Genomic DNA, 144179 nt, shown 5'->3' with positions numbered 1-144179 from the left:
GCATAATAAATTGTTCTTAGCATAGCTGTGACTGCTCCTAAGAAACCATTATGGACCACTTTGTCTTAATCCCTTTCTGTATTACTCTCATTTTGTCTTTAAAACATTTATGTGTGTCTATTCAGTACATTGATTTGAAAGCAACTTATTATAATGGTGATGAGATGTCAAAAGCTGTCAGAAAAACAAAACAAAACAAAAAAACAAAAAACAAACAAAACCACAGGTAAATTTATTTACCAATACTGCAGTGTTTTGTTCTGCACCATTATGTGTGGAAAAATAGAAAAATGTTGGAAATAACTTGAAGTTGTAAAAGTAAGAAATAATATTTTTTGCAGGCTTTTGTTTTCTATTTTACAGAGCATGACATGACATGGAGGAAAACAATTACAGCCATGAATTAAGAATTTGTTCCTGCAACATATTCTTTTGTTTTCCCATTTTAGTCAAAAGTGGCTATGTTGTACTAATTTGTTTCCTTGTTTTAACTTACTAAACTAAAATGAGAGAACAAATGAATAAGTCGTGCAAATTCTTAATTTGCAGCCGCTATATCTTGTTAGTTAGTTTCATCTATTAAATTAAAAATTTAAGTGTTAGCTTTGAGTAGTTCTGCTAGTTTATTCACTTCCAGGAAAACATACTGTACCAACAATACTGATGACTTATCCTGCACTTCATGGGTCCAACCAAATGCTCTCTAGAATAAGAATGTCCCACTGCAAATCATGTGCATGTCTGCGACATAACTAAATCCTTGTGCTTACTAAAAAAGACACTAATCCTTTTTAATGCCTCACCCAAACTTCCTGTTTCATTAAAACCCTTTTCAAAAACCTTAAAAAATGCTTTAAAGTAGTTTTTGTAGAATATTTTCATGGTCATATACAATAAAGATTTTTAGCCAAACACAATTAGAGCTGAATAGGAGCCTGCATAAATCAGTCTGTCTATAGCAGAGCCTACATTCAGGCCATTAACACAGCGCTCTCACTTCATCTTGCTTCACATCTCTTGCACACAGGCGCTGATATACAATGTTTGTCTTGTGGGGTGTGACGCAGGCTTGCATCTGTCCCCTCATGGACATCAGAAAAAATTGCTTTAGTGAAGTCTCTAGAGCTCGTCTGCTTCTTAAGATGAAAGTCCAGAGCTCCTGAGAGAAATGGGAGACGCACTGTTGGTTTTTATCAACATCAGTGTGTGCAACACTCCCGGCGTGTTGGATGTCATGTTATTTGAGGGTAATTAAAAATTATTAAACCATATATCTTCATGAGGTCATCAAAATAAAGATTGCATACCTGTTTACAAGCCTATTAATTACAATAGTGTGTAAAATGAGTAAAATTGTGTTTTGTTGTGTCAAGGCACGAATGACGTAATAACGATGTAACATACGGTAAAAGCTGAAACAAAAGGTCTATAAAATATGTTGTTTATACTGGCAATGCCTGAAATATAATTATAACAGCTTTGCATTGTTTGTGGGTGATGCATCCTTTACCTATATAAATTAGATGTTTGTCAAAGTCAAAAAAATATGCAAAATGAGCTCATTCACACTGGTACCTTGCAAAAGCATGATGTTATCACAGTAAGATTTTGCAGCTGAGCCATTTGCATTTAAATAGTGTTAAAAAACAAACATAATCCCTCTGTTTCAATCCCTGCTGTCTAGTGCCTACATACTGTAGGTAACTGTGGAAGCTCATAAGTGACTGATTCAAAATTCTCTACATAGGCAGCCACACACAAAGTGCACAGATGGCTGATAATTGATTCAATAAAGTTTGATGTTAGTATGTTGCTACGTTAACAACTGAATTTAGAATAGCATACTTCTCTTACTATTGCTGACAGACATGGTAGAAATAGCAAGAGCTCTTGTGAAAAAGAACTACACTTTAGTATACTTTTAAAAAGAGTAGTCTACTTATTAACATAGTTTAAAAGAATGTGCTTCAGTGTCAACTTTATGTTTGACATTTACCAGGCCTTTAGTTGCATGTTTATTACAGTTAAATCAAAACATATCATAGCTTATATTAAATGCAATTAGTTTAACTATGGAGTGTTTTTTGACACACTTACTGTACGTATGACTTTGTATATACAGACAGGCATTTATGGCAAACAAAATTATACTTTAATGTAATTTATATTGAAACTTCTTACTTGTTATTTATTTAAATATATTTGTAATTACACATTTGTAACAATGAAGTGGAAATTTAATATTTAAAATATTCACTTTAATGAATAACACACTACTAAAGGGACGACTGATTGATCAGGCTAATTTTTGAAATTTTTAAATTAATCGGTATGTTTTTATACAGTCTATGGCTGCAAATTAGGCTGATTTATAGGCAGGCACATCTGCGGGCAGCTAAGCGTTGTTGCGGAATGCTGTACAGGAGAATCTCTCTCTCCCTCTCACAACTCAAATCCTGTGTCCCAATGTGCATACTATCCACCCTAGCTGCCCTAAATAGTATTGAAAATTACTAATATCACATAGAATTTTGGATGGATATGCATATTGAGACACAGGCACACTCTGACCACACTCTGACCATTAGGCCACGACTTCCCCAGTATTACACGACTTTAGCCATGTATTATTACTATGAATTAGACTACTACTTTTATTATCTTATACCCTGCACATTTTTTCAAACTCACTTTTATGAGATTGGGGGGGTGAAGAAAATCAGCCAAGCATATCGCCGAAAAAATCGGCATCATATATCAGCCATCGGTTGCCCTGATTTCTATATATCGGCATCGGCCAGAAAAAACCCTTGTCAGTCAACCTCTACATACTACTTATGTGCTTTAGTATGTAAGTCAACACATCAAAATTAGTGTAGCCTTTTTTTTTTTTAAGTTGACATTATTACAAAGTGCACTTTTTAAAAGTGTACTTAAGAAACAGTAATGAAAGTGTACTCTCTGAGTTCACTTACTGTAAGTGGCCTTCGTTTACTTAATATCATATAATCTGCAAGTACTGTTTTTTTTTTAAATATACTTTTTAAGATTTGAAGTACATTTCAAGTGCAAATATAGTTAAGTACACTTGTTTTTCATAAGGGAGTAGTACGCTATTCCAAACTCAGCTTGATTTTTGGAAATCTGATCCCAAATCTGATCTAGCTGCAATGTTTTTGGCCAAAAGAAGCCATCTTAGAAGGCAACATAGTTATGCTTACTTTGTGCTGCTGTGAAACCACTTAATGTATCTTAAAATGCTGTCCAGGAAGCTCTTTAGGTTATGGAACAAGAGCCAATATGTACTGTATTTGATATTTGATCTATTCTGATCATGTAGAAATCTTGATCCTACAGGTAAATAACAGGGTCTTATGAAGGATAGCAAAAGTGTGAAGCTAATGGGGTACACACTGCTGTAGAGTAGAGGTGTGTGTGTTTGTGTTTGCTGCTGAAGTGCTCCAGTAATAAGAGCCAAGGGGGTTCATGTGTTGCTGCTCTGAGTGAGAGGTGTGACAGCCAGGTCTCATGAATAGTGATGCTAGACAGCTGCTCATTAACAGGAAGCCTGTCAGCTAACAGACTGGAACTGCCAACACACATGAACCTTCACAAAAAGCACACACACAATCTGTTCGCAATCCCTTCATCTCCCTAACCTGTGGCACCTCCTGAGATGGATCCAGGCTCCATGACTCTGAACTGACCCTGGAATGAGACAGACTCAGCCTTTAGCATTGTTCTCCTCCTCAGCTAATGGCATCTACTCATCTCAGTCTAGTGCAGTAATCCTCACTCTAAAAAAACGCTCTCTAAGGCCATGTCCTACACTGAGTTTTTTCTTCTTCCATTTTTTTTAATAAAATCTCTGTCCACATGAAAATGCACACATATGCTATGATGCACTGTCAAGAGCATGCCAAGCTAAGAGGTGGCAATATAATCTCAACCTTAAAGCAATGTTGGCCAATTAGAAGCCTGAAAAAGTTTCCAGTAGGTGGAGATTACAGCACAGAATCCGACGTCACAAGCCAAAAACTCCGGTTTCACTGTCTATACGATAACACTGCAATCAGAGTTTTTGAAATTCTTTGGTTTCAGTGACCTGGTGCTGCATTTGAGTGTGGACGAATGGCCAAACCGCGTACAAAAAGCTGTGGTTTTAAAAATAACTGCATTCGTGTGGACAGGGCCTAAGACTCAAGAGTTCGGTTATTCATCCCCAAGCTCACACGTCTCAGAGCGTTCGAGATCAGCACACACACATACAGATATCTAAGGCATGAAGAAAGAACCAAGAGGTCCTCATATGAATGGCGCTGACATAAATTTTCAATTGTTGGTTTATTGACTGAGACATCCACTGCATAATTACAGCTCAATATGATCCCTAGGCCCTGTTTCACACCACACACATAAGCGTGCATATTTATTTTGATACCCATATTAACTGCTTATGTGAGCAGTGCTGTGTAAGCACAGGTGTACAATATATAGAGTATCAATGCTGAGCCTACTGTATGTTTTGTCATATGCAGCACTCTAGCTACACAAGCTGCATAAACTGCTGAAATATGGGCAATATAAAACAATGGAGCTGGACACTGACCTCAAATAATAATACACAAACAACACTGTCTATTCAGTAAATCTGACTGAGGTCAGACTTTTTTTTTTTTTTTTTTTAATTTTGGCTGCACTTTGTGTTACAATGTGTGTAACTTAATTACCATGGATGTTAATTGGCAACTATGTAAAAAACAAACAAAAAAACAAACAAACAAAAAAACACATGGTCATTATTAGAAAATATACTAAATCTAAATTCTCAGTGACCACTCCTATATATCATTGAATTCAATTCAACATTAATTCAAGTGCAATTAAATTGTATACAATTATAAATGTGTGTGAATATATTATATATAATATAATATAATATAATATATATATATATATATATATATATATATATATATCAGATATTAAATCGCGATGTGACCCTGCTGTTGCTTTTATGCTGCTTCTCTGTTTGCATGCTGCTTATGCATGTGGTGTGAAACAACACAACAGAAACAACACAGGATGAGCCGCAAAGATTCACAGTGCGTAAAGATGGCTGTTTATGTAGGGGTGCCACCCAAATCTTTTCCTTCACCCTCCCTTACTTTTTCATTTTGTACTTCTGTTAACTCTTTCTATCTCTCTGTCACACACAGATGCTCAGAAAATGGACCTTTTTCTCAGATTGATTGTATCCACTGACAGAAGAGTGAGCCGAACAGCCCCTTTGACCGGACTAGGTCATCAAATAATACAGAAATGAACGTCAGCGGAATAATTGAAGAAGGTGTTTTATATGTAGAAGACAGAGAGGGATGAAGTGGAATTGAATCTCAAAGAAAATGAGAAGGGGGAGCGAATCTCAGGAGACAGGCGCACAAAAGCTCCACCATGTTTGAAGAAAATAGAGGATAATTAGAGTGGTCAGTACCTTCCCTAGACTGGAACACTTCAGTCTCTCTCTCTCTCTCTCTGTCTCTCTCTCTCTCTCTCTCTCTCTCTCTCTCACACACACACACACACACACACACACATATGCAATCACACGCAGCAAAAGATAGCGGATTCTACACACGCTGACAGGCATAAATCAGTTGGCTTTTGAAGCTCCCATGAGTGGTTTATGAAACCGTCTACAGTGAATACATATCACTCTGTAGGAAGGCCAATTTTGCTAAAACAGGAGAGCTCACTCACTCACGTCTTCCCTCCCCTAGTTCAGCTGCTGTAAGGGCTAAAATGGTCTCTTCCTAGTTCCTCCATCACAATTGAGGGGTAGAGCAAGCCCCACGCTGGCATGCGGTCTGGAATGAAAGAAAACATTCTGTCTTCAGATCGCCTATTGATCCCAACACCAGTCCCCACCGGCCTGTCCACATGACAGTAACTAGTCTCCATGACAACAGCATTTCAGATGCAGATCCTTGTGGGTCCCACCTGTGAGAATAATAGACCACCTATTTAGCATATAGGCCCACGTGAGGGGTTACAATCTCTGGAACAAATAAGCACAGATTTTTGGACAATATTTTATCTCAAAGTCTAAAAACTGAGAATGAAGACATTTATAATGTTATTCATTTCATATGAATGCATTCATTAAATAATTCTGAAAGAATGCATCAGCTTCTACAAATATATTAAGCAGCACAACTGTTTTCAAGATTGATAACAATAAGAATTGTTTCTTGAGCAGCAAATCAGAATATTAGTATGATTTCTGAAGGATCATTTGACACTGAAGACTGGAGTAATGATGCTGAAAATTCAGCTTTGCGTCACAGGAATCAATTACATTTCAAAATATTTCACAGTATTACTGTTCTTACTGCATTTTCCAAATACATGCAGCTTTGCTGAGCATAAGAGACATTTTAAAAAAACATTAAAAACCTTACCAGCCCCAAATGTTTGAAAGGTAGTGTATATTTGGGCCATTAAATCAGTCAAGTAAGAAAATATACTGTTCCCAAACAAAGGCTATTTAATGATTCTTTGCAGCAAATAACTTTTTCTTACCAAAAGTTTTTCACTATACAGTTACTTTATGGTTCTCTGGAGATGAGAAAACTTCTCAGTATTATATTATACAGACAGTCAAAAGTTACTCTAGGACACACTTAACTGTATGTTTCTCATAATCTTAAAAATGATTAATGATTCAATTAAAATTTGTAGTATTTTAATTTGTTTTTCATAATAAATTAATTACTAACTTGAAATTCTGGCCAGAGGAAAAGGCACACTATTTCGACATTTAATACCATAAAGCTGCTTTGACACAATCTGCATTGTAAAAAGTGTTATATAAATAATGGTGACTTGCCTTGCCTTGCCTTGCCTTGCCTTAAAATTAATGTAAAAATTGTTATGGTCATAATATCTATTTGCTTAACTGCTGTGAACAAACTGAACTTTATGGTAAAGTGTTACCAGAATTTATTTTATAGCGGCTGAATTGGACTAAAAGTGAAAGAAAAACATCTGTGTCAAGCATACAGTACATGTTAACTAGCTTACAACCATACAGTGTAATTTCATAAAGTTTGAAAAAGGAAAAGGAATGTACACTCCTTAAATATGAGATGTTTGGATTGGCTTACACTCATTCATTAATTGGGTCAATCCATAATTCCATCCATTTGAATTATTTTCTGTTGACTTTACTATTATTCTAAAATGAGCAAAATATGATTGCCAAAGAATGAGTAAATGGTCCAAATCTTTGACTAGTCCTGTATACTGTAAGTATTACAGATGAGGCTCCCGTACGGCCTCCTCCTCACCACGAGAGGAAACTGTCTTCTGAATATTAATGATCTCTCATTCAGACTCCATTTCCCATAATCCCTCATACCTGGGACTGATTACACAATCATACCTGATTACTCAACCACACCTGCAAATCATTTACTCATTTTGTATACAATCATTTCTCGATTCTCTGATTGTTCTCTGCCTGCCCTGACTTGGATTGTTTCTTCTGGACTCTGTTTGTTAGCTGCCTGCCCTGATCTCTCGCCTGGTTTAAGATTCTGTCTCTGCCTGGCCTCCATTGCCCTGCCTTGCTGGTATTTGATCCTGTATTGTCTGACTTTTCTTAAAAAAAGCTGCAAATGGATCTAACCCCTTCTGATGTTTCGCAACAGAAGACTTCGCCAAATAGCGATCCAGCAGCACTCAGGCAACTATCAACAGAACTCTCTTTTCAGGCCTAACAGCTCTCACTGCACCAACACCAGTTAAATCAGCTCACCACATTAACTGAGGAGCTCATTAGAGTACTGCAAGGCCTCAGCATATCACCACCTGAAGCCGGCTTTAATCCACCACTTGTCCACAGTAACCCGCTCCCGGTTCAAACACCCCCAGTCAGACCAAGACTCGCTTTCCCTGAGAACTTTGATGGAGAATCCGCCAAATGCAAGGGCTTCCTACTTCAGTGTTTGCTCTTTGTCAACCAACAGCCCTCGCTGTACCCCACAGATTCTAGCCACATTGCATTCATCTGTTCACTACTGACCGGGAGAGCATTGGACTGGGCCACCGCTGTATGGAGGACGGACGGTTCATCCTTCTAGACCTTTGAAGCCTTTCTCCAAAATTTCCGCGAGGTTTTCGAACACCCAGCTGAGGGGCGACGTGTTGTTGACTGATTGTTAACCCTTTCTCAAGGAAGGAAGCTGGCAGCTGAGTAAGCTTTGTCCTTCCGTACTCTCGCGGCCTAGCCTGTGTGGGTTGAGGACACATTAAAGCTCTTATTCTGGAGAGGACTGAATTCAGAGCTCCAGTCGGAGTTGGCTTGCCGAGATGAGGGAAAGAGTCTGGGTGAGTTCATTGATCTTGCCATCCAAATTGACAATCTGATCCGCTCTCGAAGCTCAACTTGAGCCATGCCTCATTTCACAACTGAAACCACCAGCGGAGCCTAACCCATGCAGTTGGGATTCACTCACCTCACTCCCGAGGAATGGGAAGGTCGCATGCAGAATCAACTGTGTCTCTATTGTGCTCAGACGGGACACCTGAAGATTTTCTGCCCAGTCCGTCCATCATCCTGTACCAGTCCCGTGAGTGTAAATACTCGCGTTGCAACCTCCGCATCAAGCATAAAATTACCAGTCAAATTGCTTGTCAAGGATGTTACAATTACCACCACCGCTCTCTTAGATCTGGAGCAGCGGGTAACTTTGTCTCATATGAATCCACTCGGCACCATAAACTAAAACTTACCTCTTGTAACTCTCCCCTGGCAGTGGAGGCACTAGATGGACGCACCCTTGGATAGGGGGAAAATTCTAAGCATCACCGAAGAAGTCAAGCTACATGTTGGAACTCTGCACTCTGAACTCATCCGATTCTACGTCATCCACTCACCCAATCATACTATCATTCTCGGGCTACCATGGGTACGCACACACAATCCACTCATCTCTTGGAGGGAAGGACAAATTATTCAATGGGACGTCACATGTCAAGAACGTTTTCTGTCAAAAGTTACCTGAACCTCCAATAATGCCTCTCTCTCCTCTTCTCCAGATACAAATACTCCACATCTGCCCCCAGAATACTCAGACCTTGCCGACGTCTTCAGTAAAAGAAAAGCATCACAACTTCCCACTCACGGTTCTGTCGATTGTGCCATCGACTTGATGCCCGACACCACTCAATCAAAAGACATAATTTTCCCATTATCCCAACCTGAATCCGAAGCCATGAAACTTTACATTGACGCAGCGTTATCTAAAGGATTAATTTGGCCCTCAACTTCTCCTGCCTCAGCTGGGTTCTTCTTCATCTAAGAAAAAGGATGGAGGGTTACAGCCATGCATTGATTACCTTGGCCTCAATGACATTACCATTAGGTTTCACTACCCGTTGCCCTTAGTTCCAGCCGCATTAGAACAGCTTCGCCGGACCAAATACTATACCAAATTGGATCTACGTATACCACTAGTGGGCACTACGTATACTTGGTTATGCCCTTTGGCCTGGCAAACAGTCCATCAATCTTCCAGTCTTTCCTGAATGACGTACTCCGGGACATGCTCGACAGATGGGTAATCGTGTACATTGATGACATCCTGATTTATTCAAATTCTCTGGAGGAACACGTCCACCATGTGAGGTCTGTGCTGAAATGCCTTATTCAGTATCAACTCTACGCCAAGGCTTTCTGGTGTTTGCAAACTTCTACAGGCGGTTTATCAGGAACTTCAGTTCGATTGCTGCCCCTCTGACCGCCATGACTAAACGCCACACAACCAGACTGAGCTGGTCCCCTAGTCCCGCCTAGCCTTTGATGAACTTAAAAACTCGGTTCACCACTGCCACATTCTCCGACATCCAGACCCAGAATGCCCATTCATTGTGGAGGTCGATGCTTCTAACACTGGGGTAGGCGCAATATTATCTCAACACCATGGTTCACCAGCTAAGATGTACTCATGTGCCACCTTTTCTCTTAAACTGACCACCACCGAATGGAACTACGACGTGGGCAACCGTGAACTCTTGGCCATGAAACTAGCGCTGGAGGAATGGCGCCATTGGCTGGAGGGGACAACTCACCCGTTTACCATCTTAACCTGTCATAAAAACCTGGAGTATCTACGTTTGGCTAAATGTCTAAACCCCAGACAGACCAGGTGGGCATTATTCTTCACGAGATTTTGATTCACTGTCACATACAGGTGAGGTACAAAGAACACTAAAGCTGATGCTCTCTTTCGCTTTTTGTTTTATTTCTAGTGTTTCTGACCTTGGACTGTTTCTCGGTTCTCTGATTGTTATCTGCCTGCCCCGACTTGGATTGTTTTACCTGGACTCTGTTTGATAGCCGCCTGCCCTGATCTTCCGCGTGGTTTATGATTCTGTCTCTGCATGGTCTCTTCTGTCTTGCCTTTCTGGTATTTGACATTGTATTGTCTTGCTGTTATTTGTAAAATGTGTTGTTGGTTGTAACCCCTTCTGATGTGTCGCAACAGTAAGATTTTTTTATAGAAAAATAAAATGTCCTTCACAGACATCTCCTTCGACCCTGAAACACAACGCAATGCAATGCATAATTCAAAATATGGCTAACAGACTTGTGAAAAATCAATACAGAAAATTCATTCATAACACAGTACATTGGGCTGTATTTTAACAGACTTTTCTCAGAGAGCAGTTTCTACAGATCAGCGGTTCCAGGTATAATCTATAGAGGAACAGTGTGAAGCCCTCTTGGGTTCTCTGAAGCATCTGTACATTTTCTACCAGTTAAAACCTAAAACACTTCTCCTTTGTCATCCAGCTACAAAACTACTTCTGCAGCCTCTATTTTTGAGTGTCGGTTTATGCTTTCTGCTGATCTCAATTCAAGCACTTGACAACAGAGGGACAGCGTGTGTGGAAATAAGTCCATCTCTGCCCTCCCCTTCTCCTCTAGGCCTAAATCCCTCAGTATCGATTACCCTGCAAGAGTGCAGGTAAGAGACGATAAATATAAAGTCATTGGCCATGAACACTCCCCGCACTCGTGATCATGTGGCCAGCGATAGAATCATTTTCCTGCACTTACAGCCTCCCGTGGCTCTGAGCTCGAACAACCCAAATCTTAACCTTGATTCAAGGAGAAGCACCTAGGACATCCTCTGGTTATGAGCCCTTCCTTTAACACTAGAGTGTAAGACCCTGAGCAGAGAGCTAATCAGCAGTCACAGAACCACACAGTGCTCTATACGCAAGGTAAATAACAACTGATAGCCCGCTGTGCTGGGGGCAGTGAACCGATACACGCGCTCTTTCCCTCTTTCTCTTCCTCTCACTGATTTCTCAAACCCGTATCTGTATCAGGAACAGCAAACTGAAAAGGCAAATTGCTTTGTCACACCCAGACATGCTTGACTACCCTGAATAATTGCACTGCAGCGCTGAAAAAGAGCTGTTTTCCTTTTATCTAATGAAGCCCTTAAGGGGAGGGGAGGTGTGGTATGTGTACAAATATGTATTGGTGTCTATGTGAGAGCGAGAGATGTAATGATAACACCCAGCTTCGTAATATGTTGATTGTCCAGCTGCAGGTGAAGGAGAGCACCGGTTCAATAATGCCAGAGGGAATAACAGACAGCGGTGGTCTTCAGACAACAAGCCCTAAGATTTGCTGACGCTTCATTCTACACACTAATACCTGCAGGGCTGCTGAGAGAAAGATATAGGACAAGCAAGAAAGAGAAAGTGAGAGAGTGAGCGATGCCAGAGCCAAGGGTTCAATCAGACCACTGTGGCTTCTTGTCCAGAGGTGACTGTCGAGTATTCGCTCTTAAACACAGAGAGGAAGAAAAAAAAACAAAAAAAAAACAGAAGTGATGATAGGGACTGCGTGCAGGGCTAATGATTGCATTCAGCAGGATATGGAATTTTTTCATATGATTTTCACATAAAGATGACTTTCAGAAGGGATCAAGCTGATGCTTGCATGTAGCTTTATATATATTTATATATTGTTAATTTATATTCAAATTTATTCAATAAGTGAACTACAGGGGGGAGGTGATTAACCCACAAAGGCACAATTCTTGCACCGCTCTTGTTTAGCCTGTATATGCTCCCACTAAGTCAAATAATGAGAAAGAACCAAATTGCCTATCACAGCTATGCTGATGATACCCAGATTTACCTAGCCTTATCGCCAAATGACTACAGCCCCATTGACTCCCTCTGCCAATGCATTGATGAAATTAACATTTGGATGTGCCAGAACTTTCTTCAGTTAAACAAGGAGAAAACTGAAGTCATTGCATTTGGAAACAAAGATGAAGTTTTCAAGGTAAATGCATACCTTGACTCTAGGGGTCAAACAACTAAAAATCAAGTCAGGAATCTTGGTGTGAGTAGTCATGAGTATTCATGTCAAAGCAGTAACTAAATCAGCATACTATCATCTAAAAAACATTGCAAGAATTAGATGTTTTGTTTCCAGTCAAAACTTGGAGAAACTTGTTCATGCCTTTATCACCAGCAGGGTGGACTATTGTAATGGTCTCCTCACCGGCCTTCCCAAGAAGACCATTAGACAGCTGCAGCTCATCCAGAGCTCTGCTGCCAGGATTCTGACTAGAACCAGAAAATCTGAGCATATCACACCAGTCCTCAGGTCTTTACACTGGCTTCCAGTTACATTTAGGATTGATTTTAAAGTACTTTTACTCATTTATAAATCACTCAATGACCTAGGACCGAAATACATTTCAGATATGCTCACTGAATATAAACCTTACAGACCACTCAGATCATTAGGATCGAGTCAGTTAGAAATACCAAGGGTTCACACAAAAGTAGTTTGTGCCGCCCACAGTTGGAATCAGCTTTCAGAAGAGATCAGATGTGCTAAAACATTAGCCACTTTTAAATCTAGACTCAAAACTCATCTGTTTAGCTGTGCATTTATTGAATGAGCACTGTGTGATGTCTGAACTGATTGCACTGTGTTTTATGTATTCACTGTATTTTATGTAAAATCATTTTCTATTTTTAACTGTCTTAAATTAATTTTAAATCAATTTTTAAATAATTTTCAAAGTTTTTAAATTCCTTGTTTTATTTTTGTGATTATTTTTTTCATGATTATTTTACTTTCTTGTAAAGCACTTTGAATTACCATTGTGCACGAAATGTGCTATATAAATAAACTTGCCTTGCCTTGCTTTATAAAAGCTGAAGTTGTGTGTGAGCAGATAAATTATTACTTTAATGTATGGCAGTGTTCTACAGGGCGTATCTGTTCACTTTATGGTTTTGAAGTTTCATCTGCTCAGAACTTGACATTATGATTAAGAAATACTGACATATATTTAACATGGACGCCATCAATTTAAGATATCAATGTTTCATGTAAATGAATAACTGTTTTGTTTTTAGATTAGCTTGTTTTTTATTACACCACTATTAAAAAGTTTGGGGGTTGACAATATATATATATATATATATATTAAATAAAAAAGACCACGGCCGCAATACAGCTGTTTCTTGACAACTCTCTGAGAGTTTAACATGGTAATAAACATGGCAATGTTTATGTGTTTGGTCTTGGTGGAATATATCTCACAGACATGCTGCTGTGAGCATGTAAGAAATACTGCCGCTGCACATAATATGATATAACCCCTATATATAACGTACATGAAATCACCCCGCAGCAGATCTAGTCAGGTGTATTTGAAAGTAGAGCAGCATGCTCATTGGCTGCTAATGTGAAAAGAAACCAATCAGCTGTGCCATGTGATTAACAATGTGATTATACCAGATTAAGTTAAAACATATTGACCTGCACCACCTAGACAGAACTTTGCATTAAAAATACTTGTTAAATATTATTAGTTAAATATTATTACAATTTAAATCAGCTAATTTTATTTGAATATATTTAAAAATGTAATTTATTCCTGTGATGTCAAAGCTGAATTTTCAGCAGCCATTACTCCAGTTAAAAAAATTGCTTACTATTTTTGTGGAAACTGTCATACATTTTTTCAGAAGTCTCTGATAAATGGAAAGTTCAAAAGAGCAGCATTTACTGTCACTTTTGATCAATTTAATGCATTCTTGCTGAATAAAAGGATCAAAACGTCCAGACTCTAGGGTTTTGAACAATACTGTAGTCAGCGACTTTAACCTGTCATCTTATGATCAAAACCATTTGTATTCATGTGCATCATTAGAAGCAGAGGCAGAACTAGAGTTTTATACATGGGGTGGCCTGGGGGTGGCCAAGGCTGCTTCAGGGGGTCCAAGGAAAATTAGTGTATAGGGCAGAGTGGAGCACAACCTAACACTTTTTAACTTTAAAAAAGTATACTTTTTTTTAACCCTGAAAGAATGGAAGTAAAATGTGACAACATGCCCCATATGGACACGCTGTAATGGGTTGTAACATGTGAGTTGCATGTGACATTATAACATGACAAAACACAAATATATGGCATAGTTAAAAACTATGGGAACAAACAGATGCAGAAACATTTAGAGACTCTGATACAGCAGTACAGCAGAGGAAGAAGTTGTTCAGGAAGCCTATATAAACCTGATGGTAAACTGCTTACTGTACAGTATTTCAAATATGATGCACAACGAATGAGAAGCACAATGCCATCATGTTCTCACGTTCAAAGCAACAATCCAATATCTAATCACTCAATCTAATCACCTCACAGGCAGAAAGTTTGCTTCACGAATGGAAAAATGGGCATCAATGAGTTTTGCTGTAAAAACCAGTGTGAACAGAAAGAGCAGTCTACTGTATATTATTATATCCCTCTATGAAGCATAGACTTTATTCATTCCACAGAAAGACACATGTATTACTGATACATGCTCTTCCAGCCTAGGCTGAAGCCATTATGTACATTAACAACAATGTGAGACAAATATAATGCGCATCTCCTGCAATCTAAGTCTACCTTTGAACTTATTCTTCTGTATCTTTCAACCAAGGTTAATATTTTCTTAATATTCAGTGTTTCTAAATTAACAATGTGGAGTGTATGTCAAAATAAAAAGTTCTTTCTTAGGAGGTCAAATGAAATGTCATTTATCAAACTGCCAGCAGCCACTAAAAATTTGGGGTGGCCAATCAGACGTCAGAGGTATCAGTAAATTGTTCTTTTAAGGTTAGTGCTGTTGGTTAATGTTTTATGGTGCTTGCACTTCAACTTGTCATTTTGGCTTGTTCTGATACAGAACCAGACAAATCAAGCTGCTCTTTAAACTGAATGTTTCGAGGTATCTTGAATAGAGATGTCTGAGAATATAGTTTAGTATTGGCTGTTCCAGTATATATATAGTCAGGAACAACTGATTTGATGTTGTCACACTGTAGTGCTAGCAACATTACAATCATCGGTTCATATCCCAAGGAACGTACATACTGGCTTAATGTATACTTTAAATATAGACATGACTAATAAGTCAATGACTGCATATAACCTCACCTGACTTATTTCAGAACAGGCTTTGTGTGTGATGCAGTCAAATGTTTGTCACAATGCAGATCAGCCTAAAACATCCTCAGTGCAAATGATGAACAGTCTGCAGGAAGGAATAAAGCACTGCAGGGTGAGTAGTGAACAGTGTAAGATGAGCTGTTCTGCAACTATCAATCATCACAAACACAGTTTGTTTCTGCATGAACTAGGTACACTAAACACTAAAAAGCAGCATGTTTAGTGTTTCTAAAGACCAAAAAAAAAAAAAATCTTCTTTTGAGTTCCACAGATGAAAGAAGAGGATGAGTTAATGATTTTTGGGTGAACGATCCCTTTAATTGACAAAATAATAGTATTGTTACTGATACACCTCTCTTTTTTTCTTCTCTGATCCACCACAAGATTTTATCCAGGAACGCATATTAACTCCTAATTATCCCATGAACTGATCAAACTTGTATTGATTAGAAGTTTTAGAATAGCTGAAAACCAATTTCAGTTGACAGCAGACATTTACAAATGCCTAATAAAAGCCTAAATTAAATCAGCTCATCATATAAAGCGATCGTATTTCTTCACACGACTTGAATTAAACCACTCAATTCATATGGATTTGTTTTTACAATGCCTTTTGAACATTTTTGGAGCTTTAAAGTTTTGATTACCTAGCCCTTCAATGGGGAACTATAAGGTTTCATGAAAAATGTCTCACTTTGTGTTTTGAAGATTAACCAAAGTCTTTCGGGTTTTGAACGACATGAGGGTAAGTTTTTAGGTGAACTATCCCTTTCAGCATATTATTTTACCTACCATCTCATTTCTTGTCGCCTGGATTAAAAAGTGGCACAGTTTACCCCACTCTCCCCTGCCTTTTTTGCATCCTGATTATGTAATGCCCTTAAGTGTTCCATTCCTCTCGGACTCTCCAGAGAACAGCTGACAGTGAGAGCAGAGGAATTCCTCCATCAGAGTGCAGCACTGTCAGGCAGCAGGGGAAGTGCATCATAATGACTGTTTAATTACTCTCCCTTTATCTCAGGGGTATAAGAAATGCAGGAAAAGAGGGTGCATTTCGGGGCAGGTTTGCGGACTGCGCCAACGGGTTTTGAAGCGATTGCTCCATAGCAGAGCTGTAATTAAACCATCAGTGACAGTTTGGAGTATTTAACTTCATAATGAGCCCAAGTGCACAGAGTTCAGTGCTCTGCGGCTAAGCTCCTGTAATCTCTACTATCTGCTTAATTATGTAAAACCATTCTTTTATCCCCCAGCCCCTTTCTCTCTGAGTCTGCTCATACCCACAGACTCACGGAAAAACACACCCGATTTCGACTAACCTCTAAGGACGAGGCTTCACTTCCGGGCAAAGCTGAGCGAGGAAGCCAGGAAATTTCTGTTGTTTACCCTGTCTGCCTGTAAATCAGATCCTGCGACGCCACAGAGGGAGTGATGTCATAATCTCGAGAGTCTGTTAATGGCTCTACGGCCCTTGGTTTACAAATGCTGTTGCTATGCCAACTCTAATAGCCCTTTACAGAATCAGTTGTCATATTTGCATGAAAAATTCCCTTAAAAAAGAAAGAAAAGCATGTAATTTCACAGCACAATGCCCTTTATGACCATACATCTTTAGATGGCTATTACTGTTACCCCACGTTTGAGAAACAAGGGGCGCGATCGCCGCCATCGTAAAGAGGGTGACCGTCTAAAGACCTCCAATACAAGCACACATTAAAATGACATTCTGCGGGTTGTTGAAAACACAGGGAGCCCATTCTGAAATTAAAATTAATGGGGAAAAAACATGAAATGTCTTCTGTTTCAATGGAGCAGAAAAAAACAACAGGGAGAATTGCCGACAGCAAATAACTGCAGGTTTCGGTTGGCAGAGAAAACTGGGAGTTATGCATTTTCTCGTATCCCATTATGCTTCTTTCTGCATCCAATTAGACACAAATACGGGCTACCGAGCGCGGCCCACCAAATGTCTCATCTCTAGACTGAATATGGGCCTGTGGTGTTCAGAAATCATGGCTCTAGATTGAAGCGCTGTGATTGTACTGATGAACGAAACAATCTGGTGGAGTCCAGAATCTTTCCTTAAATAATCAATCAGTGAGCAGCAGTGAACTCACAACAAGCCTTATCTAAGTGCAGATATGTGTTGTTTACTCATCTGAGTTCATGGCCATGCAAACAACACATCACAAGACTTCTCTATGAACTTTGTTTGCCCTTGCCCCAGTTGCCTTGGTTACGAGCAGGTACTAAATGTGCAACTGCCCAAGGGAGGGTGTGAAACGCCATGTTTGGTTCGGTCTGTCGCTGGCCGACAAGCAATCTGCCTCTCACACCTTCTCCTACTGGGACTGTAATGGACATTGCTATGGCAACAAACCACTCCTCATAGTTCCTGCCCCATAGGAGGGCAATGGCTGAACGACGTGACCAGGGCTTTTTATGCCCCAAAGAAGCATCTCCATCAGCCGGTACTGTGGCTTGCAGATGGGACTGAGGAATGACCAGTCGTCTCAATATCAGCTAGATAGTGACGCTGCAAGGGAAATAACTGTGAGCTGTGCTAGATTGATGCTGCATTCCCATCAGAGTTAGATGTTTGAAAATCCTACTTGATATCACCGGCTTCTGATCTTATATCTTTCTGTTTTCTGATGCTGGGAAGATGATGTATAAAGAAGCAATGCTATCATTTGTTTTGTAAGTGCACCGCTGCCAACAGAGAAGGTTATTTAGCATGTTTTAGAAACCTTTAAAAAAAATGTTGTAGGAACATTGACTAATTGATATTTTTATTTTATATTATTTTTTAGTTATTAGTTAGTTAGTTAAGTACTATTATTGTATAATTATTTAATTTACAAAATGTTGTGATGTTATACACCTGCATCAAAGTGGGGTTTGAAAATTTCCCTCACAGTTTCGATATGCGAAAACTCGCTACTGGCTAAACATCATATTTATTTTTATTTTACTTTATTATTTACATTTTGTAATTTGTTTTGTTTCTCCCTGGATGCTGGCATATTTGTGTGACGGGACACTTGCTACACTTGCTTTTTTTTTAACTGTACAAAATAAATTGTCTCTGGAGCCGCTCTGTCGCTCAAACGCGCGTCTACTGTGTGTTACGTGTTTTCATGTGTGTTTCCGGTAACTTACAGTGACAGAGAAATTAGCTGCATGTCAGTTTTGTGCTCTGAGCACGATTCAAATGCTCTAACCGTTATCATTATTTTTTGTTTTAGTGGTATTCTGTTGTGGAGTGGACGTGTTTTGTCTAACCTTGCAAAAATGGACTTTGGCGTGCATACTACGCGATGGGTAGGTTTAGGGTTGTGGGGTAGATGCGTATCATATGTATGCGAAACCTGCGTATCATATGCACGCCAACAAATTCCGTATCATATGCACTCGAAAACTGCATATTATATGTACGCCAAACACATGTGTATCATATGCATGCCAAAGTTAATTTTTGCATATCCATACCATGAGTTTTTGTTTTTATTTGGCATATTCTCCGCTCTCCACCCAAATATAAAAGCTTCTGTCGAATAATGAAGATTTGACGAAAGAACTTGCGGCTCGACTGAACTCTTGTCGTGTCAGAAAGTGATAAGACTTTCAGTTTTATGCATGTCGCCACCTTTGATTTTACTTTGGTCACTGTCGCTATGCTTACTAGTAAGGAATACGGGCTTGATTCCCATTACACGTTCATATGCCATTGTCAATCCCAAAAGTCGTGGCCTTGTGGTTAGAGAGTTTGACTCCTAACCCTAAGGTTGTGGGTTCGAGTCTCGGGCAGGCAATACCAAGACTGAGGTGCCCTTGAGCAAGGCACTGAACCCCCAACTGCTCCCCGGGCGCCGCAGCATAAATGGCTGCCCACTGCTCTGGGTGTGTGTTCACAGTGTGTAAAAAAAAAAACTGACAGTGTGTCTCATATTTTTGACTTTTTGTCAATACTGTTACTTTTCATGTCATAATTTTTTTTCATGTTGACTTTTTAATCAATTTTGTCATAATTTTGAATTACCAAAGCGTGATTTCTTTTTTTTATGTGACAGAAACAGGCTTCCATAAATGTGCTGCAGTATGCCCTTAGTATGCTGAAATATAACCACATGCTGGGCTTCACTGACAGTGTTTGACATTTGCTTGGGAAAGTGGAAGTGACCGGAAGAATGCTGATGGTGCTGACACACAGTTAAGCTGCTTTCACATGCACTACACAGCAGCTCAGACATCTTTCAGACTCCAGTGCGTCTTTTTACCATATCAGGATGGGACTACAATCAATGCACAGAAATTTTGAAATGAACAAGTATCGATCTCTTTCTGTTTCCACAGTTCACTCCTCCTTAAAACCACTACATTGCCCTCTGAAGGCAGCATGTTGCTGGATAACTAGTTCCCACAATAAGCATTTTCCACTTCATGTGTGTCATTTGGAAAATAATTAAGCTTTAAGCTTTCAAGGGTTGCTATTTTGCTTCTAGGAACAATAACTGCTCACCACAGACTTCTCTGAAGCTTCCTCCTGAATATGTGCAAAATCATACTCACACAAAAACACACTAAGCTCTAGACATTGTGTCCTGCAGCCTTCAGTATACAAAAAGACTATCTGCCATTGTTAAGGAGACAGAGAGAGATAGTGGGGAAAATATAGACGCTTTAGCTCAATGTCCTCTTCATAGTGTGCAGCCAAGTGTGCAAAAACACACACACACAGAGAGAGAAAACTTCTGATTTGGCTCTGCGGCTCAGAAAACACAAAACTTTTTCTGCCCACTGTGTGTGTGTGTGTGTGTCTGTAAAATAAAGTCACTTTTGTCATGCATATTTAACGATGCAGATAGATTTAGCAATCTCATTTGTGTTATCTGATATGCATCAATGAAAACTGACACTGAAAACTGCAGCTTCTTAAATAATATGCACTTCTATCACTAGTCATCAAAAGTTAAGAAACTCCAATCTCTGCATTGCAGTTTCTCCAAACTGGCATTTCCTATTACAACACTAAATATTAAATGTCAAAGATTTATCGTAAAGGCCTGCGACCTTCACATGAACCTTGATTGCTTTTAAACAAGAGCAATCAACAAGTAGGCCTACTATGGCCATTATATATTTGCCCATATTTCTTCATAATTCATAAATAATGCACCGGAAGCGGCAGGCATTTGCACCCGAGTTTGATGCAGGAGTGTGCGTTCTGGTGTCTTTGTTTATTAATGCACATTCATATTGCTTGCGGGCAAAAAATATAATCCACCCCATCAAACCCAGGACGATCAGAGCCCTACCACACACTCCACAAACATCCAGAGGTTCTGCTTCTCCTTCTCCTGTCTCTTAACATTTTTTATTCTTATTTATTTATATATATTTTTCCCACAGAGGGACGCTTCGTCTTACTGTGAAGAAACAGTAACAGCACTGCAGTGTGTAACATTGATGCAACTGATACAAAAGTATACATCGTACAGTATGGTAAAGATGCTGTTAGTTCTGCACCATATCCAGCACCATTAAACATAAATGCAGGAATCATGTTTGTGTACAGTATATACATTTATATATTTCCTGAAGAAAATAATGCTTGCATGTGCAAATTTCTCCAGTTTACCAGTATGTCATGCTAAAATATCATAATGGTATTGATACATTGATGTTTTAATGTTTTTACATTTATAACACTATAACATTTTACAAAGTTTTTAATGCCATGCATGGACCCCCAGATATGATGATCTCATTGTAATGGATCTCTTTCATAATATATAGGCAGATATTTGTAATCATATAGATGACCCTGGACCACAAAACCAGACATAAGGGTAAATTTTTTGAAATTGAGATTTATACATCATCTGGAAGCTTTCCATTGATATATTGATGAAAAACTAAGCTTTCCATTGATGTATGGTTTGTTAGGATCGGACAATATTTGGTGAGATAAAACTATTTGAAAATCTGGAATCTGAGGGTGCAGAAAATCTAAATATTAAGAAAATCGCCTTTAAAGTTTTCCAAATGAATTTCTTAGCAATGCATATTACTAATCAAAAATTAAGTTTTGGTATATTTATGGTAGGAAATTTACAAAATATCTTCATGGAACATGATCTTTACATAATATTCTAATGATTTTTGGCATAAAATAAAAATGTATAATTTTGAACCACGCAGTGTATTTTTTCTATTGCTACAAATATGCCTGAGCTACTTATGACTGGTTCCGTGCTCCAGGGTCACATATAAAGACACATTTGCAAATTAAAATATTTTACATATTTACAAATTTTAAAAAATATATATAAATATTTACATTTTTAAATGCATCTAGTTGATCAAAAATCAATAAAAACTAAAGTAAAAATATTGTATTATATAATTAATTCCAGAAAAAGAAAAGTACTGTATTACTGTTTAATATTTTTGTGGAATTTTTTTTTTCAGGATTCTTTGATGAACAGAAAGTTAAAAAGAACAGCAATATAAATCTATAATATATATATTATATATATATATATATATATATATATATTTATATATATACATACATATATAAATATATATATATATATATATAAACACACACACACACAGTCATGGCCAAAATTATCGGCACCCTTGGTAAATATGATCAAAGAAGGCTGTGAAAATTAATCTGCATTGTTAATCCTTTTGATCTTTTATTTTAAAAATTCACAAAAATCTAACCTTTCATTGGATAATAAGAATTTAAAACAGGGGGAAATATCATTATGAAATTAATGTTTTTCTCAAATACACGTTGGACACAATTAAGAGTTTGAGTGGTTAAAGACTATCCAAGGACCACAGCTGGAGAATTGCAAAAAAAAGTTGAGTCTCGGGGTCAGAAAACCTTAAAAAAAATTGTCAAACAGCACCTACGTGACCACATGTTGTTTGGGAGGGTTTCAAGAAAAATTCTCCTAGCTCATCCAAAAGAAAACTCCAGCATATTCAGTTATCAGACACGACTGGAACTTCAAATGGGACTGGCTTCTATGGTCAGATTAAACTAAAAAGTTAGCTTTTTAGCAGCAAACACTCAAGATGGGTTTGGTGAACACAGGGATAAAAAGTACCCCATGTGTACAATGAAATATACTGCTGTATTTTTGATGTTGTGGGCCTATATTTCTGCTGGAGGTCCTGGACATCTTGTTCAGATACATGGCATCATGGATTCTATCAAATACCAACAGATAAAAAAATCACAAAGTGACTGACAAAAAAAAAATCACTAAGTGACTGACTCTTATAATGGGCCATGTTTGGATCTTCCAACCGTACAATAAACCAAACACAAACCTAAAAAACAACACAAAAATGGGCCACTGAGCACAAAACCAAGCTTCTGCTATGGCCATTCCAGTCCTCTGACCAGAACCCTACAGAAAATGAGTGTGGTGAACTGAAGAGAAGAAGCACCAACATGGAGCTGGGAATCTAAAGGGTCTGGAGTGATTCTGGATGAAGCAATGGTCTCTGATCTCTTGTCATGTGATCTCTAACCTCATTAGGCATTATAGGAGAACATTTAGAGCTGTTAAACTGGCAAATGGAGGTTTCAAAAAGTATTGAATAAAAGGGTGCCATTAATTGTGGCCAATGTGTATTAGAGAAAAACATATTTCACAATGATATTTCCCCCATTTTAAACTCTTTTTATCCAATGAAAGGTTAGATTTTTGTGATTTTTTTTAAATAAAAGATCAAAAGGATTAACAATGCAGATTAATTTTCACAGCCTTCTTTTATCATATTTACCAAGGGTGCCGATGTTTTTGGCCATGACTGTATATATATATATATATATATATATATATATATATATATATATATATATATATATATATATATATATATATATATATATTTTTTTTTTTTTTAAACGTTACTACTTGTGTGGTGAAACATCATCTTGAAATTGATCTCATGATTTCCAAGAATTTAGAAAGCACCTCATAGCATGCCATATTTTGTTAATGTAATTTTTTAAATATTATTATTATTTATTCTTATTTGTGTAGACTATTTTCCAGCCACTCATCCCTGAACCTTACCTTGAAAACCTTCACTCTACAAGGCTTCACTGGTCAATCTCATACATCATCTTAATTGAAAGGGCTTTACATAAAAATTATCAACTATTTTTGAATATTGTCCTTTTCCCATGGCTACACTGTATGCTCATCTGGGAAACCTACATTTCTTAAATATTGTAGCAGTATTGTAAATGAATATTTAGCAACTAAACAAAACAACTTCTCTCGAATTACTATTTTATGTCTGTTTATTTATTTGTTAAGTAGCCCTGTAATAACTGGGATAATGTGCAGTAAGATGGTCATTATGGCAAAATAACCCCCTTCAGGGTGATACAAGACACCTCTTGATCAGCCCGTCGGAGATCTTTTGCAGTAATGACCGGCTGACTACGTAGATTATCCCTTACTTAGAAACGCCGCTAACTGTCAGCAACTCTTTCACATGCAAAGCGCCGGTAATACGCTGCTCAAAGTCTAATCCAATCATCAAACCGCCTGTATCATAATGTCACAGCTCTCCTGGGGATATGCATGTCATTTCATCCCATCTCAAAAATCCATTGTTTGTGCAACAGACTGGGCTGTCAATACAAAGCCTCCTCTTTCACCCTCACACACACACACACACACACACACACACACACTGGAGCGGCTGGGCTGCATCTCTAGCAGGGCATCTCTTTGATTCCGCTCCCAGAGCGTCAATGTGTGCTGCTCCTAGCGTCGGAGCATCGCAAGCACATTAGTCACCTTCCAACCTCTGCAACTCGAGCTCAGGCAGTCGATCCCGCTTCAAAAAGCCTGCTGAGAAGAAAACTGCTCGACTTCATTTCCCGTGCCCATTTACAACGCTGACCTCTTGGTGGCGGTCTCAAGCGAAAGATAGGAGACTAATCATAAAACACAAGGCGGCTCGTTGTGCCGTGGCACAGTGGGGGTAATCTGCCTCCGTGAGCGGAATAAACCCCAGCGCGTGCCGCCTGTGATGTGGATCGTCGCGCGCGTTAGTCAGAACATTGACAGAATCCTGCGCGGAGCTTAAGGGAGGCAGGCGAGCTCTGAAAACGAAAGTGTCCTAGTGCTGGTGGTGGTCGGGAACGCTGTCATTTCGAGAGGAATGCATCTCTTCAGTGCCATGTTCCTGCTACTGATGTTATCTACTATACCCTGCGAGGTAAGATGCCTTCGTAGCATGCGAAACACTGCTCATCATCACAACCTGTGTTGCAAATACGCATTGTGGCGAGATGCACAGTGGCTTCTTTGATTATCAGTTTCTAAACAAGTGCTGAGCACTCTAATTAGCTCATTGGAGGTTGGTGGTTGAATCACTGTTGAGTTGTTTGAATAAATCACAGACGCAGACGCAGGGAAGATTTTCTAAGAATCTGGGAACTCGATTAAGAGGACGACAGGTGAAAAGTTTCGCGATGAATCACAGTCCTCAACCCCGAACGTTTCATCAGAACCGGACTTGTGTTTGTTGGAACACTGTTCGTATAGTCATAGAAGCACTTGTAAGAGCTCTTTTTTGTTTGTTCGCCTCGAGTGTGAGAGTTCCTCGCGCTGGCTGATGAGAGCTGAAGTGACAGATGTGAATTGAAGTGAAGGACGGCGCATTACCTTACCTAGAAATATTCAGTCAAAATCAGACATGCGAAAATTTCACACGGCTACTTGAGTGTGAAATTCTCATAGACTCTCCAAAACGACTCTTCTATTAGTCGTTGTCGTTTAGGTGTCAGCTGTTAATTATCAATGGCCTTTTTGAACTCTTTGAATTGTGTAAAGTACGATTTTACTTAGGATTCACGCAATGAAAAACTATGGCCAGATTGGTCAGGACCATGGACAGCGCTCAGCCAATGGCGTTTATGTTGGCTGAAGTCGCCTCATTTCACCAGACGCTCTCTATTTTGAGTGAATTGTTACCTGTGCCACAACTTTATAAAAGCTGGTTTAACTAGCATTGGGAATGGGCTACAGAGTGACATCACCAACATTCTAACATGCTGAAGGGTACATCTACAGTATGTTTTAAAATATAAAGGTTTGGTTGTAAGATAACAGGTGAAGTAAGATTATTATTATCATTATTATTATTTGTTGCAGAATAATGCAAATGGCTGTTAAATGACAGAACCGGTGTCATCTGACTGAGCAGATGGGGACGGTTGTACAGTAAAAAAAATGTCCAATGTAATTCTACTGCATTTGCCACACTGGTGAGACAGCTACTGAACACGGTCTATTATGTTGTTAGAGACACAAGCCTTTGTTTTGATTTTATTTTATTTGGTATTTTGTATTAGGCCTTACATGTTTACCATTTTTGAATTAGATTAGGTGGTGAGATGAATGGGTTAGGGGTTAGGAAATATTTATTCTGAACAAGTAAATTTGATTAACGCAATACATTCATGCACCGAATTTATAATGTCCATGTTTTCTTTTGATACAATGAGCTATTTAGGTAGGATGTAACAGCAACACTCTTTGATGCTAATTTACACAGATTATTATTTTCTAAATTTCTGAAATACCTTAATTTGTCAAAGTTATAAAAAAAGTACTGTTACAGACTCTGAAACAATGTGTTACAACACTCCCTGGTCTTCCATAAATTTGTTAACTTCTGCATAATAAATAATTAAGGCATTTTCTTGAAACTGTGTTAGCCCAGCTCTGCTGTGATTTGTTTAATTTTATTGTAAGTGGTGTCTAGAACAAAAATATATATAATTTTTCATTTGATACTTCTAGAACTATTTCCATTATATTCTGTTTTATCATGCTATTTTAATATAAGTATAAGTAACAAAAAAAAAATTAAATAAAACCCAAGAGCATGTGACTTCCCACTATGTGGCATAATTAGGGACTGGAGATAATACATTTGATTAGATATAACCTGTGTGCTCTATAAAGCAGTATGTTAAGCAGTCTGCGACTGATTTTAATATTAGAGGAAAGGAAATGATACGGTACAAGATGTGTGCACAGTTTGCAAATTTGCCAGTGCTGCTGTTCCAGACATACATTAGGATATGTAAATGGGAACGCATCAGTAAAAGAAATGAGAGTCCTGTAGGCATGCGCAGGAATGTATATTTCTATTTCTTCACCACAAAATTGTCATAATTGGCCCAAGGGGACAATTTGTTGTAAGTGTTTGCATTAAATATTAAATGGAGAAGAGAAAATATGGCACCACCCATCTCCCTGATGTAGAAATGTAGACATAAAAAATGGATGAATTCTTCTGGTGTTTCTCTATCCTGCTAGGACTACTTCACATGGGATGCAAAGGAATGTTCACATGCATGGACTCACAAACATGTAGCCATACACACAAACCTTCAAACTAACACACATGAACACACCCGTGCAAACCATGAAATATGCAGCATGTTTAAATGAGACAGATGCATTTATTCGCTCACGACTTGTGTTTGTTAAGTACCCATAAGGCCCCGGGGGCCCTGACAACCAGTTATACAGATGGGTGCCTACTCGATCTTGATGATCCCCTTTTATGATGGGGTTACATCCCTTGCACACTTAACACACTTCACACGTCTGTGCATCTCTGTGCATGTATGTTGCTCTCCGATGTGCACTGTGTTCTTAAATAAGGACAAACAGAGGATCAAATTCTGTTTAGGCCATAAAACTGGATGGAACCAGGTTTAATTAGACTCTGTGAAATGTGGAGTTTAAAGCAGAATGCAGATTAGCAACAATAACAGTTTAACGAATTAAAAGCTCGTTTTGTTCTCAGCTCTCTGCGATGATTCACTCAGTAATCATTAACTTGAATCGGCTCACAGACCTTTATTGCTACACTGGACGCAAATGGCATTTTTACTTTTTTTCCCTCAGTTCATAGCGCATTGTATTATTTATAGGCAAACCTATTCAGTCTGTATCAACAGATGTACGTTTATTAGGGTCTCATCTTCTTAATTATTTTTGAGTGGCTGCTCGCAGTCGGGATCTGACATCTATTGACTGCTATCATTAGCGGTGTTCAAAGCGAGGGCTACTGCTAGGCGCTAACACGCAGGCATCTTAAAGAAAATTCAATTAGTTTATTTTAAAACATTATTACATAGATTGACTTTTTAAATCTACACACTCAAGTGTGAATCACGTACTGTATACGTTGACAGCAACGAACGCAGATTCCGCAGCCACACAATGACAGACATTAGCCGCAAATCTGCTTGCAATCAACATCTCCATCAAATGTAATTAGCTAGTGCGTTAGAGGCAAACACGTTAGCTTAGATATGCAGCTCAAGGGGCCCACTGGATGTGTCTGATCATTCCTTGCTTTAATGGCATCACAGAGCTGTCATGAGAGCATCGGATAGCTCCTTTCAGCTGGAAGGCAGAGTGCTTCCATTTGAAGCCATCCTTCAATGAAATTATCATTTTTGATTTTTTAAAAAAAGGGATGATATGGGAGGCTCAGTAGCCACACTTTGCAAGCCCCCAGAGACGTTGAGAGATGCAAAACCATCACTTTTAGCTTGTCAAATGAGGGGGGTGTCTGTTTACTCACTATTTAGCCCTATTATACTGTATCAAACTCTCTGCAGGGGAGAGGTGCTAATTGGTTGCGACTGTGAGACAAAACCCTCATAAGTTGATCAAAATCTGTTCGCGGCCCATTTTTTCACTTTGTTTTGTAAATACACCGGAGACGTGCATCAAAAGTAAATGGCTACAACTGTTTAATAAGACTGTTTAAACGTGCAGGCCTTTGAGAAATAGAGAAGCCACTCACAGTGGAAAGCCGCCCAGCTGGAGAGAAGTGAAATAATGTGCTTCAGACCTGCTGTTCGCTAGAAATTCTCGGTTGTACTTTGGAATTCACTTTAATGCAGTCGTTTAATAATAAGCTAGGTAGGAATTGGCTGCTGCAGTCCAGAGATTTTATTAAAAGGGAAATATGAGATAAAATGAATAATTTCAGTAAAGCTGCAGTCAGATGTAATTTCTGCTCCCCTAGCAGGAGTTATTAGTCATGCGGGGTCAAGTGAAGCTTCCCCTGGATCATATGAATGGGTGTCATTTTATTTAAAGCTGGTAAAAACAGAAATTGTGGGCAGGTGAAATAATGGCCAATTCAAATAAGCAACTGGTGGCAGCATGATCCAGCCAGATTTGGCCAGGACAGAGTGTTTGCATGGCACTGGACCAGAGCATGTCGGATACGAGCAGCTGTATTACTACTTTCGGGGCACATCCGGCCTAAAGAAAACTGTGCAGTGCTCTGAATTATGTTTTGTCCAGTCCAAGTCAGTTCATCTTGCCCACCAGCTAAAAGGCCTATTATACACCCATTTGATCATATGTGAGATAATGCGCGTGAAGCTATTAGGCCTCCTTTCTAAAGTTAGCTTGGCAAAGAAAATGGCCTCATTCTAGATTTTGGCTGTTGAGAGACTAATAAATATCAGAAGCGGTGATGGTGCTCTTGGATGGCGGTCAAAAAAGGACAGTGAAGCTTCAGTCGCCTTTGAGATCAAGGACGTGCAGGCAGGTCAGACAGGATGTGCTCTGCCAGCCATTGGTCCGACTTCCAAATGGGGAATTAGACAAATGAAAAGGCCCAGGAGCAGCATAAATCTCTCCACCAGAACCCCGAGGACGAACAGTTGTGGCCAGCAAACTCACTACTGCTCTGCATCCTCACTAACGCCTGCAGCTGTCAACCTTAAACTCTTGCATGGTTTCCCATTGAAGCTAAGCAGGGTTGAGCCTGGTCTCTACCTAGAAAAAGACTGCTGGTGGAAGAGTTGCTCCAAGTGTTTACCTGGTGGTCTGTGTTGGTCCTAAAATTCAAAGAATTCTTCCCTTGTCAGTATTCTACTCTGGCTTGTGGACCGTCTGTGTGATGTAATTTTCATCATCAAAAAAATCCACTGATGTCTGTGCATGCTGTCCATGTGAAGGCCAGTTTTTGTGTCTGTCTAAACTTGTGCAAGGACAACATCACTTGTGCGAGTGATTTGAGAATAGTCCCCTAGATAGTCCGCTCAACTGTGTGCAAGATGGAAAATAGAAATGAAGTATACCTGAACTTTAATGCCCCACAATTAGGATTGGGAATCCAACATCGATTCCAATTCCAGAATCACATACTTAAGGTCAGGAATCAGATACTTGTAAAATTTAAATATTGATTCCGCCTATCTGTGAGGAGCCAACCTAGCGATCTGCCAGGACCTTGCTCGCTAATCAAAAGCAGGTTAAGGCTAGAAGGGATATAGCTAAAACTACTGGGCATGTGAACATCAGAATAGCGTATTTTTTGTCACACTGTACTGCAATAAAGTAATTTGATATTTCAAATAAAGATTTATCGATTACATTGATATGCCAGTAGGTGACAAAAAGCCTCTGTTTAAATGTATTTATCTTTGAATCATTTAAGAGATTCATTCAAAAATGCTGATTCATGCAGTAATGAAACAAGTAAATCTTGAGTGAGTCATTGATTCATTCATTCATAAATTACGTGTGATTTTTTTAGTTAATTGAGATAACCAAAAAAAATAAAAATAAAAAAAACATTAATCCAAAATCATGCAGCTCTATTTTGCACACAAGCAGCTCTTAATCGAGTCCAGTTTTTATGTAGCCTGCTGATTTTTGTTCATGGTATTCAGCATCAACTAAATGTTTTGCAAAAAGAGACACAGAATAAATAGCCTAGGTTTGATATCATTTTTTAATCACACTGGAACTGTGAATCGAAAAGAATCAGAATCGAAATAGGAATTAATAAAAGTGAAACGATACCCAACCCTACCCACAGTAATGTTGGGGACAATATAAAGGTGTTGTCCTTTGGATGAGATGATAATCTGTCGTGACTCTCTGTGGTCATTAAACATCCCAGTGAGTTTCTCAGAAGAGTAGGGGTGTTATCCTGGCTAGATCTGCCATTTGTCCTCGATCAGGCTGACCAGATTGTTTCCTATTTTCTGGGTACAGTCCCCGTTTTTGGTGACTTGTCCCTGGTTTTTATAGCCAGTCAAAAACAGCCTCTCTGAGACTCTCTGAACAGAAGACAATTAAAAAGTAACAACAATAAGGCCGCTAGTGATTTGTCAAGTTGCTGTGCTAACAGGGGCACAGTGAGGACAGAAGATAATATATAAATGATTAAAAAAGCCTCATAGTTATCACTTGCCAGTGTCAGTTTCTTTGCAGTTTGCTTCATTAGAATCATGAAATAAATAATTAGATAAAGCACGCTATTTGAATTCATTTAGTTTCATTAAGGCCGGCGGTCAGGCCAATATCGAGCCATAGCTGAGTGTCTGTTGGCCTAGTTTTTGAGGTGTGTTCAGCACCATTGGCATTAGTTGGACTCCCATCGGCAGCTTTCTGGCCAGTTGAGCATTTTGAATGGGAAGAGGAGCCCACTGGTGAACAAGACACATTTTTATTGGCTGTTTAGCTCACTGAACCAGTGCACAAGGAGAAAACCGCAAGTTACGAAAGCAAGCAAATGACAAAATCTAGAGGATCCAAAAGAAAGATCTTCTCAATTTACATGATCACATTTGAGCATTTCTAATGCGCAAATATTTTCATAGTGACATGACTGTCTAGAATGAAGAAAGTTAAGCGTTATTATGGGTGTGAAAATTGTGAAGAAGTGCAATGTTATTTACCGTTTGTATATCCACAGTCCTAGCTCTTTCTGCCACCTGCTGGTATGGAGAGTTTTTTTCCTCTTACTCAGGTGCTGAATGTAAAGTACATGTTAGCATGTTTTGTTCAGTTAAAACACACTTTTTGGCCCAGAAATAGACAATCCGAATCAACACCACAGTCTGCTTTTGTAGTATAATCAGTGTAGTAACGTCAGTGCTTATGCATTGATGGAGAATGAGAGTGCATTGATGAATGCCATTTTGAGAAGTATGAGTGAGTATGATAAATCATAGCTAATCATAATACGTCATATATTTCATTTATGGCAAAATGCAAACAACTGGAATGACCTCCAAGTCTGACCTCTGACTTGAAATGTCCAATTTTTGTTTTAGAAACTGATCACCTCGTTATGCAGTAGAATATAAATAAAAGAAACTAATAACTAATGCAACATGACCTTCCCTTTATTCTGTGTGTGCTTTTGCATATGTATGTGAGGGCACACCTGAGCCATGCAACAATCACAGTGGCAGGTGGACAGAAAATAATGTTAATATTTTCACATGCGACACATGCGGGGGTGTCCGCTCATAATGATACTATAGTTGACATCATTATAATGTCACAGGCAGCGTATGAGCCGTACTAACAAGCAATGAGAAATGAATAAGCCCTCCTCCCTTCACCCACCTTCAAGTGTTCCCATTAACATTCAATTGTAATGCATTACAATCAGGGAGCGTGCGCAGATGCATGGCTAGATGAGGCGATTGAATAGCACAGCCTACACTGTGAGAGGTGGCTGATTAGGACCCACTGATGAGTCTGTATTGTGTGTGGCACAGTGGAGGGGCCGAATGTGGGCAGAATGCATGCATGTGTGCGTGTGCGTGTGTGATGCACATGTCCGGTGCGAACAGAGATGCTACTGCTGTGCGACTGTGGTGGTGTTTGTGTTGTCTGCAGGAAAGAGGAACAAGAGAAGTGTGAGATTAGATTCTAGGTTTTGTCCCTCGCATGACAGTTGTGCGAAAACCTGCTGCTATCAATATTTATTTATTTATCCACATAAGAGCAGACTCACAATGTGTTGACACTCCTGTGTGTCCTCACAAATACACCAGGCCTCGACTACCAGCACAGAGCTTTTTAGATTGTAGTTTCCAAGAAAAACCTACAAAGTGTTAGCATTTTTAGCATTGTGGTTTTGGAGTTATGAATAAAAGAAGGTCTGTTGTTAATAGTTCCTATTTTAACATTTTGTTATACAACATAAATTACACAGTACACCAAGTACGAATATTTAAACCTGCTTTAACCCTTGTGCTGTGGATTATTTTGTCAGTGTTCATTTAAAAACAGGAGCATAAGCTCAGATCAATAAAGCCAACTACATGTATCAGTAAGTTTAAAAAAATGAAACCTCTGCTAATTAAAAAAAAACAATTTGATGAAAAGCTTGAATCCTAAATTTGGTAATTATAAAGATTTATAAGCAATTTTTGTAGGCTGGTTAATTTTGACTGTGAATAGCACAAGTGTAACAAGGTAAGGAAAAGTCCTTATGTGAGCAAAGTCAGTAAGTTTTAGACTAGTGGGATAACATTAAGTAGCATTTTTGTGAAAAAAGAAAATCCTAAGTCAGAATGACCGAAACACAACATAAGGTTTATAAAGTGCAAGTTACTACAAATGGACCACAGATCTTTTTAAACCCATTTAACAATCACAGAGCAACTTATTGGAAATCAAGCCTTCAGGTTGTCCTACAAATTTACATTGTAGCTTATTCCACCCATAAATATCTGCAGAACGCTGGTTGGCGTTTTCAAACCGATCAGTGTTTTCAACCACTTTACCTGACTTGCTTTAACCCGCTGGGAGCTATGGTTTAGGGGTGAGTTTTCGTTATTTTACTAAATTGGCTAAAACAGTTGAATAGAGACCATCATTTGAAAACACCCACTGATCAGGAAATATTTTGGTTATGCAGAGACACCAAACTCAAATATTCTGGTCAACTGCCCAGGTAGACAGGAAGAGACTGTCTGACTGGCATACAATGTAAGCTGTGCCAGTGCCAATATATATATGCTTTACTGTATTTTTGCAGTCCTATATTTTTTAAATTATGTTCTTTTTTGGCATCAGTGGTTTCATGAAGAGCCATTCATGGAACATTCATGGAATCTTTCCATCATTCCAAAAGTTTTTTATAGTGGAAAAGTTTTGATTCTATTATTAAAAGGTTTTTTACACGAAGAAAAAAGTGGTTCTTTTATGAACAATATAACTAGAGTGTCCCCCAAAAATAAATACAAATTAAATAAAATGTTTCTAGATTTAATGCAATGAACATTACAAGATACAACACAATTTTGTTTGCTGGTGGGTAAATAAAAACATCTGGAAAATACATTAAGACAGATAATCAGATTAAAACCCCCAGTTTCTGTGAAAACAACTCTAGTCATTCTTTGTACAATAATCTGTGAACAGTCTTTGGATGGGTTAAATGCAGAGCATGAATTCTGAGTATGGGTCACCATACTTGGCTGTATGTCACGTCACGTCACGTCATTGCGGCAGCATGTTTGGGTAAATTTGTAAACTCTCTGTGTCCTGATTCAAACCTGGCCCAAGGACCAAACAGGAAAAAAATCTTCCTCATCCGCTAATGTTTCTACCTGGAAGCATGTTTGTCCTGGTGTGACACCACACTCCAGCAGGGCTCAGGGGAACAATGGCCTGAGCTGACCACGCCAGGTGTCTTGACTGAGCTTTTATAGGCCTCTAGGTGCCTCTTTGAATGTCGACGATGTGCAGATGTGCTTGTTCGACTGTCCCGCGGCCTAATGGAGCACCTAACCACGTGTCCTTAGATGACAGCTTGAGTGAAGGGTCTGTTTCCATCTCGTTCCCCAGGCGAGACCCCCAGGCTCTTCTCTGCCACAGAAGGCTGTAACATTAAAGCGCTACAACTCAATCCGACCCCAAATATCTGTCACTTCCCTTTAACAAACGGCAAAATAAAAAGCCACGGGACACTGCAATTTTACCCCATGAGAAAAAAAAACACAGCGTGGTCGGGTTGACATTATTAAATTACATTTAGTACAGCTGGTACATGAAATTCTTCTTTTAGTTCTGCTGAATCTGTTCCGTCACCCAAGCGGCAGATTAACAGAGCATCCTGTTCAAGCAGCGTGTCATCGTTTCCTGCCTCTCTTTGTGTCGGGCTCTAGCTCTGTCTGCTTGGTGGCGTGAATATCAGGCATGCGGTATCAGGTCTGCCGGGCTCCCTCGGCTCTGTGGCCTTGACTCTAAGCGAATGTGACATTTTTCTGACAGCCGCGAGAGCAGCCAGTGAGAGGCCCGTCCTCCCCTGCTCTGGCCTACTAATACTGTACGCAGCCGCACACACTACTGCCACCGCACATCGTGACCTAATAAAACACGTGCACAGATGTACCCTAACTAGACAACACACAACGAGCGAGGGCAGGGTCATCTATGGCCAGTCAAAAGTGTCTTTGAGGTTATCGTAATAATGGGACGGTGGGGATCTTGCATGGCCGCTTTGTGTTTGCCTGATGTTGGTGTGTTGTAGTAACTACCTTCTGACCGGTTTGCTGTGCGACCTTGCTTTCCACTGCCAAATGAATCTTTTATGAGCTCTGCGATGTAGGCTTTCGGTGTGGAAGATTGGAATATAAATATGGCAGTTGCACACAGAGCCTCAAGCCGTGTGATATTAAACTCTTTATGCTGGGAATGTGCTTGATGCGTGTCACCTGGCGACATGCTTCACATATATGTGTGGAGGGAACCATATACGTACTTATTTTTATACATAAGGCTGCTTTAGTGTGATGGAAAGATTTCACGATTTTCTTTAGCAGTGGTATCTATGCAACAGTCTTGTCTTAAAATAAAGCCATCTGCTTTTCAATTTGATAACAGAACAATGCACACTATAATTTGCTCTCAAAACTCTTAGCAACAAGGCTTGACAGTACTAAATATATTGACAACGTGTTTTAAGCCAACTGTCTCATTTGTGTCAGTCTGGATTATGTTTCATACTACAAATAAATGTGGCCATCTGTTCATGATGAATTAAAATGTAATATATGAAGCCCATCTATGGCAAATGCGACATGATGCAAGGGTGCAAAGCTAATCGAGAGTGAATGCTTATGGAAAGGTCACATTTAGACTGTCAGCCAGTTCCGCTTTTGTTTGTTTTCACTAATATCTGGCACAGATTGGATCTTGTTGAATGCGTGTAAACAGCAAAACATGTTTTTATATATAATTTGGGCCACTTTCAAATCTGATAGTTATCTGATGTCATCTGAAGTTTTCTGAATGTTTATGTGACATTAAATCTGGTCTAAAATTCATGGAATTGATGGTAATTCATGACCATGGGGTCAGTTAGATATTTTTTTACTGTTTTTAAGTCTGTCATGCTAATCAAAAATACAATAAATTATAAAATTGAATACAGTAAAAGTATAGCAATATTATGAAATATTTTTACAATTTAAAATAACTGGTTTCCATTTGAATATATTTTTAAATGTAATTTATTTATGTGATGGAAAAGCTGAATTTTCAGCATCATTACTACAGTCTTTCAGTGTCACATGATCCTTCATGGTGAGAAATCATTCTAATATGCTGTTTTGCTGCTCAAGAAACATTCCTTCTTATAAATGTGGACAAAATGGTGCTGCTTATGTTTTGTGGAAACTGATGTATTTTTCAGGATTCTATGATGAATACAAAGTTCAAAAGAACATTTATTTGAAATATAGTAATCTTTTGTAATATAAATGTCTTAACAGTCAACTGTAATAAAAAAATTGTAATTTCTTCTTATTATTATACTATATGTATCTTTCAAAAAAGACACTTTTTTTAACACCAAACTTTTAAAAAAGTGAGTAAATGATGATAGAATAATAAACTATTGCTTTATTTTGGATACCATAGTTCGGATCATTTAGTACAGAAAGAATTACAGAGAAATATTAGTTTCAACATTGTTGAGATTGAGACTTTTGGTCTTTTTGTATTTTTGTTTAAAAATGGCTCTCCATTTAATCTCAATGCGATTATTCATGAAACAAGCTAATTATTTTTTTAAGTAAATCATACGTAAAACCATTCATTCTTAAATGCTTTAGTTTAATGGGAAATTTTTGTGAGATTGGATTTATAAAGATTTATACAGAAATTCACCTGACACCAGACCTTTGGTGTGTGGGAGAAACAATTGACAAAATGATTTTATTTGTCATTTTCTTTATACTAGCAACCCATTCCCAAGTCTTTTCTTTCTTGATTTCTCTCTTTTTTATCTCCCCCTGTCCCTGTTTGTTGTTTCTCAGAGCATATTTTCCCTCTCTACACCCTCAGATGTGACAATGCAGCATCTCCTGCAGAAAGATAACCTGTCAAAGAGAGAGCGAGCAAGATAGAGAGAGATTTGAAGGCAAGAGATGCAAATGCAGTAGAGGGAGAGAAGTAGAGAGAGGAGATTCTTTTTTATCGACATGTTTGTTCTGCCATAAGACAGACAGCCAAAGAGATACGCCAGCCACTCTGGGTGCCAGAGCTGTGGTAAACTCTGATGAGAAATGTCTGTCCCTCTCCCTGTCTCTCTGTGGCGGTGCTTAAAAGCGGACTCAGAAGTAGAATACCAGCAGTGGCTTTACCTGAGCCAGGCCCTGTACTGGGGGAATTCCTTTTCAGAAACCAAGAAAGAGAAGCACTGTCAGCCCTCATTTGATATTCTCAAAGATATCAAGCCTCTCCTGTTTCCACACAACAGCACAACCTGCTCGCTCTGATACTTACTCTTGGGACTGACGTGGAGCATATGAAGTGCACAGATGTTACATGTTTGAGAAGCAAGTATGCTGATGCCAGCACACGTGAGCCGCAGCAGGAAAAAAGCTTGACATGTCCATGCTGTACCACATCACATTACAGAATTTTAACTCGCATACTACAACACTAAAATACTAAACAAAATTGCATAACTGTACTAAAATTTTGTTTATTTGCCCCAAATATGAGGATTATGTGTTCCCTTTTGTTACTACCAAAACAATGATGACATGTTTCGGTTGTGACTGTTTTGGTGCACCCAAAAAAAACAAAAAAAAAACAACAACAACAACAATATTGTTAATGTTATTACCAAAACTCCACCAAATGTTTCTGCAGTGTGTTTTGTTGGTGATTTTTTTGGTATTTAAAATTTTCTAATCAGCACATGGTTAGCTAGCACAGTTCTGAACAGTGGTATACATATAAAAACTAAATGTGTGCTTAATTGCAGAAAAGCTGTTATGGATCTGCTCACCCGGATCCCTCCATAACTGGCACATATTTGCAGAAATTCACGTCTTTTGACAAATATTTTACATTTAGTTGCATGTGTATTCCCAACACTTTATTATGTAAGCTTTATGTCACGCCTCAGATAACAAGAGAATTTAAAGTAATGTTAATAGTAATTAAACAGTCTGCAAATTCATTAGCTTGGGTATGTAGAGAATTCATTGCATACATTATATGAACCGCATGGCCTTTTTAGATGTGGTGGTTCGGTTCAAACTAAAATATTCTTCATGTTTGAAATGTTCTGACTTCTTAATATTCTTTAGAAATGTTTGTCCTTCAGTCAGGAATATATATGAATTTAATGAACGAAATGATTTCCTTCATTTCATGTAAGAGATGATACTTTCATCAAATTAACTGGAATATTTTTAAAAAGTTGAGTTTGCATAATATTCTTTTCAGCTACACATCCTCATTTGAATATCTCAGCACCTCCAACCCCAAAAATCATCCCATATTTCTGTCAGATATACATTTTTAATAAAACGACAATATCATAAGTAACTTTAAAGACCCTATGAAATGAAAATGCGAGAGGCCATCTAAATGCTAATGCACTGCTTACTGAACCTTCTGATGCATGAATTATTAAATCACAAAGAAAAAAAAAAAGCTTTTTACATCAAAACTTTGTAAACATTTTTTATTCATTTATAATTTATTTTTATTAGTAGTACAGTTAAACGATTGTGCATTATAGTGGACATCATACATGTAATCTAAGTTTAGACAATAACAACATAATGAACAGTAGAGTACCTGAAGAACAGTGATCAATAGAGATTAATTAAAGATCGAGGTAACTGTCAAATTTACCATGTCAAATTTTTGTCATTAAAAAAACGATGACATATAGAGAGGAATTTCATGAACACTGGAAAGAAAATATGGCTCTCCAAACCAATTCATAGAAATCTGGAAGTCTGTAATGGTTGAATGTATGTTAGTCTGTAGTACCTGTGATTACCTGCTGTGCTGGAAGTGAACTGTAGCCACAGAGTAATCACTGTATTAAAGGGAAGAAATTATTCTGGGAAATATGTTACTTTATTTATGTTCTTAAAAGACACTTTCCTGCTAATGCACTTCACAAAGCACCTTTTACAAAATGTGCACGTACAGTAGGTAGATGAGTAAACCATCATCATACATCATTCAGTGCTAAACTAAGAGATACCAACTAATAGATAGCAGCCCAAAATAGCAGCAGCATTCATATTAAGTATTCAGACCAGAACGTCCAGTTTCTTCCTGCAAGAAATCAGACTTATGAACGGCTGCGTCTAACAGCTGTATAATTTATAGATATATAAATCTGTAACAGAAATGGAAAATTTGGGTAAATTTTAATGACTCTGAGTCATTAACTTTCCCCAATATCCAGAGTCTGCACCAGCCCATACAAACAGGGGGGTTTCTATAGAGAGAGCGTCAGTAATGATTGAAATCAAGGGTGGGAGATTTGGTCCCCCTCAGTAGAAATCAGTAAGGTGGGGGGCACAGGGGCCTAGTGGTTCTGACACTGCAAATGTCACATTCTATCCTGTTGGTCTTTTGTAATATACCTTTAAATAACAAGACATGTCTTTAATTACATCATCCTCCAGGAAAAATTACATCACTTTGGTGGGAAAACAGCAGTATGAATCTCAGTATTAGCAATGATTCTGTAATGTTCTGTGGTAGATGGTTTTCCAAACTTCAATCCTGTTTGATAAAGTTACAGAAATTATAGTATAGTAATTATAACATCAGCGTTTAATTAGGAAACAAATGTTAAGTTGGCACTCTTATGTATATGATCTAACTCTCAATCACTGAGCAACGACTAACTTTAGCTCTTGATATCCTCTGGATTTTCTTGCTATGGTGTAAATCAATGGATCCCAACCCTGGTCCTTGAGGCACCCCAACACTGCACATGTTTCCTTCTGACATGCCAGTTTCAGGTGTTGGAGTCTGTACTAATGAGCTGATGACCTGAATCAGGTGTGTTTGATTAAGGTGACATGCAAAATGTGCAATGTTGGGGGGCTTCCAGGAACATGGTTGGGAACCACTGTTGTAGTTTATAATGTGATGATGTAAAAAATCCAAGTCTGTTCAATCACAACACAAGCGCTCATTTCTGCTGCTCCTCTCCTGCACATTTTATATTGTTCGGTTTTACACACAATGGTGGAATGCAAGACAAATCGGTTAATTTCAATGCTGAGCAGAGGAAGAGTGTGTTGATGTGCTGAATCCATAATCCTGCTGAAGGGATTCTCGAAAAAATAAATGTGAGTGAAAAGAAAGAGAGAGAGAAAGAGAGAAATAATGGCAGAAGTTGGAGAGAATGTGCCTCTGGGGTTATTATCTTAAACATCCTTATAAAGAACAGAGCAATAATTAGAGACCTATCACTCTGTCACTTTGATTTTCTCTTGCTGAATAGCACTGGCACTCCTTACAGTTTGCGTTTAATTAGAATTATATCGTTAAATCAATACTTGCACCACAATGGCTCAACAATAGCATGAGATTGTGTCGTTTTACTGTAGGAAACGCTGTATTGAAAGGGGAACCAAAAACAGTGGTGTGTGATTGACTTTTTTCCATGTAAAAGGAATAGATTGACCTTACACCAAGGTTCAAACTGTTTCTGTTTCAATCACAAAATGATCTGTATTGGGCTAGAATCTGGATATGGGTAGGGCTTAAAGCAGATGTTTGAATCCGATTACCAAAAAGATTTGTTCAGATTCGTTGACTGACCCTTTCTGGAGGTGACATCTTAACATCACGTTCGGATTTCTGAGATGTACATGATTAAAGTAGACAATGTGCAAAGCATATTCAGATCACGCTTCAGAATTTAATTAATGTTTAATTAACTAAAGTTTAGTCATACTGGCAACACAGACTAACCATTGCTATGTAATTTCAAATATGTTGATTAGAATATCATTTCATCCTTGTTCTTATCTAACAGTCGAATCAATCTAACAAATATTTTTTTTACTATTTTAGTAGAATTTCATTATTTGTAAAAAATAAAATAAAAATAATAATAATAAGGTATTCAGCTGACACTATCAACAATCAATCAATTCCAGAATATAATAAACTTCTTTTTTTTACTTTTAACTAGTGCTGTCAAATGATTAATTGATTAATCGTAAAATGATAAAGTTTTTGTTTACATAATATATATGTGTGTTTACTGTGTATTTTTATTATGTATATATAAATACAGTATATATTGAAAATATTTACATGTATTTATATTCATATAATTTATATTATATATAAATATATTTAACATGCAAACATAACATATTTTTCTGAAATATATACATGTATGTGTATGTATTTATATATACATAATAAATATACACAGTAAACACACATATATATTATGTAAACAAAAACTTTTATTTTGGATGCGTTTAATTGCGATTAACGTTTGATAGCATTACTTTTTACATATTATTTTTGTATTGTTATATTAATATACAACCTATTTAGACCATAGTCAAACTGAATATTTATTTCTAAATAATTAATTATTTTTCATTTTCCTCTTCTTCTTATCTATTTTTATATTCTTCAAAAATGATAACTACATCAAGAATATTTCAGGTATCTTTTTTTAACCTACTGTAACTGTTGATTAGCTACTATTTTTATTTACTTTATAGTCACCTTAATTTCAGTCAATTAGTCGACAAATCCTCTGTAAACATGCAGGTGTCATAAAGGGCGAAGCCAAGGTGATGATGTTTTAATTTAAGTGAGCTACAGTATTTTTCCCCTGGCTTCTCAGAGAAAACGCCCATGGACGAGGGATAGAGAGCGAAATCGAGTATGATAGGGATCCTCTGATTTGATAAATGAGGCGACTGTGATGCATGTGACATTTCTCTGAGATTGAGCTTCAAGGCTTTGTCTCCCACTGATTGCCACGTTCTCTCAGCGATATGGCTTCACTGCGATCCAGAGGTGCAAGAAGAGCAGTGGAGGAGAGAAAATACTGACACAGACAGACAAAGGCAGAGATTAGATTTAAGCAAAGACAGCATCCAAGCCATTACACTGCATGATGGACGAGAAAAACCCAGAAGAATTCTTGCAAAACAGCCACTAGCACATGCAGCGTGCCTGATCAGGGCAATACTGCTCCCTGCCTCGCATGCTGCCATCTTAATTCTGAGCTTGTAGCAAGCAAGGACAGATATGTCAGCACTCTGCCAGATTGGGGGGGGGTGAATATGTCTGCCGCAGGAGGAGGCCCCCCCGGCCACTCAGACGCCCTCAGAATTCTCCTCTCGCTCTCCACACCTCTCTCCCGCAATCTGCCTCGTGCAGCCGTGGGAGAGGAGAAGGGAGAAGTGGAGTTTGACAGGAACAGAGACAGAGAGCTCCTCGCAGCCTGACGTACACATTTTTCTCGTTAGGCTTGCCGGGGATCGATGGTTGCAGTTGGGCTGATACCTTTGTTGGTGCTCAAGCCCTCTGGAAAGCTTTATTAAAAACGAGTGACAGAACGGATCCTCTGCCTGTCTTTATTTCTTTAGCGCGTCTGCCAGTTTCGCGTGTGGGGACTATAAATGGTTTTTAGTTGTGGTTAAAGCAACAGTTTACCTGAAGATGTCAATTGCACAGCTTCATATCGTTTCAAAGCTGTAAGACTTCCTCTTTTTTCTGAGGAACACACAGAATGTTTGCAGAATGTCTGTAGTGCTCTTTTCCATACAACTCAAATAAACATACACTGGGGCTGCTGAAATAATAAAAAAAGTATAATAAAAATATCACAGAAGTGGTCCATTCCAAGTCTTCTAGAACCATACAATAGCTTTGTGTAGTGAGAATATGTTGATATGGACTGAAAATATTCCTCTCTACAGAAGGTCGCAAATCTCATTTACTATTGTGCACTGAACTTGACATAACGTCCATTTTGACTTTTAGCTTTGTACATTTATGGTGATCTTTTGTCCTCTTTGAAGCTTAACTGTCACTGGTAGTATTGTTTTAATATTATTTCTATATTATTATTCATTTTATATTTTTATTCATATTTTGAACTGACTTTCATTTCTCTAGTTATTTTTAAAATGTTTAAATTTGAATTAGCTTTTTTATTATTATTGTAATTTTTTATGTGCTTTTGTCATTTTTATTTATTTTGGCTTTTTTTGGTAACACTTTACTCAAACTTTATGTACAATGCATTATAAAAGTGGTTTTAATGCATTAATTATATTTTGTTGTAATGCACATTATAATGCATTGTACAATCTCATGAATAATTAATTCATTGTTACACTATGCATTTTAAATTTGGTTATAATTATTTACAACAAGATATAATGTACATTATGAATAATTATAAAGCATTATACCATTTAATAACACTCTATAATGGATTGTACTTAAAGGCCTTAAGTGTAACCATGTTTTTTTTTTTTTCAGTTTCAGTTTTACTCTTTATTTATAATTAGTAATTTTAGTGCTTGAACTTAATTATTTTCAGTTAGTTGCCAAGGCAACCTTTCATTATTTAATAGTTTTAGCTTTAGTTAACTATAATAATTCTGGCCAAAGGTCACTCTATGCTTTTATTGTATAGAAACAAAAAGTCAAGGTGTTCAACTACAGAAAAGCATTTGAAATAAAAAAGGGTGAAAAATAATTTTGAACCCCATGAGGGAAGTAAATCATAACAGACAGTTAATTTTATGGTGAATATCCCTTTAATTGTGCATTACAGACATATTAAAAACCATATTCAGTAAATCCATACCATATTCATCTTTATTTCATATAAATAAAGTAGAACAAATTGAACAGATACTGCACTTCCTAATCCTCTCACATATTCACAGAAACAAACCCCATGCAGGTTTGACCGAGGTTAGTTATGAGAATAACATATTTAACAAATGTACCACACCAGTGCTTCCAGTTTACTTGATGCTTCAAATTACCAAAAGACCCTGAGAGGGTCTGCAAACAGACATCTATTAATGAGGAAAAATGGCATGAAGTGTAACATATTAATAGAGGGAAATTTGTCTTCAGGGAGGACTCATTTCACATTCTCTGCGTTATTCTGAATGGATTAGGAATGTGATAGCATGCTACGGAAGCAAAGCCAGGATCTCATTGTTATGGGCCATGGCTCTTCACCTAAGTGCACTGCTAATACACTGAATAGAATGAAAAGCTACAGGAGTATTTGCCTGGCATTTGAGAAATCTGAAATTGCTGCTTACAACCCTGCAGTAAACCGTCTTAGACTAGCATGAGTTCCCATCCCGGATCCAACTGGTTTTTGCTGGTGAACCAACACACGGTAAAAACTTTACTGCGGAATGGTTTTTCTTGGAAAACTAGTTGATTAAAGAGGTTTTAGAGGTTTTAGAGGTTAAGAAGCTTGCTGGGATCAACCAACATGATCTGACATTCAATGCAAAACATAAGCTGGTGACCAACTATGCCAGTCTTTCCATCCATAGTTTTAACAGAAACATGCAATCTGTACAAGAATTTATTTGGATATTTTTTAATATAAGTGATAATTTGACTTTTTATGACAAGACAAGGCAAATTCATCTTGTGATGTCATCTGGCATGAATTCTCAAACACATTCATGATGTAATGATGATGTTAATTCATGATGCATCATAGAGACGCTGACACAGTTCTTCTGGATTGAGTCTGTCTCAGTCTGTTCTGTTTCTTCATGTCATTCTCTGTGTGGAGCACTGGCTGTTGTCAGACTCCTTGTGCAAACAAAAATCTCACTGGATTATTACAATTGCTGGTACAATGAATGTTTGGAAATGTAAACTGTTATTTCCTACTGACACACTACAGCAAAAAATAGAAATAACTGACTTCAAACCATTTTTTACCTGCTGAAATACTAGTGTTCTAATCATTTTGGCCACCACTGTATTTGAAAACATTTTTGAAAATAAAAAACAAAATATGCATACATGTAAACAAATATGTTAATAATTTTTACTTGGTTACATAGTTTTTTTATGTTTAAATTTTTTTTCTTACAAATTGTATGGTAAATTGGTAAAACTTTTTCAAAAAAACACAATTTTTCCCCCTTTTTCTTTACTCTAATATGTCACTGGCCGGTAACTATGTAACCAAGTAAAAATTATTAACATATTTGTTTACATGTATGCATATTTTGTTTTTTATTTTCAAAAATGTTTTCAAATACAGTGGTGGCCAAAATGATTAGAACACTAGTATTTCAGCAGGTAAAAAATGGTTTGAAGTAAATATGAACTGTACAAAATCGCAAGGTCTTGAGCAAGAAGCGACTAAGAAAGTTCCTGCATGTCACGTTTTGATGACTATAAGAACTGTCCTCTTCATCATCTTAAAAATCAGCCCTTTTGTTTGCCTGCTTATTTTTCCCTGTACTTTCCTCTTCTTCCTTTTGTTTGTGCAATCATGAAACGAATCAATGAGCTATACACGCTAGGGGTCCGATGTGTCTCGCGAGAACTGACTTTACACTGGCCCTTTCACCAGTGATATGTAAGATAGTATGTTCACATCAGGCAAGTGGCCGCATGATAAGCGAGAGTCAGTTCATGAGCATTTTACCGTTTGATTTGAGTAAAACTAATGTCATATCACATACACAGAACTGTAAAGGTATTCACGGCAACCCATCAAAATAAAAGTCCGGTTTGAAATAACAATAGAATGTACACAGCCTACTACTACTACTATTACTACTACTAAAATGAAACAAATATTATTTTAAAGGAATAATCACACAACATTCCTTCCATGTTTTAATTTTAATAGTAAATCCCCTTTGTTTGCTTAATTTTCAAAAATTAAATGATAAATTATGTAATTAATGTTTTATGCCTTCATTTGATAACCAGAAAAATTTAAATACACAACACAGAATTTCTGAGAAAAGAAAATTCATAAGGCTACTTTAAGAAAAAATAAAATGAATAAATTAAGTTGTGTTATGCATTCAAATAGTTTGACATACTAAAACACAGAATTTGGTAACAATAAAAAATATAAATAATATGGTGAGAAAAAATTAAAACATTTCATAGGGCCCTAAACATGTATTTTTTTGTTAAACTTTTAATAAATTGATGTGAAAATGTATATACTATTAAAAAGGAGTTGAGAAAAATTAAATGGTATTTTTTTTTTTTTTTTTTTTTTTTTTTTTTTTTTAAAGTGGAAATCAGTTTACTAAATAATAAACTTGACTGACTGCTACTTTAAAGGGATATATTTTTTTTATTATTATTTATCTTTATGTATACTATATAATTTTGTGCAATTTCTTGCCTGTCAGTTGAGTTTGTGAAAAAAACTTTTGCAGTGTTTACATGTTGTTTATACATGCATAAAATCTATTAAAATAGATGTTTAATTTCATAAAGTACAATTTGAAATCAAAATGCATTTTTATTTTTATTTTTTGCGTTTTTCAGTTGAATAAAACACAATTTTTCCCTATATATTTCATCACTGAGGATTTCTTTAAAAAAAGTTTAAAAATCTTGTCTCGTCTCGTTCTCGTGAACCCAGTGTCATGTCTCGTCTCGTGGGATAAGTATCTCGTCACACCCCTAATATACACAATTACTGAACGCCACTGGTGGCACATGGACCAAAAGAGTCCATAGGGATTAGTAGGACAAGAGGAGTGAATGGAGACACACTCTCAACTTAGTACCATCCCTGCCTGCCTGTTTAACTTCATCTTATCTGAATTATCACTTTATCACCTTTTTTTTACGCCCACAACTGAAAAACTGGCATGTTAATGCATTTCACTCGTGCTCTCATTAGTCACTGTGATCTTCTGTCTGGCAGAACATACAAGTCTAAATGTAACCAACATTATTTCTCTGAAAGGAAGCCGTGTGTAGCAATAAACACGTTTCTAAATGCCAAACTAAACACACAAATCCTTGTAGAAACCGCAGGCTCTGGACACATTATTCATTTTGAAATGATAGAAGTTTACTCTACACTGCATTAAATGTGGAATCCTTTTTTTCTCTCTCAAGAACGTTTCCCATTAAGGCGCTGGTCTGGGTATCTGTTTTGATTTATACGTCCGTAGCTGTTCAAGTAATTACAGCGGCCTCCTCATTAAATTATACAGTTCACATTCACATTTATAACCTGCAGAGAAGCAATCTCTGGAAGAAAGTTTGCTCGTGTTGCACACCAGAGGCGTCTCTGAATCTGCACTGACCCTCACTTCCAAATACCTTTCGGTCTCTTAATAGCCATTTGCACCCTCACAGTAGCATCATATAAACAACGGTGGTTTAATTAGTGGGATTCATCTATTTCTTTTGCCTTGTCTTAATGAGCACTCAAAGAATGTGCTTTTGTCTGCTAGGGTCCAGTAGGGTCTTTCTGTGCCAGCCTCTCGCCTCCTTTTAGCTCTAAAACAGTGGTAATCTAATTAGTAATTAGTGTATTATGAGCACTTTTATTATCTTTTACAACAGAAAACTGTGGCAGTTTATGGCTGGTTCCTGAAATGTCACTAGTCTTTCACACTTGGAGCGCTTGAGAGTGAATACATGTACTGTAGCCCCACGGTCTGAGGAAAAAATGACTCCTGCGAGACAGGCATTGACACACAATCTTTATAGCCCACTTGATGTCATCATGTTTGATGTCCTGGAGTGAGCATTTTTTTCCATCTATAGAATGCTAGAGGCCACTGACCCATTTTTCACAATCATACGCACTTATCCAGACATGTTTTACAAAAACAAGAATATATCTCTCCGTGTTTTTTCTACTTTGCTATACTGTAGGCTAGAAAGAATTGAAAACTATGTTTACATGTTACCTGTGACCCTGCTGCTGCTGCTAAAGCTTCAAAACAGTTTTGTGGTATTATAAGACAGTATAATGTACATTTACATTTTTGTTACAATTATACATTTAGCAGACGCTAAATGCGACTTTGTCCAAAGCGACTTACAAAAAGAAGAACAATTTGTCATGAGGCCAATGATATTTGTAATTCACGCATCTATACATACATGCACATATACATACATGTGTCATACACATGACATTTTAAGCTGAAGTGATGATGCCTATACACTACATGAATGTGGAATTGTAGTCATTGGTAGACCAACTAATGCAGTGCAGGTGCCAATGGCCAAAAAAGGGAAAAAATGTTCAACCAATTGAGTTGAGTCCATCTGTAGGACCCCAAAGCAATTCCACTGGCTGAAAGTACTTTTAATGAATACTGCCTTCATGACCATAAATACCTTTTAACTGTTACATAATAGTATATAACCATAGTTGTAGATTAAATACTGTGAAATTAAATACTTCCACAATCTTAGTGTTTTTAAGTTAGCTTAGCAAACCGTTGACCATTTTGTCTGTTAGCTTAGCCTATGGTCGCCGTTATTTTGCCAAGTAAGACATGTTCCTGGATCAACATTACTGTCCTAACATATGGACCAAACCCAATCCCTACCCATAATTTATTCCTAAAATCAGTGTGAAATGATAGCTGATTAACAAGGGTGTAGAAGCACCTAAGCCTGATCGTAAGCCTAAAACAGATATGTGACCCTGGACCACAAAACCAGTCTTAAGTCGCTGGGGTATATTTGTGGCAATAGCCAAAAAAACATTGTATGGGTCAAAATGATCGATTTTTCTTTTTTGCTAAAAATCATTAGGATATTAAGTAAAGATCATGTTCCATGAAGATATTTTGAAAATTTCCTACCGTAAATATATCAAAACTTAATTTTTGATTAGTAATATGCATTGCTAAGAATTCATTTGGACAACTTCAAAGGCGATTTTCTCAGTATTTCGATTTTTTTTTTTTTTTTTTTTTGCACCCTCAGATTCCAGATTTTCAGATTCAGCCAAATATTGTCCAATCCTAATAAACCATACATCAATGGAAAATATTATTTATTCAGCTTTCAGATGATGTATAAATCTCAATTTCGAAAAATTGACACTTAAGACTGGTTTTGTGGTCCAGGGTCACATATTTCCTGAAAAGTTATCCCTCAATTCTGATTGGTTAATTGGAATGTTGTTCCAGGATCACACAGGAAGGATCCAGGAACATGTTGACTTTTAAATCCACAGTCACTTTGTCTTTTTTTTTGTTTTTGATTTTATTTTCAATGTTATTCTCTGTAATGATGTTCAAATACATTTAATTTTCAAAGCATCGCACTCACAGTGATCCGGAAACTTAAGTTTTATGGTTTTTTAAAAAGTTTGGAAACTTCCACAACAGTATAACTGTTGTCTTTTTAAATATTTCAAAATGTATTCCTGTGATGCAAAAATTTTTGCACATCGTACATGACCTTGGCGAGAAAGAAGGACAGAATTTTAAACATAATATAGTTTCCTCCTTTGACTGTGTATTTTTTGAATGTGATAATGTTTGCAAAACATTTTATATTGGTTTAAGTTGTGTTGGTTATGATTGGGAAACATTGAAACATTTTGAATTGGTAATGTTTCAAAACATTTTATATTTGTTCCTTTTCATATATACCTAAAACTTGCGCTTAGGATTGCATATGCACATTGCCGGGACCAGCCTGAAATATGCTTTGGGACAGTTCAGATTTATTTCTGATTTTAAATATATTATTTAAATATTATTTTTGCCAGCAATTTTTTAACTTTCTGCATTTTCCCATTCAAGAGTTGAGACAACATTTCATGCTAAGGCCAATGTAAGCACAATATGAATTTGAGGTATCAGCCCCAAATATATTCATATGAATGGGCCCATATGAATCTCATAAATAATCTGCCTGGGGCTAATTCATATAGAGCCGACATGAAACTTGTGGAGAAACCCATTTGAGGCCCACACCTCAAGCCCATATCGTGCCTACACTGGCCCTACCATGAAATGTTAGCTGGGGAGTTGGTCTGCCTGGAGACATTGCATAGTCTGTGGATGCTCAGTGAACTGGCTGTCCTTGATATAACTTTTGTATTATACTTTTTTTCTTTTGATCAGGCATTACAAACAGCTGTGTTCCAATGCAGACAGCACTGTACATAGGTTTAACTCTTTGTGACACTGTAACCAAAAATGCTGTTGGTCTTTGTGACCGCCTCTTGCTCGTAATATGTGAGATGGCTTTAGAAGGGCACATCATGTATTTCTTGGCTATGGTATTGTTTGGATGCAGTTCTTGGCAGAAGTAGATAGAAACCACATTCAAAGGGAAACAAACAATGCTGCCTCTATGGCAAGTTGCGAGAACGATCTTTGGATATTAAATGAGTGGTTGCCACAATATACAGTAAGTCTTTACCTCTTCTAGAACCTGATTGGAAAGGTAGGAGCTATAGGTAGTCTTGGGATTTTGAGACTTGTCCATGTTTTTTGAAGAGTGATATAGGAGGTTCAGCAAGTGTAAGTTCAGCAGTTCAGCACAAGGCTTTCTGTTGCCTACACCATCTGATCCTGAGGCTTTGTAGATTTCAGCTGCTTTGTGGATAACACATCTGAAAGGTTCTAACAGAGTTTACAAGCTTTGTGTAATTTCAGTTACCTGTCATGCTAATTGCCAATAACGCTACTGGTTCATTTAACTGTGTGCCGCTTCGGTGAGGAAAGCAGCTACTGCAACATAAATGCAAACGTAATGGGGGGTGCCAGTTTAATGTGATTTACCCAGTTGAATGTGTCAATATGTTTGCTGTTTTTGGATCCACATTACCGTAAAAACCAATCAGATTTTATGATTAGGTTTAGGATTGCATTTGGGAGCTTGAGTATTCATCTTTATCATCCAGTCCTTTCCCTTTTATTTCAGGTGTAGGTTAGGTTTTGAGATCAGGTTAGGACTATGATTGGTTGCTAGTAATGTTGGTCCATGGTAAAAAAAAAAAAAGGATGTTGATTCAGGAACACATTTTGCCTGGGTAAATCAAATTGTGTGATTGGGCATAAGAGACTGAATGTTGTTGTGTCAGAAGGTGGGCCAGGCCACCATAGCAGGTGTAAAGAATTGAGTTCACTGGTCAGAAAGACATTCTCTCCACTATCTTGAGTGTTACATGCCATCTTTTGTTCTGCTTGTTCACGGCAGCCATTTTTCAAGTATGTTCTCTATCTGTTGTTGTCTCTTTCTGAATTCCATGTGAACAATAACCCAGGGTTTATTATTGAGGGAGTATTATATTTTTAAATCAAATTTTACTCATAGAAACATCACAAAAATGCTTCAAGTAAATAAACATGGTTTACTCTTGGTGTGTAAACACTGACCATGAGGATAGTACCTTATTATGATCTACTGAATCAAGGACGACAGATCCACATCTTCATGTTTTAACCATATTTTCATTTATATCTTATCAATAAGTGTGCTTATTTCAGTAGATCAGATGCATAGTTATAAAATAAAGTTCAGTTATTTGAAAAATCCACACATTTTTACATAACCATATATTGGTATCTTCTCTGTTATCGACAGCTTTTATTTAATTGAGAATATTTCCCAACTTATCATTCTGAATGTACTGTTTATAATATATGAATGCTAAGTAATCATATTTATGTGCGTGTTATTTGTTGTATACATTTATATCAAATGTCCTTCTTAGTTTTTATCATAGTCAACCTATCCTGATTTTTATTTAGTTAGGTTGCCCAAAGGCTGGAAATTGTAGTCTTGGGCATATTTTAGTCATGCTGCATAATGATTAAACTAATAATCACAATTATTTGTTCATCCAATAAATGTTTGTTGATATTTTCGGGTCATCAGGGCTTATTCCACAGTGTCGAGAGAGTGTGTGCATGGTTGCCAGGTTGCATAGATAAAGTAAATCTCTGGGTAGACAATGTGTCATAGAGGGATTTAAACTCTTAACATTTGGTAAAACCCATCAAGGTCTGCTGTTTTTATAAAAAAAAAAAAATATATATATAAAGAGATTTTACATTTTAAACAGCATTGGCCATTCATTTGCACAACAACAGTGTTTAGACGGCCTGAGAATGCAAAGTTTTGAAAACTGGTTTCAAAGTGCATGTTTTTGAAAATTATATGTTATTGTCTCTGTATAAACTACAAAAACATGAATTTGTGCAAATGGTGACATCATGCGCTGCATATTCCCTGTGAATGGGGATTGTTTTGACAATATTGATGTCTGTACTTGAACCTTCCCTAGTGAAAAATAAATATACTAAAATGTATTTGAATATACATTTATTTTCATGCGAAGTATACTACAAATACATTTACATATTTACCCTGCAATTGTACTGTTGGTATACTAAACAGGTAAAGTCTGCTAAATTAGTCTTGTCTTTTTTATAGTTAGAGTGCTTAATGTTGGTGTCGTCTCGTTTTAGTCAGGGATTTTCACTTTTAATCATCACATTTCGTTTAAAAAGAAAACAAAAAACTAGTATCCATGCATTTCCATTATATGTGCTAGCCATTGTCTTACGTGCTACAACATTATGGATGAAACCATGGGAGGCAAAACACTGCAGGTCATGAAGTCAATGTCGGCTTCTCACGTGACAACTTACTAGATACATTTTCCGCTGTAAGGCTAAAAGCACTCCCCTCAAGCGAGTTATTGTCCTAGAAGCTGACATTAACAACCGGGAAGGTTTTTTTTTTTTTTTTTTTTTTTCAAACTGCACTAATAATCTGATTATTAGGCTCCATGTAAGCACAGCTACTGAAAAGAACCTTTTAAGTCCCATTAGCAACAAATCCTTGGCTAATGCTGCACGTGTGCCTAGTTCGACCGATTAATTGAAAAAAATCGAGCATGAGCATTGACTTAAAAGCCCCACTGGGTCCTAATACTTTACCAGAATCTTATTAGTACAGGTGCCACGTGTTACATATGGGTAATAGCTTTCCAGTGCTTTCTCCTTGGTCTAATGGTTTAATAGTCACAGGGTTTGTATACAGAGGAATAGTAGTACATATAGTGTTTAGTTTGCAACAAGCATTTAGTAAGATCTCGGTTCCCTTATCACAAGGGTGTTCATCAGTACGCAGTTTGTAAATTATGAGATACTGGAACATAAATGTGAAAAGGTTAGTTCGTTTGGAACATTCGCTCATCCCTGAATTTATAAATCACTGGTGAGAAAGAAGGACTCTTAAGAGAAAACAGATTACATTAATGTGAAGATATGAGCCATGACAAGTTACAAAGCCTACACATATTGTTAATAAAAAAATGGCATTGCTACTTATGGCTGTACAGTTTCAAGAGGGATATTTCAGGTTATTAACACTATTATTGTTTATTTTAGCTTTAGCATATAAGGGGATCCACTTTATATTTGTGAATCTGGCACAAACAAACCCCAAAGAACAGTTTGAGAAGACATATTACACCAGTTCTTATTTACAGAGACGTTCATTATTTTTAAACCTGGTTTTGAGTTGCCAAGAGAAACAACCTGCTGTCAGTACGATACAATCCCTGCATGTTTCAGTGAGCTCCAGGCTAGCTTGGAAAGTCTCAACATGCAGTGGTGTTAACTTTCAACCATTTACAGGTTAAAGGTTTACTTCCATTTTAAAATTTATCACCATTTAAAGAGAGTAAGACCAGCTCAAATGTGGAGTAGCTTTCATTCAGCTTCAGACTGAAAAGCCAATTATTTTCAAAGACAGCGTCGAGGCTAAACCCAGAAGCAGGCAGACAGGCATTTAGACGACACGCATAACCGTGTGAGGTAACCTCAATTAACAGGCCTTCTCATGGCCTCGGCTTCCTCTCGCTCAGGCTTAAGACACCCAATTTTCTATCAGTAATTAGTCAAATTACAAGAACGGAGGGGATTTTTTTTTTCATTTCCCACCACAGAACGAATGTTTGATTAGTTCAGATCAGCGGGAAGGGTCAGCGTGTCGAGTCAGTGTTCACGGGGAATGTTATTCACTGAATTAATCTCCGTGGCTGTGGGTGTAATTGGGTCACTGAGGCGCGGAAAATGCGAACGGTAATGTTTTTGGTTGTTTGTTGAATGTGCACAGCATCATTAACTCAATGGGGAGGCAAAGCAGTCTTATTCTTACCTAGAGAGACGGCGAGGTATTCGGCTAGTACGCCACTGCTCCGGTTTAAAGATCTCTTTCTCTTTGTGCCTATTGACTCATCGTGGCATACAGAGGGACCGGTCACAAATAGAACAGGCCAGGATGCTATTGCTATGGCTCTGTGTCCCCTCACAACAGCAGCGTTGAGCCATATTGGAAAAGGATGTGAGGAGAGGAGACTGCTTGGCTCTATTTGCAGTCATGTTCTGCCCAAACCACTGTGTGCATGTGTGAGCTGCTGTATGTATGTGTGCAAGGTTAGAAAAACATCTTAAATAAATAACTGTTGTTTTTATACTGCTTAAAGGTGAAATTATTTCTCTGCCACTCGTGGCAACAAGGGAACTTTATTTTATAACTTTATACAAGGCAGCTTTATTTGGAACTGTGCTAATAAATAATGCATATTTAATGTATTTATAATGTGCAAAATATGCATAGTATACTTAGATGCAGGGATGTATCTAATCATATCTAAGATACTTAGATGACCTACTGCATTTGCAGTATCCCACAGAGCACACCGCGGGAGTGCTGTATCCCACAATGCAATGCATTCTACTTGACCAAAAATCATTTTAGTTTATTTTTTTTTTTTTAATTAAGATTAATATTAAAACTTAGCTATGGATGCACTATGTATCAGTACCATATCAGTTTTCAATAATGGACATTATTGTTATTTTATTTCTTTAATAGATTTGATTGATGACTGATGTATCAGCAAATATTTGATATTCAATTGTTCATAAGCAAATCCCTGTTTCTACATTTTTAGATTACCTTTGCTGTCATATAAAGCTTGCTTAAAGTTTAAGAAAAACAGGCAATTTTATTGAATATCTATTTTCATTCTGCACATTACAAATTTACTTTTTAGTATATTATTTTTATCTAGACAAAATACAGAATATATAGAATTTCTAGTAGTATAGAATTTGTATTAGATGAAAATAATTACTATATCTGCTTATAGATGCTGTCCAGAATTTTAAATATTTATGCATTAATAAGGATAGTCATCTTTATTTATGAGATGGACTCCACCTGCTGAATGAAATGAAAGTGTATTTTTGCATAATGAGTACGCTTTCACCTTCATATTCCTTTTTAAAACTGAAATCAGGGAAATCAACTTACAAGTTGTATACTTATAGTTCATTTCAGAGTAAGAGCTACATAATTTAGACTCTTAACAATGAATTTTAAAACTTTCCATTGCGGTCTTTTAAATTAAAACAGTGACAATGAAGACATTGACATAATCTGGCCATTATGTACACACATACTGTTTATCAAACAAATACGGTCAATGTATTAGGAAAAGACAAAAAAACAAAAAAACAAGCTGAATCTGAAATACTTCTAGTTGACTCTGTACATTAACCTGTGATAGGAGAAAGTATTTTAACATCACAAAAATTATACATTTTAGCTTTAAGCTTCTACTCACACCCATCACTCATAAGAGGAAATTACACACTGGCATCCCTACAGCATCAACTCTCAAAACCTCTTCTGCAACCAAAGTGCTTCATCTCACAGAACATCCTGTTCCCTGCTGAGCACCAGCTCAATAATGCTGCCATTTTAGACATTTATCATGGGAAAGGTAACACTGGCATAAAATAGGAAGACAAGTTTAACCAGCCAGTCGCCTCAGTCATCCCTCATTCAGCACTGTCACAGTCTGTTTGTAGCACATGGCTAAATACGTAACAGGCCTACATCACAGCGCTAACATTTCTCAGAACACATAATGGGAGTTGATGTGTTCGGGGTGCTGTGACGCTGCAGGATCCAGGGCTGGTGGTGACAGGCTGCATTATTAAGTGAGATTCGGGCAGGAGTTAAGTGCTGGCAGAGGGAATGCGAGATGGACGTTGCATGTTATGTTCACGGTGGTCTCTCGAGAGGCCGCTGTAGAGCACACGCTCTCGGGAATCTCTGTTGTAAAATCCCACACGCACAAAGCATTTATTATCCATATACTGATCTGTATGCAACAGCTGCGGCACAAACCTGAGCTGCATATAGATGCATCTGTGTGAAGAGAAATAGGTTAAGTTCACTCCAAAATAAAAATTCAATTTTAGCATTCACTCATCCTCATGAAAATTGGTTGTGGTTGAGCCAATGATGACAAATATTATTATTTTTTGATCTATCCATTTAAAAATGGTTCAGCAATTGATGATGTAGAAAACAGTGCCTTGTGTAGTTTGTGGTGTTTGCAAACTGAGAGTGGTGAATATTTGATGTGTTGTTGGCTGAATTCTTTGTGCAGGTGTAGTAAAGCATTAACAAGACAGTGACTGTGGTCTTGGTCATGCCGAGCAGACACATTTATAATGGTACAGGTTCTTGAAGAGGAAATTGTGTCCTTGGAGAGGTTCTGAGGCCATTTGGTAAACTCTAGATCTTTACTGCCACCTGCAGGTGGCCAGAAGCACTGCACTCTGCAGCTGAAGTTAATTTAAATTGTGTGAACTGATTAAAAATGCCCTTTAAACCAGAAGCCCTGAAGGCAAGCACCACAATCAAATTTTAAATGAATGCTTAGCATTGAGTGCTCGATAAACACGGCAGCCTGCGTTTGAGCAGGTATGTGCGATGTGCATGTTTGCCTGTGCGAATGCATTCTTAAGACCCTCGCGTGTGTGTATGTGAGACCGCATTAGTGTGTGAGAATATGAGTAAGATCATTAATGAGGATGGGAGTGCTGTGGACAGAAATAGCAGACTGAGAGGCCTGCAGGGCAAGAAGGGAACAGCAGCTCGTGACTGCAGCACAAATGCACGGCTGTACGGTTCACATAGTCAGAGCTTGGGATTTTAAACTGCATTTACAGGTCTGATTCTCAAATTGTCAAGTAGCCTACATACAACAGCAAACAGGCACGGATTGAATGATGTCTGCATAAACCAAGGGGTTAAAGTTTGGCTGGTTAGCATGCCCCTGTTAGTACATTCAATTAAAAAACTTGCCCCCAGTTTCACAGACAATGCTTAAGCCTAGTCCTAGACTAAAACTTAAATCTGAGCTGTTTCAACTGAAAGTAACTTGCACTGACTGATCTTAAAACATGTCAGTGCCTTTGCTTTGTCTTAAGATGCACACCAATAATGCTTTTTTCTAAGGCATGTTTATAAAAATGGGGTCTTACCTGGAGTGGCCATCTGTTAAACAACAGTACCCTCTAGTGGACACTAGCACAGAACAAGCTACTTTATAATGCAAAACCTCATTACCACAGACTGTCTCATAAAATGTATCCGACACTGAGAAGGACAATTTTGTGTTTACTTTAATGATTAGAAGAATGAGAAGGTTGTTTGTTCTGTCTTTCCAAAATCAATTCTCACTCTGATACATTTTATGAGGCTATCAAACACAGGCCCAGAGTAATATACTGTGTCACTGGAGAATACAGTAAGTGCTAAGTACATCTGACAGTATTTGGATACTCAGTGTAGTTCCATATCTAAATAACCTCAGATGAACTGTAAGTATCTCTATCTTAAATGTGTTCAAAGTGTTTTCGCTCAAACAGAAGGCTAATGTAGCTTTGTCGAAAACCTTCAGTTGGTGAGGTTAGTGTACTCAGGTGGATGAAAATGATTCGTCCTACTTAAAAAAAAAAAAAAAAAAAAAAAAAACCTACACAGAGAAACATTATTTTTAGGGTCATTTAAATGAAACAGTGTTGCTTGCGCTCTCTTTGCATGATAGTAAAAGCTGTGGGTGAGGTGTTAAATTTGTGCCGATCAATTTTACTGATTTTTACATGTATGCATTTGGCAGATGCTTTTATCCGAAGCAACTTAGTGCATTTAGGCTCTACATTTTATCAGTATGTGTTTTCTGTGAGTATGAAACCCATGACCTTGGTATTGCTAGCACCATGCTCTACCAGTTATATTTATACATATGCTGTTTATGCTAGTGTATGGTAAAGATGAACACTCTATTTTTAACCAGATGTGTATGTAAGGGCACATGAGATTTGACAGTTATTGTGAAATGGCAACTGTTAATTGTAGCATTAATTTACAAAAATGTAAATTTCAGCATTTTTCTAATAGCTGTTCAAGTAGGGGCTACTTATACAGTGCCTTCTGGTAATTTTTAAAACTTTGAGAGCCCCATTCATTTTCATAATATGGTCATTCTGTAAAACAACTTCATTTGTGTTCTACAGAAGATAAATAGTTTTACAGAAAAGAAACAAGATTCTGATTAAATGATGACTATTTTTATTTTTGGGTACATGTTTACAAATGGCTTGTTGCTAGGAAAAGCATATTTTTTATAATCTCTCATTGAAAATCCATTTTAGTGTGGTTTATTTTACTGAGAAATCAGGTCATGCTGTTCAGTGTAACCTTTGAATTCCTATTGATGTGACACAAAAACAAACAAAACTCTCTCTGGAAGCCTAGCAGCCAACAGGCTTTGACTAGTTATTACCGTACAGTCCACAGAGGGTGTTAGATATATGTGTATCTATGTTATGCTGTATTACACCTGCTCTTGCAAACTTTCAAGGTGGGGTGCATAATTATTGTTCCAAGAAGAAAGTAAAGCTTCAAAAAAAAAAAAAAAAAAAAAAAAAAAAAGGTCAGGTTTGCCAAAAACTCCTGTCTGCCAGGTTGTCAAGGACTATTTTTAACACTAAAAAAATTACACATAGTACCTTTCAAATTTCACAGTAGTTGCAGTACTCATATACAAACACATGATGGCAGTGCTGAGCTGATTCAACGAAACACACCGGTGCATAAGGTGAGTTGAGACCACACAGGGTCTCAGGCAGCTGTCACTTTTCATTGATTGCATTATAATGGAACAGGTTGTTTTTGTAAGTAAAGAGTGAAGAACTGTGACATTGTGCATACTTGGTACTACTTAAGGCTTGAATGACACAGTTCTCCAACAGACCATCGCTCAAAGTTAACCAGCCTCCACGTGGCTCATCTGTTTAATTATGTGACTTATGTGGCTTCAGGCTGGAGATGATGGGAGAGTGCGAGAGTGGCCTGCATGGCTGGGCGGCTGATGGACTGCAGTCAGCTCTGGTTAGGGCCGAATACCAACTCCGTGCCCATCCGCATTCAGATTTCCCATTACTCTTTGATTAAGGGAGTGTCAGATGCACATGTGATTGATGAGCTGTCGGGGGAAAGCCGCCGACTGGAACGCATCATCCTCTTCTTCATTAGACACTCCAATAGTACATCTCCTCTTCTTCACGCACATACAAACAACAAACTCGTGGAGAGAGATCCTAATTTAGCTCGAGCTGTGAGCCGCCTCTGTGCGGTTGTGATGGAAGACAAACCCTTCAAACAGCGATGGCTTCAAACAGCTGATTGTTGCACAAAGATCTAGGGGTGTGCATCTCCCCTGCCTCTGATTTTTTTTGTGCTCACAAAAGAGGGATCAAGAGGCGCAGAGGAGCCAGAAGAGAGGAAGAAGAGGGATGGATGTGGAACAAGGCTGGAGAGAGGCAGGGGAGGGGAGGGAAGAGGAAAGGAGAGAAAGAGAGAGACAGATGCAGCCAATGCGCAGCGCGGCATCTTGAAAGAGCGAGAGAGGAGAGAGAGAGAGGAGAGGGGAGGGAGAGGGAGCAGAGGAGTGCGAGTCAGGCACTGGCAGTTGCTCTTCGGCTGAAGAATAATGTGTGTCGTGCATCGCTATGATGCTGTCGGATCCGAGAAGCTGGTACGTGTGAGCTGGTTTTGAGACTCTCTTGTACACGTGCAGCCGATTGTCCCTTGGCTGGAGGAAGAGGGAGGAGGAGGGCGCATCAGGTTCGTGTCCATTCTTGCGTGCTGCATCTGGACCCCAGCGGCAGGGAGTGTGGGGGGGCACTAGGGCCAGGCGGCTGGCCGGGGGACAACATGAGCGTTCCGCTCCTGAAGATTGGCGCGGTGCTCAGCACCATGGCCATGGTCACCAACTGGATGTCCCAGACGCTGCCCTCGCTGGTGGGGCTCAACGGAACCACCATCTCCCGTGCAGGCACCTCGGAAAGGATCGTCAGTGTGCGTAACCCTCTACTTTTCCTGTCTGTTTATCTCTCGGTGTGTCTGTTTGCTCATCCGAATAAGCCAATAAGTCAGGACCTTTTGTGTTAAAGAGTAGTTACACTCCTCTGTGGTTGCAATCCTCAGAGATTTGCTAGACAGGCTTTTAGAGGGATTTTCAGGGTGAGAGGCAGCTAAATTGAATGTGCGTCTGGCTTTGGGGGTTGGTTACAGAGGAATTGATGGCTGCCGTGGGTGAATGATTCTCAGTGGGAGATGATAGACGAGGAAGTTATACCCGGTGAGATTCATGACTCCTGCGAGGATATCCTCACTTGGCAGGGGGAGAGGAGTTAAGTGCATCATGACTGATGTTCAGGTCAAATAGAGACAGGGAGCCAGGATTGTCTCCATGAGGCAGTGTCTCGTCTGCTGGAGTTGATGGTCCTCCTGAGAAATGATGTTAGACTTTAATAGCATTTGAGCCAACTCTTTTCTTCCAAAGAGGCACCATTTCTCTCTTTCCCACTCCCTCATGCTCTGTTTTTTAATCAAATCCACTGTACTTTTTCGTGAGAACTGTGCACTTTGTTTCTGTCCATAACAGAATTAAGTGCCTTGTGGGACAGAGGCCGAGCCTTTGGCACTGTCAAAGCTGTCACATTTAAAGTAAAACACAGAAAGAGAAGAACAAAATCAAAGTATGACTCTAGAGCTAAGCACCTTGTTATATCTTAGAAGGTTGTTAAGTAAGCAATGGCTGAAATTTAAACCTTCACAGTTCTGCCAGCATGCGAGTAATTATATTGCATGTGTGAGTGTGTATGCTTTTGTCGGGTATTGAAAAATGGGACCAGGTGTGAGTAGGTGGAAGAGGGTGGATGGAGAGTGAGATGTGATTCCTGTAACATTTTCTGGATCATTAATGTTGAGAGACCGCCTGGGGTATCTGCTGTGTAGTATATGAGCATCTGCCCCTCAATAAAAGCTTTGGCCAGCGTAGCTTATGGCCAGGGACGACATTCCATCTGGATGAGAGAGGAGACGCTGTAGGGGTCGTTTGGGTCGGTCAGGATGCCTACACTGATTTCCATCTGTTTTAGAAGAGGAGTCTGCAGAAACTGTCTATCACAGCTTTGTCTAACTCGTTCACACTTGCTTTGGAAGACTGTTACTACTCACCACAAGCTAAAAGCTGTAGGGATGGAGGTTCCTTTTCTGTAGAGCTGTGTGGAATTCTATAGAAACTCTACAGTCAATGCCAACACTGCTTCATATCAAGCCAGATTATTCATCTAGTCATGTGCTTGTGTGCACCCAATGATCACACCATAAAATGGTCCACTTCAAGTACTATACATCCAAATTGGCTCCCTTTCAATTAATGAATGTAAATTTAAATTGAATCAGAATAACAGGATGAGAAATTTACTGAACTGCAATTCTGTGAAATTAAGCGGTCTTTCACTCTGATCTAACTATCATTCTACCTTCAAAAACTTCAATGTTTTTAAACTTGTTTTCAAAATATACCAACCAGCCATCAAAGTTTTATCTTGACAAACTGTGTTTTAAGTTAAAGTTAAAAAGTAAAAAATTTTAATAATAGTATTATTATAATAATATAATATAATAATTATAATTATTATATAATTATAATAATAATTGTAATATTATAATAATATTAATAATATTAATAAGTTAATATAATAATATGAATAAGTTAAAAATTATAGTCATGCGAACTTCAGGAATTTCAATTCATTTTAATTTACACTTGTTTACAATCAAATTTGAACTGCAATTCTGCATCCTGCTTGCTACTTTGATTCAAATTTCATTCCAATTTGCACCAATTGGCATTTAAAAGGCATTCTCAATTCAGGGCTTAACGCTACACAAATCGACAGCTCAGGTTAAGGTGCAAGCTCCATAAATTTGATAATGCATGTATTAAATAGTTGCAAAGTGGAAACTACTGGAAAATGAGCCAAAATTGTTCAGGACAATTATTTATTTAGCTAAAGTGACACCCATTGAAGCTCCTCTATCGGTAGTCATCATTACCCAAAATACATTAGCATTTGTGAACTCCCCCGTATCTCATTTCAAGCAATCACTTTAAAACATTGCCTCACTTCACCTCAAGGAAAAACCAAGGGGAAATTAGCATACGTAAAAAACAATCTTCCCTGAAGCGAAGGCCTTCATTTTTAGATTTGAGGCATTAGACAGATGTTACTCTCATGCCGGGGACTAATTTATTCTCTGTGATAAGTGTGAACCCATCCAAAGCGATCTGGCTTTGTAAAGACTCAAAATCTAATCTCAAAAGCAGCTTGCTCTCAGTCAGAAAGAGAGATGCATCCCTCTGTTCTTGAGATGAGGTGATGATCATGTGAAATGAGCTGCAGAATGGAGGTGTGGTCTGTGAACCAGAGTAACTGATAGACTCGTAGCAGGCTGCAGGGAAGTCCTTTCTTCTCTTCAAAACAACTTATCGTCCATGCTGCCATGATGATCTAGGACACACATGACTGTCCAGTCTACCGTCATGTCAGTGCTGCACGTTAAGTGTGCCGTATTCCATCAGCTCTGAGCAACAATCACACTGCGCTTCACTTGCTCTTTTTGCCCTTCTCAGCTCAGCTGCTAATTCATGTGAACTCGTCACGTGTAAAGATCGTCACTACACTTAGAGATGAAGTGTGCAATTTCTCCGCTACTAGTCACACCAAACAGAATTTTAAAAAATGCTTTCTCACTTTTCCCACTGCCGATTCTGTCCTACCCTAATTTTATCCCAATATTCAAACAGGTAGTCTCACCCCCAATTCATGGAGTTGTTTAAACATGAAGCTGGTGTCAAAGGGATAGTTCACCCAAAAATCAAAATGACACCATCCTCAAACCATTCTAGGTGTATATGACTTTATTTCAGATGAATACATTCTGAGTTACATTAAAAGATGTCCTGTCTATTCCAAGCTTTATAATGGCAGTGAATGGGGTCGAGATTTTGAAGCCTAAAAAAGTGTTCATCCATCATAAAAGTACTCCACATGGCTCCAGGGGGTTAACTCTTTCCCCACCAAACACAGAATTTTCCGTTATTCATGAGACAACACTTCCCTGCCAAACACAGAAATTTCTGGGTTTCTGTGTTTTCACTTTTATATGCTAGGAGGCGCTATTAATTATCTCCTGATTGAGACTAGAAAGTGTAGATCAAAAACAAAGACCAGGAAGATGCAGAAACGAGCGATCTTATATGTAAGAATATGCATATGAAAAATAATGCAATCATCAACACTAACCGCATATAAATGAAAACTGCCTAATGTTACAGAGTGAAATGTCAGTCCAGAAAATGGTTAAGGCCTGTGCAAGCTTTGGGAGTACTGATGGAAGCCATCTACTGCCTCTTTGCTTTGATAATATTACTGAATATGATCCAGATGTAGTATTTGATAATGCAGTTTTTTTTCCCCATCTTTTTGCTCAAAATGTTACATTTTTATGAAACCTACCTACATTCAAGTTTTGATAAATAAAAAAAAAAAAAACATTGCATGTTCAGATATTCATACAACAAACAAATTTTAGTGAAAATCAGCAAAAACGCTGGTGGTGGCTGGCAACTTTTTTCAAAAAAGCTGGCACAGGGGTGGCTGGGTTTCAAAATCTCGACCCCTACACCTAGGATGGCTTGAAGGTGAGATACTCTGAAATTTTGTGAAAAATCAACACAAAGTCACATTTTTTAGAAAGTTAATTTACAAATTACTTGTCATTTAAGTTACACTTCACCTATAAGAATGAAAAAACTCATGTAGGTAAGGAAACTACCTTTACATATGCACAGCAAGAGCAGCAGAGCTGCACAGAAGCAAGTATACAGGAATTTATTAATATCACAGTGATTGCTGGATAAAGATTTTGTTCCATGTATGTGTGTAGGCAGATGTGTGTGGCAAATACTGCTGGTTCAGGGGTGAGTCTGACACTAACTGTCTCCGCGATTATAAGAAATAAATGAGAAGCGAGTGAGAAGCCGTAGGACAATTTGCAGCAAACGTGTAATGAACACAAACGCTTAACAAAGCCACATGCCCATGTGGCTGATATCAGCCACTGTTTCTCATTTTCTTGGGACCAAAATATTAAAGGAACGTCATGGAAACCGATATGCATAAATAAGCACCAGAAACAACATTCTGCTAAACTCTACTGACTCTTTGGGAATTAGAAACATGGAGCTTTGGATTTTTTCTTTTTTTCGTTGGAGCGGCTCAGATCTGTCTGTTATGAAAGCACCAAAACACATCTCTGCTCAGCTGTTGCTGCCCACCAGGGATCTCTAAATGAGAAAGTGAGGTTGAACCACTTTGGCTGCTGCCACCACCACACACACACACACACAGATGACAACGTTGAGATTTACAGCCTTAGAAGGGACATCTAATCAGACTCACCTTAGTCTTCACGTTTATTTACTCTTTCTGGGCTGAAAGAAAAGGTCAAAGTGTTGCTGATAAGCCTCGTTAGCCCACGTTGGTAGATGCTGTTACCATCGGACTGTGAAAAGCACATTTTTCCATTTGCGGTCCTTCAAAATGAGCTGTGTATTTTGACTACAGTTGATTTTAATAAAGTCAGTGTTTGGCCAGTGCACAATTTTGATTTGGAGTGCTCTTAAAAGCATATAATGGAGCATATAATGGATAATGAATATTTTTTTCCACTCTGCTGCCTTTGTTTTGGGACTGTGTTTGTTACTGTGGTGAATCAGCCAATCAGCGTTGGCATGACATAATTTGCTGCAGCCCTAGAGTCATTATGTACAGATCAGTTGATTAGCTTAAAAAGTTATGTGGTCCAATAAGCTAAGATGGCAGCCCAGCATCTGCCCTTCGGATGAATTTAAATGCTAATGTCTAATAGGTTTCTCAATGTAATATAAACCTCATGGTTCCACCTCAGAAAGGTGCTAATTAACAGGAAACTACTCTTGATGTCTGTAAATCATGTTGACACCAGACCACAATAGTCCCTTGACTGGCACCTTTGCAGATATGAGGAAGCAGGATCGTATTGGAGTGGAAGCTCTTCCAACATTTCATTCACATTATCAATACCATACTCAAAATTGCTAGCTGAATCCTTTATTTTCAGAGGAAGAAGCAGGACAATCTTGTAGGAAATTGCACCTGTAGTATATTGAGCATCTAAATGCTCTCAGAGGGCAAACGGATTAATATCTCGTTCGCCAGTTTTATGGTGCTCTATTTTTGTGTCTTAGAGCTTAGAGAGGGAACACTAGCAACTGTGTGTATGCAGGACATTCATGTTCATTTGCATCAGCATCTGTGCTTTACAAGAGTACTGGATATTTAAAGTTGTTCATGAGTGTTATGAAAGTTTGCTATGATAGAAGAAGTGCTCGGAGTCATGGCAGAAGCGCACATCCATGTTTTAGAGTGGAGACAGATGCCAGTGTTGGACTTTAGGGTAATATGTAATCACAAAGCTCCACTCCAAAGCCTTATGCTGATAAAAAAAGAGAGACAGAGAAAGAGAATGGAAAAAAAAAGGTCAGAAAAACGAAAACACACTAAAGGACATCTAAGGAGAAAAATAAGGCAATTTTCTCTCTCCTTGTTACTGTGGAAACCCAGGTTCACAGAGCACCAATAAAGGTCTTTCTGTAGAAAACAACTCGTGGCCATCTCCCACACACTTTTTATGAAAGTTGTAATAGACTTCCTGTCACTTTCATGAAATGGAGCCTACAGATTTACGATCTCATTTACGCCCAGACTACAGTGCTGAGCTCAGAGCTCGGTCTAATGAAAACCACCCTAGGTTCAAACCCACAGACGTCTCGGGGGCCAAGCGGGCCTCTGTAATTGGTTAATCTTTTCCGTAATGTGTTAATAGTGACCTCGAAGTAAAGGCCAGCCGGAGATCACGATCAGAAGTGGCAACGGTGAGTGAGAGGAAGCCCAGAGTGGGGAGGTGACCCGAACTTCCTGCTCTCAGTGCCTATTGATCACTTTCCGTTTTCGCAATTGGACGTCAATACCTGGGTGGCTTCTCCTCAGTAGGGAGTGTTTGGGATGTGTGTCATGAGCCGGGGCTGAAGATCAGACTGCGGGATCGAGGCTGGTAAAGGTCGAGCAGTGTGTGTGGCTCACAATGAGGGCTGGGCACGTAATGGAGCTGGTGTCAGGCTTTGGCAGCAGTTCGGCTGAGAAAGAAACTGCCACTCTGAAATTAGACCTCGGCATCTTCGCCCTCAGCAGCTCTCTGCTTTCACTTGGTCCTGTCACTCTCTCTCTTTCTGTTTTTTTTTTGTTTTTGTTTTTCTCTCTGTGTTTCTGTCCCTCCCGCTCACACAAACACTAGCTGCAGCATCTTGTTATCAATTGCCCTCACACCAGGTTCTCTCCTCCTTTGATCTGGTGTTCTGGATTTCTTGGCGAAGCTATCAGTGTGCTCTTCTCCATGCCTTTCACTTGACATTTTTGTGTTGGAGAATAAAGGAGATGTTGGTTAAGTGAGCTTGGACCTGTGGGACATCAGTTTAGGCTCTCAACTTGCCGATTATTCCTCTGTGGTGCCTAGGACACCATTCAGCCTTGATGTCATCCCTACTGAGTGAAATGTGCCAAATTGATTTCTGATCTCCTATCAGTCTTTGCTCTTAATGCTGCTCTTATCCTTGTAATGGCTCAGAGCTCAAAACAAATTTAGGCTCTCACACAGCGCTCTGACCAGGTGCAACAAAACAGCTTTCCAGTGAAAATAAATCTTGCTGCTCACTAAAAATGGAGCACAATGTGACAAACAGGGCCACAATTAATGATTAGTGAAAGTGAAAGTGACGTGACATTCAGCCAAGTATGGTGACCCATACTCAGAATTAGTGCTCTGCATTTAACCCATCCGAAGTGCACACACACAGAGCAGTGAACACACACACACACTGTGAACACACACCCGGAGCAGTGGGCAGCCATTTTATGGCAGTTGGGGGTTCGATGCCTTGCTCAAGGGCACCTAAGTCATGGTATTGAAGGTGGAGAGAGAAACTGTACATGCACTCCCCCCATCCACAATTCCTTCGAACCGGCAGGAATTGTGGATGGGGGGGGAGTGCATGTAATGAATAATCGGTTATTTATTAATCTGTTGAATATTAATTTGATTAATCGATTAATCTGAAAAATCCAAACATTATTAGAATTTTTACATTCTAAATCTAAAACTAAGTGCCAATCATTCAAAAGAAGTTAAAATCACTAAATTAAAAATGATAAACTAGTATGAGGAACACACTTATTTACTCATCAGAACATACAATAGTAATTATATTCAATGTATAGTCCATTACAATAGTCCCTTTACTGTGTCAACGCTTATGACAATTTTTTAACTTGCATATAATTTATAACAATAAATATTTCAGCGCAATATATATTGTGTTCTGTTTAGTCTGCTTATGAAGCATTTAAAAGGGACATAACACACACAGTTTCTCATGTTAACCTTGAGTACCTATAGAGTAGTACTGCATATTTCATATCTCGGAAGAGTTTGAATCATGACCGGGATCTTTTATCGCTGGGACAGCTCCATCTTTCAGTATCAAACGATGTGCAAATCCAGGGCCGAATAAAATATTCATCACCAAAATGACAGGAACCCATAAACACTTGTGAAACTCTGTTGCTGCCCCGGAAAATTAAACTGCATCCACTGTTCATGTAACGTTGGGTTCTTTGGAAAGCTGAACAAGGTTATATTTCCCTCACATCCAAAAACACACTGCTTTAGAGACATCTATCTTGAGCAAGTCCTGTGTAGCGCTGCAGATGATGTTGATGGGCGTGCTCTTGCTCTTGCTCTCGCTCTGGGGTGCGTTTCCCAAACATAACTGTGGTCACTATTAGTAACTATGTTCCTTAGTTACTAATATAGTTAAATAACAGGTCGATGTGTGTGTCTGCGCACTTTTCTGGGAGAAATGCCCATACACTTCATCTGCCCTTCATGATGAAGGTCCATGCTTGAAAAAAAAAAACTTTCCGAAACTTATACAAACCTGAAAGGAGTGCATAAAATACAGCATTACTCTGTCATATGTCCAAATTGTTTTTTGAAACTTTGCACATGTTTAGAATGAGAATTCAACTCTTTAACCGTGTAGATTACACTGACTGCATGAAACAGAATTACACCGCCTCCTCCCTCTTTAATATAAAACATTCTCATGTTTTGGGCAACTTAGATTGTGCAGTTTTCCCGTAGCAGCTTGGTCTTTGTCCTCCACTATTTACCAGATGCATTTTGTCAATAGAAATGCATTTTTTCTTTTATATTGCTGTATAGTGACATGACCAATGGACGTTTTCCTTGCATATTACACAGACACAATTTGATTTGTTTGCAATTATTTTTATTTTCAGCTGTTAATTACAACTGATAATTGATTTTATCATTGCATTACAAAATCCCCCAAAATAACCGGAGTGCCTTTGTAGAAATGCTCTAATACTGCCTTCAAGTGCACATGAGAAATTTATAGAGTTGGGCGTTGGGCTATTGTGACTTGTCACACATTCTAGTTAGAAACAACACCGAAGTAGCCTAAAGAAAACAGGCTAACAATTAACCCAACTATCTAAATTCTAAATTATGAAGACTACACATTTCTATTACTTATGCATAGCATACAAATGATTTATTGCATGATGTATTATGCATATTATAGATTAGTACATAGACATATTATGTATATAATAAATTAGTGTTTCCACCATGTTTCAAATTGAAATGCAACCCTCAATGTCACAACCCAGCCACTCGTGTATCATCTGGAATTCCGAGTTTCCCACCCGTAAATGGGACTTGCACGGTCATTCATGTGCACGAAACTTGTAATTACGATATTTCAGACTACACTTGAAGAGCTGTCAGCCGCATAATTGCTGTCAGCCATGATTAATTTATTCCACAAGTGACTGAATCCACTAATAGAGGTGAAAGTGAGTCATGTGATTCAACATGGCCGCCCCTTGAGGTGACCCGCTTAATGTAGAATAAAACTGCTTTTATTAGGCATTATCTCATGTAAGTGTATATGATTGTAAGTGTATATGATTTTTAACTAGCTACTATTCATTTCTATTAATTACTGAGTATCCAGGGATTTTGAACCAATGTGATTTGACTGCAGACAGGGTCTTCCCTGCTCAATGCGACAGAAATAGAAACCAAGCAGCTGATAAAATGTCTTGCTCATCACTTATCATGACCCCGGCAGGTTAGGACAACAACTAAAATGAACATAGAAAGCATACCATATATTGCTTTCTGCTTTATCATGTCGCACCTGGTTAGGATACACAACATATGATCAGCAACTCATTCACTCGCTCGTCTTCTTAAATGCCAGGAAACAGACTGCGCACTACTGACAGAGTAATCTGATCATTTGCAGGCTGTTAAATGCAAATGAGAAGTAAAAAAAAAACAGATGCATGCGGATACACTCACACTGCCATTTACGGATGACAGCTCAACCATTACTAATTAAACCGTGGCTCATTTCATCTGACCTGTTTGTTCATAAATAACTGGCCTATTCCATAACACGCACCCTCATACAATACAGACGCTGGAGAGGAAGATCTGAATAAGGACGAGATGCTACACCTATCTGTGAGTGAAATGGGGTGTGTGTGTTTGTGTTTCTGTGCCCCCCGTTCTCTACTCTGCCATTAGCAGTAGATGAGAGGAAATTACAGCAGAATGAATTGGTGGGTGGTAATGAGTCCAGGGGTGATTCTAATCAATTCTTAAATTAAAACTCAACATTTATGCAACATTAATGAACAGAAAGCATATTTATGTGATAGCGCAACTCCCCATTGGCCTCCTGGCGCATGTGTTCCACCCGTCAGATGGGCACATGTGCCGCACCGATGTTTAACATGTGAGGTGCATGTACCACACCAAAGATTGATGAAGGGGCTGCGGGCTGCAGATTGCCGTATAGATTGAGCCAGAGCTCGACGCTAACCATATCTGACATGCTCAGACACTAAGCCGCAAGTCTGTCAGGACGGGAATGAGACTGATGAAGAAATGTTAGGGTGGTAATACACTCCAAGAGCGCATTCTTTCAGGCCAGGGTGAGACCCGCTTGGGCTAGTCTCACATCGGCTACGAGTGGTCAGTGGAGCGGGCCGTGTCTCGGAGACTAACTGGCAGACCTGTCTGTGCTCATCTCACAGAGAAGGCTGGATTTCTGTATCAGCTCACCTGGGAAAATTCCATCCAGGATGGCAGTGCATTTTCAGCGAGTGTTTGATGATAGTAACACGTAGCACAGAAAATCTCTGCTAATGGAAGTGGGGACCCTGCTAGATTTGACAGTAGCTGAATGCCAGACTGGACAGGAAAATGGCCATTTATAACAGTATGTGGCATTCTTATGCAAATCAACATGTACTGTACAAGCAAGAGGTTAGACAAACAGAAGGAACGAGGCTAATGACTTTGAGCTAGACCAAACTTATCAAATCTGAGTGTGAATCTGAACCACTGGGAACCGTGTATGTGTGTGTTGAGCATCAGCAATTGTATGTGTGTCTGTCTCTCATGCCTTCAGGCTTTGCAAGCACCTTCACCGGAATGAGATGGGAGACTTTATGTGTGTCATAATCTACTGGGTCAAAAAAAAAAAAAAAAAAAACAGTTTGGTGTATTTTTAGACCTTTAATTTTTAATGTCATTTCATCGTGTTGACATTGTGTTCTGTTTCTTTTGAGAGAGAGAGAAAGCTAGGTTGTTAATCCCAGTGTTAGGTAGCCTATGCTGCCTAAACGAAAATGTGCTCAAGGGGAGAGACAGAGATGGAGAATAAATTGGAGAAATGGATGCCGAGAGAGAAATGTTCTCAAGCCAGAATTAATCAAAACAACAATCAATGTTTTGCCTGCATCTTCAGATTCAACAAACCATTCAAATTGAAAAGACAAGCGCCATTAGATGGTTCAAATGAATTGCAGCTCCACCACGAATGATTACAGACCTTCAAAGGGATCAAAAATTTGCACGTTACTTGACTAATAAAGAATTCAAGTCGAACGAAACTCAACTGACAGTCAAAATGCAAAAATCCAGAAGGCTTGATGGAATCAGAGTTGTTTTTTAAGGGAGCATAGCGCTTCCATTAGACACAAGCAGAGGATGAAACATGGCTTTGCTGTTTGCCAAAATAAAAATCACTTAAAGTTGTTTTTCCTCAAACAAAATCTCTGTGATGCTTAAAGAGAAACTCATCAGAGAAACTCATAAAATGATAAAACTGCACTTCAACATAAAAGGCAGCAAAATATGTAAATTATCAAGTAGATTTTTTTTAGCATAATAATTGTTACAGTTTTTTTTATTTCACTATTTCACAACAGCATGTCATCATTCATAAAGCCATAAACTGTCCCGTCAAAATGAAAAACATGCAACAATGAATGCAAGTCACTCCAGACATAACAGTATTATTTTCTGTAAAACTGCTTTGATACAAAGTGTATTGTGAAAAGAGGTATACAAATAAATTTGACTTGAATAACATCCATTGTGATCATTTGTATTTGTGAAACCTGTATTCTTTATTGCCTCTGCACCTAAATTTGCAAATCGATTTTGATTTTGTGAAATTACATTTGCCTGGCAGGCTAATAAAGCATTATTGAGTTGAATTGCCGTAATCTGAATTAAATTGAGTGAGCGAGAGAGTGAGAGATTGCTCAGGGACAAACAGAGCTGAAGATACAGGAAAAAGGGACAGATGAGAACGATAGGAAGGTGAGAAGAGGACATATTGTAAAGGAAAAGGAGTGATGTGGAGGGGGTGTGATGTGGAAGGAGACAGAAAGAGAGCAGAGAATGGCAGGGATTGGCAGGGGTGACAGGATGTGACAGTGAGCTCATGGGGCGGCTACTGCTTTACTCTCCAATCACATAGTCTCTCTGTCCACTCGGCCCTTTAATCTGATCAGGGAAGTGTGGGGAGAGAGAGGGTGAAGCGTGAGAGTGAAAAACACAGAAGAGGGTAGGAGAGAATGAAAACGGGAAGGTTAGAGCAGAAGGAGACATTTTATTGCTGCTCTTTTTTCTTGTAAATGCTATTTATCTTTAATGACATCCTCTATTGTTCTTTTCCAATCTGGCTTTATTCTTCATTTAGTCTTAAAGGATATTCTTTAAAACATAGACCTGCTAAATTTTGGCTAAACAGTTAATCACAACTAAATATAATTATTTATCATGATTTTTTTTCATTTCATTTTTTTTTTTTTTTAACATTTCATCAGATTTATTGCACTTTCACATATGCACAAATCAAGAGAATGTCAGCTTGCATGTTTTGCTTGCAGATTTATTTACAGCAAACCACGTGAAAGAAAACAGACTGGCTGTATTACGTTTTTATTTGAGCAGAATATCTCAACAGAGATGGCTAAACTCCAAATTGTTTGCCAGTGTTTTTAGCTTATCTGGGCTTTTTCTGTAAAGTAGAGTGAGCATGTTGCACATGGTTGCCAGGTTGGGAAGATTAAGTAAACAGAAAGCAAAAAAAATGATAAAAATCATTGATTTATGGAAAAAGCTCTGATTGGGGGTAAACTATTGAAATCTGGCAACCACAACAATGAAAGCCTGTGGAGGCTTGTTACCAATGCAAGATAACACAAATGCCAAATTAAAATACAGTTCTCAGGATAAATAGCCAGTGGGCAAATGTTACAGATGATTATGCTTAATAAATCGAGAGAGAAGCAGAAATCGTGATCACGATTGAAATTTATTGTGCAGTCACAGTAAAACCTGAAATAATGCACCAGCTTCATAAACATACCTAATTGTGTTCACTACAAGTTAAGCTCAATCAAAGGCATTTGTGTTCATGTTGATTACCACATCCATTAATTTCCACTTGTCCTTCCTGGGCTACAGTGAGGCACTTAGTGTAAAATTAAAGTGTAAAATGGGGCCAGTCAGCATACAATAAAATATTCAATAATATTGCCGCAGGAGATAAACAATGATTTAAGTTTTAAAAATTGCTTTCTAATTGTGTTTTTCCAATTTTACAACTTTGTTGCCAAGCCAACACCATAAACCAAACTGTAAAAATTATTTATACAGCTTTATAGCTCAATTAATACACATTCTTAACAGAATTAATGTAAGTGCCTTTATACAACTATAAGCTTTACATTTCTGTAGTTTGCCAAAATTGTCCCCATTTACTATAAATGAATACCTCTCTATCACCTTTTTTAAAGAAAAGTATGAAAGGTTAATATTCAATATTACTCCACAAATCTTGAGTTTAAATTGTTGCTATTCTATTAATGAATAAGCAGAAAGGTTTGTGTGAGCTTTAGTGTTAAAGTATGGATTGAAACCCCTATAGAAGTCGATGGAAAGTCCCCACTATAATCTATAATAAAAAGCAAACATCTCTGTGTGTGTATGTGTGTGCATTTGAGCCTATGCATTGTTTCAAGACATCCATCTCCTGACTCCACCCCCCATGAAAAAGCAGCTTTATCGATCCAAAGCAGCTCTGTTTCCTCCAAGTGTCTAAGCTTATGAAAACGTCCTCCTCTCAAAGATGCCACATTCTATTCATTCTATCCACTTTGCTCTGTCTCTCCATGCATCTTTCGCTATCTCTCTTTTTTCATCTCTCCATGTCTTTTTCTATGTAGGCCCTGTATCCGAGCCCAGAGGAGGGCTGGCAGATCTACAGCTCGGCACAGGATGCAGATGGGAAATGTATCTGCACAGTTGTGGCTCCGGCACAGAACATGTGTAATCGAGACCCACGCAGCAGACAGCTCCGTCAGCTTATGGAAAAGGTGACAGTCGTCTCTTACATTCACAATAACCTAAAGGACACACGCTTGTCAAGAGCAAATCCTAGTTGAGTAATATTTTGTACATATATTTCGCAGTCATTAAACATGGATCCCAAACATTGCATAATACTGTTCCCCATTAGAGAAAGTTTGTGAAAGTACATGATGCAAACAACCGCCTAAAAGAGGACACGTCCTAAATACTGCTGTGAAATTGGATTCATTCTGCTGAGCCGTTAGGATGTTTTTTTTTTTTTTTTTGTACTAATCGTGCTCATTAGACTAAGACCAGGCAAAGAACAACTGAAAAAAAATTGTAAAGTACATCCTAAATCAGGAAATGGAGCACTCAATGCACAGGGCTTTACTAAAAGCCTCAGATTCACATAGAGAGCCTGTTTGAGAGCAGAAAAATGAAAATTAGCCTCCACATGTGAGTAAATGATGACAGAATGTCTTTCAAAGTCTGTGTGATACATTTCTTTCATCTGTGGAACACAAAAGACTCTATTAAACCCGACTGACCACATACTGACTTGGTGTGAAGTAAAAAGGAAAGAGATGGAAAGCCCTGTTAAAAAGACTATCTTAGGTTAGCATGCATTTCTATGCTGGTTCAGACTGGATTTTGCTGGCAAGTGGTGATTTTGTGCTGGTCTGTTTGGTGGAACTCAACCTGGTTAACATAGCTGATGAAGCTGGTCAACAAGTTGCAGTATCCAATGCGCAATATACTGTAACGTCGTTCTTTTCCATATGTAGTGTGAGGGAGAGAATTTGAAATATAAAAAGAAATCAAGGAGAGAGAGAGAGAGAGAGAGAGAGGGGGGGAGAGAGATGTTTTGCTATAGAGAAACGGCTGGGTATTGAGTCTGCTGATATGCACAGTTCAATCGATTGGCAGTTAAATGCAGAGTGTCACCATGAATAGAGTGTTAGACTCTCAGCCAGTTGACTGGCCCCCATTTCCTCCTTCTTCACCAAGCCCTCAGTGGTTTCCAGCCTCATCTGTGAACAGCAGCCCATTAAGAACCACACGTCCCCATCAACATCACGCTCACTGAATCAGAGAGAGCTTTGGAATCCCACTACAATGGGAAGCAGCGGTTTGACTAAATAATGAGCACAGCTGATGGAGGCAGAGATGAAGAGAGAAGCAGAGAAATAGAGGCTGAAATTAAAGCAGTTTGGAGAGGGATTCCTGAGAAGACAAATTTGGGACTCCAGACAGAGTGAGTCAATAAGGCACATGAATCACAGTCAAGCCAATCTACCACATTATAACTCTGCCTCAAATTCTGCCACAAACTCTGCCTTACAGGAATAGTTCACCCAAAAATGATATTTCTGCCATCATTTAATTGGCCCTAATGTCATATGAAACTGTATATTAAGACACATTTTGAAGAACGCCTCAGCTGTTTTTGTCTGTATTATGAAAGTCATTGGGGTCCAAAACTTTTAAGCTCCAAAAAAGGAGAGCATTGGGTTAGCAGTGGTAGAGCATTGGGTTAGCAGCGCAAATGGTCGTGGGTTCAATTCCCAGGGAATGAACTGTAAGTCGCTTTGGATAAAAGTGTCTGCTAAATGTAAGTGTAATAAAAATGGTTAAGTCACTTGTCCAGATGTTGTTGATGTTTGAAATGTGTCACCATATTTGTTGTGATTGGGAATAAAGGATCAATCTGTTTATCATACAAAGTAGGGCTGCACAATTAATCAAAATTAAATCGCAATAAATCTTTGAGCCTTAAAAGGCAACAAATCGCTATTAGGCAGAAGCTGCGATTGTCAAGTGTATCTTTCACTGAAGCACGGTTCTGTGATCAGCAGAAATCTCCATCCAAAGGCCACAGGGCGATCTCGCGCTGAAAATCCAAATAAGCCCCGAAGAAGAAATTATCTCTGGAGCTGAATGAACAGAAGATTTAACTACTTTCATTGATTCAACGTGACTAATAAACACACGACTACGGAAATATACGGTTTATCTGAGTTCTTATTAAAATTTTCATCATAATAAAGTATATCTATAATGAAATGCTCATCGACATAGCCTTTAACACTGCTAAGAATATTTATTTTAAACACTCGACTGACCTTATGAAGTGAATTTAGAGTTTGGAGTGATACTTTTTACAGCTTGAAAGTTTTGTACCCCACTGACCTCACTGTAATACTATCCTACTGTAATATTATCCTCATTTGTAAGTCACATTGGATAAAAACATCTGCTAAATGACTAAATGGAAATGAAATACTGTATGGACAGAAACAGCTGAAATATCTGCAAAATATCATAAATTACATTACATTAAATTACAATTTTGAGAGTTAATTTCTTTTGTGAACTATCCGTTTATATCCTGCACAATCTATCTTAAAGGAATAGTTCATCCAAAACTTTAAACTGTATAATTTTCTCACCACCATGTTGCTCCAAACTATTTCTTATGAAAAACGTTAAAGATGAATTTTTAAAGAATTTTTCAGCTGTTCATCGGAGTCCAAAGCTTTCAAGCTCCAAAAAGGACATAAAGGTCGCATGAAATGAATACATTTGACTCAATTGCTATTTTGTCTTCTGAAGTGATACAATCTCTTTGTATGATAAACAGTTCAAAATTTATTCACTCATAAAACAAATCAAAGCATCAATTGACATAAACGTGTACACAAATTAAAGTGTAACTTCAACTAACATCAAGGTTTAATGGTTCTTAATGTCATGTGACCAAGATATTTGATTTTTGCCTTGCCATATTTAATGTCATCTGCGTATATATACTGTACATTGACCAATGTTTTGATTTGATTTGAGAGTGAATAAAGAATCAATCTGTTTATCAGAATGACTGTGATCCTTTTTAGAGTTTTCGACCCCACGACTTTCACAATACTGTATGGACAGAAACAGCTGAGACTTCAAAATATCTTCCTTTGTGTTCTGCAGAAGTATTACAGTCATAAAAAAAAAAACAGGAACAGCAGCATGGGCAGTAAATGATGACAGAATTTTCATTTTTGAGTGAACTATCTCTTTAAATCCTGCCACAAATGCTATCTTAAATCCTGCCTTGCCCCTCTGTAAGGGTCTAAACACCTTATCTACACTGGTACGGCAACACAACTCAACCACTCAGACAATAAAATGTGTGTGTGGCTATGCCAGCAGCTGTGAGGCACTAATGCTCCTGCCTAATAAAACGCAGACTAATGAGGACACCTGGGTCAGTCCTTCTCTGAGAGAGATGTGTTCAGAATTAAACTACCACCACCCAGCCTCTTGTTGTGTGCGAGAGCGTGTATCTGCTCAGTCCTCCTGAGCAGTTAGCGACATGCATAACAAACAATAACTGAATGTAGAGTGAATATGTGATCCCACCTAACCCTTGCCCAAGTCTAAACATCCACAATCCTCAACGCTAAGTGTGACCATTGGGTCTGACAGCTATGCAGATCAGCTAATTAGACAAGAGCCCTCATGCACATCAGTGTGGACATGAGGAGAATACCAGCATGCAATCCGTGTCCTTTTTGATTCTCTTAAGAGCAGCCAGGAGGAGGGTGTGTGAATGTGTATGTGTGTGTATGCGGCCTTTGGGAGTATGTGGGAGTATATTGGAGCTAGTAAGGTGTGTGTGCTGATCAGCAATCACGTTCCCATCGCCTGTGTGTTGATGTGGGCAAGATGCTCAGTGGGTGGTCTGAATATGTAGGATGGCTGATTTGAACTACAACAAATTGAAGGAGTCATACTGTTGTGTCCTCAAAAAACATGCCCTGATGCATCACACTGTTTTGACTTTGTGTTTTGTGGTATTTAACAGGTTCAGAATATCACTCAATCCATGGAAGTGCTAGATCTGAGGACGTACAGAGACCTGCAGTACGTGAGGGACACAGAGAACCTAATGAAAACAGTGGATGGCAAACTGAAGACTGCCTCTGAAAATCCACGCAGCCTCAACCCCAAAAGTTTTCAGGTACTGAAGTGTGTGCCATTACTTCTCACAATGCCTACACCCCCCCACCGCACCATGTTTACTTCAGAGCCTTGTCATTGTTATTAAAATATGTTTCAGTTTGAGTAGAAAAAGGAGAACTTACAGAGATTTCAGGAGACTATTCTTAAATGTATGTAGGTAAGGGGTCAATCAGTCAATAAAAAAGTTCAAAACTAAAAGGATTTTAATTTTTTTTACATTTATTAATTTTTAAAATTAAGCAAAAATATCAGAGCAAACGAACAACTGGCTTGATGCTGGATTCACCCCCTATCCGGGTCATGGCACCAGTGCAACCAGTTCCACTTGGCCTGTTCCAAGCAAGGCTCGAACCCGGTGACAGCCAGCATGAGAGGCGGGTGTGCTAACAAAGAAACAGCCATTAACATCAGTTGAAAGTGCGCCTCTAGTGGTCAGGGGAGTAAGTTTACTCCACAGCCTTAAACCAGCTGGACTCCATCAGATTCACCCCCTATCCGGGTCATGGCACCAGTGCAACCGGTTCCACTTGGCCTGTTCCAAGAAATGCTCGAATCTGGTGACAGCCAGCATTAGAGGCGGCTGTGCTAACAAAGAAACAGCCTTTAACATCAGTCGAAAGTGCATCTCTTGTTGTCAGGAGAGTAAGTTTACTCCACAGTCTTCACCAGCTGGACTCGCTTAGATTCAGCCCCTATTCGGGTCTTGGCACCAGTGCAAACAGTTCCGCTTGGCCCATTCTGAGCAAGGCTTGAACCCGGTGACAGACAGCATGGGAGGTGAGCTCACTAAAAAGGACACTAAAGTACAGCCTTTAGCAGCCAGTCTCTAGTACATTACCCATTGAATAATAATTAGGTAACATGACTGGAGATTGAGCAACATCAGTGCATGCTAAATAGCATTCACAGGCTCTGTATTTATATATGGTGACATCACAGCCTGCCCACCTCCAGACGCTCTACTCTAAAACTCTTTCCGGCGCCTCTGCCCCTACATGAAATAGACACTGACACTAACCTTCAATACCTCTGATTTTTGTGCTTAATTGAGACAAACCAAAAGGTCCTTTGAGAGAATTCAAATACACCTCAATTATTTATACCTAGAACTTGGAACATGTTCCAGTGAGGAGTGTGTGTGTACGTGCATACAAAAGGTTATGTTTTTTTTTTCAGCTAGCTGCTGCTTTCCCAAAGGCTAAGATTCAGACCCGTTTATCATTAAAGCTTTTTATCCCTTGAATACGAGAGTGTGCTTGTAGCCCTGCACGATCTCAGAATAGTAGAAGGACTCACTACCAATATACAGAGGACTAAATGGAAGAGCACACTTTAAGATAAATAACATGTAGCCGTCTGCTAAAGAGAGCGGAATGGAAGCCACAGACACTCCTCCCAAGGATATCACTATTATTCCAGATGTACCAAAACCACTTACCCATCCACCCCACTCTGCTGCGGTGTGTCATCTATCCAAACGCTGCATAGAAAATTATTCCAAAATGTTCCAGAAATCATTCCTCATTTATCGATACATGTTCAAAGCACCATAATCTCCCCCCTTCTCTCTCCTGGAACTGTGAAAAATTTGTGAGATGTGCCAGTGTTAAGAGCATTATTTCAAAGAGTGGGAGTCTCAAAGCCCGGCATTATTTCGGCTAGGCTTCTGATGAATGTGGAGAGCTCAAAGTCGCCTATGGCAGGGCGGGAGATTAACGAGACTAAATTTTTGTGTCTCGGAACAGGAAAATTAGATTTATGATGTGGCGCCGCAGGGCTGAGAGCAGCTCCATCACCAGATTTACGATAAACTTTAACAAGGAGGAAAGAGCCCCTCCTGTGGAGAGCATGCTTTATTGATACACCTGCTGTTCAGACCCCCTTTATTGATATACCACAGCCTATGCCAGACCTGCCAGTCTGCATGGGTGCAGTAACTGATTGCCCACACTGAGCTGAGATCAGCCCACAAGTTTTAGCTCTTTCGTATACACTTGGTCACGCCGAGGTGGAGAGCTGACAGCGCTCTGATGAGTGGGCCTGTGTCACTACGTCGGATAAGCAGTAGATTGTGAGAGATTGCAAATGCATGAAATCAATATTTGGTTCTCAGGTGAGGATGCATTCGGATCCGGGGCAGGAGACCGGTCATGTGAGATGAAATATTGGAGATGAACGTGGTGAATAGTTAATAAGAGCCCATGCAAATTCCCCAAAATCTGTGAGAGGGAGATTAACGTTTCTCATCTTTCCTAACCACCATTTCACACCTTCCTTCCTTCCGTTTACCTCAGGAGTTAAAGGACAAGGTTACTCAGCTGCTTCCCCTGCTGCCAGTGCTGGAACAATACAAGGCAGATGCAAGAATGATCCTTCGCCTGAGGGAGGAGGTGAGGAATCTGTCTCTGGTACTAATGGCAATTCAAGAGGAGATGGGAGCCTATGACTACGAGGAGCTCAGGCAGCGAGTGCTACTGCTGGAGACTCGCTTGCACTCCTGCATGCAGAAACTCGGTAAGACATTTAGCAGCAGTGGGTTTGAGTTGATTTTAATAATCAAGAAAAGGCAGCAACCAATCTATTGACTGTGGACACACAGTATGTGACCTATTACAGCAAGAAAATAGACAGAATTTGTACTTGTTGGATTCTCAGTGCAGGATCCATTTTACATGATTATTTGTGGAGTTATTTTAGAGCAGCTGCAGTAATTTACTTTTAAATGTAAAAGCAAAAGTAAAGTAGACATGCCTGATGGTCGGGGAGACCACATTAGACCCAATTAAGTCAAAATGTGCTTGCTGTCCAATTACATAAGTAATTTAATGTTAGAACATTAAAAACAGCCAGCAAGCAGGCCTCAAACTGAAATGCCCAAAGTATTTTTGGCTGAAAGAGTAATTGGCTTTCAGATGCATGATGAGACAAGCTCATGTTCTACTTAGGGTGAAACTGATGACTTCACAAGAAAATCCAAAATGATGATATAACGGATATTCATCCTGCTCCATAAATGTCACTTTTGGCACTTTAATGCTGACTGGTTCACTGGAGTTCCGCTGAAGTCGTTGTTCATAGTGCCCCCTGTGTTTTATCACCAGGTTGTGGGAAGCTAACTGGTGTCAGTAACCCCATCACCGTACGTGCTTCAGGGTCAAGGTTCGGCTCATGGATGACTGACACAATGATCCCCAGCTCCGATAATAGGGTAAGATTGACCGCACTGCACTCCATCACTGCCACTGCTATGATGAGCCGCCTCTCCCTGGAGACACACACAAACCACACAAACACACACACACACACATTGTGAATGAGTCAGTGTTTTGGTACAGTGAAGCTGCTCCTCAGCGGTGAGAGCTGAGTCACTGATGGATGGCTCTTCCACCATTTTTCTCCGTCCCACCCTCTCTTTCCTTCTCTATCATGTTCATACTCTCTCTCCCACCTTCATTCTTCTCTCAGTCCTTACGTCTCCCGTCAAAGCCACAGTCCTCATATTAATTACTCCATCAGGGGGTTGGGTATTAACAACTTGTTTAGGCAAATGTTTCACCAATCAATGCCAGGTATTACTAGCAGCCATAGCCATCCTCAGGGGGGAGACAAATGGGAATGCGTCCTGGGCCCAGTGATGAAAGCCAGAGTTACCCAACCCTGTTCCTGGGGGCACACCAAAACTACACATTTTCAAACTTGTCCTAATCAAGCATACCAGATTCAACTCATTAGAAGAGGCTCAGAGTCCAGAAATGGATATGTCAGATTAGGGTTGGGTGATATACTGGTAGACACAATTAACCGGTAGAAATTTGTTAACAGGTAGAATTCTGGACTATGGTCTCTATCGCGGTTGCTCACATGATGTTGCTGTGCTGTGTGGTCATGAAAACTTATTACGCTATATACACACACTGTTTCTAAACACTGTCAAAGAGACGCACACATGTGAAGAGCGTGTTCATAGAGCGGGGGAGAATTGAAGAGTTTTTGCCACTTTATAGGCCTTGAACTGGTAAATACACACATTCAAGTGTCAAAATACCTGTCTTTGCAAGTATCCTCATAAGCACAGTAGGTCTCAAGTGAAAGCCAACAGCTGAGAAAGAAAACACATGTGTAACAGTATTTTAGATCTGGGCAGCTCTTAAAGTGACAGCAGTCTAATATTCTTGCTGTCTGTCATTAATGTTAATAAAACAACAAATTTGAAAATATCTCTCACTGCTCTTGACTAAATCACTTTTTTATTACTATATTGTGACATATATTGTTACTGTAAAAATAAAATGACTCATATCGTGATATAAGCAATAAGTGAGATATGCAAAATGTGTCCTGTCAGTGTGCCTCCAGGAACAGGGTTGGAAAACACTTTATGTTGTAATCTGCTAACTGGGTCCTTTTGCGAGAGGACCTACCGAATATTGTCCATGGGCTACATTAGTTTTAGCAACAGCCCTGTCAATCTCAGTGGAGAACAGGTTTTGAAGAATTGAATAAATTGGCTCTTTTTAAATTCATGAGTGTGCAACTAAAAAGGAACTGGAATGGCAGGTAGAGGAATTCAAATACATTCCACAAAGGTAATCTATCTACTGTTCCCTCTGTCCAGTCTTAAAATTTCCACTATAGAAGGACTGACATGGAAAGGACAACAAGCAATGATCATCAATTATTCTGTTTAAAGGGGCAAGTCGAAAGTTCAGTTATACAGTCCTTTATCTTTGGATTTAATGATCACATAACTGACCAATATCAATCACGATCACGAAATATTGATCACGTAAACTGACAAATAAATCACCGCAATCAAGATAATGGTCATATCAATCCGACAGGCATCTGATCATTCACTGTCCCTAGATTTACAATGTCACACACACAGCATTGCAGGTTAATCTAGTAAAGATTTGGACTCCAGCACCCAAAGCACAACATATGCCATTCTTCTCAGAAGGGAACACAGAGGCGGAGATAGGCAGGCCACAGTGTGACCACAGCTCCACTCACCAATCTACAGGGACTCGTTTAGCCCACAGAGGAAATGCTATACTTAATGTTCCAATTATGCTGCCTGTCCAGAAGTCACCTGCTCTCCTCCTCTCCAGTCACCATGCAGCCCCACAGTAGCCTAAAAATAAAAATGCACCGCATCTCTCTGTGGAATGAGAAATGGAGGAAGAGGCAGTGAGGGAGACTGCAGGAGGGAGGGAGGGAGGAAGGAGGAGAGGAGGCAAAAGATAGCAGGGGAGCGTTAAATCCTCAGAGGGGCTTCATTATGCAGGAGAAAGAACATAATAACCATCCTAAATAAGCTGACTGTCTGAAGTTTCATTACGATGTGTTAATAAATAGTGCACAGCACATGGCTTGGTAAAGATGGGGACACAGCATGGCTGTTGTGTGCCTGATAGATACTTCAGCCTCATACAGTGACGGCGAGTAACGAGAAGAGAAATGAAGAGAGATGGAGAACTGCTAACAGGATTGATTTCCTGTGAATGTGGAGTGGAAAAGGGCAGGGAACAACTGCTGCAGCTGAGTGCAGAGCACATACAGCATCTCCACTCCCACACAGAGAGAAGATCAATAGATTTGACAACACACACACACATACACACCTAGACTGTGCACAGTGAGAGTCACCGCTGGTTACACAGGAAGAAAGGCTCTGCTGTCACTCTCTCAAAAGTAAGTCAGGAGATGGCGTCTCTTTTGATGTTCTGTACTTTCATCCAGGTATATGCTCTTTCTACTCCATTCTCGGCACAAAAATCTCAGCTTTCATTTCTAAACTGATTCCTCCTTCTACTTACAAAGGGGTCAAAAAGTCCACTAGTGAAAATGCTTCTATTTTGCAATCTTGCAAAATTGCAATTTGATTTTTTTTTTTTTTTTTTTTTTGTAATTCAAATGTTTTAATATCCTGTGTGTGCCCATTTAGCTTTAATGTCACCAGCACTCAAGCTGCATGAATGACGTTTATGTAAAAATCAATCCTCCAGCATGATTTGAAAATAATAATAATAAAAAACATCTTTAATGGAAATGGAAACATGAGTGATGAGTGTTTTTATACAAAGGAGTTCACACGGTCATGAAACATTGATTAGTGACTAAAAATGTCTTTTTTTTCACATTTGGCTAGACACTTTCATCCAAATTTCATGAAGCAAATTTTTTATTTATTTTTTATTTCTATTATTTTTCTATTTAGTTTAGATTTTTTAAAATTGTTTTACTTTTAGGTTTCAGAGATTACTAATTTGTGTTTTTCATTTTAGCTTCAGTATTTTAGGGCTACCACAGTTAAGCAGTATGTTTTTTTTTTTTTTTTTTTTTTTTTAATGTGTTGTATTTCTCAAATTAGTTTAATTTCAGTTAATTAATTTCAGTTTCTTTGAGTATACTTTTTATTTTTATTCTGTTACCAAAAATATCTTATTTTTAATGTAAATAACACTGCATATAATAATACTGTGGTATATACATATTAGGGATGTCCATCTCCGTAACTGATGCACGATGCACAATGCACAATCTCAAAACATAGCCAACGATACCCTTATTACGATGCAGTGCAATCCGATGTTGATTCAATTCAACACAATGTGATTCAATGCAACACGATGCAATGGAAAAAATATGATGCACCCCTCGGTCTCCATAGTGCTGTAAATTGTCACATTCATGTAGCAGCAGTGGTGATGAGAGAATGTGCTTGAGAAACAGTTTAGAGAGGAGAAATCAATCTACATATAAAATATTGGTCACAAATTATTGGTCACTTTCTAAATAATAAAAGTTAGAAATGATGCATCACGATACAAATGCCAACTTATATCTAATGCACACTTTTTTAAATTGATGCATTGCATTGTTAAATTTTATGCCAATGCACCGATGTGAATTTTACCATCCTTAATACATACGTATGCATTTTAACTATTTGATGCATTCCCTGGGAATCAAACCTATGACCTGCACCGTGCTTCTACAATTTGGACTGTGCTGTATGTTTATTTTTTTCTTTGTTTGTATCATGCATTTTACATTTGTACTGTATGTCTTATTCTGTCTCAGGTGTGGTCAATGGACGGTTACTTTAAGGGACGTCGTGTGCTGGAGTACCGCACAATGAACGACTTCATGAAAGGCCAGAACTTTGTGCAGCATCTCCTGCCACACCCTTGGGCTGGTACGGGTCACGTGGTCTACAACGGCTCCCTCTACTACAACAAATACCAGAGTAACATCCTCATCAAGTACCACTTCCGATCCCGAAGCATCCTGGTGCAGCGCAGCCTTAGCGGCGCGGGCTACAACAACACCTTTCCCTACTCCTGGGGGGGATCGTCCGACATCGACCTCATGGCTGATGAGAATGGGCTATGGGCCGTCTACACCACCATTCCCAATGCTGGAAACATCGTCATTAGCCGTCTGGAGCCACAAAGCCTGGAAGTGCTTCAAACGTGGGACACAGGCTTCCCTAAACGGAGCGCCGGCGAGTCGTTCATGATCTGTGGCACGCTCTACGTCACCAACTCCCACCTGGCCGGTGCTAAGATCTACTTCGCATATTACACCAACACCTCAACCTATGAGTACACAGACATCCCCTTCCATAACCAATACTCCCACATTTCCATGATGGACTACAACCCCCGAGAAAGAGTGCTCTACACTTGGAACAACGGACATCAAGTCCTCTACAACGTCACATTGTTCCAGGTCATCAAAACAGCTGAGGACTAGGTCACACAGACCTTACAAACACATTTGCTTACACACAAATGTACACACACTGATATGCCCACACACATATACGCACACATTTATGTGGAGGAGGACATGACTAAAGCTTAGACTTTTTTTACTGCATTCCAAACTTCATAGAGTGATATTATTCATCTAATGTTCTGAGGAGAGCAAGATTGGTACTGGTACATAAACTGAGCCTTTATTTTCTTTCCTGTGATGATTCAGCATGAGTACTTTCTTTTTATTTGTGGAAAAAGAATAAATAAACATTAAACTTTACCATTATCAAGTTTCACCTTTTTCTTTCCCCCCGCCCAATGCCGATGGTTAATAATAGCCACATTCTGTAGTGAAAAGTTTGAGTAAATGCTTGTAAACGCTGAGTATTCTTTGTGAAATCTTTTACAAAGCCTTTTTCTAAACTCCAGCTGTAATATAACTAGAGATGTGCCGCAGCAGGATGAGCCAAGCCCCTCTTGACTGCCTCAGGAAGTGAATCCAGCTCCTGTTGGGTGTCAGCCATCCCGAGGAGAGACGTCAGTCAGGCAGAGCTCCGTGACATGAAGGGCTGAAAGGTGAGGTGGTGAAGGAGAAGAAATGAGAGACAGCGGAAGAATGAGAAAAAAAGCAAAGCATTCAGTCAGACAGATGAGGCCCCGGGCTACAGTGATGCCTGCTGCTGCTGCTGTTGTTGTTGTTGTGTGCGCCTGCCAAGTTGCAATCTGTTTCCATGTATCTTTCGAGGCACGCCTCCTCAGCAGGCTGTGTAAAAATATTAAATTAGAAACTGTGGGCATGTCCAACTACCTGTTATTTAATTTGAGTTAAGACCAAAGCGTCTTCCCTTGTCCGGTTTGCAAACAGTAATTCTGTGACACAGACAATGAAAGTTCAAGTGTTTTGAGTACTTAAAAAGAAAGATCAACTGTACACACCAAACCCATCAATCAGCTACAGCATCCATACTGTTATTTTATTAAACCAAAACTCAAAAATACTAAGTGTAGTCTAAACTGCTAAATCAACTTAATTTATTTCTGATGTCGGAAACTATTAAAAGGCATTAACCTATAACCATCCTCAATTCCACATAATTTTTTATGTTTGAAAACTTGGCCTGACAAGCCACAATGATACAAGTATGAAGTAGGACAGATGCTATTATTCCTGAACACCAGTAAAATCTGAGAAAGCCCACAAAACTCCGTGCTATTCCTGGCTGTGTGTAGTACCTACTGCTCTGCATGTTTGTCTTAAAGATCAAAATGTTGGAAATGAGCAGCTAAAGTTTATTTTTAACATTAAGTCTGATCTTAACAGGTTAGGTGGCACATTTCAAAGCAGACTGTTTTGTGAATCTGTCAGTTTACACAAGTCTTAAATCACAGTAGCAAAAAAAAAAAAAAGAGAAAATCATGCAAAGTCAGCAAACTGGGAGAATTTTCAGATGTCACAGTCTCCTCTTCAGTTCTCCTCTGTGAGTTCAGCACACTGTTGTTACAAAGAGCAGCTGTGCATGAATCTCAAGGTCTGCATGCAAAAGAAGCACGTGAATGATGCAGCAGCCCAATTACAACAGCAGGCACTCATGATCTATGCAGAAGAGAGTATTAGCTGCATAACAGTACTGTAGAACTACACAGAAAATAAAGTGATTTTCAAGTTACCTATTGATTTTTTTTCCTTTAGTAAATTATGAAATGACTATCGGGAGTTGGCCTTTAGGAATTACAAACTTGATCGTTGTGAAAGTGAATTTGCATCCAAATGGTAATTAACTGACACGGCATGAAACCGAATCTGATACAGTATACTGTGGTCTATTGTGTTTCCCTTTTTTACAAATATTCCCACAGTGAAAGATAATAGGGAGAAAAGAGATGAAAAGTGGGGAAATTCACTATCTCCACAAAAATACACAGAGAAAATGTGAGTGAGAGAAACGACACACAAGAAAAAAAGTGTAATCTAGTGCAATAATTCATGGGGTGCAGATCACAAGAGAACTGTGTCTGTTATCTTTCTTAGACCAGAATAAAAAGAAACAGCCACAACCCCACAAAATAATGCCTTAACGTTTCAGTACGTCAAAGTGGCATACTTAATGTAATGCTTTTTCTGCAGCATAACCCTTTACAAAGCCAAATGTGAAACAAAAACACATTTGCATGTACATCTTCATTAAATGTGGTTACAATTTTTCTCAGACCCTCTCCAAATGTAATATCTAATGCATCTATGGTGCATGTACTGTATACTGGCCTTTTTAATGCCATTCAATTATGATCTGATCGCCAAAAATCTTAAGAGGGCCTGTTCATCATACTTAAAAGTTATTTTTTCAAACAATGTGAGTAGTTCACTATTATTTTCATATCACTTCAAAAAACTCCTTCATAAAACCTTATTTAGCTTTTATCTGTTTTTGTTTATAGTTTTATTATAGTGGTGCTAAGGGCACAAAATGACTCTCTGTCGAAACTCCACTAGAAGTGCTGCTTCAGTGTGCAGTGTGAGTGCTGCAACCTGTTAATAAGACCGATTTTCATGTGGTGAAAAACAGGCTTTATGCAATTTACAAGGTAAATAATGGGGAAATTATCGGTTGTGTGTCACACTGCGGCATCTAAGACTGGTGAAGAGTTCTAAACAATTGTTTCATTTGTATACGTACAGGGAATTAAAGCTTTGATGCAGTGAGGCCGCTAAAAATAGAAATCATGCTGAGAATGCAGCAATGCTTTGAAGCCGAGCTAAAGAAATCTAAAGAAAGCTGTACCCTCTCCCTTTCTTCTCCTTTCTCTTTCAGGCACAAACATGCACCTAGGCCTCATGAATCTTGATTATAGGGAGAACAACATTAGCACAGTCACATCTCTTATTTGAGTGCCTCAAATCAGCAGGCATCCCTCCTGAATAAAAGATGAGCCTTTAACAGCCTCCATTGCATCTACACTGTGTCCTTCTCTTAACACTGCTCAAGCAGACTAGTGCATTGGGACTACAGTAAACTTTCAATGGCATAAGCACAGCTGTCTGTTAGCATCCTGCAGCATGTCTGTTTAAGTGACGGAGCTGATGTGATGGAGAGAGACGGACTCACGGATACACCACCGTTGTGTTTGTATGCGACTACCTGGGTTTTTGTGCAAAATGTGAGACATCGGTGTGATTCACACAACATCTTCTGCTTCTCGGTGAGGCTGCAGCCGGCCCAGCATGCACTTCTGTTTAATTAAGACTTACAGCCCAAACGGCGGGCATGACAGCTGTTTCATTCGCAGCCAATTAAAAGAGCCGCAGGCCCTCCCTTCCACTGCAGTATAAAAACACTCTTACTGTAAAATGGTACACTCTCCCGTACACTCTTTCTTCTTCACACCCTAGAACATGCAGGGTGCACTCATTTTGCGGTAATTTGAGTAAAATGCCAGTTTCTGGTAGGTTGTATGGTAACTTTTGCTAGAGGTTGTCATTAGCTTGTTGCTAAGCTAACATAAAACTACAGCACAAACAAATATTGAGCAAGATAGATTTTAATTCAACTGAATTTAATTTGGTTGTGTTTGGAACCCATTTATTTTACCATTTAATACTTTTTGGTAGTGAATTAAGTATCTTTTTACTTGTTGCAATGCATTCTGAGATGGATTACCCTGTTGAAGAAAACAGCTTATGCTGGTTAGATATGTTTTGAAGCATGGCAGCTAGTTTGAGTTGGTCCTTTGTTGGTCATGAGCTGGTTTAAACTGGTTATGAGCTGGTCCTGAGCAGGAGCTAGTTGCTTAGGACCAGTTTTACCATTCTGCTGCCATTCTTCAAAACATACTTAACCAGCATATGCTGGTTTTTTTTCAACAGGGTAAACAGTTAAATTCCATAAATGGTTAAATATTTACAACAGATTAGTTATTTGGCAGAGGCTTCTATGGGACCTAAAGGTCTTGGATTGAAGCTGTACATTTCAGTACTTTATGTACATTACCTCGGAAACTTGGAATATAGTAACTAAGTGAGCTACAGTATTCTTAATAAATGCAAAATACATTTTATGGCTGCTAACAGAGTGTTTATGGCCAGTAAGGTTAGGAATATAAGGGGCCATTCACACGGAATGTGTTTTTTGCACAGCAATAGAATGGGGGGAAAAAAGAGAGACAATGCCTTTGAGGAAGTGTTGCCTCCCTTGCCTCCGTGGAGAAAACGCCCATGCTCCATAATTTCTATTAACATTACAACCCATCACCTACTGTTATAACTCCACCTGGCATTGGTTTATTTTGAAGTGACAGCACTTTATCATCTAGCATCACTAGGTTTCTGCAATGAAATAACTGTTTGCCCTTCAATCTTTCTACCTCCAACTGAAATTAATTCTGGTGCTCTCAAAAGTTTGAGAGCACCAGAGAAAGAGGTGTAAAACCAGAGAAAGAGGTGTAAAAGAGGACAGCTGAGAGGAAAGCAGGTTGTAATACGTTTTCATCCTCTTCCTTATCTCCCAGGAGGCACCCCTTCGTAATTGCCCTCGTAATTGCATTTTTTTACTCAGACTGATTGGTACACCCAGCTCTAATTTCATTACATGCTGATTTGTGAAAGACAATAAAGCAGAAATATTTTGCAGCGAAACCACAGATCATTTGTCTTTATAACCCTTCTGCTCGGACACGCCACACTCCACTAAAGCAATAAAACCATTACAGCTGGTTTAATATTACAAGGTTTTAGTGAAATCCGGTTTGACGTCATAGAGGGGATGCTGCAGGTGTGTGGGTCAGAGAGGTGGTAGTGGTGTCTGGGTCAACTCCGAATCATTTCAATAAGAAGAGAACAAGATGAAGACAAGTTCATAGTGAGATCAGGTGGAATAAAGATGCACTGAGCCCCATAGCGGGGAAGAAAAAAAAGAACCTTGCCGGTACGGTTGCTGATCGTTATCGGGTAAGAATAGGGTAAGCTAGCCAAGCAGCCATAATAGGAATCCAGCTGCTCAGCCAAGCCGTGCAGTCGGTGTGATTAAACCAGAAGCAGGCTGGAGCTTCACAAATAGAACATTCATAATCCGCCCGTGTCCGTCTCAGACAGTATTACCTCCATTTCGCTCACTCACAAACTCAAATTCTGCTCAGACCAACAGCTGCATTAAATTTGATAGCAGACTCCATACTGTCAACTATCGAATTTCCCATACCCTCCTCTCTAATACACCTCTCTCTCTGTGGGAAATCTGTTTTTTGATGGACTGCCTGTTTTCTCCCAGAACCCCTTGAGTGTGCCATCTGTGCTCGTGTTGATGTGGGAGTCTGCGTAGGTGTGCGGGGGCTGGATAGACGGGCACAAACTAACCAACAACAGGGCAAAGCACTATGTTTACAACAGATTACCCAACACTTTTGCTAGGGAAAACAGTCTCTGTTAGCCAGGACCAGACATTATCTTAAGACTTGTTTTCAGTTTTTGAGCTGACTATGTCAACATAAACTCAAAATCAACTAAATTTACTATCTTTATGCATATTCCTGCTCTTATTGTAAAGTATTCATCCACACAAGACATGTTACACTATATTTTGATAGTCCACCTTAGACATTCTATAAATATAGAATGCATGCCAACTAACTCTCATTAATTTGCAACTACATGTCAAGTAACTCTCATTAAAGTATTAGTAGATTGTTAGGGTTAGTGATTGGTAGCTGACACGTAGCTGCAAAGTTACTTACAGTCAGCAGAATGTCTAAAGTGGACTATCGATAAAAAGTGTTACTGTTATTCCAAAGACAATTATATTTGTCATCATATTTCATCATAAAATTTAATAACTCTTTCCACCTGGGAAACAACTTTTCAGCTGATCCAATCAATTTCTGACGGATGAAGTTCCATCCTATTTTCCTTTTCTCCATGTATTTCTAGTTTCAGAAATATGTAAAATGCAGGAGTAAAATGCAAATGCTGTGTTGCAAATGCTTTTTTATGTTCAATGTGTTCAAAGGAGTTAAAGGTACTCCAATCTTATTGGTAGCTGTAGCCAGGGTCGATTTATTCAAAAATATGTAACGGACACACAAGAAGTAGGGAATTTTTTTTTTTGATTGACAGGTTTTTAAATTCTCTAAAAATGTAGGTAGATTTATGTTTCTGCAGCTGCAGACTCTATGTGGACGTTCATATTACTGCTACTTTCTATAAATACAAAAGCCTTTTAAAAGACTTTGAGGCAAAAATCCTATGTTTTATCTGTGAGAACTATTACATATGATAGATAAAACATATACCATATGTAACAAACAAACAAAAAGCCCAGCATAGCGTAGGACATTTGAAAAACAGTATGCACCTGCTGGCAGAGGCACCGTAATGGGGAATTCTAAAACTATTTAACCCTGTTCCCCAAGTTACTGTAAGTGAAATTATTAGAAAATGTATTTTCTTCATTTTTTTGGAAGTAAGTCTAGTATATTTATAAACTGAGGACTGAAAACTTTCTTGCGGTCACACTTTATTTAAAGGTCCAATTCTCACTATTAATTAACCATTAACTACGACTTTTGCCTCTATAAACTCATAATTTGCTGATTATTAATAGTTAGTAAGGTAGTTGTTAAGTTTAGGTATTGGGTAGGATTAGGGATGTAGAATATGGTCATGTAGAATATGTGCTTTAAGTAAACTAATAGCCAATATACTAGTAATATGCATGCTAATAAGCAACTAGTTAATAGTAAGAATTGGTTACCTTTTAACAATTACAAAATTACAAATCATACAGTTTTTTTCACTGTATTTACACATATCCAAAATTTAGAGGTACGGAAAAATTGCAAACCTTTTGTGGTGAAGCTAGAAAGTCAAACCAAAACAAACAAGACTTTATTGATGCCAAAAACAAATAGTAACAGGAAGGTAATTTGAAATGAAGTCAGGTCAATTTCTTGTACTGCAATTATAGAAAATAAAAACTAAACTAAACTACAAATTTAGTTTGGCCATCTGAGACGATCATCATTTTTTGATGGCTGAACACTTCTTTTCACTGACTATTTATGAGAAAAAGTTTCACTTTTTAAGAGTTTGAGTTTCAGTACACTTCAGTACACACTTGATGTGTAGAAAATGAGGAAGCGTGAAGCTCGCCTTACTTTGGCACCTGTAACATTACTTAAAATGAAGTTGTATCCCATCAGTTTTAGTGTCTGCAGGAAAAGTCTGGAGCTCTGAAACAAATGACCGGCCTACGTGAGAGCTCTCAGTGTTTCAGTGTGATTGAGTTGTTCTCTCTGCCTGAGGATTTGGAGCAGTCACAGTTCAGCAGAAAGAGAGTCTTTCCTCTCACACCAGCCCTGAAATAAATGAGAGACCTGTTGGAGAGCAAATTAGAAAAAAAGACGGTCTGGATAGTGCAGCCACAGGCAGAGATAAGCAAAGTAGAATTCAAAGAGACAGAGAATAAGATAATGTCTAAAAACAACACAACAACTAATTTGCCTTTGCGGAGAAATACAAATTCATAGAGGCCAGTCTCAGGGGCATCTCTTTAGATGCACATGCACTGAATTCATACCGTATTCCTTTTGCATTTCTGCTGTATAATGCAGGTGTAGCGAATGCAGTTGTCCCCCAAGCCATCACATAAATCTTTATTATGTCTTTGGACTCAAAGTGTCAATTCACCACACACCCCATACATAATACATCAAATCATACATTAAAAGACAAGTGTCTGCAAGTTTATAAGCTCTGCTGGAATTTTAAACCGTATAACATCTATATTACCAAGAAGCTACGAGATTATGCTTACATGGCAGATATCCGACACTTGATTCCCAGAGTAAAGAGTGTGTTTCCCACCATTATTCCTCCAATGTATCAAGGGAAAGACTGTTTCCGAGCTGAACAAACAAAACACAGCTCAAGGGGCAGAGAAGGTAATAGGTGACGGCTGCTTGCCCAGAAATGCCTCACGCGCACAAATTCATTAATATGGAAATTGGGGCGAGGCCACAATCACGACGCCTTACTGATCGTGTTATTAAATTAATTTCCTCCAAACAAGCTGCTGGCGCTGCTGAACTAGTCAATGGAGATTCCGCTTGTCTGTGAATTTCAATGAGCCCTATCAATTTTGCATTCATCACAGCCAGCCAGTGTCACTGGGAGAACAGCACTGCGGTCTCCAGCTTGTCACCACATCCCAACATACACCCTGCAGTCATCAGTCCAGCGCTCATACGTCGTTCGTCACCACCGCATGCTGACGACGGGCCACGCAAGACCCCCGAAGGCCCTGTTCCCCATCTTTCTGAGTCAGCTAAAGATTCCACTCACGTCTCAGTCTCACCCACTCTCAGACAGCTGGTTATTTTCCTGACTTCGCTGAGGGATGCCGCAGTTCTGTCTCTGAGAGCCCATTTCCCATGCTCTTTAACGCCAATAGAGTGATAAAAGGGTGTCAGAACGAATTCTATGCCATGTTGAGAAAGATCAAATACCATTTAGAGCAACAGGTCTGCTGGTAGAACTGGACGCAGACATAATTTGTAATTAGTGTCCCTGCTGAAAATTCCTACATGGCTGGTTAGAAGCATATGTTGGGTTATGGATGCAGGAAGTCTCTGAAGGCACACCTACAGACCCTCCAAGCCTGTTCACTGACCGCCAGATTCATACTGCACATAAAAATCACCAGCATTTTCTTGATCTGGCAAGCTGTAATATGACTGGCTTATATGCAACTATACTAGGAGTTATAGCCTAGTCCACTTGGAAGCAAATGCAGCAGGTTGCAACATTTCAAAAAGTTTCAACTTACAAAAAGTAACTAGTGTTTATGCTGCCTTGAAGTTTTGTCAACTCAAGTTCTCCCTTACAGTAGTACAACTTAACATTTCAAGTTGACAGTGTACAATAAGGAAGGCTTTTGAGAAAGAACTAAATTCTGGAGCCCCGCACATGACATGTACGAAAAAATAAGAAAATCATCCACACAATTTAATAATTTGTTCCTTCGTGTTAAGTAAATCGTGCTATCGATATAATAATTTGTTCTCTCTGTTTATTAAATCGTGTGCACAATTTACTACTTTGTTCCCTCATGCTCAGTAAATCATGCACTTAATAATTGGTAACAATCTTATGTGCCCTCCAGAAGTTTGCGCTCTGCAGGTGAACGACGCCTTGTGGTGCCATCCCAAAGAGGTTCAAAATCACTCTCACGGACCTTTTCCTGGACTGCGCCCAGCTGGTGGAATGACCTCCCATCTCAATTCGAACAGCTGAGTCTTTACTTATTTTCAAAAAACATCTAAAGACTTATCTTTTTCGCCTGCACTTAACCAACTAATACTAGTACTTACCTTTTCTTTTCTTGTCTATCATATTCTTATTAAAAAAAAAATAAATAAAAAAAAACGTGTTTTGTACTAGACTAACTGAGACTTGTCATAGCATTTGTATACCGTTGTTGTTCTCTTGTTGATCTGATTGCTTCTATTGTTCTCATTTGTAAGTCGTTTTGGATAAAAGCGTCTGCTAAATGATTAAATGTAAATGTAAATGTAAATGTAACATTTTATTTTATGGTGTCCTTGTTACACATTACATGTACTTACTATTGTAATATCAATAAATAATGCAAAATTACATGCAAGTAACCCTAAGCCAAACCCTAATCCTAAACCTAACCATATTAAGAACATGTATATTACTCAGTACCTAATGTACAATTACACTGTAACAAGTACACCTTAAAATAAAGTGTAACCTAATAATTCATTTTCTCATTTTAAGTAACGAGAAACTTTTACAAGAAAACTATTTTTTTTTCTTGAGCACAAAATAATAATTAATTCTACTTCCTGTCCACATTCTTATAAACAGTAGATGCCTCTCAGTTAAAATGACTCATTCCCAACTCAACATTAAAACCAATTAAAGTGTCTCTGTCCATAACATATAACATAACAGCAGCAAGCAGGTTTATGAAAATGCACAAATGATTATTTCGAGCACACAATTTACTTAAACCGAGGGAACGAATTAGTAAATTATGTGCACAATTTACTTTTTTTCCCTGCAAGTCACTTTGTAGCAAGTAAACTAGAACTGTATGTTCCAGTTCTTACTAAATATATTATTTAAAAGATATGATTCTTACTTAGATAAATAAATAAATAAATACTAAACATTTTAGTAGATATTAAAATTCCACTATATAAAATAACTTTAGAAGAAACAAGTTTAAAAGAAATAAGTATTCATGAAAGAAGTAAAATTTTCCAACAAATATTTTTCAAAACAATGACTGTCTAGAGAAAAGGTTGTAAAGGTGGCCTGCAGGTGTTCAGGGTGCAGTGTTTATTATGTATTAAGCCTGTTCTCTGTTTAAACTAAGTATTCAGCCAGATATCAAAGTCTTGTCATCAGCATTACAGTGACATCACCTCATTAGGCCAGTTGCTTGGAAACAAATAATGCTTAATATGCAGGGACATTTTTGTGTTTTATGTTTCTGAACACTTAGCTGCTAACATAGCACTGGCTTAATGTTTAATGTTAGCAGGCTGTATTTTAACATTACTGTCTTCAATTACTGTATGCTGGACACTGCAAGTGGCCGCAGAATTATGACACTGCAATGACAGCTGCATTAGGAGATCTTTGTGTCATGCATATGTGACACAACTATTACTCTGCTTCCTGTGTTTGGCTTCAGGTGACCTTGGACAGTAGCTGCTGATCTGGGACAGCTGAGGCACAGTTTGCAATCGTTAGAGCAATTACTACAAAAACAGAAGGCCACAGGGAGCAATTACACACTCACTGTTTACTCTCCTACACTAGAGGCCAACGGGATCGAGAGATTGCTGGTAGAAAGAATGGAGGAGAAGAGATGAAATCTAGCGAAAGGGCAACGAAAGAACAGGCGATAGGGCACAGGAAAACAATAGCATGGTTGGATGAGATGAGTAAGAGGAAAGAATTGGCTGGGGGCAAAAAATTTAGGAAGAATCCACTGGAGAGGATCTGATGTTAGAGGGGAAACAAGGAAATCCAATAATCAATATTTTGTCACACTGAGCAGCCGGATTAAAAACCGTTTTACATGGTACATGGTAACCCAATGTTCTCAGTTATTTCAATGGGAGAGAGGCAGCAGATGGAACTGAAAATGACAATGCTTGCTAAGGTCACGTATACACCATTCAACAGTTTGGAGTCAGTAAGGATAAAAAAAAAAAATACAAGTCTTTTGAACTCTCTATTCATCAAAGAATCCTGGAAAAATGTATAAATTGCATTTTGTTTCCACAAAAGTGTTAAGCAGCTCAACTGTTTTCAACATTGATAACAATAAATGTTTCTTGAGCAGCAAAGCAGCATAAAAGACTTGATTGATTTCTAAAGTATCATGTGAGACATGAATATTCAGAAAATTCAGCTTTGCATCACAGGAATAAATTACACTTTAAAATATAGTACAATAGAAAAGTTATTTAAAGCAGTAGGTGGAATTGTGCACTACATGCATTTATTTGGTTAATCAAATAAATACGGTTTCAAAATCATTTTTATACAAACCCCTATCAGTCTCTTCCCCATCTCTTCATTTGATGCATTTTAAACAGGTGAAAAAAAAATGTGCAGACAGCAGTAAACAACATAACACAAGCAGATACAGTATAGCAGTAACCAACATGGTTGGTACTACACTTTTTCAATCTCAACAATTTTAGAATAAAGTAATTTGTAATATTACGGTGAAATATAAACCTATACAGCCATATAAACCCATTTCATGCACATTTACATTTTTAGCAAAAAATCTGAACAAACTCACTCTGACTTAACCCTATAGCCACAAACAAGTTAGTATTTACAATGTATTATTCTTAAAAGTGTAAACTGAACAAATACATAAAACATATATATTATACACTCTTGGTAGCAAATGTGTAATAATGCTTTGAAACCTGAGAATGCCATGATGTGTGTAAATGTTGGTAGTACAGCTGTAAATCCTTTTATTTCCTGTGACGTTACACTCTGGATGGATTTCAATCAGACAAGCTCAATGTTTTCATGCTCTCTCCTATCTGTCAGCACGGATGCTGGCCTGGCTGTCAGATAGTTGCTCTCAGTACGGCTTAAAGAGGCAGAGGTGGAGGAGGTCAGCACTCTCACTGGTGACGGAGAGAGATGTACAACCCCTCAATTTCATCTCTGAAAAGGACACAAGACTCTCTGCTGCAATCACAGGCTTTAAATCCATCTCTCCATCCTGACCTTTCCCGTACCGCACGATAGAGAAGAAGAGCCGTGGGTGGGGGCGACGGGGGAGATTAGCAATAGCCTGGAAAATCTTCATTTCCAGTTTCAGCGATTGAACCAATTGATTATACCACTTTATCTCCTCAAGAAAGAAGAGAATAAACGCAGAACGCCTTTCCCATGGATACAGAAGCGCTCAAGCTGAGCACATAAACTCAGAGAAACACCTCAAAAAGCATTTCGATAAACATCACGGATGCCATTTTCATAATTCATTAGCTTTTATTTGCAAGAGTTACTGTGGACACCTGCGGCGGGGAAGCTCCTGTCCGACTCCTGATTGGGTGGGTGGATGGACGGATGGGAAAGGAGACGGAGAGTCGACTACGACTCAGTTGAACGAAGACTCATTCTGCAGTGGCCATACATCAGCTTGAAACAAAATAAAAGATTTAGCATTCTGTCCTACTTACCATCAAACATCCTGGCATTCCCTTGTTATTTTAACAGCTCCCGGTTCAATTTTTAATGCAGGCATATGCTTATGCTAAAACCGCACCCTGCTGCTTTTCCCTCCCTCTCAAGTTCCTCCAAAGACAACAAAATTCCCATCAATCCAACCGAACTCAGATAAAAAAAAGATTTGGGGACAAAGGACCGCATGCGTGATGCAGTGCGACATGATTGCAAAGGCTCACTGCTGGTCGTGAAGGTCAAAATATCAATAAAACAGCAGCAGAATTATGGATCGGGTTATTTTCGGTTGCTGTAACTCAACTGGTTGAGGGTGGCAGTAGCAAAGCCAAGGTCACGGGTTTGATTCCCAGGGAATACACAAACTAATAAAATGTTTACCTTGAATGCTCTGCAAGTCGCTCTGGGTAAAAGTGTTTGTCAAATGGATGAATGTAAATTTATGAGGGACTCAGTCTTGACATGAGAAGAGGAGCTCTCACAAAAGATGAAAGACTTTGATGTGGTGAAAGCTCTGGCACTCACACAGACACTTACCACACATTTCTGAATGAAACATTTGGATAGATTTGACAGAGCAGGGAGAATCACAATGAACCCATTTTACCTCTCATGTTTTTCATGTTCAGAGTGAAACAGAATATTCAGCTTGACAAAAAATGCAATTTTTTACCCATTGATAATTGATTGCATCATAAAAAATGGATGCTACATACCGACTGCAAGTTTGCAGTTGACTGTGGGTGGAATGCTCTTCTGAAAATGTACTCACCCTCACGCCATTCCTGTATGACTTTTATTATTTCTGTGGAACACAAAAGATGATGTTTTGAAGAGATTTTTTGGGTGAAGTATCCCTTTTCCAAAATAACTTAAACTTTGTGTTTAACAATTTTTAAAAAATGTTTTTATTACATTTATACAAATAGTGTTATCATTAAACATCAAATTAGTTTATTAACTACAGGTAACATTTTATAAAGTTACATTGGCTACAATGTATAAATAGCTGTTTAACTACTCGTTAGTGTTCCTCAAGATAAGAGTTTCCCAAACTTTAGAGGTGTAAAATACTGCACTTTGTTTAGTTGTAATGCATTCATGATGATGTCATACTCTGCTACTTTTTAAGCATCTAATTGTTAGAAGTAATTATCTGAAAACAAAAATAAGTAAGGTATCTCACTTTGCTATAATAATAAAAAAAAAAAAGTTTTGATATTTTAAACTGACATTATGGAAACAAATCAGATCAGAGAATATTTAAATTGCTCAACAGATGGTGCTAGTAACAACAAGTTTGTTACTTATAGTATCCAGAATATAAAATGTTTTTTTTTTTCTCCTAAATGCACTATACAGTAAGGACAAATGTATAAGGATAAATGTCAGCCAAAATCACAAAGATCACTGATATTGGATTTGTCTCTGTAATGAACGACAAACCGCTCTACTGTGTACTTTGCACAGTCATTTTTATAGATGCACTAAAGAAATGTGCTGTTGTGTTAATGCTGATTTCTCATTTTATTGTTGACGAAGACTGAAAACTAAGCTGTTGAGGGAGACTTACTTGACAAGCTTTTTGGCAGCAAAGAGAAAAAAGCCATTTGTGCCAATGAAAACAGTACAAAATGGAGGCAAATGTGACAATCAAAGTAGCAAAAGATAGAGAGAAAGACACATCCCTCCAGTTTGGCGCCAAATGCGGGGCGAGGGATGGCAGAGAGGATGAAGAGGAAGTGATGAGGGGCCCAAAGGAGAAAAGCGCCTGATGAAATGATTGCAGGATAGAGAAAATACAAGAAGGAGATGGATGCTAGAAACATGAGTCTGTGGTACCAGCAAGCTCTGTAATCATCGTACCCTTCATTTCCCGCTATTCACCACCTATATTGTCTCACACACACTCACACACACAAACAGTAAAGAAACACTCTCAAAGCAAGAATCCGGACCTGATTACCTATTGTGCAGAGTTTATTATTGCAACAAAATAAAAATGCACACACACACAGTTCAAAACCTCCACCCTAGCCTTCCCGAGCCACATTAGCCTGGTAAAGAGAGACGCCATCAAAAAAAAAACCCAGCTGAAGAGTGGGAGGAAACAGACGGCCTGCAGTTTCTATGGAGATTTCAAACTTGATCATTCAGCTACCATGGCGGGCTCAGACAGAGCCGTCAAAGGTCATCATTTATTATATCTCTCATCAGACTGGTGTGTGTGAGCGCGTTCGTGGGAGTCAATGAGTTCGTGAACGTGTGGCGCGGTGTGATAGAGAATCACAGTGAATACACAGCTCTGTGTACTGTCTACGAGTTGTGTTTACCATGTATGGTGACTTGTCTTCTAGCTTGACTAGCTTGTCTTTTTGAGAAGAAAGACTGACAATAGTGGATGGAAGGGAGGGGCGATGGATGGCAGACTGAGAATGGGAAAAGAAAGGAAGAGGAGGAGGACGAAGGCAAGCTTCAAAGATGTCACTCAAACGCCAGGGCTTCATTAGTCAGACAGAAATGCAGCAACCCAGCCATGAGATAGTGTAACATTTCACACTGGGCTTTTCCATTTCTTCCCACCTCTCCTTCCTTTTTTCTCCTGCTAGGTTTCCTTTCTTGTCAGTGATCCCTGCGAGGGCCAGAGCTTCAAAACCAAACCTCTGGTGCTCTGTCAAACAGACACCCAAACAGGAGGCATAGTTTCATTTGAACAATGAGAAGGCAGGTGGCCTGGTCAAGAAATATTTTGGCTTTTGGAGCCTGTCTGGGGGAGAGTGGGGTAACATCAGACACTTTTAGATACAAAATAATGTGAACACCCATTATTATAACATCATTTGCGTAGGCTACAGTGAAAAAACAAACAGTGCAATCATCTTTTTTTTTTATTAACTATATTGTCTAGTTTGTAAATCAGTAAAGAGTAAGTTGTGATCAGCAGTGTTGAGTACATGCCGTGGGTGAAAGGGGTGACTTGTTAGACTTCCAAAATCATATGATACTGTTTAGCTGTTCAAAACTGCATAAAGCCTTTACTAAATAGATAATAATCTGACATTGTTCATGTCATATTTATTTTTTTATATAAAGCCCCCCCACCCTGAAAAAACACAAAATTATATGAGTATATCTTTTCACAGCTTTGCCTGCGTACTCAACCACAGGTGCACAGCAGTCTGTGAGAGGCGCCAGTGAAAAATATGACTCGTTTATATCATAGTAACTTTGCGGGTTTAACAGGTGTATCTTATCCAAACTTAAACATGAAAACGAAGTCATAACATTTTTGTACTGAATTCTTCAAGAGTGTTGCAATTATAGAGCGAGACGCAATATGTGCTGCTGCATGAACCAAAAAAGGGTGCCTACACTCTAGAGAAAGCTCTTTGATCGACAAAACACACAAGATTCGTTTAGAGAGAATGGAAAGAGCTAGTCTATGTCAGTTTGAAATCATTTGAATGGATTTCTAAAAGCACAACTTGACTTTGCCCCTTCATAAAAGTTCATTTAAAGTATATTCAATTCTGACTAAATAAAAAAAAGAGAAAGGTTACAAAAAATAATAAACCTATGAACCAAACACAAAAAGAAACAAAGAAAGCAGTTAGTGTGTATGTACATATGTAACAACACAACAGTTCAGAGTGAATGGCATCTTGCGGTCTTGACAGAAGAGCACATTCTCCCTGAAGAGCACATCTGAAAGCTACCGAACATACAAAGCTCTCCTGCTGCTCCGACACTCTGGAAAGGCTTCACGGCAACAAACAACACCAGCGCAAATGCTTTATTGGCAAGTGTTCGCTTCAAGGCGTATTGTTGAGAGCTACAAAGGCTTGAAAGAAGCTAGAGAAGCAGAAATAAAAATGGGAGGCATCTGTTAGCGGCAGATGAGTGAAAGATTGAGGTCATCCTCCTCCAGATCCTCATTAAGTATTGAGGCTCCAAATCGGAGTCTGCAAACCCTGCCGTTCCACACGGTGTCAAATGTCTGATCACTATCTCCAGCTGCAGGCTGAGGAGTCGAGCACAGGGACCTACCCTGTGTAGCTCAGAAGCCCAGTGTTCATGTCAGACTGAAGCAAAGACAGCCCGCGAGTGACTGAACAATCACAGACAACTCCAGCACAGACTTGTGCGCATTTTCGTTTCATGTTATACATCGAAATTCACCCCTCAAGGCAGTTCTTCCTGGGGGGATTCTGCAGAGGCAGTCAGGCTTGTTGTGTTTTTGACAAACGAATGAAATGTTCCTCTGATGCCGTCAGTACCGATCTCACCGCACGTTATTGCAATATCACGAACTTCATCACGAATGTGTTGTGGCTTGAGACTTCTGTGGGGCTCACCATTTTTTATGGCATATGGCAGCTAATGTATTTCGCAGATATTGAATGGCACTGCTCTCTGCTGCTTCTTTATAGGTTAATTAAAATTTTATATTCGCCGCTTTTTATCGCCATATTGGTGTGCTAAATGGCAGATATGAATTATCGTTAGTCCCCTCTAAGCTATTTATGAGAAAGCTGTTAGACTGTGTGCTAGTGGCTTGTCGGTTGTGAACAAAATGTTCTCCCATAGAGTCGTAAGTCCTTCTAATGTAATACACTTTCCTACAGCAAATCTGTATTGAGAAAATAGCCTTGGATGGTGAGCTGTGAAGGAGCCTATAGATTGGACAGGCTCACTTAAAGGGTTACTCCACCGCAAAATGAAAAGTTTGTCATTAATCACTTTCCCCCATGTCGTTCCAAACCCGTGAAAGCTTCGTTCGTCTTCAGAACACAATTTAAGACATTTTGGATGAAAATCGTGAGGCTTGAGACTGTCCCATAGACTGCCAAATAAATAACAGTGTCAAGATCCAGGAAAAAATGAAAAGCATCTTCAGAATAGTCCATCTGCCATCAGTGGTTCAACCGTAATGTTATGAAGTGACGAGAATACTCTTTGTACAAGAAGAAACAAAAATAATAACTTTATTCAACAATTCTTCTTCTCTCTTTCTCTCCAAATCAACGTAGTGCCATTTTGGCAATTCTGAGCAGTACGCAGATGGTGTACGCTCTTCTGTGTCAGCCACGCTGCGCCGATGCACTGTTTTCTTTCAAACCAAAACGTAAATACACATAAAAAATGTATCCTTGTGGTGCAGCTGACACAGAATAGCGTAAGCCACTTGCGTACTAGTCAAATTTGTCAAAATTGAGCTACGGTGATGCCAGAGAGACACAGAGGAGAGGAATTGTTGAATAAAGTGGTTATTTTTGTTTTCTTTGTGTACAAAAAGTATTCTCATCGCTTCATAATGTTACGGTTGAATCACTGATGGTGGATGGTCTATTCTGATGATGTCTTTCATACTTTCCTGGACCTTGACAGTGTTACTTATTTGGCAGTCTATGGGACAGTCTCAAGCCTCCTTGTTTTCATCCAAAATATCTTAAATTGTGTTTCGAAGACGAACAAAGCTTTTATGGGTTTGAGCGACATGGGGGTAAGTGAATAATGACAAAATTTTCATTTTGGGATGGAGTATCCCTTTAAGAACAAAGACCTTTACCGAATGAGTTGGTGATTTAAACCTTAATGAGTGCAGTGCCATGTTGATCATTCAGTTTGACATATTCACTATTAAAATTCACTACTAAATAAACAATTTACATTGTTTATAGGTTTATGGTCATCAATCATAAATATATCATATTTAGATTTTTAGTTTTAGTTGATAATGTACGTCTTGATTGTCAAACAAAATGCCAGTGTTATGGTTGGTCAGATCACCTGTCAATCAAACTCCCTGCAATGGGTCAATTGCAGCTCTTTTATGGATATTGGTTTTGTGAAGTTCTCTGTGGTCAGTTTTTGTTGAAACAGGGTCTTCATGGTGAATATTGAGGTTTGCAGTCCCTTTGCTGCAGTAGTTTTGTGTTGATTGGACAATTGCGTTTGACAGTCCATATTCACTTTTGGTTTTCAACCACTATTCTTTTTTGTTAGTCTTGCCATGCATTGCATATGCAGTCATAAAGACTGTTGTTTTTGAAACATGAAACAACTGGGCTGTTAAAGTTACAGCTGCTTCTGCTAAACAGGCTCTCATGATTTGACGTTTTTGGAAGTCTCACAGCCACCCACTTCACCAAGCACTTACACCAAACACAACTTCACTGATACAGCATACAGCTCTAAAAAATTCAAAAACAAACTGTTAAAGAAACATTTGTTCCATGCAAGTACTTTTTTTTTTTTTTTACTGAGCATGGCCAAAATGCCTGATAAAACTAATTTAAAAAGACACGGAGCAAAGGAAGTGGGCCAAATTGAAGTCCATCACAAAATTTTTTTTTTTTTTTAAATCTGCTCCACAATATCTCGGAGCAACCTTATTCCACCAATGTATTGTAAGGAGCACTTTTCTGCCTGTAGCTTTCAGCAGGATAAAATGCCTCATTCTCCACCGCCGTGTTCACCTTTACTCTTAGCGAAAGCTTCAGGTCATAGTTCATTGCTGCGCACTGGAACACAGGTATTACTAAAACATGAACTGCAGGGATGCTGGGGTGGACCGAATGCTCGACAGTTCGGAACAATACAAACACCTCCCCTAAAGCCTCCTGATGGGATAAGCATCTCATTCATTCTGCTTGCTCAGGGTCATTATCGCTCATGTGCGTACTCTGCAAATACTGCACGCTTACTGTCAATATTTTGACTCCCACGGAAATGGAATCACTTCTTGCTTTAATTACATTGGTTTGCAGCAGCAAATGAAACACATAGCCCAACCTCAGAGCAATGCAGCCACTCACTATGGAGATCTGCTTCCACACACACTCGTACCTCTCATTACACGCCACGTGCCAAGAGAGCTGGTGTGTGCAGGCAGGTGCGCTACGTTCCACTCTGCCTCCAAGGAACCAGCATATTTAATTAACCTCCCAGCTGGCCTTCTACCTCTCCCAACACACACGCACACACACAGCAGACATATGCTCCTTAATTACTATGCACATTTCCGTGACTGCTAAGAAAACAGTAGATTGTAGAGTAGATAGCGACAAATACTCAACATGCAGTTAAATATGCATGCGTTAATTAATATGCACGCTAGCTTCTGCAGTAAGAAACCAAGGTGTGCATAGTACGCCTCCCGTTCTATAATATAAAGTTTGCTTTGTAAATGCCACGGCGCTCACTTGCATACTAATAAGATAAATTGAACACAGAACCCCGAAAGCCCTAATGTTTTTATATCCTCCATCTGTATACCAGACCTTTTTTCATCCTCACAAGATGTTATTGATGATCCCCATTTCTATTTGTGCAAAACTAGGTCTTCTGCAGTAGGCTGGCTTCGCCTGCACACAGGTTAGCCTAATTAAACACCGTTATAAAATATGGATTCACCTTATAGTTATGCTCCTTCTGTTTCGTATGGTAATGCGATTAAAATGAATGAGAAGTGGGAAAAGTCATCAATAAGAAAACAGGGAATGAGGCGAGCGCTTTTATGAACGGAAATCAGCAGGAGTAGAGGCCATGTAAAGCAGGCATTAGCCTTTTAAAGCTTCTTCCTGAACCACCACGCACTTAAAGCAGTTAGCAGCAACAGACAGTGCTGAGTTTTCAAGAACGCCTGCAGCGTCTGACCTCACATTTACACTAACATCTGCCACGCTTCCCTCTGACTGACATTTATGTTATCCTTCAATCATTTTAGGACAGCTATTACAGTAGCTGGGATGAAACTAGTTATCATGGGGCATTTGTGATTAAAGATCAAATATCGTACTGTCCAAAAGACGGGTATTAGCACTGAAAAGTAGCAAGGATGGCGATTAATCATTTTCTGGTGTTCAGTTCACATTTTCAAATTGCTTCTTTTTAAATGAATGGTTTAAACTGATTCACAAGCCTGAATTGGTGAGAAAAGAACTACTGAGTATGACAATTACAGACTTTGATCAGTATAACACCAAAAACTAATGACAAACAGCAAGCCTGTGGGTCCCCATCATAAAACCATAACGCAGGTCCCATTCAAAAGGATAAATATCATGTATGAAAATTTTGTAGCTGAATAAGTTAGTGATGGCGAGAATTAGTGTCCTTCCCCTTCTCTTAATTTAGCCTGTGCATCCTCTGAGCAAAGACACTGAAAGTGTCCAAAATAAAGAAAACATGTGACACATGTGGCAAGTTCTTAGATATGTAATCTTTGTATTAAATGTTTCTTATATGTGGTTTTGGACTTTTATATCATCTTCAAGAAAAGATGAAATTTAATTATTAATAATATCACGTGGTAAATATTATCAATTATTTTCATTAGGGTCTTGAATACATGTGAGAGGACACATCTTAACCATCATTTTAATCAAGTTATTATATATATATATATATATATATATATATATGAATTATTATATATATTATGAATTATTAATTCACAATGTTTTGTATTAATTCACAATGTTTTGGGCATGACATGACTTTTATTTGTCAGCCAAAAGTTGTAAAAATATTCAGTACATCCATTTTACTAAAACCGTTTTCTTTCTAAGAAACTATAATAAGAGATTGTCAAAAGACTTTACTGTCACTTTTGATTTAATGCATCCTTGCTGAATAAAAATAATAATCTTTCAAAAATAAATTTACCAACCCCAAACTTTTCAAGGGTGGTGTATGTTTTGTATATTTTTCTAATAAAATAAAATTGCATAGATCCACACACCAAAACAAACAAACAAACATCTTTCTCCCTTCACCTTTCTGAATTTTTGTTGTTTAAAAAGTTTTAAACTGGCAGGCTATAAATTGTGGTGTTGTCAATCAGCGTGCATATTGTTTTCTGCCGGCTGTGCACGAGAAGATGAAGATGGATTTGCTGCAAGCACCAAATTGTGTAAGCAGACTTAGTTTTCAGAGAATATATCCCAAATTAAGTCTATTTTTCCTATCACACTGGCAGTTTGTTTTTGGTTAGTGCCCCCAAACTACACAGACGGCAGGAGGGTTGCTGCACACCAGACCCTGAACCTTCAGGGGCCAGAAAAAACAACAGAAGCTTCCTTATTTTGTCTTCTTAAAGCCAGCTGCACAGGGATTGAGCCGGGCTATACACGGAATAATGCTAATTAACAGAAACACTGAGGGAGAAGTCGAAATAATATTTTTAGACATTAAATACTGTACATTCGACAACTTCTCAAGGGCCAAATTAATAAAAATGAGCAGCAATAATAGTGTTCTTTGCGAGCGAACAAACGATGCTTCATCTCTGCTTCTCGTCTCGGAAGAGAGCAAATCCAAAACATTTGGCACCAAATTGTTTGTTCTGCTGCCAATAACGCTGATTTGAATTTTAACATTAGTCAGAGGACACGGGCAGGGAACGGGGCAGGGAACGAGAAAGAGAGAGACGGGGGAGCAGGGGCTGGTAAGTATAATCAGTCACAGATGAGATTCATTTGTCTCAGTCTGAGAGGCACTCATTCAATTATTCCCTAACTGTTTACTCTGGTGGGAAAAGAGACATGCAGGCAGAAGTATTGATTCATTTATTTTTACACCACACCATTAAACAGCAATACACAAGCAAAATAAGATTGAATTACGGCTTCTCACTTCCACTGTAGCCACGGCCGAATTTAAGGTAGTGCTTATCCGTCACAGACTCTCTCTCTCTCTCTCTCTCTCTCTCTCTCTCTCTCTCTCTCTCGGTGCGTGTCGGTGCATGCTGTGAGGGATAGCAGTAAATCGTTAGTTGTGAGACCGCCATAAATTGCTGACTCACATAAGAGATGGTGCCCAATTACGCAGCGGGACTACCTGGCACTGCACATCTAATTCAGCTGCTATTTGAGCTTTTCAAAGTAATTTGTTATTTCTCAGATTTTTTGTCCGTCTTAAAAGTGTACAAAGCAAGCCACACAGCCTGAGCTGAGAAGCCAGAAAGGAGCTTACTGGCAAGTAGCTTTTACAGCCCAAATTAAGTTCTTGCTCATGTTGGCAGCAGCTCAGGTGCCCAGCAATGTTTGCTTTCTGTTTGTGCCCTTGCATTACTTACAAAACTTTTCCATCACACAGTCTCCGCAGCTAAGAGGTCCCCCATCGTATGTGATATGCAGCCAGTGAGCCGTGTGTCTAAGTATAATTACTCAGTCCGGCAATGGCGCAAGGCAACAAACCCAATTTGCCAGAAAATGGAGATTCTAAACGGAGGATCAAGATGGACGTCCAAATGGAGGGTAATAGAGCAGATGGGCTATGATGGGATTTGGAGTGTAGCGCCAACAACAATAACAACAGGAGGTGGAACAACAGGTTTGTTAAGCAAGTGTAACGGGAACAAACCCATGCAGGACTGCTTTTCTCTCAGCAACTATAAACCAATTCTATTACAGCAGACACTACACAACATTTTGGTGCTAGAATTTGATCGGCAAACACTCTCAGAAAAAAAAGGTAGAAAAGCTGTCACTAGAGTAGTACCTAGGTACACCTTTGTACTTATTTTACCCAAATTGTGCATATGCATAGGTACATTTTATTTCCTTGAGTGTACATATCAGTACCTAAATGGCACATTTTAGTACCTTTTAAAAGGGTACCACCCCAGTGACAGCTTTTGTACCATTTTTTCCTGAGAGTGCTGATGTCATATAACAGCTAGTCACTGGGGCAGTAACCTTAAAGGACATCTTTGTACCTTATTTAACCTTACAAAAGTAAATTAAATGGATAGTCGTTATTTGGGCTTTCACAATAAAATTTAATGTTTTTTCTTTATTTTCCTGTCAGTTTAAGTGTAAGTGGATTTCTTCTTTCAGACGAATACAATTGAAGTTGTACAATATTAAAAAAAGGAAGTCCTGGCTCTTACAAGCTTTATAATTGCAGTGAATGGGGGTTGAAATTTTGAAGCCCAAAAAAGTGCATTCATACATCATAAAAAGTTCCCCACACAGCTCCGGGGGTGAATAAATGTCTTCTGAAGTGAAGGGATGCATTTGTGTAAGAAAAACATCCATATTTAAAACTTTATAAACCGTAATCTGTAGCTTCTGCTAACTGTCGTACACATGTTCACAAGAGAGTGGCTTTCTAGCAGATGACAGAGGATGTAGGCATTTTTGGACTTCAAAATCTCGACCCACATTCACTATAATTCATTATTACTATATATACTATTATTACTACACTATAATACATTCATTATAAAGCTTGGAAAAGACAGGACATTTTTAAATATAACTCCAACTGTATCCGTCTGAAAGAAGAAAGTCATACAGTGTTCCCCACAGACTTACACTCTATGTGTGGCGGCACTTACCCTTTGGGAAATATATATGTATAGAATGTAAATATAAAACATAAAACATGTAAATATAAAGACGGGCTTATTGAAAGTGCAAAATCATTCTTTGCCAGAAGCAGCCGTTTTAAGAGCGGCAGAAAAAGCAGTTTCCCCCGTAACGGCTGTGATCAAAACAGCGCTCCACTCATAAACGCTACTTTATCAGGCATTATAGGAAAGATTAAATGAAAATGACATCAAAACTTTTCTGAAAGCAACCAGTTCCCTTAAAAAAAAAAAAAAAAAAAAACATTCATTTAAAAACACCCATGCTGCGTTTTGATTTTGAAACGTGAAGTGCTCATGTTTATTCAACGAAGTCAAAGCATTTTGGAAAATCTATTTGTGGCGGTCAGTGTTGATATTGTGGTGGGCAAAAAATCAGGATACAATTAAAATACAAGTAAGATACCATTTTTGCACATATGTTCTCCCAAAATATAAATGCAGCTAAATATTCATGTAAAGATGGATTTATCTTTGATTATCTACAGATTTATTTATTTTCACATATAAAGCAAATTATTACAAAATAAAATACTATTAAAATAATCTAGAAAATGTGTTGATAGCATATATTTTTGAAAAGTACTGTTAGGCATATAAACCTGAATAGAAACATTTTCAATTAAGCTCAATTGCACTTTCACCGATGTATACTGTCTTAAAGCAGCTTTTACAGAGCTTCTTACAACAGCTGCTTACAGTATTGCCTTACAATACTCAGTGAGCAAGGGGATAAAGGTGACATTGGTGAGGAAAACTTCTATAGAAAGATACAACAAAAGCAAAAACCATTCATGAATGCAAATGCACATTGAAAGGAAGGACAGAGTAACACTTACAAATATATTCATAAAATGAAAAGCAGATTTGTTTGTATGACTTGCCAGGCTGCTGATGGAATAAAATAATCACATAGTCTTTAGAAAGCAAAGTGAAAAATGAAATATCAATTCTATACATTTTAAATTGCTAAGTTAAACATATTTACTAGATATTTTAATAACATTTTGCAAAATTTATTTTCCAGTCACATTTTCTGGAGAAACCCCAATCTCTTTGGCCCCTGGACTCCATTTTGAAACCCCCTGCTTCAGTGTATTAGAGTAGAAACTAAACTAAATGAGGAAACAAAAAGATGTCTGATGTTATAGAAGAAGAAAAGCAATGAAACTATCCATCTTCTCAGCAGGCACCACTTCATCAGTCAAGCCACGAATACTACATAATAAATGGGAAAATGTGGGCAGCGTTGTATAAGCTGACTAGCACACAGAGACACAGACACATTACTGTAACTTAAAAACGAATTTTATGTGACAAAATCTTAATATAAAACCTATTTCTGTCTGCAGTCTGGAGTATTTTGTCTACAGAGACAATATTTGCTAAAAAAGTCTGCACACACTAAAATCCTGCTGTGAAGAACAGAGTTATTATTCACATCACAGCAGATGTGCTCTCCACACTTGCTTGCCGAGAGGTATTTCCACCCGTTGTTATTCTGCCACTCCCCTGTTACAGCCTCATTTATAGGCTTTCCTGCTCAGGTCAGACCTGCGGCCATCAGGGTTGCACCGAGGGACTGCCTGTCCACACCCACCAAAATCCTCTGGGGAGGTGAACTACAGGAACTTGTTGTCTAACCGAGAAGGAATAAATGTTTTTTCAGGGTGGGCAAAAGAGCAATGATGCTTGTGGACATGTGGGAAAAATCAACAGCACTACAGGCTTTATTAATCATTGCTGTAAAGGCCACAAACACTGTCATGCCTTTAAAATTCTAGAATTGTGTTCAGTCTGCATTGTTTGTTTGATTGTGGCTAAAATTAAGATTTTTTTGTAATAATATAATTGTGGTATGTGCAGTATGTGCTGCTGGTCAAGAATAGGATGTCACATTTACCATACATATTGTTTGAAAGCTGCTTCACAGTAATAAATTACAGTGTCAGTGAAAACAAGAAAATGGAAAAATAGGAACAAGTGTAAACGTTGCAAAATTCAACCATTATGAAACAAATTCAAAAAACAGCTCTACAAAAGACAACATTGTCGTTTTATGTCATTAGCTCAATTTAATTTTGATTCCATCTAGTTCGTTCATATGAAACAAACTCGTTTTAATTTAGTGTCAGTTCAGTTCAGTTCAATAACATCAACTATAAGCACCTCTACAGAAGGCAATAGTGTCATTATTCAAGTGGGTTCAATGTTCATTCAATTCAGTTTAATAACACTGTCAATGTTGCAACGTTGCACGGTTTTTATTATCCGGCTCAATTCAGTTAGTCAAATCAGATGGTGTCAGTGCAGTCCAATCAATAATATTACTGAATATTGTAATGCAAAAAACACATTGCAAATGGTGTGCTATTGCCACAAGCTTAATCAGATTGACTTTATTGTCAACCTACTGGTCAACATACTTTAAAAGTGAACATAGAAAAGAAGTTCAATTTTTTTCCAGTATAAATATCTTTATATCTTGCTTGGCAGGTAAATGTACCTTGTTTAAAGTGATAGTTAACCAAAAAATGAAAATTCTGTCATTAATTACTCACCCTCATGTCGTTCCAAACCTGTAAGTCTTTCTTCCATCTTCGGAACACAAATTAAGATGTTTTTGATTAAATCCGAGAACTTTCTGACTCTGCATAGACAGCATCAGAACTACCACTTTCAAGGCCCAGAAAGGTAGTAAGGACATCATTAAAATAGTCCATGTGACATCAGTGGTTCAACCCTAATTTTATGAAGCTACAAGAATACTTTTTGTGCGAAAAAAAAAAAAAAAAAAAAAAAAAACGACTTCATTCAACAATTTCTTCTCTTCTCTGTCAGTCTTTGTACCAGGACACATGTGTTGAGTTGAATAAAGTAATCATTTTTGTTTTCTTTGCACACAAAAAGTAATTTTGTAGCTTCATAACATTACGGTTGAACGCCTGATGTCACATGTACTGTTTTAATGATGTCCTTATACCTTTCTGGACCTTGAATGTTTCAGTTTGTGCTGTTGTCTATGCAGTATCAGAGACAGAAAGCTCTTCTATTTCATCAAAAATATCTTAATTTGTGTTCAGAACATGAACAAAGGTTTTACAGGTTTGGATTGGAACGACATGAGGGTAAGTAATTAGTGACAAAATTTTCATTTTTGGGTGAACTAACCCTTTAAAGGATTTTTAGATATTTTCACTGTAAAAAAAATACAAAAATACTGATTAAGAAAATGATTTTCTGGTTATAATGGTTCACCAGCATGAACCAGCATAAACCAGCTAGAAAATCTAATCTGGTCATTCCAAAGAGGGACGGTTGTGGAAACATCCGTTTTCACGTCTGTTTCACATCACTAGGAAATAGTGCAAATTCAGCTACTTTCACACCTGCAAAAGCAGCTTTATTCTTCCATTCAGTGGCCAGAAATTTAATATAGAAGAGAGAAAAGAATGAACAGACATTTTCATAAAATCATTAGTCGTTTCTTGACCTCTCTGCACTATTCTGTTCTTTCTCAGTCCCAAGGGCGCAAAAAGAGATTGAACAGCAGATTTCAATCATACTGTGTGAAGGCAGAATGAGATGGGTAAGGAGATAGTGGAAGTGCAGAACAGGGTTCTTGGGGTAACGTGCTGTGCTGGCAAACCAGACTTTTGATAATAAGTTAAGAAATTCATGAAATAAGATTTGAATATAAATGCCTGAGATGGCAGATGGGTGATATGGGTGAATTCAACCACAGTGACACGACATTTAATTAAAAAAAGAAAATTCCAAGAACTGCTTTACGTATTTATCAATGCAGTGATTATTCACAGCAGATTTCCAACCGTGATAGCCACAGCAATGACCTTAATTTGACAAAGACCATTTCGAGGAAAGAGGGTTTGCAGAATGAATTGTTGAAGATTTCAAGAAAAAGTGCCACGAAAGCATCACAAAAAGCTTGTGTACTATTTCAAGGCTTCTAAAGCCATACAATAGCACTGAGTGAGAAACAGACCAAACGTATTGCCAAAGTTTTTCCCTCTAGATAGAGTATGCAACTGAAAACCCATTGTGACCAGATCGAGCAAGTGAATGCATTTACATGCACAACAATACACCACTATCATAAACACTACAAATCTTTTTTAAGGGTTTACTTTACACAAATCAATAAACCAACAATGCAAGAAATTGTTTACATAATTTTTAATCCAAAATGTCCACAGAAAACCTGTCAGGAGTAATACAGTCCTAAAAGATGTTTAAATGCAAAGCAAAATAGAGGTATTGGGCAAAAATCTATATGTGCTGATAAATTTTTGCTTAAGCTGTTTATGAACTTTAGCCAATTAAAAAACATGTTAAAAGTGTTAACATGACCTTGCACGTTAGCAGATTATTAAGCATAAACACTGTAAGCCTGTGCATGTAAAAGTGAGAGATGCAAATCTATCTGATTCATGAATGCATATCAAAATTCAACTGAATCAACTAGAGGCATTGTTACTTCTTTTCAGTGAAGTTTACTTTTCTTTTCAAAAAATGAATAGAATGAAGTGAATAGTGACAAATGCATAGCTCACCCAAAAATTCAAATCCTGTCATCATTTACTCACCATATGTCATTCCTAACCCATAAAATCTTTGTTCATCTTTGGAACACAAATGATGAGCAAGCATATCTGAGCTTCCTTTCACCATATTTGATGTGGTCTATTTATGAGCCTTAATCAGTGTTTATATGTGAATGAATTAAATCTGTTCATCATATAAAGCGACCATGTCTCTTTAGAAGACTGGGAATAAAACGCTTTATTCATACTGATTACTTTTAAGATCTCTTGATGAACTTTTGAAGAGTGAAAGGGAAATGGACTTGGAAATGGACAGAAATCTCTCAGGTTTCATTACAAATAGCGTGATTAATGCTTTGAAGATGTATTGTCGTATGGGTTAGAAATTAAATGAGGTTGAGTAAATGATGACCATTTTCATTTTCAGGTGAACTATCCCTTTAAATAGCTGTTGTTCCAAACAATTATTATTATTATTATTATTATTTATTTATTTATTTATTTATTTAGAATTTTCTGAAAAGTATTTAATTTAATTTCATTTCATTTCATTTCATTTAATTTCATTTCATTTCATTTCATATATATAACTGTATGGAAAAGAGCAAGCAAGCAAATTTCTTATTTGTGTTCCACAAAAGAAAAAAAAAAGAGTCAGATTTTGGGTTTGGAATGACATGATGTTGTGTAAATGATAACAGAAAAGTTTGTTCCCTAAATACAGTCACAAGAACCAATACCGATGACAGAGAACATGTCTTCTTTTGTGTCACTTAACAGACAGTATCAATATATCATCTTCACACATTCAAAGAACACATCAATAGATAGTTTCAATAAGAAGTCATTTCCTTATTCAGTAACAGTTCGATCTTCTTAAGCACCATCAGTACTCTCTACACCACGGTACTGAACTTATAAACCATTCACATCACAAGCGTAATTATGCAACATGACGAAGGAGAAGGAACATGTGCCACACAATCATCCACAAACATGAAAATCCAACAGACACTGAATCTTGAGTCTGCATTATGCATTTACCTCATCCTCACCCGACATGTGAAAGGAATCCAGCAAAGCTTTGATGAGATCAAAACTACTGTATCTCCAGAGAGACAGGAAGCTTTTTCTTCTCATATAAATGGTTTTCTGAAACTACATGGAAAGTTAAAGCAAAAAAATAAATAAACAAAATTAACCTTTTTCAAACCATAAAATGTCCAGAGAATTAATGAATGGTTCCAGAAAAATGTAATTTCTCGTATGTGTGAAAGACCTTGATTAATAGTGTATGACCGCTAATTTGAATGATTGTTTGTCTGCGTGTGCTGGGTTGTGTGTTTAGAGTGTTCCTGCGTGCTCCTGCATGCATCTCGGCTCTCCGTTCAATATGTGATGGACCTCATAGAAAAGGCAAGCTGACAGCCATGTTTAATTTTCCTGCAATAACAGAAAATTGAACTCTCCAGGAGGACCGCAGAGTGAAAGAGCTTTTCATCACACGCACTATAATGTTATAATATTGGCGCACCTCCCGCACATATAAACACCACACCTGCGTTTCCGTCTCGCGACGTGACAAACGCGCTCTGAAGCTTGCTAGCAAAAGAAATCGAGACAGGAGAGGACAAAAACAGCATTAGCCGTCTGTGCTGGGGAAAACAAGGACATAAGGGCGGCGTAATCACTGAAATGTGTGAGAGGTGACCTTCCCCCACCTAAAAAGAGCAGCGAGAAAAGCTGAGAGCGATTATTTTGTGGAACAGAGATAAAACCATTAGGCCATGGAGATGAGACCCGGCTTCATTTGTTCCACGTCCGGCTTTCCCCGGGTGCTGTATACGTGTGTCAGAAGGGGTCATCGCTGATCCCAGGTCTGTAATGAGGCTAAAAACATCACCTCCGCAGTGTAGCTAAAGATGCGCTTGCACTGATCCAGCTTCCGCTGCTAATCGTGTTTCAGGCAGCCGAGCACAGCTCCTGATCCTCACTCGCCTCCAAACAACAACAACAGTAAAGGAGGAAAAAGATAAAAAAAATACCCCACCAACTATTTTCTGGAACTCTGAGCTGAGATGAAAGTGTTCAGGCTTTTGATGCAAATGCTAAGATGATGAATATTTATGCATATTTAGATGTAACCGAGAATGGAGTTGTACGCCTCCCTCAAACTCCTGAAGCTGAAGGCCAAAACGTGTCAAAAAACAGCGGTGTTTTAAAAAAAACACACACACACGCAGATCAGCGTGCCGTCAGAGAACCATGGGAGTTGGGTATTTGTTTAAACATGAGTCAATAGAGCCGTTTAGGAAAAGTCCTAAAGGGAGAAATACAGCATCCCTGAAATAATGAAAATTATTTTTAAGGAGGCCATTTTCCTCGAACAAAAGCTGCAGTAGAATGGGACAAAATTATATCAGCTCCCTGTGCTTTGAGCACCGCAGCACAGACAAAGACACATAATCCTGCTGTTAATTTCGGAATTTGGGAGCTGAGAGGGGAGCCCGGCACTGACATAATAATAGAGCCATTTCGCAGTGGCTGTTTAATAAGATAGGGCAGAGCTGACTCAGACCTCCTGTTTCAGTTCAGAAATGGACTATGAGTAATGGGTGGGATACATGCTGAGATCTGTAGAAATAGTCAAAGCGTAAACGTCACCCAGGCCAGTGCGAGCTGCATCTTTTGGGTCTGTTGCAGTGGTACTCAACCTTGGCTAATTCAGGAGCCAAGCTGACTAATTTCTTTTGTTTGTGAGAGGCACGTGTTTAAAGCACTTTCTGAACGTGCCCTGAATAATCCCTCTCTCTGCTCTCAGTGTTCTGTAATATCTCTAGTTCTGCTTTTCAGCATTGTGACAACATTTACAATGAACTAACAAGCAGATTAGTCAGCCCTAGCTACTGATGGGAATCTCTTTGTCTGAATATGCTCACTTGCCAAATATGTACACTATAAAAAATGTTGGGTTATTTTTTTTCCCCAAATGGGTTGAGTGTATTGGGTCATTTTATGGGAGTAATTTTATTTTTATTTCTTCTTCTTTTGGTGGTAGTTCTAGAGTGCGGTTGGATTTTTGTGCATTTCTTCAGTGAAGTAAAGGTTTGTGTGAATTTTATTTTATGCAACACAACAAACAAGAAAAGTATTTTGGTCCCACTTCATATTAGGTGGCCTTAACTACTATGTACTTACATACAATGTACTTATCATGTTCATATTGTATTTCAAAACACTTTTGCTGCTATTGAGGTGGGATACAGGTGAGGTTAGGGACAGGTTTGGTGGTATGGGTAGGTTTAAGGGTAGGTTAAGGTGTAAGGAATGGGTCAACCGTGTAATTATAAATGTAGTAACAGAAAGTTATTACAGATGTAATTGCTTGGAGGTACTTTTAAAATATAAGTAAAATATAAAAACATGTATCTACACAATGAGTGCATTGTATTAAATTATTAATTTAAATGTAAGTAAGGCCACCTAATATAAAGTGGAATGAGTCGTTTAAATGTTTAATTTTTATTTCTAAACTTTTGATAAATGAGTTTAAATATACGCAATATATAACATAAGTCTTGGTAAAAAATTAACTTATTGTGCTGGGTTAAATATAACAACCCATCTTGCAGGATAAGGTTTATAATTACACTGTTGACCCATCCCTTACAACTTGTGTTCTGTCCTATATTTAAACAGTTACTGGGTTAAAAACAACCCAAATTGGGGTATTTTTAACCCATTTATTTTATTTTAGTATTTTATTTAAATTTTACATTTTTTAGTGTAGTGTGCAAAAAGGAGCATGTCACTACATGGCCTCTAATGTTCTCTATGGTAGGGGAAGATGGGGTAACATTTTTTTAAATAAAAAGTTAACAGTTAGGCCCCTGTGATAAGATGCCGCCCTTAGAATTGGGGCAGAAAGATTTTAATATTTGAGGTTTTATTTTTTATTTTTTTTATAAATAAAAAATGCAAAATATGTAATATGCAATACCTTGTTAACTAATTTCAATTATTTAATAAAAATTAAAAATTAATTTCAATTCTATTTTAATATATATTTAAAATCTGAAAATTATGTAAGCAATGTACAGTACATGTTTCATGATTTTATGGCACAAATTTGTTGGCAGCAGGTGTTTATTTTTTCAGAATTTTTTATATGCATATTACGATTTGTCCATTTGCAAAATTTCAGCAGTTTCTATATATATACACTCACTGGCCACTTTATTAGGAACATCTTGCTAGTACCGGGTTGGACCCCTTTTGCCTTCCGAACTGCCTATATTCTTCATGACATAGATTCAACAAGGGGTTGGAAACATTCCTCAGAGATTTTGGTCCATATTGACATGATAGCATCACGCAGTTGCTGTAGATTTGTCGGCTGCACATCCATGATGCGAATCTCCCGTTCCACCACATCCCAAAGCTGCTCTACTGGATTGAGATCTGGTGACTGTGGAGGCCATTTTAGTAAAGTGAACTCATTGTCATGTTCAAGAAACCAGTCTGAGATGATTTGAGCTTTGTGACATGGTGCATTATTCTGCTGGAAGTAGCCATCAGAAGATGGGTACACTGTAGTCATAAAGGGATGGACATGCTCAGCAACAACACTCAGGTAGACTGTGGTGTTTAAATGATGCTCAGTTGGTACTAGGGGGCCCAAAGTTTGCCAAGAAAATATCGCCCACACCTTTACAGCCTGAACCGTTTAGACAAGGCAGGATGGATACATGCTTTAATGTTCTTTACGCTAAATTCTGACCCTACCATCTTAATGTCGCAGCAAAAATCGAGACTCATCAGACTAGGCAACGTTTTTCTGATCTTCTATTGTGCCTGTGCGAATTGTAGCCTCCGTTTCCTGTTCTTAGCTGACAGGAGCGGCCCCCGGTGTGGTCTTCTGCTGCTGTGGCCCATCTGCTTCAGGGTTCGACGTGTTGTGCGTTCAGAAATGGTATTCTGCATACCTTGGTTGTAACGAGTGGTTATTTGAGATACTGTTGCCTTTCTATCATCTCTAACCAGTCTGCCCATTCTCCTCTGACCTCTGACATCAACAATGCATTTTCGTCCACACAACTGCCACTCACTGGATATTTTCTCTTTTTCGGGTCATTCTCTGTAAACTCTAGAGATGGTTGTGCGTGAAAATCCCAGTAGATCAGCAGTTTTTGAAATACTCAGACCAGCCCGTCTGGCACCAACAACCATTCCACGTTCAAAGTCACTTAAATCCCCTTTCTTCCCCATTCTGATGCTCGGTTTGAACTTCAGCAAGTCGTCTTCACCACATCTAGATGCCTAAATGCATTGAGGCTGCATTTACACTTGACATTAACATGCGATCTCCCTGATCCGATCAAGCAGATCAGACCATCAGTCAATCAGAACATGGTACGTTTATTATAATACAATGCAACATCAACTGACTTTTCTATCAGGATAACCGATCGGATCTGTCTTTCCTGTGCAATATTTAAATAAGTCTGCAAAGAATGGCCCAGTGCAAAGTCAACCTGAAGTGGGTTTTCTTTTGAAAAGCATTTTCAGTCGCGGGACATTTAACAAATCAAAGATAAGCGTAGGAGTCTCATTAGCGATCCACGCAGGTGTTCTCCATCTTTCTGACAGTTTGCGAGAGAGGGGGCAGCGTTACATTACACTGAGATCCGATCACAATGCGACCTTCCGATCAGAAGTGCATTTACACTTGTCTTTTCAATGTGTATGTGGACAACATCCGGATACAGGTTGCATGTTAATGCCACGTGTAAACGCAGCCTGAGTTGCTGCCATGTGATTGGCTGATTAGCAATTTGTGTTACCAAGCAATTGAACAGGTGTACCTAATAAAGTGGATGGTGAGTGTATATATATATATATATATATATCATGCATACATATATCATGCTGTTAAATATTTAATGCTTATTAAAATAATTTGAACTATTTTTTATTATTATTAATACCATGGATTAGATGTAAATTTTAAACATCAGATCTATCTATTTTGCTTGGGTTTTTGATTTGTCTGGCATTAATAAATTATTCATCTAAATTGTCTAAATGCAATAAACTTTACATTCAATAGTTAATTTAGTACTTTCCATTTATGACACCTTTTATAAAATCACATTTATGTTTTGTTGTATAACAAATAAATTGGCAAATGTTTCCATTAACAAATTATGATGCATTTCTTTCTAAATGCGTTACAATTTAGCAGTACACACTGTTCTTCCCAGGGGCGTTCTCCCAACCCATAAACCTTTTTATCCCAGGCCCAAACATGAATTTGAACAAATTTTAGCCTTTAATAGGAATATAACTCTCCTATTTCTATAAAAAAAATAGCTTACAGCACCTTTAATCTATAGTTCTGCTCAGTGAAGTAGACAAGAGCTGGGCAGCTTTCCATCTTAAGACACACACATTTCCCAAACACAAGTCCATCCACTAACGTGCCTACTTAGGATCGCTACAGGGCACACAAGCGTTCCCAGACGAGTATGAGATTGTCTTATCTGGATGAGTGATAGTATCCTAGACTATATGAAGCCTGGTGCATGTCCTCCTTTTTTTGGCTGCACAGCCGGCAGCTACAATAAGCACATGGCAATTTTATCACTGCTGCAACCTTCATAAAGTTGTCTGGGAAAAAAAGACTTGTCTGGTGATAATAAAAACGTGTTTTGGAAAGTTGCGGAATTGTTTGGGGACTGTATAATCTAAAAGATTGATGCCATCCCTTGCTCTTATTTTGGCTGCGCCTGCTCTCGTTGCTTTCTTTGGCAGAGAGGAATATGTTTACTGTGGCAACAAGAGGAATGGCACGTGATAGCTCAAGATGCGCAAGCAGTGCTTGGACACTTGACACACACACACACACACACACACACACACACACACACACACATTAATTTTAAATGTGCATGGATTTGTGCCATCAAATTGGCATGGCATTCTTTTTGTAAATTTCTAAAGTAATTAAGCATCTTTATTGTGACACAAACAGGCCATCAGTATAGGGTACAAGATTTTAAAACCACAGGATGCAAACAACAGGTGAAGCTGAGGTCACATGATCTACAGCAGGCCAATTAAAGAGCTGTGAACATCAAGTCTGTGCTGAATGAGAGAGAATTCCTCTTGAGATGGACTATAGCCTGCGGTCATAAATGCCCAGACTGGATAGGGTCCTCAAATTGACATCTGATATTTGAATCCTTCACCAGAGAGCTTTGTTTGATTGACCAACACTGTAAGACTCAGTCCGCCTGCAGGCATAAAAAACCCCTCTTCACACACCTGCATAGGAGAACCTAAAGAAAACAAGCCCACGTCATTTCACCACTAAATCAAATATGTCCTTGACAGAATTTCCTGGATTCACCAGTGCACACATTCTAGCAGCAAGTGGTAGACTCCTGTTCACCACAATTAGGCACACATAATATTTTAATTTGAATGAATAATGTTAATGCTGCTCAGACTGACACAACTCAAGAGAATTTTTGCAAAGAGGTTTTATTTTTGTCTGTTATCTTTTTTCAATGCATTGCAAAGAAAACAGGTCAATCAAAAAGATTTGTATCATCTGTATCATTGCACACAGTGTTTCTCCTGTTTGTCAGCGCTGTTTCATCTGGCTTTAAACTAGTGTAAATCACTAAGTAATTTGTATTCTTCACCAAATTCAAGCGCTTCACACTGGATCTTACAGCATCGTTTAGCGAGACTCATCAGCAAGTAAATGCATCTGCTCTAGTGAGCTCACGCTGCGCTGCTGTTTGAACTTTGAGCCGAGCTGAAAAATTGTCCGTGTGGTGCACTTCAAATAATTAGCACTGTTTCATTCTGTTTTTGTCGCATAAAAATTATATCGAACATTTATCAAACTTTTTATATTGTTTAAAACTGCTGCCATTGTATGATAATGAATTAGCATTTTTATTCAGCCTGTTTAACAAGTTTTCCTGCCTAACATTTGTGTTGGTCTTATAAAGTCACCACCAAATCAAAATGAATGATGTAATTTTTAATAGAATGTTGCAGTATTTATTTCAAATGATTTATCCATGCACATCGTTTTGTATGTGTTCAGAACAAAATTCTCAAAATTGTGATGATTGAAACTATAGGAACCATAAGACTTATTATGTATATTGAGTATATATTTTATGGATATATTTTTACTATTCCACTGTTGTCAGAGTCATCATGTTTTGTTTATGTTTGGAAGCACTATTGATGGGTTGCTTATTAAGCTTGTTTAGGCTTGGCTCGTAAAGCAATCCAGTGTATGTTAAGAATGTAGGCAGATGCGGGTCACAATATTTTGGCATGTGGCTTATTTACAAGATAAAGCATTTGGATTTAGGATTATTATGGGCTTGTTCTTACTGTATTTGATGTTTTTTTTTTTTTTTTTTTTTTTTTTTTAAGCAAGATCTAATGATCCAATACTAATGAGTCAAGACACACCTTGTTTCCTGTGATATCTTGCACCACACATACAGAAGACAGACCCAATTCTGATACATTATGAACAACTAGTTGGTTAGTTCTGTTCTGCACACACTGAAAATAATTTTTGTAAATGTGGTTGTCACTAAAGTACCTTCATTTTTCAGAAGTTAATTCTGTTGTAGAATGTGGTCTTCACTCTGTAAATTGCTGGACTGTGTTTGCACAGAACAAGCACTAAATGGGGACCCATCAACCAAATTTAGCTGTAGTCTGTACACAGCCTATTTATTTATTTATTTATTTATTAATGGCAGCCATCATTTTTAATCAAAAGCTCTTCCCATTCCCCTCATTAAGACTTATTTTCTCTGGTGGCATGTACACTTGCATAAGGGCTGGGTAATAAGTTCAATAACTTCTCTCCAGAAACCTGACACATACATAAAACAATCCTCCATTTCATTTGCAGCACCCACTTTTTATGATCCAATCAACTCCTGACAGACAAAATCAAGCACCACCCTACATTTTTAATATTGTTAGTTTTTATTTATTTGAAAAGTCTATTGATATGATTTATTAAGACCAAGTTACATCAAATCTATCAAATGTGCAAAGTAAAACTATTTTCATATTATTACTATTATTAACAACAATAACGTAGGGTTGAAAACCCTTCTGCTTTCATGTCCAACTCCATCTTCCACCCAAAAGGTCCATTTGGCATTCCTGAAGGCACTTTTCTTTGCTGGCAATCTTTCTCTTCACTGGGGCCCTTTTCTTGGGGATCTGCTCTCTCTCCCTCTATCTTTCTTACTCTCTCTCTCTCTCTCTCTCTCAGGTAACTTTTTACATGCTGGGTACAATTAACAGTTTATGTTTTACCATCTTTCATCTATTTTGTAACCAATTCAAGTGTAACTGTAACAAAATACTGTTATTAAACCATTTCATTTATAAATGATGTGCTTACAAGTCTTGTTTTAACATTTACTTTGAAGTGCTACCTATTGCAATACAATATAGTCACACAATAGCAATGCTCTCCCACGTAATTTGCTATTCTAACTGCACTTATTTTCGTCGTTGGTATAAGTGGAAGTGGGTGGTAATAGACTAGAAATGTACAGTTTAATAGCATCGTGCTGATACTGTTTCTTTAGTTATTCTGCAGTCAGCCTGAACCAACACAGGGAACTCAACTATTTATTGATTTATTTTTCTAAATATATATACATATATACAGTTGTGCTCATAAGTTTACATACCCCTTACAGAATGTGCACAGTATTAATAGTTGAGATTTTTTAAGATGGTTAATGTTTTTTTGATGTTATTTTTTATTTAGTACTGTCCTGAATAAGCTATTTCACATGTTTATATACAGTATACTCCACAAGACAAAATAATAACTGAATTTATAAAAATGACCCCATTAAAAAGTTTACATACCCTTGAATCTTATTACTATGTGTCATTTCCTGGATGATTCACAACTGTTTTTATATTTTGTGATAGTTCATGCAGAAGATAGATCATGAGGCCCTTGTTGGTCCTGAGCATTTCAACTGCATGCTGACAACTGAGGGACTAATGCATCACTATTACAAAAGGTGAAAACATGTACTGATGCTCAAGAAAGCCACACAATGCATTAAGAGATGGGGGTGTAAACTTTTTAAATTGGATGATTAGGGTAAATTGCACTTATTTTGTCTTCTGATAAACATGTAATTATTTATGTAGTGCCTGAAGTCCAGTAATACATGAAAAAATATGATTGTTAAACAAAATGAGAAGAATTTACACATCATCCTGTTCAAAAGTTTACATCCCCCAGCTCTTAATGCATTGTGTTGACAAATTGTTTCCACCTTTTGTAATAGTTGTGTACGTCCCTCAGTTGTCCTCAGTGTTATGACCTTGAGATATGTTATGATTCTGTGAACTGTTTTTGTATGTATTTGATCTTTCTGCTCGTGTGTTTAGACATGTTTGTGTTCCAGATTGGTGTGGCCTCCGTTAACCAGCTGGAGATGGTTATTGGTCCTACTATGCACCTTACCCAGATATAAGGACCGTTTCAAACACTCTTCTGCTGCCTTTGAGCCTCGTTGACCATAATGTTTCGCTAGCGTTCTGATTGACTTTTTTTTTCTATTGTTTGTATTGCCGTCATCGTTTTCGTTTAGTTGTGAAAGAGTGTCGTACCAGAGAGAGAGAGATATTATGAGTGCATTGAATCTGATGAGTGTTTATTATTGTAAGATCAAATTCTAAAACTCCTGTTTATCTGAACATTGCCTCTTTTGATTATGATTTGGATTCTGACTCAGTGTTGGGTAAGTTACTCTAAAAATGTAATCAAATTACTCATTACTGATTACTCCTTTCAAAAGTAATCACGTTACTGTTCTGATTACTTTATTTCAAAAGTAATTAGTAATTAGTTACATTACTAGTTACGTTACTCTTTTCCTCCATGAAATTTATGAAATCCCAGCTTTCGCGCTCCCGATAAATATTTGTTATTAAAGCATCAACATTCACAGAACACTGTTAACTAAAGCAAGCGGCTGCTGCGTGCATGGTTTGGCTTGGCAGAATGCCAGCAAAGAGCGTTGTAATCTCTAAAAGACATCTCATTTCATCGCAATCTCACAAATCTCTGTTATAACACAATAAATATATACTTAATGAATCTTTCATAATGTCTACAATTCATGTGTAATAATGAGAGGATTCGTGAGCACACAAATTTCAGCACTGAATTGCTTTTGTGAAATAGATGAATAACAATTTATTTTTTTTAGATATTTTATCTTTAGATATTTCTATTTTGCGGGAGTCCCGTAAATCATTTTATTCTCCCGCATCCCACACACACACACGAGTATCTGCTCTCGCCTATCAAGTCTTGTCTCACGCTGTTCTCTGTTGGGTTGGGTCTCGCGGGAGCAGGTCTCTAATCCACTGGCACTTGACAGTGCGTGTGCTACATCCTTTTTACAATCGCTAGATTATAGAACACTGCATTCTGTCAGCAATGTAACGTGGCAGTAACGTATAGAGACCTCGGCTTGTAACTATACTCTAATTACTATTTTGAAAATTATAACGCGTTAGATTACTCCGTTACTAAAAAAGAAATCAAATTAGAGTAAGGCGTTACTAAGTAATGCGTTACTGCCCAGCACTGTTCTGACTCTGCTTTGTGTACACCCTGCATCTTTGTAAATATTCTTGTAAATACACGTTTGCCAAATTGAGGGATGTAGGGGGCTGGGCGGCATTTCTTTTTGTATATATTTTTTCTCTTTGTTTATGGTTGAGGGAGGTAGGGAAGTTGGTCTGTATTTTGTTTCTTTATTTTTGATTTGAGCTTATCTAGTTATTAAAAAGAGGATTATTTTATTTATTGTTTTGGCCTGTTCTGCCCCTGAAGATATTCCTGTGTAAAGAAAATAAAATTGTTTATCTGGCATCTCTCTGGTGTGAACTCAGATCTCTTTTTCTGTTAGGGCTAACCCCTAGAGGTCGTAACATCAGTGTGAAAATATGGATTTCAAAATCATACAGTCACTCTTAAAAAGGGTTCAAATATGCAGAAGATGCTGGAAAACCAAAGAATGTGCAGGAGCTACAGTATATATATTTATATGGCTTCTACATTATTTGATTCTTATATTCAGTAATATGCATTTTATTTTTGTATGTTTTCTATTTTTTCATTTCTAAGTTTCTCATCTGTCTAGACAATATTTGTCCTCTCTCCTCCAGGCCCGCACGGGCTGCCCCTTCTATCCCCTGGTTATCTGATGTTCTTTGTGAGCATCCGACCAAACTCAGGACAGCAGAGAGAAAATGGTGCAAATCAAAAGATCTGTCGGACCTGAGTATGTATCAGTCTTTGCTTTCATCTTTCTCTGCTGAAGTCCACACGGCCAAATCTTCATATTTCCACAACAAGATCAACAGTGCTCCAGACACACATAATCTCTTCTAAGCATTTAATTATCTCCTCTATCCCCCTCCACCACCTCCCACCACTTCTATAACAGCTAAAGATTTTGCCACATTCTTCACAGACAAAACTAGAACAATCAGTAGTCAATTCTCAGCCCCACATACACAGGACCTCAAACCAACCACACCCACTGCTAAAACTCCCATCTTCTCCTTCTGTCCCCTCACTGAGGCAGAAGTATCAAAACTTCTCCTCTCCAGCCATCCTACAACATGCCCTTTAGACCTAATCCCCTCACACCTTCTCCAACCAATCTCTCCTACACTCTTACCAGCACTCACACACATCATAAACACATCTTTCCTCACAGGGACATTCCCCACTGCATTCCAGCAGGCTCGGGTAACCCTACTGCTCAAAAAACCTACATTAAACACTTCACTTACAGATAGCTACAGACCTGTCTCTCTCCTTCCATTCATAGTGAAAACCCTTGAACAAGTTGTTTTCAACCAGGTATCATTGTTTCTTTCACAGAACAACAAACAGGACGCTAATCAGTCAGGTTTCAGGAGTGGCCATTCAACTGAGACTACGATACTGTCAGTCACGGATGCCATGCGGATTACAAAAGCTGAAATCTAAATCATCAGTTCTTATTCTGCTGGATCTATCTGCTGCTTTTGACACTGTCAATCATCAGATCCTCCTGTCCTCCCTCTCATCACTAGGCATCAAAGGGTTTCCACTTCGCTGGTTTGAATCCTATCTCACTGGTAGGTCTTTCAGGGTGGCCTGGGGAGGGGAGGTATCCAAAGCACATCAACTGGTCACTGGGGTTCCTCAGGGATCAGTTCTTGGACCCCTCCTCTTCTCCATATACACGACATCACTGGGTCCCATCATACAGGCACATGGCTTCTCCTACCATTGCTATGCTGATGACACACAGCTCTATCTAACCAGATGATCCATTGGTAGCTGCACGGATCTCAGACTGCCTGGCGGACATCTAGGCATGGATGAAATAACATCACCTACAGCTCAACCTGGCAAACACTGAGCTTCTTGTCTTCCCTGCCACTCCAACTCTACATCATGATTTCACCATCCAGCTAGGTTCTTCTACAATTACCCCATCAACTTCAGTCAGAAATCTTGGTGTAATCTTTGATGACCAGCTGACCTTCAAAGACCACACTACAAAGACTGCTCGATCTTGCAGGTTTGCATTGCACAACATCAGAAAGATCAGGCCATTTCTAACGGAAAAGCTAGAAAAAATTCGAATTGGGCATGCTGCACAACTTCTTGTCCAGGCCCTTGTCATTTCTAGGCTGGACTACTGCAATGTGCTTCTGGCTGGACTTCCATCAAGCACAATCAAACCTCTACAGATGATTCATAATGCAGCGGCACGACTGGTTTTTAACAAGCCCAAAAGAGCCCATGTTACACCTCTCTTTATATCATTGCACTGGCTACCGGTTGCGGCTTGCATCAAGTTTAAGACATTGATGCTTGCATATAGAACAGCCACAGGCTCAGCACCCACCTACTTCCACTCACTATTATGAATCTACATCCCCTCCAGAAGTCTGAGATCCGCTAGTGAGCGAAGCCTGGTGGTTCCATCACAGAGAGGCTCAAAATCACTTTCCAGAACATTCTCATTCACCATTCCTGGCCGGCGGAATAATATTCCCACCCCTATCCGGAATGCTGAATCCCTGACAATTTTCAAGCAACAGCTGAACACTCATCTCTTTCGTCACTACTTGACTTCATCCTAAAAAAAAAAATTAAAAAAATGTATTTCTCTTTATTTATTCCTTCCCTTTCTAGCTTGTACTTATTTGAACAAATGCCTCAAACCTGTTATTACGAACACTTCCTGTGTCTGTTTGCCTCTTTAAGAAGAATTGCTTTATGTATTCCCCAATTATAAGTCGCTTTGGATAAAAGCATCTGCAAAATGACTAAATGTAAATGTAGGCCCTAAATGTTGAATTATTTTGTGAGGAGGCACTAGCTGCCCCGACTAGTTCTCACACAGAAACCATTGCCTGATCCACTGCATTCATTTTGTACTTGTTGCCAGTGAATAAAGAAACGCTAGTGTCTAAACGATGAAATATTCTCTCATGCAGCCTAAATGTCAGTGGTGCAATGCAGTGAGCCCCAGGGCTCTAAAGAGAGGCTGAGAGAGTAAGACAACAAGGGACATGCAAGAAAGAGAGGATGGGTAAAGGTGATAAATGATGTAACTGCTGGGTCCATCTTTGACACACCAAACTAATGCACAATGCAGCAAACCTAAGACAACACATATGAACATAGATGCATTTAGTCACTAACATTAATACTCCAAGTAGACACAATTTGTTACTAAAGCCATTTGTAATGAAATACACAACTCATTCTATTCTAGTCATCCAATTAGAAGCGCATTAGTTTGTGAGTGCGCGTGTTATGAATCTACTTTTGATGTTCCCTGGAACTCCTTGTGCTACAAGGATCTACTCCAACAAATTCTCATTAGCAAAACAATAGAAATCTGTTAACAAATGGCAAGATTAGCACTGGGCTGGAGAGTCTCAGACATATGTTTGTGTTGAGCTGGAAATAGAGAGCCAGCTGCTGCAGCAGGGGTTGATGGGTAACAGTAGACAAGCCAAAAGAAGAATGTTTGTGTGCAATGGAGGAAAAAGATTGACATTATCTGAAACCAAGATGAGCATATGAGAAATAACAAGTCCCTCCAGCCCCTCCTGTGTCTGGTCATGATATCAGACTTCCAGAGCTGATGATTCCATGCTTGGCTTCCGTCAAGTGCCTCTCCACCAGGTGCTGACATTTCATCTGAAAAAATTAGTCTACGCTTTCCACAACACCAATTTACTTTCCTGATAGAGTGAGTATGAAAACAGGCCTTGACCCACAACCTGTGTGCATCAGAACATGGTGGCTCAGTATGATTACTGTCTAAAATAGCAATGCTGCTAACATAACATTTTTCAGTAGAATGATAGAAGCTCAAAACAGTGCATCTTTCCCATAAGAAACTACATTTTGCAATAATAACAGGGTAATGTGACAAAATATGTATTTACTGTTTTTTGTCGAGTTGCATTGCGCACATAGCCTAACAATGAGCAAGTGAGGTGATAATCAATCACACTCACCTAAAACATTGTCTCTTTGAAGCAGTATTTGAAAAGTCAGATTAATTTATGTCAATCAGTTTGTTTGGACAAGTTTCAAACTGGTTCAAAGACATGTTTACCAGTTCATTGTAGTCCCTGTGCAGCATCTCCTTTATGCACTTAAAATGTTCCATTAAATACCACAGTCCATCGCTATGTCTGATTCAGCTATATAAATGAAGGTGTTTCTAGTTTTATTAACTATAATGTAAATTAAGATTCAAGTTTGATGTCACTCTCACTTATATTGTATTTTTTGTCATGTAAATAGTTTTGCAAAAACATTTTTTCCTAGTAGCTTGTAGCTAATAATGATTTATATTCTGAGCTGTCAGGTTGGATTTTGTGGGAGATTTTGGGTTTATGTCATGTCCGTAAACAGTGGGATAAAATGTCTGGCTGCTATGGCGGCGGATATGTTACTTTCTTAGACTGCATTGTACACCTTTCTTCTAACTTGTTATTTTTTAAGTTTAATATAATACTAAATGGTGATATGTAATACTATTAATTAGTGCTATATATATGTGTGTACTGTGTATATTTATTAAGTATATACAGGTACATCTCAATAAATTAGAATGTCGTGGAAAAGTTCATTTATTTCAGTAATTCAACTCAAATTGTGAAACTCGTGTATTAAATAAATTCAGTGCACACAGACTGAAGTAGTTTGTTTAGTTTAGTCTTTGGTTCTTTTAATTGTGATGATTTTGACTCCCATTTAACAAAAACCCACCAATTCACTATCTCAACAAATTAGAATACTTCATAAGTCCAATAAAAAAATAAAAAAACATTTTTAGTGAATTGTTGGCCTTCTGGAAAGTATGTTCATTTACTGTACATGTACTCAATACTTGGTAGGGGCTCCTTTTGCTTTAATTACTGCCTCAATTGGGCGTGGCATTTTCCTCTTGACAATACCCCATAGATTCTCTGTGGGGTTCAGGTCTGGTGAGTTTGCTAGCCAGTCAAGCACACCAACACCATGGTCAATTAACCAACTTTTGGTGCTTTTGGCAGTGTGGGCAGGTGCCAAATCCTGCTGGAAAATGAAATCAGCATATTCAAAAAGCTGGTCAGCAGAAGGAAGCATGAAGTGCTCCAAAATTACTTGGTAAATGGGTGCAGTGACTTTGGTTTTCAAAAAAACACAAATAGACAAACACCAGCAGATGACATTGCACCCCAAATCATCACAGACTGTGGAAACTTAACACTGGACTTCAAGAAACTTTGGCTATGAGCTTCTCCACCCATCCTCCAGACTCTAGGACCTTGGTTTCCAAATGAAATATAAAACTTGCTCTCATCTGAAAAGAGGACTTTGGACCACTGGGCAATAGTCCAGTTCTTCTTCTCCTTAGCCGAGGTAAGATAATTCTGACGTTATCTGTGGTTCAGGAGTGGCTTAACAAGAGGAATACGACAACTGTAGCCAAATTCCTTGACACGTCTGTGTGTGGTGGCTCTTGATGCCTTGACCCCAGCCTCAGTCCATTCCTTGTGAAGTTCACTCGAATTCTTGAATTGATTTTGCTTGACAATCCTCATAAGGCTGTGGTTCTCTTGGTTGGTTGTGCATCTTTTTCTTCCACACTTTTACCTTCCACTCAACTTTCTGTTAACATGCTTGGATACAGCACTCTGTGAACAGCCAGCTTCTTTAACAATGAATGTTTGTAGCTTACCCTCCTCGGAAGGGTGTCAATGATTGTCTTCTGGACAACTGTCAGGTCAGCAGTCTTCCCCATGATTGTGTAGCCTAGTGAACCAAACTGAGAGACCATTTTGAAGGCTCAGGAAACCTTTGCAGGTGTTTTGAGTTGATTAGCTGATTGGCATGTCACCATATTCTAATTTGTTGAGATGTGAATTGGTGGGTTTTTGTTAAATGTGAGCCAAAAGCATCACAATTAAAAGAACCAAAGACTTAAATTACTTCAGTATGTGTGCACTGAATTTATTTAATACACGAGTTTCACAATTTGAGTTGAATTACTGAAATAAATGAACTTTTCCATGACATTCTAACTTATTGAGATGCACCTGTATAAAGACACATACAGTGTATATTTTGAAAATATTTACATGTATATATTTAAATTCATAGATATTATATCAAATATAAATATATTCAACATATAAATGTAACTTTTTTCTTAAATGTATACACATGCGTGTGTGTGTATTGATATATACATAATAAATATTCACAGTACACACACATATATTATGTAAACAAAAACTTTTATTTTGGATCCGATTAATCACGATTAATCGTTTGACAGCTTCTAACTATTAGTTTGAGTGAAATCCGAATAATCAGATAGTTCAAATTATCCTTCCCAAATAGCTTAGTTTCAAGTTCAAGGGCTGCATGATAATTGCTTAACTGATAAATACTTGATTAATAATCAAAATTATAGTCAGGATTTTTTCCCTACATTTACATTTTACATGTCTCTCAAAAGCTAAACCTATGAAATTCCTGATATTAAAGGGTTAGTTCATCCAAAAATTAAAATTAGCTTGTGTTTTACTCACCCTCGAGGCATCCTAGGTGTATATGGCTTTCTTCTTTCAGACGAATCCAGTCGGAGTTGTATTAAAAATTGGCTATGGGAAGTGAATAAAGGCCTTCTGTAAAGAATCCATGTGTTTTTATAAGAAAAATATCCATATTTCAAACGTAATAAACACTTTTCTTTCACTTCGTCATACGCAGAAGCCGTATATCTGTCATACATTGAGTCCCGTCGGGTTCGGGCAAATATCTTCAGCTCTAATTCGAGGTTAATGAATGTTAGGTGAGCATATGGATGTCCTGCCCGATGTACTATATTACCATAGACCAGCCATTAACGACTCCGTCACAAACTGCGTGATTTCGCCACTTCATGTTGAATTTTTCTGCGACTAAGCGACTAATACAATTTTGGTAATGTGCATATAAACAGCATTTTAATTAGCAGAGTAGAATAATAATAGCTGATATAGTAAGACGTACAAACATAAAAGAAAACCAAACTGGAGGCCAGAACCACTATATATTCAGGATATAATTAAAAATTTGAAGTTGGGATAACCTCCAAACCAAAGCGATACCTTTTTAAAAGCTCATTATCGTTAAATGTTTCTAAAATGTTTATATTCTGAGGTACATTGCTGTCAACAGCCATTTTAGATATTTCAGATTTGGTCTTAGTGACTTAGGAGTCCTCTTCACTACTCCTAACGTTTCACAGATTTTGGAGCTAGGTTTAGCGCTAAAACACTTTGTGAAATACTCTTAGAACAAAAATTTAGGAGTTCTAAATTTAGGACTGACATGCCCATTATTTTTAAGATTTTCTCCTAAATCGGGTTATGAGCTACTTTTAGCCTTAAGATGTTTGTGAATAAGGGCCCAGCACTATAAGCTTAATGATTTTGACACAGTTTTTATAATAACAATATTTCCTTCAGCTGAGGAATGATAAAAACATTGACAGTCAATCAGAATCCATCCTGCTTTTTAGAGCTTAAGCATTTAAGCTGCATGCGACATAACTGCTCCAGTTGCTTATAATTAACTAAATGTTATCATACATTGGTATAGATGCTATTGTAGTTATTGTTATAGTTATCTTTATGGCTATCATTCCTGGTGTGAACAGGCTTTTACACTGGGCAAAATATTTATCCATTTTAAAGAAAATCTGATTGGAGGATTTGAAACTCTTGACATCTGGCAACCCCAAGCACGAAAAGTTGTGGTGGCTTGTTTCCAATGCAAGATAATGCAAATGTCCAGTGAAAAAAAAAATTCCAGACAAATAACCAGAGGGCAAATATCACCAATTATGCTTAAACGACAGAAGCAAACATTTGCGATAACGATTAAAGTACAAGTTATCATTCAGACCTGGTTTCAAGGTAACAAACCAATGTGTAAAAAAAAAAAAAAAAAAAATTGTTAAAACAATGAAGACCCTTTTCGCACTTCTAAGATACTCATATCAGATTCATTCATATTCCAAGTTCGAAACAAAGAGGGAAGTCATAACTATGCACCCAACAGCACGGTTAGGCATTTCTCAATTGCTAGCTTTTGGCAAAGCCACAGACTTCTGCAAAACCATTATTAGCATATCCACTGCTGCGCATGAGGGCATCAGGACAGACCATTTGAGCCTTATAAATAGTGCAGCAGGTCAGTGCCGCTCTATCTATTTTTTTTTTATGAAAGAAGAAGTGAGGTCTAACAAGGCTGCAGGGTTGGAAAGGGCTCTAACGCTGTCCGACCTGATGTTTTCATAAAGCTAATCTCAAAGCCTGCGAGCAGTTATTCCACCTCTTGAGATCATAAAAACAGGGATTATATTAATTTTCTGTCAGCCTGAGTAAAGTCTTTGCACATCACAGGTTGATTTTTGGTACATTCACGGAAGTCAAATAAGCTTCTGCAAACTTTAAAAGAGCACAATGTGTTTGTATTAACAGTTTTCAGCTAGATTCTCTTTCTCTGCTAAGGGAAGTTAAAGAAGAAGTGACCAGAATAGAACTGTCACCCATATTCACAGAGAGGAACACTGATTTAGATGTGTGTTGGTTTGACAACATGAAGACGCCCAAAACACAAACAAGCGGGACAAATAAAAAGTGAATCATACTGCCTGGACTACAAGCTAAAAGAGAGATACAAACAGAAAACAAAAAATCAAACATATGAATGGAATAAAAAGCAGTAACCTCCACACAAACTTCCTGCCAGACAAACACACTAACACACCAGGGAAAACTATAGTGAAAAAAGTAAGATGCCTGAAAGAACTGTTTATATAAGTGGTAAAATAGTGCATTAGTAGATTATACAAGAATTTTAAATAATGCTCAGTGGATTTCTATGGAAAGGCTTTTTAAATAATAAAAGTATGAGCAAAAGTAATTAAAAAATAATGCCACTTGAAAATAATGAAACCCATTTTTCTTTAGAGTAAAAAAAAAAATATATATATATATATAATTTTGCAATTACAAGAAATGAAGTTGCAATTATGAGAAAATCAGGATTATAAAATTCTAATTAACAACTGTTAAGTAACAACTGTGCAGCTCTGAGATATAGTCTCAGCTACACTGTGAAAAAATCTAATGAGCTATTTACTTAAAATATTAAGGTAACAATATTACACATAATATTTTTGAGTAGTTTTTCAAGCTTGATTTTTTTAATGTAATCTACTTGAATAAATCATGTGAAATCTCCTAAATTAATTAATCTATGACACAATGAATTTAATATAATTAGGGAAATGTGCTCATTTATTTTAAGTTTATTCTCAAAAGTCTGTGATTTTGAGTTAGGTCTGTTTGTATTTTGTTATTTTATACATTTACAAGACTGTATACAGCCAATCAGCTCAAGTAGGAAAATACTTGAGAAATGCTGGAAAGTACTGCACTAGCACTATAAGCTACTGCTCATTAAACAAGGCTTAATGCCTAGAGGTTTTAGTAACCATAACCACAAGCTCTACTCTTCTGCACAGTGGTAACTATTGCACTGTGCAATGGAAACTTCAATGTAACAGAAACTCTTACAGATGTCAAACATAACTGAACATTAAACATTAATAGATGCTTCCCTTCACTCAAAAACAACATAGCATTTAATTTCAAAATTTACTCTCCATATCCAGCCATATGCAAAGCATGCTGGGAACTAAAAATCACCTCTAAAATAAAACTGCAAAATCGAGGTAATTCTCTTTAAGTTAATAGGGAGCCTTTTTTAATTAATTGTTTTAGTTTTTTCATTTATTATTTTAGTTTAATAAGACTGCTTTAAAAAATTAGGAAAACACATCTCTTGGTTTTATTAGTATAAAAGACCGCATTATTTTCTATATAACACTGAATCGCAATTTCTTTAATGAAATCCACACATTATTTTTAATTATCACCTTAATTTTTTTATGAAAATTACAAGAGCTATGATCCATTTTTTACAGTGTATGAGAAATAAAGTTGCAATTATACAAGATAAAAATCACAATTATCTTTTTACTTGTTTACTTTGAGGCAACACATGGTTGATAATAATGTTTGCAGTAATGGTTTACAATAATGGTTAATGGTATGAAGTACTGTAAAAGGAAGACCATGCAAAAAAAAAAAAAAAAAAAATGAAGATTTTGTCCAAGAAATGGGCAACATGGTGCAGCAATGTAATTGATCGAGACTTTAAATGGCAATTGATTTGGACACATATGTGCTAGAGAAAATGTCTTTGCTCTGTAAGGAAGGACAAACATCTCTGAAGGCCATCAAATGGGATTTTTGCTTTGTAACATCATAAAATGGCAATTTCAGAGCTTTATCAGTGTTCTGTGACACTATTCAGCAAAAATTCAATAACTTCAATAAGACTGCCATGTTGCAGTCACAAGAGTCTGCCACAAGAATGAGCTTATTTCAAGACACAGCCTGCCACAGATCGATCAGATTAACAGTCATATCAAGGCATATGGTGGAACAGTATTGTGCATGTCATACTATATGACAAATAAGTCACGCTGGAACTGAAGACAGATAACTACAATGAAAACAATATTATTCATCTCAAGCAACTACAATCCACACAATTATTTCTTTTAAATTAAGATCTTACACCCACCTTGTGTTCATCCAATAAAAGACATTTCCCTGTAGAATTTCCCTCCTGCAAATGTAAAAAGGCATACACATTACCTCTCAGAAGAATCAAAGTAATTAAATATAATCTCTTTCCTCATGAGACAGATACAATAAAGATGTCAAGTGCAAAACGAGACAGTACAGGGACAGAATATAAGACATTACAACACAATGAAGAAAGTAATTCGTTTCGAACCATTAGTACAAGCAGCCCAGTCTCAGAAAATCTTAAAGAAGTTAAGTTTGTTATATTTAGACCTGTCAACTTAATATGATCATTTGGTGTTAGCGTTTATGGAAAAAAGAATGTGTTAAAATCAGTAACTCTAACACACAGGTGTTTCGATGCTGCATTAATCCACGTATTGAACAAATCAGATATGCATATAAGCATATGACTCAGTACACATTCATAAAGAAAGTCACATGCTTTGTTTCTGAATGAACCAGCCATTTGAACAAATCAGTTGAATGAATGACTCTCTCATTAAAAGAGTGACTTGCCGCCACCTATTGGTGATTTTAGTTTCATATGTAGCATATCATTTCATTTTAAACAATAATAATTATTATTATTTCATATTCAATATTCATTTTTAAAACCCATTAATAGCATTATTTATGCGATTCTAATTGCAATGTAAATGCATTCATGCCACGTCTGAGCAGTATGTTAATATAGGCCTTCAAATGCAGCTTCTGGAAGCAATATTACGGCCACAATGTTGCGTTAAATGTTTATGCATAATAAATTCTATGTTAAATCAAAATATTTCTTTCTTATACTTTTTGTAATGTCTGTTCAATGCTTTCATTTTTATTTTTTATTTTTACTTTAAAGGTTTAGTTCACCCCAAAATTTAAATTAGCCTGTGATTTACTTACCCTGGAGGCATCATAGGTGTATATGACTTTCTTCTTTCAGATGAATCCAGTCAGAGTTATTGTCCTGGCTATTCCAAGCTTTATCATTGCAGTGGGTGGGTGTTTCTGTTTAACAGTCAAAAGACGTCAAATAAAGTATGCGCAGCCATATTAAAACGTGCCTCATGCAGCTCCCAGGGGTGAATAAAGGCCTCCTGTAGTGAATCCATGTGTTTTTGTAAGAAAAATATCAAATGTAATAAACACTTCTCTCTCACTTCATCTGACTGTGGTGCACAAAAGCCGTTCCGGTGGCTGACATAAGACGTCGCCATTGCATGATTAGTGATGAATACAGAGAGAGAACAAAACAAAATGCCGGTCATGAATTAGAAGTACAAAACGAGGATTTGTAAAGAAAAATGTCGGAGGATTTCGACATAAACCAAGAGGAGACTGGTTTTCCTTTGCTAAAGTAAGGAAACTTTGCTTCCTTTGCTACTATAAACAAACTCGCAGATTAGTATATCTCGGAGGCGTGCGCACTATGCATATGTCTTGCATCATCGGCCAGAACGGCTTCCGAATATGACAGATAACGGAAGGGAGAAAAAAGTGTTTATTACGTTTGAAATATGGATATTTTTCTTATTTGCTACAGTAGGCCTTTATTCACCCCCGGGAGCAGTGTGAGGCATGTTTTATTATGAAAGCACAAGCTTTATTTGACAACTTTTGGAATGTTGAACAGAAACACCCGCCCACTGCAATAATAATGCTTGGAATAGCCAGAACAATTTTTAATACAACTCCGATTGGATTCATCTTAAAGAAGAAAGTCATATACACCTAGGATGCCTCGAAGGTGAGTAAATCATGGGGTGATTTTTATTTTTGATTGAACTAACACTTTAAATTAGGTTGTCTTTAAATTAACTGATGCGTGATAAATTTGTGATTAATCTTTTTCAATTGGCGCATCATTATGTGATATTACATCTTTGCTATTACATAATATTATATTATCTATTATATTCATTTATTTATATTATATCAAGCAAATATCCAAAATGATACTGAGGATTTCTAGGCAAACTGATTAATTAATAATTGGCATTTAAATAATTCATAATGGTAAAAATGTAATGTCTTGCAGCTTTCTTCTTAATATCAGATGCATATCGCAGTCTTGCGCTCTAAAGAGACTCAATCTGGGGCGTTACAAACACACCCACAGACAAGAATGACTAATCTAACATGAGGAGTCATACACTGTTGTGCTTATTAAAGCATCTCAACCGGGACAGGGTCAGAATATAATACTGAGTGCATTTTCTTCTGCTGTACTACATTAATGGAAACATCAACATACACCAAACAGCTGCAGAAAGTAAGACAGAACAGATTTCGTTTCATGGAGCATGAATAAGGAGGCTGTTTCCTTCTCTACTCTGAAATACACCAGCCCTTCTGGGTTTGGAGTGGCCCATGACCCATCAGGCCAGCATGCAGCTCAGAGGGGCCATCCATCACTGGGCCACGGCTGCAGCCTGGGGATAGATTTGCTCTCCCCCAGCTGACTCATCCATCAGCACTGGCTCCACTGCATACTCAAGCAACCTGGAGAGGCCCAGCAAGGCCAGGCAATGTCACACTTTTCCAAACCTGCCAAATGCCTTGAGATAAGCACAATGAAACCAGCGACCAGAGGCTGCTCTACTGCTTTCCTCCAATGACAATCACCAGGACAAATCTGCTAGCTAATATTTCTAAACTGCAGTATTTAAACACAATCCTCACTCAATTTTGTTTGATTTATACAAAAAAAAAAAAAAAAAAAAAAAATTCTAAACAATTTGGTAACACTTTAGTATATAGGGACCAATTCTCACTATTAACTAGTGGCTTATTAGCATGCCTATTATTAACATATTGGCTGTTTATTAGTGTTTATAAAGCACAACTACCTTACTAACTATTAATAAGCAGAAAATTAGTTGTTTATTGAGGCAAAAGTCGTAGTTAATGGGTAAGTTCTCCCAAATATTAAAATTATGTCATTAATGACTCACCCTCATGTCGTTCTAAACCCGTAAGACTTCCGTTCATCTTCGGAACACAGTATAAGATATTTTAGATTTAGTCCGAGAGCTTTCTGTCCCTCCATTGAAAATGAATGTACGGTATACTGTCCATGTCCAGAAAGGTAATAAAAACATCTTCAAAGTAGTCCATGTGACATCAGAGGGTCCGTTAGTATTTGTTGAAGCATCGAAAATACATTTTGGCCCAAAAATAGCAAAAACTACGACTTTATTCAGCATTGTCTTCTCTACCGGGTCTGTTGTGGTGCGTTCACAACACTGTAGTTTAGTGATATCAGGTACACAAACGAATCACTCGATGTAACCGGATCTTCTTGAACCAGTTCACCAAATCGAACTGAATCGTTTGAAACGGTTCGCGTCTCCAATAAGCATTAATCCACAAATGACTTAAGCTGTTAACTTTAATGGTTAATTTTTTGATTAATTAAAACTAACCCTTCGTTGATTAATAGCGAGAATTGGACCTTAAATAAAGTGTGACCAAACATTTTAATAATATTTTATAATCAGGGACTTATAGTATATCAGTGCCATAACGGTTATTAAATATGTAATTGTGCGTGCTCATTTATTTTTAGATTTAGATTACCTTCGCCATCATCTAACACTCACTTAATCTTTAATATTTAAGTGAGTGAGTGAAGTGAGTGATTTAATAACTGTTAAATGTTATATTTAGCACATTTTTTAATGCTTATTGTAGCATGTTAACATGAACTAACAATGAAAAATATTTATAAAGTTACATTTATATTATACAGTAACAGTTGTGTTTATATTAACTATTGTAACAAAAATTTATAAACACTGTAACAAATGATTTGCTCAGTATTAATTAATGTTATATAATGCATTAACTATTGTGTACTAATGGGACCTTATTATGTCACAGTTTATCTAGGCAAAATTTAGAATTAGCAATTTATCGGTTAACTGTATTATTAATTATTGGCTTATTGCTATTGCCAGATTTTAATCAGCCTACTTTTTCTCCTCTTTTCTTCACTACTAATTTGGCCTTGTTTGAAACATGTTTAGATATTTTTACTGAAAAACAAGCCAAGAAGAAATTCTGATTAAGAAGACTACAGGAACTATCATTGCTCCAAGAGCTAACCAGAAGCGATCTCTGATGCAATCAGCCTGAAAGATGATGACGAGGAAGCAGAGAGCAGAATTTGCATGTGGCTTAACTCAAATCCAACGCATAGCCGTTTAATGAAGGAATGGTATTGCAAGGTTAATGACGACGCAAAGCCATTATCACAGTGCTGCTCTGGGCTGCCATGGCGACAAAAGGTCTCATAGTGTGTGTGTGTATATATGTGTGTATTTATAATGTTGGCACGACAATGTGTCCCCAAGTGTCAACAGAGCGGATGAGAAAAGTATAAAGTTGTCACTGTTGGATGACACCTGTATATACCCCCCAGCACCCCACCCACCCCTTTGACTGACAGCAAGAGGCCAGCACCGCTAGCAATTAAAATCTTTAATTAATCAGAGCTATTTAAAGATGCCCATTCATCCCCCTCGGCAGGCGCACAGACGAGAACGAAAGATAAACGGCAAAGCTCTCTCCCTTTCCCTCCCTCTTCTTCTTCCCTGCACCTCTCTCTCTCTCTCTCTCTCTCTCTCTCTCTCTCTCTCTCTCTCTCTCTCTCTCTCTGCCTCCATTCTGGTCTGCACGACCGGAGTGACACAATATCAGCGGCGTGAGATTTCTATGGCTTAATAAAGTAACTATATTAATCTTTAAGAGCTCAGCTGGATTACTGGATGTCTGTAATTTGTGGTGCCCATTTAAGCAAGCATAACTATTACTATTGCTCATGCTTAGGGTGAGAGATTTGAGCAAATCGTTTGTGCTACAGACCTGAACAATACTTCAAATGGTGCGGCTTGTGAAGGAGAGGTGTGTTATTAGTTTTCCAATCGATCAAGCGTACAATTTTTACCCGGTGGAGGATAAAGCAGGTGAAAAAATCTTACATTGATGGAAAAAAAATGAGACCTAACTAGAGACCATATCAAAGAGACTGTGGGTGGGATATTTTGACCACCTAGCAACTGTCCAGAACTCCCTAGCAACCACCTATCAGTCTGCACTGTAGCATGCAGCACTTATATTTTCTAAAGAAAATTTTGATACTAACAGTTCAACAACTGGTGCATTATATTTAAGAACTGTAGAGCTATTTTTATATTTTTTTAAACGATCAACATGCATTTGATCTTTTGGAATTGGGGTTTTATCACAAAGCAATGGTCTTGATTGAGAGGTCTCTTCAGCTTAAAAGGAAAACGCTCTCGGGTCAAAACACAGTATGTGGGTGGTTCATCATTTACTGGCTGTCATGACTCTCAGATGGGACGTAGAGTGACTGATGCACTCAAAGGCTGATTTGTGCTGCCCTGTGTGTGGCATGGCTCACAGAGCATAGTCTTTTATCTCTGCTCTCTTTAAACAGGGACTTCATGATGAAACTACTTTTTAAACTTTAATCAGCATTGTTAGGCAGCGAATTAATTGCTTTGTTTTTTCGCAACTTGCTAATGAAAATGAGGGTGATATGGCACAAACATGAAAACACTGGCACTGAAAGACAGATGCATGAAGAACATTGTAAAAGGTCAGACGTTAACCTTAACACAAAAACTGTGATTTTACCTAATCCATTAATTATATTTTACCTGCAAGCACATGGGATACATAAAAACATTAATGACACTTTCAAACCAGCTGAAATGCATATTAAAACTTACAATTTGCATAATTTAAATAGGATAGGCAGAAAGACACAAACAGAAAGACAAATAGCGAGGCAGATAGATAGATAGATAGATAGATAGATAGATAGATAGACAGACAGACAGACAGATAGATAGATAGATAGATAGATAGACTGAAAGACATAGATAGATAGATAGATAGATAGACAGACCGACAGACAGACAGATAGATAGATAGATAGATAGATAGATAGATAGATAGATAGATAGATAGATAGATAGATAGATAGATAGATAGATAGATAGATAGATAGATGAAATGAAACAGGTCACTTCCTGTTTGTTGCTGTCGTATGCCTCTAGTTTGAGCTCCGTCACGTTATTCTCTAGCTTCTATTTTTTTTATTGTTGAAATCTATTTTATACACCATCATTTTCGTTTCTATAACGTGTGAATATATCCTCTATCGTATTCTACAACAAAAACAATCAGAGCGCCTTGTTATCACTAGTTTTATTTTGATTTCCCGAGTCCGCTAGTAGCTTATAGCCCATTAGCATCACCAGCGTGGTTGTCGCTAAACCCGCTTGCATCGCTAATACTCTATTCACACGCATTACAATTGCTTTACTCACTGTTACTTGCTTTAATGGCGGATGTTTGTCTACCTTTGAGTGCAGGTGACGACACGTTCGAGCTGCATTCGGTGCAGCTCGAGCTGGAGGCCGTGGAGAAGCAGATTCGGGTCCTGGAGCAGAGGCAGTCCCAGCTGAGAGAGCGGAGAGCCGCGCTGGAAACCTCCCGGGCTGACGCTCACAAGTCCAGGGTAAGTATACAGCGCGCTGCTAACAGTCCCACCACCTCCACCCCGTGTGTTTCTCTGCACAGGGCCGGTGCACCCAGGACGCGATCTGCCCAGATGTCCTTCACGACGGCGCCGGGACACCACGGACCCTGGGTGCATCTGCAGCGGAGGACGCGAGCCAGGCCCCGGGCGACGACTTCTCCCCCTCCGGTCTTCGAGATCTCCACACGGAACCGCTTCTCTCCCCTCCGCGAGACGGAACGCGACGCTGTGATCGTCGGAGACTCCATCGTCCGACACGTCCGTGCTACGTTAGCCGAAGGTAAAGTGCACACTCACTGTCTCCCTGGTGCTCGTGTTCTCGATGTTTCTGCGCAGATACCCGCGATCCTGAAGGCCGACGAGAGCCCCAGAGCGGTCGTGCTTCACGCCGGGGTTAACGACACCACGCAGCGGCAGACGGAGACGCTGAAGAGGGACTTCAGGAGCCTGATCGAGACAGTTCGCAGCACGATGCCCGCGGCGACGATCATCGTGTCAGGACCGCTGCCCACGTATCGACGAGGACACGTAAGGTTCAGTAGACTTTTTGCTTTAAATGAATGGTTATTGTCATGGTGTAAAGAACAGAAATTGCTCTTTGTTAATAATTGGAATCTTTTCTGGGAGCGTCCTAGGCTTTTTCGCGCTGATGGCCTGCACCCCAGCAGAGTCGGAGCGGAGCTGCTGTCGGACAACATCTCCAGGACTCTACGCTCCATTTGACTAGTAAGACAATTCTCAAATAACTGCTATTATGGCTTTTGTTCTACCCACTTAAATAGAAGTACTTGCGCTGTCCAATCTATTAAGACTGTGTCTGTTCCCCGAATAGTGAGGTCAAAATATAAATTTAATGCAGGATCTAGAAAAAATCTTATCGTGATTAAACCAGAAAAACGTAAAATAAATGAACAAAAACAATTTTTAAAGTTTGGGCTCATAAACATTAGATCACTTACACCCAAAGCAGTTATTGTAAATTAAATGATCACAGAT

The 144179-nt window shown here is 38.3% G+C and overlaps 1 protein-coding gene across 2 annotated transcripts; it reads left to right on the top strand.

Annotated features, from left to right (window-relative positions):
* The first annotated feature begins 24320 nt into the window (after positions 1–24320).
* On the top strand, positions 24321–85885 carry olfm2a (olfactomedin 2a). 2 transcript variants are annotated; one of them, XM_042719740.1, is made up of 6 exons: positions 24321–24815; positions 73696–73845; positions 77676–77831; positions 80128–80347; positions 80935–81041; positions 84920–85885. In XM_042719740.1, the coding sequence occupies exons 1-6, from the start codon at positions 24759–24761 to the stop codon at positions 85592–85594; spliced, it is 1365 nt and encodes a 454-aa protein (XP_042575674.1). In that variant the 5' UTR covers positions 24321–24758; the 3' UTR covers positions 85595–85885. The 2 variants fall into 2 exon arrangements, with proteins under 2 accessions (XP_042575674.1, XP_042575673.1); XM_042719739.1 differs by lacking the exon at positions 24321–24815 and adding an exon at positions 59530–59923.
* The last annotated feature ends 58294 nt before the right edge of the window (positions 85886–144179 follow it).

The sequence above is a fragment of the Cyprinus carpio genome, chromosome B3, assembly GCF_018340385.1.
Source record: "Cyprinus carpio isolate SPL01 chromosome B3, ASM1834038v1, whole genome shotgun sequence".
NCBI classification, from domain to species: domain Eukaryota; kingdom Metazoa; phylum Chordata; class Actinopteri; order Cypriniformes; family Cyprinidae; genus Cyprinus; species Cyprinus carpio.
This window is presented reverse-complemented; position numbering and strand designations above follow the sequence as displayed.

Excerpts from the sequence above, each read along its gene's own strand:
- olfm2a (XM_042719739.1), top strand. The coding sequence starts at position 59,780 with ATGAGCGTTCCGCTCCTGAAGATTGGCGCGGTGCTCAGCACCATGGCC. Across the intron at positions 59,924-73,695 it reads CCTCGGAAAGGATCGTCAGT|GCCCTGTATCCGAGCCCAGA; the intron begins GTGCGTAACCCT and ends TTTTCTATGTAG. Across the intron at positions 80,348-80,934 it reads CTCCTGCATGCAGAAACTCG|GTTGTGGGAAGCTAACTGGT; the intron begins GTAAGACATTTA and ends TTTTATCACCAG.